Source organism: Sabethes cyaneus, chromosome 2, assembly GCF_943734655.1.
Source record: "Sabethes cyaneus chromosome 2, idSabCyanKW18_F2, whole genome shotgun sequence".
Classification (NCBI taxonomy): domain Eukaryota; kingdom Metazoa; phylum Arthropoda; class Insecta; order Diptera; family Culicidae; genus Sabethes; species Sabethes cyaneus.
Genome location: NC_071354.1, coordinates 76,203,218 through 76,347,396, shown reverse-complemented (window position 1 = coordinate 76,347,396; position 144,179 = coordinate 76,203,218). Strand labels below are relative to the sequence as shown.

The 144,179-nt window shown below is 42.1% G+C and overlaps 1 protein-coding gene across 1 annotated transcript; it reads right to left on the bottom strand.

Annotated features, from left to right (window-relative positions):
* Positions 1–42,600: 42,600 nt before the first annotated feature.
* Positions 42,601–128,077, bottom strand: LOC128735597 (E3 ubiquitin-protein ligase goliath). Its single transcript, XM_053830080.1, has 10 exons — positions 127,878–128,077; positions 122,225–122,772; positions 69,747–69,882; positions 58,118–58,235; positions 57,672–57,743; positions 57,498–57,574; positions 57,321–57,417; positions 44,383–44,535; positions 44,052–44,312; positions 42,601–43,985 (listed from the first exon to the last, which is right to left on the bottom strand). Exons 1-10 carry the CDS (start codon positions 128,075–128,077, stop codon positions 43,407–43,409), a joined length of 2,241 nt encoding a protein of 746 aa, XP_053686055.1. The 3' UTR covers positions 42,601–43,406.
* Positions 128,078–144,179: the final 16,102 nt, after the last annotated feature.

Here is a 144,179-nt window from a genome sequence, read left to right as displayed (position 1 = left end):
GATAAGTAATCAGAAAATCAACGCTGCTGAAACCTTGGGAATAGTTTCGATCAATCCTCGGAAGCCTTATAATAAAGTTATTTCTCGAAACAAATCTAACTGCGTAAAGAAGAGTGGTTGGTTCAATTGTTTTAAATATATAATTCTACTCGCTTTTGTTCGACTGTTAAAATCGAAATTGACTTAAAATATCATTGTATTCAAGAACTGATTTGATAAGCATTTTACACCTCTCAACATAAACATTTCTTCCCTGAAACAAAGTGCCTAGCTAAGCTTCAAAAATTAAAACGCAAACAAATCCGATACCCATGGAAGCCTTTCAAATTGAATTTGGTTCCACATTTTCCACTTTCGAAACCGGTTAATATCTTTTCACAATCCGTGACCCACATGTTCAGGTGTATTATATCCTTCTCAGTTACGAGACAAAAAAACAAACAGACCCAAGGACATCTATATCAACGCTGCACCGCACCGTATGGAAACGGTCTGATTGCGGCAACCGATCGGTTCCACACCGACTGAATAAACTCCGAAAACCATCCGAATCAATTTTGATTCGGCTTTGGATTGGAACATTTGTGTGACGATTCGTCCAATTTCCATGCCCGGTTTGTTCTACATCTTTTCTCCGGAGGGGGCTCTCGGCTGAACAGTTGAACTACCCGAACGTCGCCGGTTCAGCCCGGAACGAAGTGCGAACCGGCGGCGGCTCATCGCATTGCATTGGTCGGACAGAGGGGAAAACGCAGGCTAAAAAGGAAATTTAGCACCGGTAAGTAACGCACATTTGATTCACATTTTATCGCAACAATTGTGTGTGAGGTTGTATCCAATCATGGAAAACATGAGGTACGAATCGAATAAAATGCTCTATTAGATTCGACTCATTAGGTGCTACCTGACGAAGAAAATGGAACCCTATCCGAAAAGAGGTGGTAGGGAAACTTGAAACCTGCAATTCCGGCTAATTATACACTGACTTGTAACATTTTTTTTTCGGTTCATAAGATGCCTCTTAAACAGTTAGTAGCAACATTTACCCACACTCGAGTGCTGGCGTGCTCGATAAATTTTCATCAAACGAGAAAATTTCCCAGAACGGTGCCACCCAGACTTCGACACGTCGTCGTAACTCCGCTTGGCGGCTGCCTCTGTAATGATGTGCATCACCTCAGAGCCGTGATTAAAATTTTCGCGCGAAAAATTGCCTCCTTTGGCCCCAGACCGAAGCATATTTCATCATATCAAATTAATTATTTCCACACACTTTCATAAGTGCGGTTATCGTGTAAGCTGGCGTGGAGAAAAAAAAATAAAAGAGAAGGCAGCCGGCTGCCGGGTTCGTCCTGATGATGCTGTGTCGTCGCCGTTCGGTTGGTTGGAAAGAAAAGGAAAGCCGTCACGGCGGCTGCACTCAGTGCAGGGCACTGCCACTATTATGGTAGCGAACCAGGAAAGTGTTTACGCATAGTTTAACAAGCGCTCAACTGCGCTGACGGTAAATCAGACGAGTAGTTGGTAAACACTATCTTTTGATTGAAGGGTGTAAAAGAGGCGTAGACATTTGAGATGATCTTTTCTAACAAATCCGAGAATGGTTCTGCATAGTTCTGCTTTTACATCTGAATATGTGCTAATCAGCTATTTGGTTTATTTCATTAAGAATTATGTGGAAACTACCAGTCTTTCAAACCTTGCCAGGAGAATACCGTGGTGTCAGGTCTAGTTTCAAGTCCTCAGATCAAGTCTTCAAGCAAATTTTCTGTTGAAACGGTTATATCGAACATCGATTATGGTATATTAATTAAGAAATAATCGGTTTCGGTTCGAAGTCCACGTGGGTTTTGAAAGTAAATTATCAACGGGTTAGAGTTGTTCAGCTGCGGATCAGGGCTGGCAAAGGGTGAACATGTGCATTCCATAACCTCTGCTCGCTAACTCCTATTCCTACCTCCACGGGGTGCCGGCTGGGGGACGCAACCTCGGTTGTCGTACGCTAACAGGAAAGGGGGCACAGTGGCTTCCGCCCACATTAAAATGGCAGCCACATCAGCGGGATAGAGACCTTAGGTTAACAGCCTACTGAACCGGAACACAAAAAGTTCATGAAAATGAAAGAAGAAATCTCTCTGGATTATTGGCAACGACCCTTAGCATGAAAACACGGACTCGAATCGGAACATGGAATATACTGACCCTTGCCCAACGGGCAAGCTGGCTCAACTTGCAAGGGAAGCTGGTCGCCTGAAGCTTGAAATTTTGGGGCTGAGCAAGGTCTGCTGGCCGGGTGCTGGCATCATCCGGGCAAGTCTTGCTCTACTCTGGCATACGAGGTGAAAATGCTACTCGAGAAAGAGGAGTTGGATTCCTACTGAGCCCAGGGGCACATGCGGCCCTGATGAAGTGGGAACCGATAAATGAGCGAATAATCGTTGCCAGATTCAGAACACGGGTTAGAAACCTTGCAGCAATCCAGTGCTATGCGCCAACAGATGTTGCCGACCTGCAGGATAAAGAGAGATTTTATAGCCAGCTGAACAGCGTGACTGAGAAAACCCCGAACGGGGACATCTAAATCCTCTTGAGCGGCTTCAACGCGAAGATTGGCTCAAACAATGCGGAGCTTGAACGCATCATGGAACGCAAATGGCCTAGGAAAGCTGTCTTCAGAATTCTGTGGTAATAACAACATGGTCATTGATGGATCGCTCTTTCCCCATAGACCAGTACATAAAGTCACGTGAGTTTCCCGCGACGGCCTAACAGAAAACCAAGTCGACCACAACTGCATCAGCCGAAAATGGGGAAGGAACCTTTTTGATGTACGCAACAAACGCAGCGCTGATATTGCATCCGACCATCATCGTGTTATCGTTGAGATACGTTTGCGAGTCGCACGTGTCAAAAAATGGGAGGAGAAAGTTCGGTGCCGTTACGACGTCCACCGGTTGGAGAGTCCTACGGTGAAAAAGGCTCTGTCGAACAACTTGAATCCCGAGCCTCGGAGTGCCACCTGGTGGAACTGTCGAAGAGCAATGGACCGCCATCAAGAACGCCTTCACCACTACCAATAACGAAACCCTAGGCAAAGCGCGCAGCGGTCGGGTCGACTGGATGCAGGGCATATTGGTCAAAGTCCCTAAAAAGGAGACCTAACTGAATGTGGTAACTGGCGTGGCATTATGTTGGTTGTTCTGTATTACTCTCAAAGTACTCTATAAGGTAATCTTCATCCGGTTCCAGGAGAAGATCGACGATACTCGGCGGCGGCAGCAAGCTGGATTCCAGCCTAGCCGTTCGTATGTAGACCATATCACAACGTTTTGCATTATATTGGCGCAGACCAACGAATTCCGTACGTAAAGAGATGGTCATACCATCTACCAGAGCTGCGGCAACACACACGAGCTGGGCACAGCTTTTATAGTAATGGGCGAGATGCAGAAGCGGGTGATCGAGTGGTGGCCGATCAACCCCCTAATGTGCAGATTAAGAATTGAGGGCCGATTCTTTAATATTAGCATAATTAACGTGTACAGCCTTCACCTCGGAAGTACCGATGACGACAAAGACGCATTTTACGCGCAGCTAGAGCGTGAATACGACCGCTGCCCAAGACATGATGTCAAAATTATCAACGGGGACTGTAATGCTCAGGTTGGTCAGGAGGAGGAATTCGAACCGGTGATTGGACGGCTCAGCGCACACCCGCAAACGAACGAAAACGGCTTAAGACTTGTCGACTTCGCCGCCTCCAAGAACATGGCCAAACGTAGTACCTTCTTCCAGCATAACCTCTACCATCGGTACACCTGGAGATCACCCAACCAAAGAGAATCACAAGTCGACCACGTTCTGATAGATGGTCGGCACTTTTCAGACATTATCGACCTCAGAAACTATCCGGGCGCTAACATTGATTCGGATCAGTACCTAGTGATGGTAAGGATTTGTCAAAAACTATCTGTTGTGAACAATATACGATACCGGCGCCTGCCACGGTATAATCTAGCGCGACTGAAGCACACGGATGTCGCCGAAAACTACGCGTTATCTCTCGAAACCGCGCTGCTGGATGAGGGGTTTCATCCATCCTTAAGGACTGTTGAAATGCCTTGAAAACAACCATTAACAGCGTAGCGGAGAACGTTCTAGGCCGTGTGGCACCGAATCGACGTAACGAATGGTTTGACGAGGAATGCCAGCAGATATTGGCTGAGAAGAACGCAGCGCGGGTACAAATGCTGCGTATAGCCACCCGTCAGAATGTGAAGCAATACAAACAGAAGCGGAGTCAGCAAACCAGACTCTTTAAGAAGAAGAAGCGCTACCAAGAGGAGAAGGAGTGCGAAGAACTCGAGCAGGTGTACCACTTTCACGACACACGGAAGTTCTATCAGAGACTCAACGGATGTCGCAAAGGCTTTGTGCCGCGGGCCGAAATGTGCAGAGATAAAGACGGAAGTATCTTGACTGACGACCGTGCGGCGATCGCAAGGTGGAAGCAGCACTACGATGAACACCTGAATGGCGTGCAGGCGGAAGATCATGATAGTGGAGGAATTGACCACATGGGTGTAGCAAGCAATGAAGATGTGTCACCTCATCGATAAGGGAAGTTAAAGAAGCCATCCAGCGGCTGAAGAACAATAAAGCAGCGCGAAATGATGGCATTGGAGCGGAATTTATTAAACTTATTAAAATTGACCCGGACAAGTTGGTCGGCTGTCTGCATCAACGGATTGTCAAGATTTGGGATACGGAACGACCACCGGAGCTATGTGATATATACAGGTGTGGCAATGTTGGTTAAGTGGTGTTAGTGCAATAAAGAAATTTCATCATGGTGTGGGTGGAATCGTAAGTCGACCAATCACGATGAAGCGTGACGTCAAACTCCAAAAACAAACCCCATTGTCCGACGCGGTTTGTTGTTGTAGTTTGACGTTGTTTTCTTATTTTTCGCTATTAATACCATCAAATGTCTTCATCTGCCACACCTTTTAAAAGCTCATTGCTACCGGAGGACTGGAAAGACGGGGTTATCTGCGCTATCTACAAGAAAGGCGATAAGCTGGATTGTGAGAGCTACCGAGCGATCACTATCCTGAATGCCGTCTACAAAGTACTTTTCCAAGTCATCTTCCACCGCCTGTCGCCAATAGCCAATAGATTTGTGGGAAGTTACCAGGCCGGTTTTATAGAGGGTCGGTCTACAACGGACCAAATCTTCACCCTGCAGCACCCTCCAGACGTGCCTCGAATTCCGATTCCCCACATACCACCTGTTCATCGATTTCAAAGGCGTATGATAGCGTAAACCGACAAGAGCTATGGAAATTTTTGGACGAAAACGGCTTTCCGGGTAAGCTTACTAGACTTATCATGGCTACGATGGATGAGATCCAGTGTTAGATGAGGATCTCAGGTGGATTGTCGAACCCATTCGAATCTCGCAGGGGACTTCGACAAGGAGATGGTCTTTCCTGCCAGCTATTCAACATAGCGCTTGAAGGTGTTATAAGACGAGTGGCGATCGAAATGTGGGTCACGATTTTCAATAAATCCAGTCAATTTATCTGCTTTACTGACGACGTGAATGCTGTCGGCAGAATATTTGAGGCGGTGGAAGATCAGTACACCAGGCTAAAACGCGAGGCAGAGAAGATTGGATTGAAGATAAATACGTCTAAAACGAAGTATATGCTGGCGGGCGGGACCGAGCGCGACAGGGCCTGCTTGGTAATCGAGGGGGATGAGTTTGAGGTAGTCGACGAGTTCGTATACCTTGGCTCTCTGGAAACAGAGGACAACAATACCAGTCGTGAGATTAAAAGGCGTATTATCAGCGGAAATCGGGTCTACTACGGACTCCACAAACATTTGCGGTCGACTAATCTGAGCCCCCGTACAAAGTGCATACTGTACAAAACGCTAATTAGACCGGTTGTCCTCTACGGGCACGAAACGTGGACACTGCTAGAAGAGGACTTACGAGCACTCGGAGTTTTCGAACGGCGGGTGCTAAGAACCATTTTTGGCGGAGTGCAAGAGAACGGTGTATGGAGGCGAAGAATGAACCACGAGCTCGCGCGTCTCCACGGCGTACCAAGTATTTAGAAAGTGGTTAAAGCTGAACGGACACGTTGGGCAGAACATATTGCTAGAATGCCGGACAACTATCCTGCAAAAATGGTTTTCGCATCAAATCCGATAGGAACAAGACGAAGTGGGGCACAGCGAGCGAGGTGGCAAGCCCAGATGGAGCGAGATCTGGCGAGCATTGGGTGCCAGCGGAACTGGAGACCAGCTGCCATGGACCGAAGTAGATAGAGAAATTATACTGCGCAGGTCTTGTCGCAAGACGTTAGGCCCATTAAGTATGTAAGTAACGAATTTCAGGACTCTCTTTTGCTGGTGTTCGTTGACTTCCAAAAGGCGTTTGACTGACTCAAGCATGAATACATCTGGGACCGTACTTAGGCGTAGAGGAATTCCAGATAAGCTAGCCCATGTCATTGAGGCTCAGTACGAGGCGTTCTCGTGCAAGGTTTTGCACCATGGCGTCTTGTCCGACCTTACAAGGGTTACTGCTAGCATGAGACAAGGCTGCATTTTATCACCGCTACTGTTTCTCATCTTGATGGATGAGAAATTAGTTGGAGCAATCGACAGTAGACCAAATCGAGGATTACCTTGGAATTCTCTAACGATGGCCGCGTCCATCTCTAACGAATGACTTCGTCCTCAGTGATGCCAGTTCTACGGATTTATCCGTAATTTTACGGATTTAGGAATTTTCTACGGACCTGCTATGGACAGATCAAGTGCTCAAATCTACGGATTTTCATAAACTTTACGGAAAAGATTGAAAGTTTCATTTAGTGACAAAAAGTACGAGTACGCTACATGCAATTAATAATACCCCGAAAAGCATAACTTTATTCTTTCTGAGAGAAAGAAGCGAATAGTATACCTTTCTTTAATGATAAGTGTATTAAAAGTTGAAGATTTGGTTTATAGCTGTTATGCTGTCAATAAAAACTAGCATTTTTCGCTTTGACGGTAGATATATATGTATAGTAATACTGTTATTTTCCTGGTTGTAGTTCGGCAAAATGGCTAAATATTTTCATTTCTATTTTTCCCACATTTAAGCAGTTCCATAATATGATTTCTGTAGTGCGATAGAACTTCGAAATTAAACGAAAGAGGTTGATCTTTATAATCAAGTAGATTGTTCTATAAGCATTAATGTTCAATATGCTATTTTTACGCGACAAACAAAAACTCTTAAACATTTAATCCTTCAGAAAGCGATGAAAAGATGACTTAAATAAACAGAAAAGACAACGAAGAGATGGCGAAAGACAGCGGAATGTTGACGAAAATGTGAATAGAAGTCAATGAAACTGTGATGAAAAGATGACAAAAATACGATAAACAATTGGAAAAAGACATTTAAAAACTGTCAAACAGGCGATAAAATATGCAAAAAAACTTCGAAAAGATGGCGAATATATGTCATTAAAAAGACGTCGAAAGAACAACGAAAAGACAAGAAAAATACAACAATTTTGTTGTCTTGGCAACAAACAGGATGAAAGATGATAAAATGATGACAACAAAAACGAAGAAAAGGCGGCAAATTTTTATAAAACGAAAATACGATGAAAAGATGGTAAATAATTGACGAACAAGCAATGAAATGCCTGCGAAAATATCATGGAAAGACAATAAAAATGTAAGAAATGAGAGAAATGACAATAAGATGACGAATACAGAGAAAAGACAGTAAAGAGATTACAAAAAGATGAATAATTGGTTCCGAAAAAGCAACGTTAATATGACGAACATACAATGCAAGGTGACGTAATGACGATGAAAGAGCGATGGCACGACAGCAAATAATCGACGAATAGACAGTGAAACGCCTGCGAAAAGATATGACAAAGAAGTGAAGACAAAAACGCTACAAACAGAGACAAAACAAACGTTAAAAGACAACAAAAAACGAGGGATCAACATGGAGTAGTGGTTAGCAATCACATCTCTCACGCCGAGGACTAGGGTTCAAATTCTAGTCCCACATAAACCACGAGTGACCCAAGCTGTTAAAGTGACTATAAACACATTAAAACAAACAAAAAACCTGATTTAATCCACCTAGTGGTGAAAGGAACCTTTGTTATACGATCTTACTTGCTATTTGAGATAGAAATCGACACGTTTGGCTTACATGAAATTTTTGGAAATTGAATAAGTTTACAAAATTTGAACCAAATAGAAGCACTTATAAATTTTGATAGTTCCTTTTCTCATGAAATTGCTGAGTAAGTTGTTACTAATGAGGGTAAGTCCAAGTAAAAGTAAGTTGTAAGATGAAATATTATTCTTTAACATACGCATTGCGTAGTAAAGGTCTAGTTTATAAGTTTTTGAACTATGCATAATTTCCTGTAATGCCATTCTATTTGATTCACAACAATAAAGTTTTCTTGAATAAATTTCATCAATTTTTATTAACCTTCGGTTACTCACGCTGTTGTCTTTTGTACAACATGTGTAGGTTTTTGGATGCCATATTGTTATAAAGTTACAAATCGTATATTACGTATATACTAACGTATATTCTTCAGTAAACTTGTTATGAGCGAAATGTCAGAATAATTCAATGCATTAATATTTTAAATTGTTAGGAAACAAGATTAGCATAAACCGACATCACAGAAACGAAGCAAGTAGCATGTGAGGTGTACCGCAATTGACCCCAACTGGAATTTTCTCTCGTTTCTTCATATGGAAAAATGGTGTTTGTATGCAGTAAAACTACCAGCAAATGTAAAATGTTTAAGATGTATCCGTCGGTTGGTAATCGAGTAATTCGGGGTCAAAATCAGGTTATTTTTTACAATTAAAGTTCTACAGTTCCTAAACAAGCAAACATAGAGGTATACTAAATTCAGCAAAGTTATGTATTTTTATTATTTGTACAACTTTGTAATACATGAAAAAGTCATACAACAATTACAAGAAGAGTTAGAATAGAAAAACTGATTTTACAAATTCATATACATTAAATAAGATTTTTCTACCTTCACTGAAGAGATAGAAGGTTACTGTCTTCAGCAAAATTTCTTGTAATAATATGCTCTAAAAGTTTGCAGAACACATCAATGTGTTGTATAAAAACTGAAGGAAAATAATTTTTTTATTTCACTTTTAGGGGGATTAATCAAAATTCAAATTCTACCAGACCATAGAGCTTTCAATTTTAAGAAACTCTTCCAAAGGTTCGATAAACTTAAAACCAAGTTTTCCTAGTCAAAACTCTAGTGCGCATGTTTTCTTTGGTTTTGGGCTATTGTGCGCGCGAGTAACCGTGTTATAAAAGTTGGCGCGAGTGTTCGAGGGTTAATATCTTTTGACCGGTAAAACCAATTCTTATGTAATTTTGCATATATATTCGTAGTGTGAAAATCTCTCGTTTGATATTAAAATAATTGAAATTAGGTAAATTATCTTGGTTAAAATCATTATAAATTATTGTTAATTTTGGTGTGGTGTATTCGATTGCTCATAACTTTCAAATTAAACGTCCAATCAGAAAACCATTCAATAGTGATCTATCCGGCTATATTACCTGCCAAACGAAACTAATAGCGTGTAAATCGGTTTGGCCATCTCTGAGAAACAGGCATTCATTTGTACCTAGTCAAAACAAGTTTTTCAAGGCTAACTTTTAAACTGCTTGTCCGTTTTCAATAAAACTTAGCAAAATGTTTAGTAATAGTAAGAGCTTTTGTTTGGTATCGTCAAAATTGGTTGCGTGGTTCCGGAGAAAGCCGTGTCACGTAGTTTTCACATTTTTGCTTATAACTTTCAAACGAAAAGTCAGACTACGAAACCATTTAATAGTGATATACTAGGCAATAATACCTTTCAAACAAAAGTAATAGCGGTCGAATCGGTTTAGCCATCTTCGAGTAACAGGCGATAGAAAATTCGGAGCGAACACACATACACACATACACACATACACACATACATACATACACACACAGACATTGCTCAGTTCGTCGAACCCTATCGATTGGTACATGTGACTCGGCCCTCCGGGCCTTGGATCAATTTCGTGTTTTTCGACCAATTTCTAAACCTTTGTTATATAGTATAACAAAGGTAAAACGGCAAGAAGATGATAGGAACGGCGAAAAAATTGACGGAGTACACTTAGCAAAACGAAAAATTAAAGACAAAATACAAAATAACCAAACGACGAAAAATTAAAGGATTCGGAGAAATAAAGGCAAAAGGCGAATGATGTAAGTCAAGATTATGCGATTTTGAATAATATGAAATGGAAATATGAAATGTATCATGAACTGATTTGATTCAAAAAAGTATTAATTTGTTTCAAATGCAGTCAAGAATATCTATGCGATAAAAAATGTCACTTGTTAGCAAAACTGAGAAACACTTTTTACGAAGAACAAATCTGGCTTTAGTTTTCAAAAGGTCGCATAATCAACCCTTTTGCATGCATTATGCGACCTTCTGAAAACTAAAGCCAGAAATGTCGGTTAAACTTCCATTTAAATCAAAAGTTTGATTTGAAATTTGATTGAGTTTTATAATTTATAACCCTTTCGTCTGTGATTAAAACACAGATGGTAAAACTACGAATTTTTCTTCAGCAAAACCTGGCATCACTGCCTAGTCGACGACATTGTCTTGCTCGCTCAACGCCGTAACGATATGCAGAGCAAGTTAGATTACCTCTCTGAGACGCTCCCAGGCAGCAGGTGTCACAGTCAATGCCGTTACTGAGGATAGACCGACATCACAAGCCGATTGTTTTAAAATTGAATGCTGAGCCTATTTATGAGGAAGAAGAAGCTGAACGGTTTGATGTTCGTCGTTGTGATATGTCTTTGGTAAATGGGCTTATTCTGCAAATATATTGGGACCAATTATTAGAGATTGGTTCAGTTGATGATGCAGTTACACGCTTCTACGCTGAGCTCTGGAACGCGAAATTAACCTAGGAGCGCCCTTGTAGCCCTGTTCTAGCACATGATATCCAAGAAGTCAAACGAGGAATCGGGCTGCTGAAGACTAATAAAGCCGCTGGGAAGGATCGCCTACCGGCAGAATTTTATAAACATGACGGAAAAACGCTACGAAAGGCTCTACACTGGATTATTTCGAGGATTTGGGAGGAGGAAAAGCTACTAGAGGAATGGATGGAAGGAGTGGTTTGTCCCATCTACAAAAAGGGTGATCGACTAGACTGCTTCAACTATCGCGGTATTACGCTGGTAAACGTCGCCTACAAGGTACTCTCCCAGATCCTGTTACGCCGGTTTCCTAGGGCATTATCAGGCGGGTTTTTAGGGGGCTCGCACGACTATGGACCAAATTTTTACTATCCGACAGATCTTGCAGAAATGTCGGGAGTACAACCTGCCCACGCATCACATCTTTATTGATTTCAAAGCAGCATGCCATACAGTCGATCGAGACAAGTTATGACAGATAATGCACGAACATGGTTTTCCGGACAAACTGACGCGACTGATCAGAGCTACATTGGATCGAGTGATGTGTTTCGTACGCATCTCTGGGGCACTCTAGAGTCCCTTCGAGACGCGATGAGAGTTGAGACAAGGTGACTGTTTATCCTGCATGCTGTTCAACATCGCTCTTGAGGGGGTGATCCGACGAGCGGGCATCGAAACGAGAGGCACGATTTTTACCAAGGGTAACCAACTTCTAGGCTTTGCAGATGACTTCGATATCATAGCCAGGAGCTTTGCGACGGCGGAGGCAATCTACGCCAGACTGAAAGCGGAGTCTGGGAGAATTGGGCTAAAAATAAATGCGTCGAAGACCAAATACATGAAAGGAAGAGGCTCAAAGGAAACAAACGCGTGTCTCCCACGGACGGTAAGCGTTGACGGCGACGAGCTAGAAGTAGTAGAGGAGTTCGTGTATTTGGGATAACAACACTAGTAAGGAGACTCAGTGGCGCATCCAAGCGGGAAATCGGGCCTACTTTGCCCTTCGTAAAACGCTACGATCAGGACGCATACACCACCGCACGAAGCTAACAATGTACAAAACCCTTATTAGACCGGTAGTACTTTATGGACTTGAAGCCGTGACGCTGCTCACGGAGGACATACGCGCCCTTGCCGTGTTCGAGCAGAAAGTGCTGCGGACGATATTTGGCTGAGTACAAACTGAAAGCGAAGAGTGGCGGAAGCGTATGAATCACGAGCTACAGACATCGCTTGGGGAGACTCCCATCGTACATCTAGCGAAAGTTAGCAGGCTACGGTGGGCCGGACACGTCGTAAGGATGCCGGACGACAGTGCGACGAAAATAATCCTCTTCAACAACCCCACCGGCACCAGGAACAGGGGGCCCAACGTACACGATGGCTCGACCAGGTCAAAAGCAATTTGCGACTTCTGAGACGACTAGGAAATTGGCGACGAGTGGCCCAAGACCGAGTTGAATGCAGACGAGTGCTTGAAACAGCACGAGCCACTTCGGCTCTATGCTGAAGTAGAAGAAGAAGAAGAAGAAGAGCGCTGAGCTCTATCGAATATTTCGAGCGAATGTACCACTCAGAAAAGGCAAAAGGGAATTTCACAACAACCAATTATGGTGCAACGTGCAGCTTCGGAATCTTCGTAACCATCTTCGAAAAGCCAGGACTAACCAGCAATAAGCATTACTGCAATTCATAATTGTGTTAGCTTCATAGTATGTTTGAACATACTACATGCTAATATTTTTAATATTATTACTTTCAAAATTTACTGTTATGGGATTAATGCGTATGGAACGTGTCATTAAATAGACTGTCAAGTAGATTGAAGTTGTTTTCTTTGGAATTTGAGAAATAAAACAGAAAGAAACTGGTAATTAGAGTTACATTTTTTCTGTCAAACCGAAAACTTATTTATACACCGTTATAGTACCCCGACATCCGTGGTCGCAAAACCACGAGAAAATATCCTGTTTTATAATCTGTTTTATAAAGCAGCAAAACAACATGTCTTTGTACTGCCCAAATGATTTCATGGACGCCAGTTAGACACATCAAGTCAAATATAAATTAAACAGTATCCAACTTTTCGACATCGTTAAACCATAAACAACCTTGATTAACGACCGCCTTGTTTCTATAAAAATGGCGAAGAAAAAAGAAACACTCTAGGACTTCCCCCAGTTCGTATCTTACTCAAACAAAACAACGAATTTGCATGACTCGTTATAGTCCGTCACGCAACGTACATCCAAATCAAATAAAAATGGCTGAACCCAACTAATTTCGGCGTTTCCTTTTTTCCGTCCACCGTCGGCAGCACTCAATAAATCTTGCACCGATATTTCCCATAGAATCACTACCGGCAGGCTGCGAACAAGACCCATAATAATCCCTAATCACTTCTGGCGTAGAGCAGCGCTTTGACACCCCGAATCCCGGCAGCAGCCAGCCGATCGACCGACCAACCGGCCGGCCAGCCGTCAAGAAGAGCATCCGTGACTTCGCCAGGAGCCAACTGCCGAAAAATCAACGGAACATCGGAACGAATCGGCACATGCAGGCGCTGGCTGCATTGCAACCACCATTGTCCCAGCCGCCGTCGTCGTGCGGCAGTTCCTCCCCTGATTTTCACAAATCCACAAATTTATCCACCACCAGCGAAGCGATGTGTGCGAGAAATGAAATAAAAAGACAAACATCATTTATGAAATATTGATGACACACTAATGCGGCGTAGAGGACACGGCGTTTTTCACCGGGCGCAACGACAACGGCGGTGGCAATGCGAGAGCGGCCACAAAAGGACACCCCAACCCGTCCTTTCGCTGCGACCAGGTTTACTGGGTAGTTGGTTTGTTAGTGAGTTTGTTGGTGAGCGGCATCTAAACCTATCCCAATAATGCTATTTATTATCCTGTTGACTGGTTGGCTTCTCCCGATTCTTCCCGTATACCTAGACCTAGCATACAGCCAGCCAGCCAGAGGACATACATTACAAAGTTTCCCAGCTGCACGCTGGAAATTTGCACGCTTCACGGTGAATTTATTCAAACAAATCAAGGATTTTTCCCGTCTGTTCCTACCACCGTCGTCGTCGTCGTGCCCGGTGAGTTGAGAGCTTCACGTCGTTCATCATGGATTCGACTGTATTTGGTTTGGCTGCTTCCAGAAAGGTTCTTAATTGTGTGCGTGTGTGTGTTGCTTACCTTTGAAAATTAAATTTTTCGTTAGCTAGAAGCTAGCTTTAATTACATATAGGTACTTTGGGTGTATATTTTTAAAGCCTGAAATAAAACTTTAGCCGAAGTATTTGTTTGAAGTCATTAGTAATGAAATTAATATTAAAGACTACATTACAATAAACATGATTGGTTGTTATTAGACCGGAGCAAGCTGCTTTTAAATAACAATTCACAGTATCCAAAAACACAATATCGTGTAAACAATTGATTGACTAAAATACGTAACAATGACAATAAAAGTACGAAAAATCCACTGTTTTGTTCCTTTGCAGATAATTACTGTTTCTAATTGATCTGATGATCTGATTCGAATGGAAATTGGTCAATTGCTATGGTAACCAACCTATTTTGAAGTCATGTACAGCTGTAATTTGGACATTTTTTAATTTACACCACATATCAAGGAGGTCAACATTATTTTATAATTGACGTAATACTAAAACTTACTTACTTAGTTGGCTTGCCGTCCTAAGACATAGCCTGAACAAAGTTTCTCCAATTTACTCGGATGTGGGCTACCGTTCTCCAATTCCTTGGACACCGTGTACTCTCTGTCATACTATAATTTATCATTTATATTATACTAAAATACTTCCGGGACAATCCGGCTGGACAGAAAATTTTAGCTGACTGTTCAGCTCAACAATTTAAGTTTCCCTCGCTGGCCGCAGATTGACTTCATTCATGAGAACTCGCAGTATGTCGGAATTCGGAAATCATCATCGAATCTAGCGGACGCCCCCTCAAACCGCAACCCAACCGTCCCGGATTCAGCCGGCCCAAAAACCGCAGCATCATCAGGCCCATTTCATTACGTAGCGTTCAGCTACTGGTTTTCCATTTATTCAAAATCGATTTCACTGTTACCATTCCGACTCGATTCGAGTCGGTCTTTCGGATTCGTCGGAGGCAGAATCGAAACGCTTGGCTTCATCAGTGGGAAACACGAATCAGAAATCAATCTCCCAGATTAATTGAAAAGGGTACAGGTATTTTTGAATGATTGAAATAAAAAAAGTGAACTACGGAATGGCACCTCCGTCGCGCCCACCGGTGTAATTTTCGGTCCCAAACTCCCGTAAATCGGATGCTGCACACAGTCGAAAACGCAGCCACTTTTCGCTAGGTTTTTCGGAGTTATTGTTTCTCGCTCTCGAACAACGATTGAATTCGATCCGTTCCGAGGCTGGTTCGACATGGTCGATATTTTTAGGACCGTTTCACCGGATAAGCCTATCAGAAAAAAACTTTGTGCACGGTCGTGAGAGAATGCCACCACCACGAACCGGCTGCGGCCATAATGGAGCGTTGATTGATTTGCCAATCATTGACTTTCAGTGTGGTTAGAAAATAGACAGAAAAGCAATCCCATTCAACCGGCAGCAACGGTTGCACGTTCCGTGGCCGGTTAATTGTGTCTGGTGGGAGATGCAAATGAAAGGTTTTCCCAGGCGGCGGAAGCCGGAAGAGATTTGTACTATAATTGAAATAGTTAGTTGATAGTTTATTGACGTTGTTGAGAGGCTCCAGTGACTTGATGAAATATCACGCGCCTCCTCACTAGCAACCGAGAGGACTCGAAAGGAGGCCACCTGTATTACGGCTTTTCGTGACTTTCCTGCTACAGATCAAATCCATCAAAACCCCTCGCGCCTACGTTAGCGAAAATTAGTTAGTTAGCCATGCATCATAAAACGATTCAAAAACCAATTACTCTGAACATCTTGCAGCTACATACCAGTAATATAGCTAAAAGTCGTTTACGAGAAGCGCTTTTTCGGCCCGTGCACTTTTTCATCGACTGCAGAGGAAAAGATCCATTAAATTTCGCGCTATATAGTACTGCATTCCTATATAATATGGCATCCCGACGATGTGCTGGCTGGACCAGCCGCTCGCGCGGTATCGGCCGGAAAATTTTCCACGTGTCGCTTCCATTAATATTGCGGCACACCGTCGGTCGTCGTCATCCGTTACAGCTCGTCGTCGGTCGGCCGCCCGGCCCGGACACGGTCGTCCCGTATGGCGCAAACCCAACACCAGCACCATGCTTCTAGGTTGAGACCGAAAGCATTTCTTAAAAATTATTTCCATTTCAAATTGCAGAATTGGTGCACAGCAAAACGATTAGATTTGGCCTGACTTTAAGTATATATATTTTAGGACACCAACGACCGGTACCGTTCACTGCCCAGCGCAGCGAGGTGAGTTCGACTACACCTTTAGTGGGGACAATATTGTCGATGCATTTCTTGTAATGATTTTCATTTTTTTTGCTTTAAAATTAAACTTTTCCAACCATTATTATATTTTCCAGTAGATACTCCAGTCCACAAGTAGATACTAAAATTAAAATTAAAATTAAATGGCCAGTTCAACTGAGTAATATATTTCCAGCAAATCGATTTTTTGCGTTCTTTTTTATCAGAAACTAATTAACGCAATGCGTGGATTTTTTTAACAAAAAGGTCCTTTATATCAATATCTCCAAGTGCCGCTGGGCTACATTCAATCTTTTGATATCAAAAGAACGATATTTTGATGGGAATTTCAATAGTGTGTTGCTTGCTAACGGGACATGCTGTTTCTAGCTGTTTTGCCCATATAAAACTTACTTTCCTAGGAGTACAGAAATGTATGGTCATTTGTAATTTCTCATTTGTTATTTGTAATTTGTTTCTTGTCCAGTAGTGCGTGGTTCTACATATTACAAAATACTACCTCTGACTTCTCATAGTAATTACAATTATAATGCTTGTTTAAATCTAATCACTAAAATTAATTTAACTATGAAACTTAACTACAGTCCCAAAACCTTATACAGTTGCTCTTAAAAATTGCACCGATAAAGAACGCTTTCCTATGGGAAGTCGAATTGTTATAAACAGCGCTTTACTCTTGACAGGATTGATTGCAAGCCCACTTCCCCGTAACCACTCCCAAGTAACAAATCTATAGCTGCCCGGTTTTATTAAATTTTATGAAGATTTTACTGCAGAATAACAATTACCTAAAGCTTTATAGTTGACATACCCATTGCCAAGAAGAATGAGTCATATTCAATACTTATTGCTGACTATTTAACTCGAATAAAACTATCCGTAAACCCGCATCACAAATTTTATTACCGTTGCCTAAATTACCTCAAGAAAACTAGTTGGCTATGTAACATTTCTTACAAAACAATTCTCAATATTCCCTAGAGAACGCGTACTAATACATTGGCGTATCAATACAAAACTATAAGAACAGTTTGAGGAGGCTGTTTGTCAAACTGCAATACAACTTCAAGGCTACAATTATTATATGCACAGAAAGGCGAACAACTCATAGTTTTATAATGCTTTTGAAATGGTAATATCCAATCAAGCAGATTTATCGCAGTTGTTATGAAGCGTTGTGAGATTTATCCATGAAAAAATAATGGCCTAATTGATATCACTGCAATTAAAAACCACAAAACAAATATTCTGGCCTTTTCTTCAAAATAAAGTGCGAGTTACACAGACGAAGTTATTTTCGATGTGTTCGCATACTATAGAATACTAATCGAACTTATTTATTAACTTATTTATATTCTTTAGACAATAAGTTTTTATAAATCAGCACGGTTTCGATGGCGCATTTATTTTACGTGCTTTTTATTCAAATACTAGCTGACCCGACATACTTTGTATTGCCACAAATTAACCTGTGTGTCATGAATCTCGGATGATCTCAATCTCGAGTTTTGCAAGTTTCTGAGGAGTTCAACCTTAGATGATTCATTTTGGCAGTTACGTAACTATTAAAGCATCCCAGGTAACCAATAAGCATCACCAATGCTATTCAAATATAGGCCAATAAGAATTTAAGTCGCCTTAAATGCTACTTAAATGCTATTTTGGCAAAATATACTGCTACTTTACTGATAACCTTCTTATAGTGCTGACAATACTGGCTTGATTAGTACTCAAATTATAAGGAAATTTGTATTTCATGTGTATGGGAGCTCCCCCTCTTAAAAGGGAAAGGGGTCGTAATACACCACAGAAAAAAATTCTGCCATCTAAAACTTCCACATGCCAAATTTGGTTCCATTGGCTTGATTAGTACTAAATTATAAGGAAATTTGCATTTCATTTGTATTGGAGCCCCCCCTCTTAAAGGGGTAGAGGTTTTAATTCACCAAAGAAAAAAATTCTGCCCTCTAAAACTCCCACGTGCCAATTTTGGTTCCATTTGCTTGATTAGTTCTCGAGATAAGAGAAAATTTGCATTTCATTTGTATGGGAGCTCCCCCTCTTAAAAGGGGAAGGGGTCGTAATACACCACAGAAAAAAATTCTGCCATCTAAAACTCCCACGTGCCAAATTTGGTTCCATTTGCTTGATTAGTTCTCGAGATAAGAGAAAATTTGCATTTCATTTCATTTGTATGGAAGCCCACCCTCTCAAAAGGGAGATGGGTCATAACCCGCTTTCTAAAGAGGAGAGGGGTCTCAATTCACCATAGAAAAAAACTTGCCTCCAAAACCACTTACATGTCAAATTTGGTTCCGTTTGCTTGTTTAGTTCTCGAGTTATGGGGAAATTTGTTTTTCATTTGTATAGGAGCCCCCCTCCTAAAGTGAGGAGGGGTCCTAATTCACCATAGAAAATATTTTTGCTTCCAAAAACCTCCACATGCCAAATTTGGTTCTATTTGCTTGATTAGTTCTCGTGTTATGAGGAAATTTGTATTTCATTTGTATAGGAGCGCCCCCCCCCCTCCTAAAGTGGGGAGAGGTTTTAATTCATCATTGAAAAAATTATTGCCTCCAAAAACACCCACATGCCAAATATGGTTCCATTTGCTTGATTAGTTCTCGAGTTATGAGGAAATTTGTGTTTCATTTGTATGGGAGCCCCCCCCCTCTCCTAAAGTGGGGAGATGTTCTAATTCATCATTGAAAAAATTATTGCCTCCAAAAACACCCATATGCCAAATATGGTTCCATTTGCTTGATTAGTTCTCGAATTATGAGGAAATTTCTAGTTCATTTGTGTAGAAGCCCCCCCTCTTAAAGTGGGGAGGGGTCCTAATTCACCATAGAAAATATTTTTGCCTCCAAAAACCTTCACATGCCAAATTTGGTTCCATTTGCTTGATTAGTTCTCGAGTTATGAGGAAATTTGTATGGAAGCCCCCGCTCTTAAAAGGGAGAGGAGTTATAATTCCCCTTATAAAGAGGGGAGGGGCTCAATTTACCATAGAATAAATTCTTGTCACCGAAAACACCCACATGTCAATTTTTTTTCTATTTGCTTGATTAGTTCTCGAGTTATGCAGAAATTTGTGTTTCATTTGTATGGGAGCCCCCCTTCTTAGTAGGGCGAGGGGTCTCTAACCATCACTAAAACCTTAAAAATAAAAAACAAGCCGTAGGCGAAATACGTATCTGTCATTGAATAAAATACACATAGTAGAATTAAATTGGATAAGTTTTCTTATTTTTTATTTTTAGGTTTCGTATTCTACTAAGACGCTCCAAAAACTTCAGTCAACTAAAACCTTTCCTGGCCCCAAAAACCTCTACATGCAAATTTTCACGCCGATTGGTTCAGTAGTTTTCGATTCTATAAGGAACATACGGACAGAAAGACAGGCAGACAGAAATCCTTTTTTATAGGTATAGATGCACGACGAAATTTGATGCGCATGTGGCTTATAACTGTGAAAATTGTTAAAAAATATCATATATGTTATTTCACATATTTTAAGAAGACGGCCATGAAACAAAATTTCTTGCAGGTTGATCTACCAGTAAAGCTTAATTTTCATATCTTGCGCTGTTGTGCTGTTTTAGCTTTTAGCGCAGCAAGCTTCATGTGAAGCTTTGTGGATCAGAACAAATGCATTATAAGTCTCAGTCATATATATATATAGGGGAATTATGTATAACGTGCCCCCCGTGGCCAATGTGCCCCCCCTTCGTTTTTCGCTAAACAAGCGAAATTAAAATGCAAAACCACCCAGAAACCATAGTATTTGATGGAACTAGCCTACTATGCAAGTATGACAGTTGTCACATGCTGTAAAAACAAAACAAAAATAAATTTGTTTTTGAGCAGCTTCCGATGTAACTATTGGCGTCATTTCCATAAGCTATTTTCTTGTCAAAATCTGTAAATAACCGGTTGTTGCGATTCGATTGCGTAAAGTGAACTTCAGAATGACATCCCTGCTAAAAATAACGGAATGAAACGCTTGACTTGCTTTAACATTTAATATTTTTTCAAATAAGTAAAAGCAGGCCAAAATGCCCCACTTGCGGTGGTGCAATTTGCCCCCCTTGCAAATGTGGCTTTAAAACTATATAAACAGATCTAAGTTGAAGTCGATTGCCATTATTTAATTCAATTAGTATTGTAGAGTAACCGTGGTGGGAATAATTTATTACCAACGTCCAAATTCTAGGTAATTCAACTACCCGGTACAAAACGCCACAGCTGCGTATAATGTGCCCCATGCAGAAAAGAAAAAGTGCACCAGAAGGCCGAAACTAGGTTTATTTTACATAAAATAACGATATTTTGCAAAACAAAGGAAATAGTTTTACTTTCTACAAAATAGAGTTGGTCTGTCACTGGTAGAAATACTCAAATTACCGCATTGGGCATATTATACCGCAGGTGGGGCATTTTACCCCGCGCAGACGAGAAACACAACATTTAAGTGCTTTTATTAAATAATTCCTAGCATGTTTATTCCACAATACTAAATGAAATAAACAATTGCAATTGGTTGTCAGCTTAAGTACCAACATATACACGTAGTTGTAACGTTAATTTGGGGAAGTATAACGGAGATATATCCATTTATTCTTAGGGGGGGCACATTATACACTTTTCCCCTACCTAGCATGAATCTCAAATAAAATCTGTACTCTACGGATGGCTAGCATATCGGGTTTTAATGATTGCATTGAAACTGGGTCAAATTATAATAACGCGTGGTGGTATGTGGGTCCTCAGATGGTTGTTATAACAGTGAGGTCGTCATAGTCAAAACTTAAAAATTGTCGGAAGATCGTTTATGGAGCAACAGGACAGTAGCGGTCCAAAGACTGAGCCTTGCGGTACATCAGATGTAGATTCCGCGCAGTTGAAACAGCGACCTCCACAGTATGGTCTGTTTTCTGCCTTGTAGATTATACAACATGTCCACAATCCCAGAGGAAAAGTTGAATTGAGCCTGTAGTTTTGTCAGCAGCATCCGGTTAGCTTTCGAGAAATCCAGCCACTGATGATTACCAACTCTTTCTTTTATCGCCTTGTTCCTAAACCATAATATACTTGTAGCACAGAAGTTTTAGTCCTTTGACCTACACGAAAACCAGTCACCAAGTCAGTTAGTAGGCTATTGTTTGCTCTGTAGTAAGCCTCTGTAGTGTAGAATGACTTCGACAAGGCGCATTCAGAGATATTCTCTTTTACATCGATGAAACTAGGGTAAAGTGCCGTTTAATTGACCAACATATCTAAATCAACCAAGTGCCGTGAACAAATATCCAGTCATCGGAATCCTTATGAAAATAATTCATTTATGGCGGAAAAAAAAGTACAATTATATCCTAGCGGAATCTGAAACCTAGATCTTATACATCTTTTCATATCGAACAAAAAAATTAGGGTAAACGCCTTACTTTTTATAAAAACAGATAGTAGCGGATACTTCCGTGAACAAGTATTGCATATTTTTGGAAACCCGCGAAATAATTCTAACAAAAATATTATAAAATTGTAGCTCCGGTTGATATTCCTATCAAAGTGTGCTATAAATGTGATAGCAAACAAAAATTCTTCTCCATTGTACGCGATCCTGTGTTACTCGTCGCAAATTCGTTGCGCGTCTCGACACACGCAAATTGGCTTCAACCTGGTCAAGCAATCCAGCACGTTGAGCCCCCCCTATTCCTGGTGCCGGTAGGGTTCTAGAAGCGAACGGATTTCACTGCACAGTTGTGCGGCATTCTTGCGACATCCTGAAACTTTTGCCAGGTATACAAGACGAATCTCTCCAAGCAGTGCCTGTATCTCGTAATTCACACGCCCACGCCACTCTCCGCTTTCCGTTTGCACTCCGCCAAAAATAGTCCGTAACACCTTTCTTTCAAATACGGCAAGTGCACGTATGACGTATGTACGTTACTGTCTAAAGTCCGTAACCCAAGTAACAATTCCAAGTTTTATTACGTTCGGATAATGGTTTTCACGACCAATTTGGTAAAACCGCTAATAAAACTACGAGCTCCACCAGAACTTTCTGATGACCGCTACAAAACTGCTTTCCGACCAAGAGGCCTACTCCTTAGAATGTTTTCAAAACCTCTACCTACAAGAATCAGGTTGTATTGTATCAGGTTGTATGCAAGTAGTTGTATCACGCTCTGCTGAAAGCAAAATAAATTTATTCAGTTAGTCAATCTCAATTACAGTCAGTCCACAATCACGGGTCACACACAATTATGGGTCATTTTAACTTTTTCTGCCGATTAATGTATAGAATATTTAATAAATTTTTAACAATCTTCATTGGTTTGAAGCATATGCGCATTCGATTTTATCGTGCATATTGATATGATAATAGGTGGATAAAATCAACGCGCCATTGAACTTTTACAATTTTCGAATTTGTTTTAACAAAGTAAATTTATTCAATTAGACAACCTCGTTTTCTAGCAAAATCATTTTAGTTGCTGTTACGCGAAAACCAATTGACAATAACTTTCTTTCTGGAAAATGCTTTGCTTTGATGAATTTTTGTTTGCGAGCTAAAACAAGATACTAGAGTATGGCAATGGATATTGGTGTTAAACTCTAATATTCTTTATAATAGCAGCAATAAATCTGTTTGGTCAGGGTGTTTGACAAGCAACCGTAATTAGACCAATTTTGATTGGTGTGCCATTTTGTATTGCTACGCCAAACTTATGGTAAATTTATAAAAGTGGTGCAGCCAGCTAGTTTTATCGTGGTAATATAAGCAACCACCATAAATGTGCTTTATTAATATTTTATTATGGTTTTAGAACTAGCTATTAGTGTGTTTTGACTCGTATCCTCTTGGTATTGCGTAATACCACAATAAAACTAGAAGTAATGATTAATTCCGTAATGAAACCTTTATAAAATTCAAGTAAAACCAAGAATTGTTACTTGCAATGACCATGTTGTTCATTCCAAGTGACAACTCCAAGCTTTATTATTTTGCTCTAATAGTAGTCATGACCAATTCCATAAAAGCGCTAATAAAACTATTAGCTCCACTAGAACTTCCGACTAGAACTTGCCGACCGCTATAAAACTGCCTTCCAACCAAGTGGTCCTGGGCTCCAACTACTCTTTCTCGAGTAGCATTTTTTCTCGTATGTCAGAGTAGAGCAAGCCTTACCCAGATGAAGTCTTGTGTTCGCCAGTACCTGGTTAGCGGACCTCGCTCAGCCCCAGAATTTCAAGCTTCATGCCACTAACTTCCCTTGTAAGTTGAGCCAGCTTGCCCTGCTGGGCAAGGGTCAGTGTATTCCATGTTCCGATTCGTGCCCGTGTCCGTCCGTGCTAAGGATCGTTGCCAATAATTCAGTTCGATATCTTCTTAAAATATTTGGAAAAAAGTGTTACACTGTTTCCTCCACACTGGGAGGGAAATGGTTCCGTGACTATCCAATAATCGATCAAATAATTCTTCGATTCATACTGTTATAATGGAATCTCTTCGATTGGTTTAATTTAATAATTTCGATTTTATCTAAAAATTAGGCTCGTCATAACATGAAAACATAGCAGATAGTATTTGTTTTCAAATCACTTCTAACGTTCTTAGCACTTGTCTTGTTTTACTAGCACGTGTGTGGTCTCTTCCACAGTGTGTGGTCCCCCGAACAACGCCGTAAATCGACCTGTCAAAACTGTTCCTAATCGATTTCAGCAGCCAGAACCGTATTCGCATAAAGCATGTGTCGCTTTGTTGCAGCACTGGTTATTTCGATAATATACCTGTCCCCTGGGCAGACAGTTCCTTGTTTTCAGCAGGTTACTCTCCCAGCATGCAGATTTGTCAAAGGTTCCGGCTGCACACGCTTCTCCGGCTCGATCCGCCTCCACTTTCCGCACTGTCGGGCCGGGACAACGAACCTTATCATCTACTTGGGTGATGCAATTGGATATGACGAGACACGGCTTGGCCGAGAGCCGCCAGGCAGGATTTTGGCACGTAAAGGAAGATGAAAATAAGCTTCTAATCCCTACATGTTTATTTGTTGACATACAAGTCTATTTGTGCCATCGTCGTGTTGTACGGCATTCGGATGACTTATTTTCTTCCTGCTCAACTAACCTCGAATGTGAATCCTTTTTTGTTGCTATCTTTCTGGAGAGCTAAAAAATGAGATTTGAAGCTTCACCTGAAATCCTGATCCCGAAGCTTAGAGCTGTTAATTATAAACACGTTGCTATTGGCGTCCGAAGATGCTGCTACGGCCGGAGGATCGCACCTTCGAAAGTAGGGTCAAGTAAATCCGATTGTTGAATTTGCTGGCGCACTCCGGGGGCGTAAATGGTTGTGTAGTACAAAATCCAGTTGCCAGCTTCAGGCAAGGTGAGATTTTTAATTATCTGACTTCGTTTCGCATACTGTTCTCTGTCTCTCTCTCCTTGTTCCTCATCCAGTTTCGTTTTACTGTAATTAGATGATTCATCTTATAGAGTTTTTGATCTAAGGATAACTGACCTTTGGTTGGCACGAGAGATAAATCAGATTTGAGTGAATGCAAAAAACAGATATATGAAAAAGGAACTAATCCCGCTTGAAAATGACTTTTCAATTTTGGAGGAAAACATTTTTAGAAATAGAACTGATACTGACAGTCGCTTTTAAGTAATACAGTTTAAGAGAAAAGTACTTTGGGGGGATCGCGATAATCCAAAACTAATTACATTAGATTGAAATCAAATGAAAGTTTATTTATATTAATTTATATCGAGAAATTCATCAGAATTAACCACACGGTATGAATAACCCTAATGAATACTTATTCTGTCCCATGGCATTTTTACTTCTGTCCACATATATCACCAACTCCTACACGTACTATGTATTTTTGGCAGAATAGAATAAAACATGTTTTAAAAGCTATTTTGTATTCGGTGCAAAATTTGTGAAAATATTCCTCAGTTCCGATTCGATCAATCACGTTTTCTAAAACAAGTCACATACTTAACATCGGCAAACCATTTTGTACCTGACTTCCCCAAGCAGCCTCAGTAGCATTCTCTATGAATGAGTAAACAAGTGGAAAGGCGGAGGTCGATTGAAAAAAAGCTCACCCAATGGTCGGCTCCATTCATCAGTCCATCGGTTTTCCAACAGCGAGTGTTTGGGGTGTGAACCACAACGTGAGGCGGCATGAGGCTGGCAAGCGAATCAATCCACGGTGGTTCCGCTACCGCCCAACTGCGAAACGGGACCTGATTACTCAACTGTCCGGTACGGTACGGAATGGCAGCATATAGTTCAACCGAAACCGAAGTAAATGCCAATATTGAATTATACGCCATCTGACACCCTATTGAATGGGTTTCGCAGCCAGAAGAGCCAGCGCCACCAGCCAGCAAGTTATTCATTCAGTCGATCGGGCGAGCAGCATTGTACAATTTCATTCATCACATCTTCGATAGCTGAAATCTAAAAAAGAGTTGCCAAGATGAGACTTCAACGGCTTAGTAGGAAAATTTTGCGTGTCCAATCGAATTAAATATCACTTCTAGAACGGATTATTAACGACGGGAACAGTCAACCCGGCTATGATCGGTAATGAACCGAGCCATCAATCCCAGGTCAGTTACGGACTCGTCGAATGTGAACGAACATTCAAAAATGCAAGTGAAAGAGTAGATACGGTTGCGTTGAGTGATTGCCACCATCATCAGATCGAAACCGGTAGGTAGACGAGAGACTACTGCGGTTGCTGCCGTTCACGATGAACAACGAGAAGATATGTTCTCTTTCTGATTTTGAATGATGGGGTTGTGGATTTAAATTTTCCACGGGCATCAGTACGGAAAACGTTTAATTAGTGATGTATGGCGGTTGGATACTGTTCGAGTGTATCTTGTTACGAAATTTATGGGAAATTATGAGCGTTTCCAAAGTTTAATGACTAGGCTGTAAGTTGCGAGAGGTGGTTCCACCTGAACCCGCGCTTCTTGAAATTAGGACAACTAACATGTCTGTAGGAGGTTACTGCTGAAGTTATTTAAATTATAAATTATGATTTTGATTTCGAACAGAAACTGAACCTACCTTATTAATAACAATTAATTACTTAACAATTAATAACAATTAATTCTTAGTACCATCTATAATTAAGTTGACTATATTTTTAAATACTAGTTGTTTATTCCTCAAAATTGTCATTTAGCAGTAAAGTTCATAAGAACGTACTACGTGCTATAATTATAGTTTCTTTCCTAGGGTGTGTAAATATTTGTAAATGACATTTAATTTTATCAACACCTTAGTTTTTATTTTAATCAGGTCATTGCAAATTATTTTAAAGTTTTTGCCACCCCTCACAATCTTTGAAATTGGCTTGAAAAATCGAGGGGCAAAATATAATTTGTGGGATCTAAGTCAATTTAAAAAAAAAAATCAATTATCTGTGGGATCTACAGCCTACAGCCTCTAACACGAAACAGAAATGGAAATTCGAACATGGAATTTCAGAAATCAGCAAAAAAAAATTTGTGTTTCATTTGGTAGATTTTTGCATGAAAAATAAGAACGTACATATAAAAAGCAACAACAGATCTTGTCTTTACGTTTAAACTTTAAGTAAAAATGCTTAAAACGCATTTTTTTTGGTCGATTAAAAAATCTCTTTGTTTTTTTCGACCATCCCCCCCTTTTCCCCCTGCCCAACACCGGAAGGACAAAAACAAAACAAATATGCAAAAAAAAATTCCCTTTTACACTTTAAAAAGGAACGAAAATGATACTTCGATGACAATTTACTTATGTATTTGATTTAAATTTTGTAATATATCTTTAATGAAAAAATAACTGGGTAGAACGATAGACATGGAAAACAAAAAATAGAAATTGAACTTTTTCTTGGCGGGCGCTCATGTTGATAATCGATACGTATGAAACTAAAAATGGAGCTTCTTGTGAATGTACTTTCACGAAAAGATAGTCATTAGCTTTATCGTATCGATTTTACAATGTTGTATGTTAGGTTAAGGAAACGAGATGAGATTAAAGAAATAGTGTAAAAATAGCGCCATAAACATGCTTGAGGATGGAAAATATGATCGTTTTTCCAGCGCTTGTTTTTGTGATAGCTTAAATGGTCCCATTTGCGCAAAATTTGTTTGAAATTTGTGTAACTTCTATTGAGAAAATCAACTTATTACAGCATTTTTTATCCTATACATCTCTGTACCTATATGCTTAAATCAACTGCTATTCTTCGCTTTTCTGTTTTTCTTGTCCGATTGCGAGTAACAGCAAGTGAACTAAATGACAAATGAAACGTTTCTCATTTTTCTTGTATTTCAATGCAACTTGTACACACATACATAGACACATACACACATACATAGATACACACATACATAGATACACACATACATAGATACACACATACATAGATACACACATAAAAACATATACGCATAGCTACACACAAACTTACACCACACATATATTGAATACAATCAACGCTTGATTGATATGTTTGAATGTTTGAGTTTGAATAGCTTTTTAATGAATCGTCCGATTTTCAAAAACTCGATTTCGTGTAAAAGATCTCAACGGTAATTTCCAAATAAAAATAAATTTAAAAATATTTTTTATTGAATTAATACCTGTATGTGGCAAAAATATATTTTAAATACTTTTTTAAAATATTTCTTTATGCAACTTTCAAACTACAAGCCCAATCATCATGAAAAGTTGAGGTTTGGGCTTTTAAAGGCTTTCCTTTCATTTGCAATCAGTTTTGTTCAAATCCTGAGAGGGGCCCCCTGAGAGAATGAAGTCACGTATTTTTCGTATTTTTATACATAACTTTTGAAGCAAAAGTCCGATCAGTATGAATTTTAATAGCGAGTTATGGGACAATTAGACATTTCATTCGACACTAAGAACATCAAAATCGATCCAGCCATCACTGAGAAAAGTGAGCCGCAAAAATGCGTTACATACGCACACACACACACACACACACACACACACACACACACACACACACACACACACACACACACTCACACACACACACGCACACACACACACGCACACACACACACACACACACACACACACACACACACACACACGCACACACACACGCACACACACACACACACGCGCACACACACACACACGCGCACACACACACACACACACACACACACACACACACACACACGCACGTGTGGATGGTAAATGGTTGAATAATGCGCTCCAGAACTACCACGAAGTTCCACAGCCTCTTATTTAGCAACTCCTATCTCTACCTCCTCGTGGTACCATCCGGGATACGCTCCTTAGTGGAAATCGGACAACCGGTGGAAACTAGGGTCGTATGCGGACAGAGAAGGGGGCACTCATGCGAAGGCTGAGTGTAAACTCTCCGCCTGCAAATGACGGATCTCGGTAGAAGCATGTTCGATGAACCTGAAAATACCGAGAACCTGAGCAGAGGGTCCAAAGCCCCCAAAGGAGGATGGTTTTAATAGCTATTATCCATGGCTAAAAGTAAAAACATGAATGGATAAACCCCTAATCCAAGGTGTCATGCGACCCGTGCCGAGGGATGAATGGTGGGGGGGGTTCTATAAATACTCAGCCTCAAACGGAGCCTGTGGAGTACCAGAGCGCCCTCCACAGTAATCAGCCCTTACCGCATCATGAGGGGCTCTGATGTGGCGGACTTTTATTTCCCCTCAACTCGTGGGATTCTTATGGAAGACAAAATCAAAAATACAACAAGTGTGGATACGGTGGAAAACCCGTTCGCTAGAGGAGGCATCCAGCGTTCTCCACCAAGGGTGGAGAAGGATGCAACTAGGAGCGCTAGTGTGGGTGGCAATGGCAGCGGTATGCCTACCACGCCGGACACAGCGATGAACGGCCCAGCGCTTATCAGGGCGATGGAGAAAAACAGAGACGCTGTACCTAAAGTGGTAGCAGCGTCACAGCAGCTCGAGGTAATAATCGAGTTTACGTCAGGCCGCGGCAATTTCTCCAAGGACCTGAAGCAGAGCTTGCTCATGCTTCGGAGAACCTTGAATGCAGCGACCAAAACGCACAACGACCTCGTGGCGCGTGCAGGAGAGGCTAAGAAGGTGACCGTGAAGGCGTCGAAGGCAGTACAAACGGACGCTTGCCCGTTGACGGAGTGTCGTAACGCGGCCCAGGAGGCTACGGAAAGCGCTACCAGCAGCGGTAAGGCATCCGCCAAGCGCCCGAGACAGTCCCCGGGGGATAGCACCCCTGGCGGACCGAAAAAACGCCTGATCGGTAAAAGCCCTCAGGCTAGCGGGTTGGCAGAGCTAACCGATGAACCAGCGGGAAGCTCCAAGACAGGTGGCCCGTGGACCGAGGTTAGGGCCAAGAGAAAAGGCGGAGGAGGCTCCAGTAAAAAAACTGCTCCACCTAAACCGGCAAGAAAGCGAGCGAAGAAGGGCGACGCTCTTATCCTGAAAACCGACGGGTCGAAATACTCGGAGGTTCTGAAGGCCATGAGAGGAGACGCCCTACTCAAGGATCTGGGCGCGGACGTACGGAGCATCCGCCGCTCACGCACGGGCGATATGATCCTCGAGTTAAAGAAGGACGCCACAAAGAAGAGTTCCGCATACAAGCCCATAGCGGAAGGAGTGCTCGGGGACGGAGTAAAGGTACGTGCTCTCACACCAGAAGTGACTCTCCAGCTTAAGAACCTGGACGAGATCACCGAAGTGCGTGAGGTCGTACAAGCTCTCAAAGAGCAAAGTGGAGTGGTGGTGGCAACCGAGGCGGTTCGCCTACGCAAGGGTCCGGCCGGGACCCAGGTAGCCACCATACGACTTCCGCTGATTGATGGAAACAAAGCCCTGAAAGCTGCTAGGCTAAAAGTGGGGTGGTCGGTATGCCCACTGAGCGTGTCCAAGCAGTCGGAAGCTTGCTTCCGGTGTTTCGAGCACGGACATAAAGCCTGGAACTGCAAGGGGCCAGATAGGAGCCAGTTGTGCAGGAGATGTGGCAGTGCTGGCCATAAAGCAAAGGACTGCGCGGAGCCTCCTAAGTGCCTGATCTGTACCGGTAAACGGGACGCAAAGCACGTAACGGGAGGTCCAAGGTGCCCGGCCGGTGTGCCGGCGACTAAGCCACGTTCATAGTGCAAGTGACACAACTCAACCTGAACCACTGCAGCACAGCTCAGCAGCTGTTACACCAAGCAGTTTCTGAGTCAGCAATGGACATTGCCATAGTCTCGGATCCATATCGCGTTCCTGCCGGAAACGGCAACTGGGTCTCGGATAGGTCTGTGACGGCGGCTATATGGACAACAAGCAGGTTCCCGGTTCAGGAGGTTGTGTCAACTGCAGACGAGGGATTTGCGGTTGCCAAAGTGGGTGGAGTGTTCTACTGCAGTTGTTATGCTCCGCCGAGTTGGTCTATCGAGCAGTTTACGCGGATGGTAGACCGAGTATCAGTTGTGCTGACTGGTTTAAGGCCGGTGGTTGTGGCGGGCGACTTTAACGCTTGGGCGGTAGAGTGGGGAAGTCGTCGCACGAACCATAGGGGTCGGATTCTGCTTGAAGCTCTGGCAAAGCTCAACGTAGATCTGGCCAACGTCGGCAACACAAGTACCTTCAGTAGGAACGGTGCGGAGTCTATCATCGACGTGACTTTCGGTAGTCCTGGTCTGATAGGAGACTGGCGGGTAGATAATGGCTACACTCACAGTGACCACCAGGCGGTCCGCTATGGTGTCGGTCAGATAACGAGGCGGCAGGCGGCGAGTAGGGCCAATACTCCAACCACCCGTGGATGGAAGACATCATACTTCGATCCCGAAGTATTTGTGGAAGCGATCCGGAGAGAGTGCGGTGATCGCGGTATGCCCGATCCGAACGCTGATCATTTGGTTGAGGTACTGTCGCGAGCATGTGACGCTACCATGCCTAGGAAAGGTCGTCCTAGGTATGGCAGGTCACCGGCTTACTGGTGGACAGATGAAATTGCGGAACTCCGCGGAGCGTGCTTTCGTGCGAGGAGAATTATGCAAAGAGCTCGTTCGGATGAAAGCAGGGCTGAATGTCGAGTAGCACTTGTTGCTGCACGCGCAGCGCTTAAGAGCGGGATAAAAGCTAGTAAACGAGACTGCTTTGAAAGGTTATGTGCTAGTGCCAATGCGAACCCGTGGGGTGATGCCTACAGAGTCGTAATGGCAAAGACCAAGGGTGTGATGGCGCCCGCTGAGCAATCGCCAGAGATGCTGGAGCGGATCATCGAGGGCCTCTTTCCGCGCCACGAGCCAAGGCCCTGGCCCCAGGCCGCTGAGTCGTCCCACGACCGACGTTCCAGTATCTCAGACCATAGCGTAGGATGGTCGGCCTCCCAGCCGAACATCCAAAGTAACGTGGGCGACGGCGGTTTGGAGGTCGGGGAGGAAGTGACGGTTACGAACGAGGAACTCATTGATATCGCTAAATCCCTAAAGGTGAGCAAGGCACCGGGGCCAGACGGTATCCCGAATATGGCCATTAAAGCGGCTATTTTAGAGGCTCCCGAATTATTCGGGGCAGTAATGAATAGATGCCTGGAAGCTGGCCACTTCCCGGACAGATGGAAGCGACAGAACCTGGTCCTATTGCCGAAGCCGGGAAAACCTCCGGGTGTCCCCTCGTCATATAGGCCGATCTGTCTACTCGATACTGCCGGCAAGGTGCTGGAGAGGGTTATCCTTAACAGACTCGTACAGTACACGGAGGGTACAAACGGTCTGTCAAGGAACCAATTCGGCTTCCGAAAAGGCAAATCTACGGTGGATGCCATCTTGTCTGTCACTAAGACAGCCGAGGTGGCAATCCAGCCCAAGAGGACAGGTATTCGTTCTTGCGCAGTTGTCACGCTCGACGTGAGAAATGCGTTTAATAGCGCTAGTTGGGACTCCATAGCCAGCTCGCTTCGGAACGTCCAAGTGCCGGTGTCGCTGTACAGGATTCTGGAAAATTATTTCCAGAATCGTGTGCTATGCTACAACACGGAGGAGAGTCAGAAATGCGTTCCAATCACCTCAGGGGTTCCGCAAGGTTCCATACTGGGCCCGGTGTTGTGGAACGTCATGTATGACGAGGTGTTGAAGCTAAAGTTTCCGGTAGGGGTGGCGATTGTCGGCTTTGCGGACGATATCACCTTGGAAGTCTACGGTGAATCTATCAGAGAGGTTGAGTTGACGGCTGCCCACTCTATAAGCATTGTTGAAGATTGGATGCGATCCAGGAAACTGGACCTAGCGCATCATAAAACGGAGGTTATCGTGGTTAACAACCGCAAGTCGGTGCAGCAAGCAAATATCAGTGTCGGGGACTGCACTATTTCGTCAACGCGGTTCTTAAAACTCCTTGGAGTCATGGTCGACGACAAGCTCAAGTTCGGGAGCCACGTCGACTATGCCTGCAAGAAGGCTTCCACAGCTATTTCGGCATTGTCTCGTATGATGTCTAATAGCTCTGCGGTATATGGCAGCAAGCGAAGGCTTATAGCCAACGTGGTCCAGTCCATACTTAGGTATGGCGGGCCGGTGTGGTCATCGGCGTTAGGTACCAAAAGCTATCTAGCCAAGCTGGAAAGCACCTATCGTCTCATGTGTTTAAGAGTGGCGAGTGCGTACCGCACAGTTTCACATGACGCAATCTGCGTCTTAGCGGGTATGATGCCTATTGGTATCATCATCAGCGAGGACGTAGAGTGCTTCAACCAACGTGGAACTAGAGGCATACGGAGTACCACAAGATCGGCCTCGATGATCACATGGCAGCGGGCATGGTCTGATTCCACAAAAGGCCGGTGGACACATAGACTTATCCCGGAACTATCCGGATGGGTCAACAGGCGTCATGGCGAAGTCAACTTCCACCTGACACAGATTCTGTCAGGGCATGGTTGTTTTAGACAGTATCTGCACAAATTTGGGCATGCGGAGTCCCCCGAGTGTCCCGAATGCGCGGACGTTGAGGAAACTGCAGAGCATGCTTTCTTCATATGCCCTCGTTTCGAGGGCGTGAGAAGCAACATGATGGCAGTTAGCGGACAGGACACTACTCCGGATAACTTAGTCCAAAGGATGTGTTCTAGCTCGGACGTCTGGGGTGCGGTCAATGCGGCTGCTACCCAGATCGTACTTGAGCTACAAAACCGCTGGAAAGCCGATCAACGGCAAATAAACAGCCTAACTACCATAGTCCAGTAGATATCTAAGAGCGTGCGTTAAGCACAATAGCCCCTCCCTGAAGTAATACCGATAAGGTGGTTCCAGGGGGGATTGAGGCTGGAGACTCGAGTAGGGTTTTAGTGGGTCTGGATCTTCACGATCTTCACGGGATACCAAACCCCACTCCCTGAGCTGTCTTCTCAGGTGTCTGATAGACGATTTCCCTACCCGTTAAAAAAAAAAAAAAAAAAAAAAAAAAAAACACACGCACGCACGCACGCACGCACACACACACACACGCACACACACACACACACACACACACACACACACACACGCACACACACGCACGCACGCACACACACACACGCACACACACGCACACACACACACACACACACACACACACACACACACACACACACACACACACACACACACACACACACACACACACACACACACACACACACACACACACACACACACACACACACACACACACACACACACACACACACACACACACACACACACACACACACACACACACACACACACACACACACACACACACACACACACACACACACACACACACACACACACACACACACACACACACACACACACACACACACACACACACACACACACACACACACACACACACACACACACACACACACACACACACACACACACACACACACACACACACACACACACACACACACACACACACACACACACACACACACACACACACACACACACACACACACACACACACACACACACACACACACACACACACACACACACACACACACACACACACACACACACACACACACACACACACACACACACACACACACACACACACACACACACACACACACACACACACACATGGTAGGGGAATGCGAACGCCATCCAGCGCCATGGCGTTTACGGTTGATCCACCCGGTGAGTTGGATAGGTGTGGTGGGGCGAGCTCTGGGCATGGCGAGTCTCCTAAAAAATGCTACAAAATTCCGAAACCTCGTCAATGCGATCTGACACCGCTATAAGTGTCTTGCCGAGTGTCCTGATGGTGCTTGTGACGTTAATCAATTACGTACGGTGAGCACATTAGGATTAACGCCAGTAAGATCCTAATTATGGTATACTGGTTACTGGAATGCACGATTGGATTTGACGCTAAGAAGTTCGCTTCTGAGCCATTCTACTCTCTGAGTAAGGAAGGGTGATACCTCCCTGAAATGGCGAGTGGGTTAATGACTTGGTTGCCTCAGTCCCGGTAAAACCTTGGCAGGCCTTCGGGTACGTTCAAAACTCATTTCCAAAGTGGTGCTTTGGTAGTACTAGGATCAGTTGAAACATTCCTGATTGCGCCAATCTGGCTCTGAACATGGTTTCCCATAAAGGACCATGGCCTCCCTGCTTGCATAGACAACCATGGGATCACATTCAGGCGACTATGTACAACGAATGGAGATAGCGGCCCGAAGGGGGGACCCAACAATATGGAAAACAATCGAAACTATCAGAGAGATGACGACGAAGGTGAGATGGACACGACTGACAGTGATGCAAATGTGTCTGCAAAAAGCGGAAAATTATTGCGATCGCCAGTGTTGGAACGTGCGATGTCAACAATGTTCAACAACAGCAGTGTTACTGCTGAGCAGCAAGAAGCGCACATAAATGGTCGCGACTTTACCGAGATGCTTACATCGAAGTCTAGTCGAGGACTTCCAGGAGATGATTTCAAAAACACGAGACTGGCACAGGCTATGGATAGGGTCACTAACCTCTACGAGTTCGTTAGAGCGTCAACAATGAGATTAAGCAGTAAGTGATTGGTATTCAAACTGCACTGAATGCCGCTAAAAGGGAGTACTTAGCGCTAATGAACAGAGCCGCAACTGCTGAATTAGCGCTGTCAGACCAAGCTGAGATGGTAGAGGTCGGAGTACAGGTTACACCTCGGGCATTTCGTAACTTGCGCACCGAGAAACGAGATCGTGACTCACCAGGGGACAAGGAATCCCCAGTGGACAAAAAACGTCGACCAGGACGGAGATAACGTACAGGAAGACTTTGACGAACTCGAAAACCCAGCAGAAGAGAAGGAGGACTGGCAGACCGTCGAAAAGAGAAAAAAGAAAGAGATGGAGAAAAAAGCGAAAGAAAAAGAGCGAAAGGAAAAGGAAAAGGAGAAGCGTCGTGAGAAGCGTCGTGAGAAAAAAAGAGGCGATGCCCTAATCGTTGATGCAACGGGTAAATTGACATATGCCGACATCCTTCGGAAAGTAAGAGCCGACCCTGACCTGAAGGAGCTTGGGGAGAAGGTGATGAAGACTAGGCGCACTCAGAACGGTGAAATGCTGTTCGAATTAAAGAAAGACCCTACGGTCAAGAGTACAGCCTTCAAAGAGCTCATTGAAAGGGCTCTCGGCGAAGAGGCGAACGCGAGAGGCTTATCTCAGGAGTCAGTAGTCTTATGTAGGAACTTAGACGAGGTCACAACAGAAGAAGAACTAAGGAAGGTGCTGACGGAAAAATGTGACCTTCAGGGTGTACCAATGGCAATCCGATTAAAAGAAACGTATGGCCGCACGCAGACGGCAACGATACGACTCTCGGTGATGGCAGCTGAAAGGGTTCTGAAGCTGGGTAAAGTGAAAGTGGGATGGTCTGTGTGCCCACTCAAAGCCATTCCTCGCCCGAGTAAAGAAACGGAGAGATGCTTCAAATGCATGGGCTTTGGCCACTTGACGAGCAGCTGCGATGGACCTGATAGATCCAAGCTATGCAGGAAATGCGGTCAAGAGGGACACTTTGCTCTGAATTGCAAAAACCCACCAAGGCGTTTGCTCTGCAAAACAGAAAAAGACCACGCGACGGGAGGGTTCAGATGCCCAGAGTTTAAGAAGGCGGCGGCGTGCCAGAAATGATAGAGGTAGTCCAAATCAACCTCAATCATTGTGACACTGCGCAGCAACTGTTGTGGCAGTCGACGACAGAAGCAAAGTGCGATGTTGCAATTATTGCGAAGCCGTATCGTGTTCCTCTCGATAACGGTAACTGGGTGGCGGACAAAGCAGCTATGGCTGCAATTCACGTAATGGGAAGATACCCGATCCAGGAGGTAATAGACAGATCGCATGAGGGGTTCGTGATTGCCAAAGTCAATGGAATCTATATATGCAGCTGTTACGCTCCACCAAGATAGACTATGGATCAGTTTCATTATATGCTAAATGAGCTAACTGAAGAGCTTATCGGACGGAGGCCGATCATCATTGGAGGTGACTTCAATGCCTGGGCAGCGGAATGGGGAAGCAGATATACAAACGCAAGAGGGTACAGTTTGCTAGAAGCTCTAACGAAGCTAGAAGTTACACAGTGTAACGTAGGTAACACTAGCACATTTAGAAGGAATGGCCATGAATCCATTGTCGATGTTACTTTCTGCAGCCCGCCGCTAGCAGTAAGCATGAACTGGAGAGTCAGTGAGGACTTCACGTATAGCGACCACCAGGCGATTCGATATACCATTGGTCGCAAGAATCCCGTGGTACCACGAAGAATTAGGGACTGCGGACGGAAGTGGAAAACGAAAGTATTTGACAGAAAACTTTTTGTCGAGGCTCTACGTGTCGATAGTGACTCCCTGGACCTGACAGCGGATGAACTGACAGAAACGCTTGCAAAGGCATGCGATGTCACAATGCCTAGAAAACGGGAGCCTAGAAACAGACGGGCACCTGCTTACTGGTGGAATGACGCACTCGGGGAACTTCGTGCTGAATGCCTTAGGACCAGAAGAAGCTTTCAACGGGCAAAGAACACCTCTGAGGGAGAGGCACGGAGAAGCGTGCACCGGGTGGCCAAGGCAGCATTGAAACGGGCAATAATTCAAAGTAAATCCAACTGCTTTAAGGAACTTTGTCGAGATGCTGATGCTAACCCCTGGGGTGACGCATATCGAGTTGCAATGGCAAGGATAAGAGGTCCGACGACGCCCACAGAAACGTGTCCAGAGAGGCTAAAGATCATCATTGAAGCGCTTTTCTCGGAGCACGATACAACGATCTGGCCACCTTGTCCATACGGTGAAGTTGAGGAGGTAGACGCCGATGAAATACGTGTCTCCAACGAGGAACTCGTAGCTGCCGCGAAAAGTATAGACGCTAGCGCCGTTTTGACAGTAAATAGGTTGCCAACAAAACCGATTATTTGAAAAAAGTATTTGAAATAAGACTCAGATACAGCCTGTAACTGTAACTTACAAGACTTTCTTACTTGAAATTCTTCGTCAGTGCGAATAAGCTGAAATATATAGGGTGATTTATGTATTTTGGACAGACGTTACGCGTACTTTATTTTGGACGGCAAAATCAAATAGAAATGTCCATAAAAGCGTAAGCGTAACGCCTATCACGCCTATCCAAAATACATAAATCACCCTATATATTTCAGCTTATTCGCACTGACGAAGAATTTCAAGTAAGAAAGTCTTGTAAGTTACAGTTACAGGCTGTATCTGAGTCTTATTTCAAATACTTTTCTCAAATAATCAGTTTTGTGGGTAATCTATTTACTGTCAAAACGGCGCTAGCGTCTAGACGGAAGCAGCACTTCCAGGCGCTTTTACATGGAGAGACGGAGAATAGAAGGAACAGGATAAGAATCGTGAGAGATGGTCACGCTGTGGAAATAATACAGAATAACCCTCTTCTATCAGTGAGCTAGAAGAATAGAAACCATCAAAATTTAAATTTTGGCTGGTAAACGGCTGAATAATGCGTACCGCAGGTGCCTTGTGCACGTGTAGGCATAAAATAGACCCTACAGTGGTTCATAGCCTCTTATTCAGCAACTCCTATTCCTAGCTCCTCGTGGTACCAGCCGGGATACGGGCAACTTTGGAGGAGATCGGGTAGCCAACCCCGGTGGAAGCCAAGGGTGTATGCCGACAGGAAAGGAGGGCTCTTTCGAGCTTCGTTGGCCCTCCGGCGAAACAGGGGGTGGTGTATCAGGCTTTGCAAGTCGTCACACAGTGCACAGTGGTTTGATTGCTCTGAAATCGTGAACTTTTTTAATAACTCTTTTCATAGTGTTTTTTTTAATATGGCGTCTTCGCAAGAATTTTTGTATATCACTAGACGCAACGACTGGTGGTTAGCATTAGTTCGGAACTCAAACACAGGTGGCGCTGCAAAATTTAACTTTCTAATTTGATGGCATAGAGCTATAGTATGTTCTAGAAAGTTTTAGATAATCTTATTATAAAGCTTTTTGCTGAAAATATTATTTCTCTCTATCAGATTATGAGATATTAGGCGTCTTTCATGACGGACCCCCAAAAATCGGGGTTTTCAGTGTAGCTTCAAAACTTTGTTATTTAGGGAAAATTAATGTTCAGCAAACATTTGAATCTATTAAAATCACATACTTTTGTAGAAGAAAGTGAACACGTATCTTCTATACAGAGCGAATTAATGAATGATTTAGGTAAAAATTAGGCATATTTCGTACTGCTATACAATAAAAAGTTGTACACCTGGAGGTCACCAAATCAGACAGAATCACAGATCGACCACGTTTTGATCGACAGTCGGCACTTCTCAGACGTTATCGACGTCAGATCCTATCGAAGTGCTAACGTTGGCTCGGATCAGGCCTACCTAGTGATATCTTAACCTCGCGCGGCTGAAGCAGTCAGACGTCGCCGCAAACTACGCGCGTTCACTCGAAGCTGCGCTGCCGGAAGAGGACGAGCTGGACGAAGCCCCTCTCGAGAACTGTTGGAACACTATCAAAACAGCCATCAGCAGTGTAGCGGAGAGCTCCATCGGGCATGTGCCCCGGAATCAGCGGAACGATTGGTTTGACGATGAATGTAGGAGGGTGACGGATGAGGAGAACGCTGCGCGGGCGGCCAAGATGCACAGTGCCACACGTCAGAACGTGGAAAGACACAAACAGAAGAAGAAGCAGCGAAACCAAACCTTTCGGGAGAAAAAGCGCTACCTGGAAGAGCAGGAATATGCAGAGTTGGAGTGGCTGCATCGTTCTCAGGAAACGCGAAAGTTCTACCAGAAACTGAACGGATCCCGCAAAGGCTTTGTGCCGCGAGCCGAAATATGTTGGGATAAGACTGGCAGTATTCTGATGGACGATCTGCATATAATTTGGATCGTTGTTAGAATTTGGGATATGGAACAGCTACCGGAGGAGTGGAAAATGGGGTTATCTGCCCGATCTATAAAAAGTGCGACAAGTTGGACTATGAGAACTATCGAGCGATCACCGTTCTCAATGCCGCCTATAAAGTGCTGTCCCAAATCATTTTCCGCCGACTATCACAAATTGCGAACAGATTTGTGAGAACTTATCAAGCCAGCTTCGTCGAAGGTCGGTCCACAACGGATCAAATATTTACACTGCGGCAAATCCTCCGAAAGGGCCGTGAATACAGAGTTCCCACGCACCATTTGTTCGTTGACTTCAAAGACGCATCTGATACCATCGACCGGAACGAGTTATGGAAAATCATGGACGAGAACAGCTTCCCCAGGAAGCGCATCAAACTGATTCAATCTCCAATGGATGGTACAAAACTTTGTGAGTGGAGTTAAGCGTAAGGTGCGAGCTTACGGTTATGGTGTTAAAGTTAAATGAAATTAATATGCCAAAAGCTTGCCAATGGGTTACACTTTGTTTTCTGAAAGTTTGAAAAGGATCGGTCAATTAGATAATTTTCTACAGCGTTTCTTCTGTGGTGCAATTTGATGTGGGACACCCTTTAGTGCACATTGTAGCTCCAGTCGTGCGTGGACCAGGAAAATGATACCCAACGTCGTCACGAGCCTCCCAGTTTCCCAGCTGACGCCACGAGAAGATAGTGATAGTAGTTGCCATAACTGACGTGTATGACCACTATAGGATTACACTGCTGTAGTCTTCCTATCTGTGCCAAATTTGGGGCGAACAGGTAGGAGGTTCGCAAGTCTAAAAAAGGTGCTTCAGAGAAAGAGATTCGGCCACAATTATGAGGCTATAGCCGCAACTGAAGCCTTAGGCCTAGGACAATTCTCTAAGAAAGCAATCGAATGTTTAGATAATCGTAAAAAGCATCCCACAAGCAGCGAAAAAACTGAAAGGACTCTTATACATTCTACATGAATTATTAGTAAAGACAATTTATTATTGGTAACCACAGTAATGTTATTGGTGCAGTTTAATTAAATCATCACAGTGTATCAATAAGCAAACGATCAATGGTCGTGTGATATTAACATATTAGAGCTAATTTCTGCAGTAGGTTTAGAATATGTTTATTTTCGAATTGAAATATTTGTTTCGCAATTATTCTATTCTGCTGAGTCCCTTCCAATTACTCCTACTGGCTGTTTATTCGTCACGTTGGAAATTATCACACTATAGAGCTATAACTCTTATGCCTTACATGATCAATCATGAGAAAAATAAACTGTGAGAAAAAGGAACCCGCCTGATTGATTTTCGTCTTTTTAGTTTTTACCTTTGCTTTGCTGTGTGTAATTTCAGTCTTTACTTTAGACAAAAATACTACGGAGAAAAACGAATCGACAACTTTCGACTCAATATTTCACGTGTATGAATTTGATTTAACCGAACGAATAATTTCATACAAATGCTATGCGGCCATTTTTGAGTCACTGCCGTGCTGCTTTACTATGCTTTTTCTAGCTGAATTAACTGAAGTTATTTTAATCATTTAAACTCTTTCTGTATACTGAACTTCAAAGTAAACAAAAGGGAAGCAGTTTATTCCAGGATATTGCATTTTGGTAAATTTTGATAATGCTTCTTTTCTACTTGGAACGAGCATGTCTCTCCAGAATTCTGTTTATAAGCATTCAAGATGCATTAATCATTCGCACTGGTTTGCGTCTCTACTAGTAACGTTATGCAGCGTTTATGCAACACGTTACTATTTTTGTTGCATAGATGTAGCAGATATGTTGCGCAACAATAAAAATAAAATTAGTAAGGATCTGTTGCAACCAAACCAAAATAAAATAGATTCAACTTTAATCAGCTTCAATTTGCAGAGTTTATAGTAGATCTGTTGGATAAAATCTGAACCCAACTAACAAAAGAAGTCAAATAATTACAGTTCCTAATGCGTGCGTGTATAGGCGTGTGCGTGTGTAATGTTTTTATTTTAATTTACCTTCTGGTTCTTAAAACAGGCATACCTTGAATGATAATATTTGTATAATAAGTGTTTATTTATTATTTATTTATAAACTTTTTTTAATGGGGCAATGTAATAAGTATAAAAATGAAAACAAAAGTTTGGACATACTAAAAACTCCGCCAATTCATCAGATCCAAGAAAGTAGAGAGTACGCTACTTTAAAAGTAAATGAAATAAAAACGTTTAATTGTTTCCTGGTATCTGGTTCTGGTCCACCAGTCGTCGTGTGTTCGAATCTCAGCCGGCAGAAGCTGTTAGATTTAATAGGATCGTAGCACTAGCCCCGCAATTTTCCTGTACTCTAACAGCTGGCTGCGAATTCTGTTGAACAAAAGCAGAAGGTCATGTTTCGAAACGGAATGTAGCACCTAAGCTTTCCTTTGCTTTACTTATTGTTTCTTTTAACAAATCAATTTTGTCCAATTTATTAATGAATTAAATAGGCTTTGTTCACAGAAAACAGCCCGACAGTGACCAGATAGAGTCTAAACCCCATCATTATATAATAGAATACCGTCAGATTCCAAACACATTGTCACAACAAACTGTGTTGTAGAACAACCAAGAATAGGGCTTATTTTACCTGGATCAGTAAGTTTGATTTTCGAACGTTGCAAAGTTATTCTGAGTGAAACAATTGAAGGATAACGCTAACGCTAACGGAAGCGGTTAAACGCGATAAATGCTTTCAACACCGGATCATTCTAGCTGACTGCAGCTCGTTCACTTGGCATATTATTAGATCGGGAAGATTAGAGCAAAGCCTAAATATCTACAGAATTTTCTACGAAATTCTATTTTGGAGCTTTCGTCCCTCTATCAATATCGTTATTATCATATTTTGTCTTTGTAACAAGATAAAATTTTCATCACTAATATCATTCCGGCGTTTTGCTGTGTTGCTGCTGTTATTATTATTTGTTTTGTTTACTTTTGTTTGTTAATTTGGCGAGAAAGATCAAAGATTAAGTATGGCCTAGGGTTTCGATCATTTTCCTATATCGATCTAATCTATAGAAATCTTCTATAAGTACTGCCTCAGGGGCATCGTTTAAGAGAGTAAGTATTGTGAAAGTTACAACAAACCCAATTGTAAGACTTGTCCGTAGCAACTCAAAGCCATAGTTGAAACTACAGCGGTCTACGGCGGAAATGCGTCGCCCTTATCGTTTTCTACTCGTTATCACGTATATTGACTTTACAACTCTATCAGTTAGAATCTTAATAGCTACAAAAATACTACGGAACTGTGGAATCTGTGATCTGATGTTCTGTTCATTCTATAATAATCATCAAGAAGAACGGGATTACGAGAAAAAACATTGACTGAAAAAAAAATCGTTTCATCCCTCCCCATTCTATCAATTATCCTAATATCACTGTTATTACTTTTTCTTGCCATCGGCAGCATCGTTGCCATCTCTGCTTTTCGCAATCAAATCGTTGTCACTGTTCGGTTCCGTCTCGTCCGAACCGTCATCATCCGGGTCCGGATCCGATGCCGACGATTGCTGCTGGTGTGGTGGTGGCTGCAACTGGTGTTGATAGTGAGCAAAATTATTTCGTGACTCCGAACCACTGGACGAAGTTCGCGACAGCGAGCACCGGCGGGCCGACTTCGGCTCCCGGTTTATTCCCGGCACTGATGGTGCAACCTCCGAGGGATCGGTTTGCTCGCCGCAACCCAAATTGATATCCGTAAGGGAACCATCATCGCAAGGTGCTGATTTGGACTGCGACATTAGGTTCTTGAGCGGGGTGCGGCTCTTCCGAACCTGACCACCTTCGGTTTTGTAAAATTTAAACGGAAGCTTCGATTGCTGACTTTGCTGCTGCTGTGGCGGATACTGATGGTAGTGATCTGGTGGGTTCATTCCTCGGCACGATCCGGTGGAGTGGTTGCCCTTGTACTTCTTGAGTGTGGCAGGAAGACTGGAGGATCCGTGCTGTTCGGAAGGATAGCTCTAAAACAAGAAAAATTTCGAACTCAATAAAAATCAAGGAATGGATGATCGACATCAAATATGTACATCACTGTCGGCATCGTCCTGCGAGAAGGTTCCATCAATATTGCGCTGCTTCTTGTTTAACGCAGCAGCTAAACAGCCCACACAGATGTCGTTTTTATCAGGCTTATCAGTCACGGTAGCACATCCGGAAGCACCATCAACAATAACTTCTTCCACACTGTCTTGTCTGAGCGACTGCCTATTGGAATGCTGTAGACTGGTCGAGCCCCTGGCTCGACGATGCTCACGATCCAGGTCGGACTCAGAAGAACTACGGGAGAGCTGCAAGGAGTAGCGAAAAAAAATTAATTCTTAGTTTTGTCAAGGGCAAAGGTGAGATTCGGTTTTATACTTGATGCTCGTTGGAGGCCCTAATTTGTGGTAGAGGACTAACGCTGTGACGACGCTGGTAGCCACCTCCGTCGGTGCTGCTGTGATCGTCAATCAGATCACCCTCTTCCATGTCCATATCTAGCTGCAGTATACTCTCCTGACTGCCGGTAAACTGAAAAAATCGATAATGATTACGATTAGCTTTTGCATTATTCTCCTAGCAAAGTAGTGACGAAATAATGCATTATGGACTATGTTGCTGTAGGGATTAGAAAACCAAAAATTTCTTGTGTGTGAAAACTTGTCCGTGAGTGAAAAATACATGGAAACTAAATATAGGGTACTACACAACTTCTTCTGCCTAATTCTCTTTTGGGCCTACTCTCTGTTTTCCATAGCCACAGAGCCTGTGAGAAAAGTTGGATTTGAATCCGGTTCCCAACTTTGAGTAAACAGGAACGTTATACAAACTTAGTAAGCGTTGCTACAATGACCCTTTCTTACCCAATTTTCCATTCTTTCCGTTTTACGTCTTGTCACGCTTTGGAGACACTATCAACACCTTTGTTTCATTACTTTCTTCTTCTAACAAAGGGGACCGTTTATTGTAAAAGCTAGCCTCATAAGAAATTAAATCATTATTTCTGGACTAAATGATTTGGATACTGACTAGTTGCTATGCAAGATTGAAATCTGACTAGTTTCTATGCAAGAATGTAAACTATCTCCTGCCCCTACTTCCTCGTGACCCTTGCTGTAGTATGCAGACAGCGGAGGGGAACTGCCCTCTTCGTTGTTTTCTATCACCTCGTAAACTGACTAGTCTTTCCTGATAGATCTACAGTGTCCCTGTTACGTGTGCATTACCCTGGATGGTAAATGGTTGAATAATGCACTCCAGAACTACGACGAAGTTCCACAGCCTCTTATTTAGCAACTCATATCTCTACCTCCTCATGGTACCACCCGGGATACGTTCCTTAGTAGAAATCGGACAACCGGTGGAAACTAGGGTCGTATGCGGACAGAGAAGGAGGCACTCATGCGAAGGCTGAGTGTAAACTCTCCGCCTGCAAATGACGGATCTCGATAGAAGCATGTTCGATGACCTGAAAATACTGAGAACCTGAGCAGAGGGTCCAAAGCCCCCAAAGGAGGATGGTTTAAATAGCTGTTATCCATGGGTAAAAGTAAAAACATGAATGGATAAACCCCTAATCCAAGGTGTCATGCGAACCGTGCCGAGGGATGAATGGTGGGGGGGGGGTTCTATAAATACTCAGCCTCAAACAGAGCCTGTGGAGTACCACAGCGCCCTCCACAGTAATCAACCCTTACCGCATCATGAGGGGCTCTGATGTGGCGGACTTTTCTTTCCCCTCAACTCATGGGATTCTTATGGAAAACAAAATCAAAAATACAACAAGTGTAGATACGGTGGAAAACCCGTTCGCGAGAGGAGGCAACCAGCGTTCTCCACCAAGGGTGGAGAAGAATGGAGACGCTGTACCTAAAGTGGTAGCAACGTCACAGCAGCTCGATATAATAATCGAGTTCACGTCAGGAAGCGGCAATTTCTCCAAGAACCTGAAGCAGTGCTTGCTCATGCTTCGGAAAACCTTGAATGCAGCGACCAAAACGCACAACGACCTCGTGGCGCGCGCAGGAGAGGCGAAGAAGGTGACCGTGAAGGCGTCGAAGACAGTACAGACGGACGCCTGCCCGTTGACGGAGTGTCGCAACGCGGCCCAGGAGGCCACGGAAAGCGCTACCAGCAGCGGTAAGGCGTCCGCAAGCGTCTGAGACAGTCCCCGGGGGATAGCACCCCTGGTGGACCGAAAAAAACGCCTGGTAAAAGCCCTCAGGCTAGCGGGTTGGCAGAGCTACGATGCTCCATACGCATACGCATACGCAGCATACGATGCTTCAAGACGGGTACCCGTGGACCGAGGTTAAAGCCAAGAGGAAAGGCGGAGGAGGCTGCAGTAAAAAAACAGCTCCACCTAAACCGGCAAGGAAGCGAGCGAAGAAGAGCGACGCTCTTATCTTGAAAACCGACGGGTCGAAATACTCAGAGGTTCTGAAGGCCATGAGAGCAGACGCCCTACTCAAGGATCTGGTCGCGGACGTGCGAAGCATCCGCCGCTCACGCACGGACGATATGATCCTCGAGTTAAAGAAGGACGCCACCAAGAAGAGTTCCGCGTACAAGTCCATAGCAGAAGGAGTGCTAGGGGACGGAGTGCAAGTACGTGGTCTCACACCAGAAGTGACTCTCCTGCTTAAGAACCTGGACGAGATCACCGAGCTGAGCGAGGTCGTATAGGCTCTCAAAGAGCAAAGTGGAGTTGTGGTGTCAACCGAGGCGGTTCGCCTACGCAAGGGTCTAGCCGATCCCAGGTATCCACCATACGACTTCCGCTGACTGACGGAAACGAAGCCCTGAAAGCTGCTTGGCTAAAAGTGGGGTGGTCGGTATGCCCACTTAGCGTGCTCAAGCAGTCGGAAGCTTGCTTCCGGTGCTCCGAGCACGGACATAAAGCCTGGAACTGCAAGGGGCCAGATAGGAGCCAGTTGTGCAGGAGTGCTGGCCATAAAGCAGGAGTGCTGGCCATAAAGCAAGGGACTGCGCGGAGCCTCCCAAGTGCCTGATCTGTACCGGTAAACGAGACGCAAAACACGTAACGGGTCCAAGTGACACAACTCAACCTGAACTACTGCAGCACGGTTCAGCAGCTGCACCAAGCAGTTTCTGAGTCAGCAATGGACATTGCCATAATCACGGATCCATATCACGTCCCTGCTGGAAACGGCAACTGGGTCTCGGATAGGTCTGGGGCGGCGGCTATATGGACGACAAGCAGGTTCCCGGTTCAGGAGGTTGTGTCAACTGCAGACGAGGTATTTGCGGTTGCCAAAGTGGGTGGAGTGTTCTACTGCAGTTGTTATGCTCCGCCGAGTTGGTTTATCGAGCAGTTTACGCGGATGGTAGACCGAGTATCAGTTGTGCTGACTGGTTTAAGGCCGGTGGTTGTGGCGAGCGAATTTAACGTATGGGCAGTAGAGTGTGGAAGTCGTCGCACGAACCATAGGGGTCGGATTCTGCTTGAGGCTCTGGCAAAGCTTAACGTAAATCTGGCCAACGTTGGTACCACAAGTACCTTCAGTAGGAACGGTGCGGAGTTTATCATCGACGTGACTTTCGGCAATCCTGGTCTGATAGGAGACTGGAGGGTAGACAACAGCTACACTCACAGTGACCATCAGGCGGTCCGCTATGGTGTCGGTTAAATAACGAGGCGGCAGGCGGCGAGTTGAGCCGACACTCCAACCACCCGTGGATGGAAGACATCTTACTTCGATTCCGAAGTATTTGTGGAAGCGATCCGAAAAGAGTGCGGTGAACGCGGTATGCCCGATCCGAACGCTGATCATTTGATTGAGGTACTGTCGCGAGCGGGTGACGCTGCCATGCCTAGGAAAAGCCGACCTAGGTATGGGAGGTCACCGGTTTACTGGTGGACATCTGAAATTGCGACATCTGAAACTCCGCGGAGCGTGCTTTCATGCAAGGAGAATTATGCAAAGAGCTCGTTCGGACGAAGGCAGGGCTGAATGTCGAGTAGCACTGGTTGCTGCACGCGCAGCGCTTAAGAGTGTGATAAAAGCTAGTAAACGAGCCTGCTTTGAAAGGTTATGTGCTAGTGCTAATGCGAACCCGTGGGGTGATGCAGAGTCATAATGGTTCCATTGAGTTGATCGCCGCAATTCAAATTGTTTGCTTCTTGTGATCGGCGGTTTTCGGCGAAAATAAATTCAAATTCAAGTGCCAGTCTGTCCGTACGTTTCGAGTTACTTACTGGCTTTCACTCATCATCTGCGGACACTAAAAACGATGTATTTAACAAATTACACATATTACAAATTAAATTTAAATTCAGACTTACACATTTTGCGTCTTAACACTACACACTCTATCTCTTTACAAACACATAATACATAAACTATCTTCTGTTCTGCTTTCTCCCAAGTTTTTGTATCACAGGGTTGTAGGCGGTTTTGAAAGCTACAGAATCAATTTGTTTGTTTACGATGTTATCCTCACCTCTAATCTTAATATGAAACGTTTCAGCAATCAGCCTGGTGTTATGTTTGGAAATCTTTTCTACTATTTTAGCCTCGTCAAAATTAAATTTATGTCCTGTTTCGTAAAAGTGTTGCGTCAAACCTGTACCACCAACTGTTTTAGATTTTATCGTATATTTATGCTGTTCAATTCGTTTGTGCAAAAACTGACTAGTTTCTCCTATGTATGACTTTTGACATTGTCCGCAACTGATTTCGTACACTACATTTGTGTTTTTGTCCTTTGTGATTTTATCTTTTAGTTTTGTAAATAAAACGTCTTTTACTTTATCAGTTGGTTTGTGAGATACGTCAATATTGAATTGCTTCAAATACCTACATAGCTTTTCACCCAAACCGGCAACATAGGGAATTGTTACAAATTGTTTAGTTGTTTCTTTGGTCGGTACCTCTAGCGTGTTGTACATTCTATGTAATCTTTGTTTTATAATCTCTTGTACAAAATATCTAGGATAATTATTTTTAAATAACATAGATTTAACTGTTAGTAATGTTTTTGGTCTGAAATTAGCATCTGTTAACTTTAAGGCCCTGTCAACTAAAGCAACTGCAGTTTCATGATGAGAATGAATGTTTGCGACAGGATTTGCAGAAATCCAGGCGTTTTCTGAAAAATCGTAGCGATCTGTTGGTTACAAAAGCAGATAAAGGTAAAACAATTGTCATTATGGATCGTGGCGAATATGATACGAAAATGCAATCGCTTGTTAATGATGATGAAACCTACGAACGTCTAATCAGAGATCCCACAACTGTTACCTTAAAGAAAATCAATTTAATCATTGACAAGTGGTGTAACGAAGGCTATATTGAACCATCTGTAAAGGGGCAGCTGAAATTGTTTAATTGCAACCCGCCACGAGTATATGGACTACCTAAGACGCACAAAGAGGGTAGACCATTAAGAATAATAGTCTCAACTATCGGAACGGCGACGTACAGAATGGCAAAATATCTGTCTAATATCCTGAATCATATTGTGGGAAAAACGCCGCATCATATAACAAACAGTTTCGAATTTGTGAACGATATACGTGAACAAAATTTGCAGCCAAATACCATTCTGTTTTCCTTGGACGTAGTTTCTCTTTTCACAAACGTGCCTGTGGACTTCGCGCTGGAATCGGTTGATCAACGATGGAATGAAATAGAGCAGCATACTTGTATCGAAAAATGTAGTTTTATGGAAATGCTAAAAGTGGTACTGGAATCAACCTTTTTCCAGTACAATGGTGGATTTTTCCGGCAAAAATTTGGAATTCCAATGGGTTCACCTCTTTCTCCGGTAGTTGCAAACATTGTGCTGGAACGTATAGAACAGGCGGCCTTGGAAAAACTAGAACAACGTGGAGTAAACCCTGTTTTCTATATGCGCTATGTAGATGACTGTATAATGGGCGCCGAAGCTGAACATGTGGACGAGATCCTTGGCGTCTTTAATAGTTTCCACCAGAGAATGCAGTTCACCGTCGAGTTGGAGATGAATGAACAGTTGAAATTCCTAGACACCATCCTACGAAGACATGAAGGGAAAATAACAACAGAGTGGTCGCCGAAAGATCCGAATAGTAGATATTTGGATTACAACTCAGTCAGTCCGTTTTGTCATAAGAAAAATACTGCAGTTGCTTTAGTTGACAGGGCCTTAAAGTTAACAGATGCTAATTTCAGACCAAAAACATTACTAACAGTTAAATCTATGTTATTTAAAAATAATTATCCTAGATATTTTGTACAAGAGATTATAAAACAAAGATTACATAGAATGTACAACACGCTAGAGGTACCGACCAAAGAAACAACTAAACAATTTGTAACAATTCCCTATGTTGCCGGTTTGGGTGAAAAGCTATGTAGGTATTTGAAGCAATTCAATATTGACGTATCTCACAAACCAACTGATAAAGTAAAAGACGTTTTATTTACAAAACTAAAAGATAAAATCACAAAGGACAAAAACACAAATGTAGTGTACGAAATCAGTTGCGGACAATGTCAAAAGTCATACATAGGAGAAACTAGTCAGTTTTTGCACAAACGAATTGAACAGCATAAATATACGATAAAATCTAAAACAGTTGGTGGTACAGGTTTGACGCAACACTTTTACGAAACAGGACATAAATTTAATTTTGACGAGGCTAAAATAGTAGAAAAGATTTCCAAACATAACACCAGGCTGATTGCTGAAACGTTTCATATTAAGATTAGAGGTGAGGATAACATCGTAAACAAACAAATTGATTCTGTAGCTTTCAAAACCGCCTACAACCCTGTGATACAAAAACTTGGGAGAAAGCAGAACAGAAGATAGTTTATGTATTATGTGTTTGTAAAGAGATAGAGTGTGTAGTGTTAAGACGCAAAATGTGTAAGTCTGAATTTAAATTTAATTTGTAATATGTGTAATTTGTTAAATACATCGTTTTTAGTGTCCGCAGATGATGAGTGAAAGCCAGTAAGTAACTCGAAACGTACGGACAGACTGGCACTTGAATTTGAATTTATTTTCGCCGAAAACCGCCGATCACAAGAAGCAAACAGAGTCATAATGGGAAACGACCAAGGGCGTGATGGCGCCCGCAGAGCGATCGCCAGAGATACTGGAGCGAACCACCGAGGACATCTTTCCGCGCCACGAGCCAAGGCCCTGGCCTCAGGCCGCTGAGTCGTCCCACGGCCGACGTTCCAGTATCTCAAACCATAGCGTAAGATGGTCGGCCTCCATGCCGAACATCCAAAGTAACATGGGCAACGGCGGTTTAAAGGTTGAGGAGGAAGCGACGGTTTCGAACGAGGAACTCATTGATATCGCTAAACCCCTAAAGGTGAGCAAGGCACCGGGGCCAGACGGTATCCCGAATATGGCCATTAAAGCTGCTATTTTAGAGGCTCCCGAATTATTCGGGGCAGTAATGAATAGATGCCTGGAAGCTGGCCACTTCCCGGACAGATGGAAGCGACAGAACCTGGTCCTATTGCCGAAGCCGGGAAAACCTCCGGGTGTCCCCTCGTCATATAGGCCGATCTGTCTGCTCGATACTACCGGCAAGGTATTCGTTATTGCGCAGTTGTCACGCTCAACGTGAGAAATGCGTTTAATAGCGCTAGCTGGGACTCCATAGCCAGCTCGCTTCGGAACGTCCAAGTGCCGGTGTCGCTGTACAGAATTCTGGAAAATTATTTCCAGAATCGTGTGCTATGCTACAACACGGAGGAGGGTCAGAAATGCGTTCCAATCACCTCAGGGGTTCAGCAAGGTTCCATACTGGGCCCGGTGTTGTGGAACGTCATGTATGACGAGGTGTTGAAGCTAAAGTTTCCGGTAGGGATGGTGATTGTCGGCTTTGCGGACGATATCACCTTGGAAGTCTACGGTGAATCTATCAGAGAGGTTGAGTTGACGGCTGCCCACTCTATAAGCATTGTTGAAGATTGGATGCGATCCAGGAAACTGGACCTAGCGCAACATAAAACGTAGGTTATCGTGGTGAACAACCGCAAGTCGGTGCAGCAAGCAAATATCAGCGTCGGGAACTGCACTATTTCGTCACTATTTCTTAAAACTCCTGTGAGTCATGGTCGACGACAAGCTCAAGTTCGCGAGCCACGTCGACTATGCCTGCAAGAAGGCTTCCACAGCTATTTCGGCATTGTCTCGTATGATGTCTAATAGCTCTGCGGTATATGGCAGCAAGCGAAGGCTTTTAGCCAACGTGGTCCAGTCCATACTTAGGTATGGCGGACCGGTGTGGTCATCGGCGTTAGGAACCAAAAGCTACCTAGGTAAGCTGAAAAGTACCTACCGTTTCATGTGCTTGAGAGTGGCGAGTGCGCATCGCACAGTTTCATTTCGCAGTATGCATTTTGAGTGACCTGGTCAGTCTCTCAATTCAGTACTCTAATCGCGAGCGATCAACATACGATAGAGTTGCCAGTTGATAAAATTTTAATGCAAAATTGCCCATAAGCATCACCTGACTAACGTACAGTAAACCAGATTGACCATGTTCACAAGATGACCGTTCGAAATGTTAGGTATTGCCACCATCGAAGACGCTACGGTATTAGGTGTGTATGAAATGGGTTTGACGGGGGAATACGGGGGAATGGGGAATACGAGTAGAGAGAATAAAAGGACTTGGTAAGACTATTTGAGCCCTGCCACTGGGGAGAGCTTGGCCAAATACCGATGAGCAAGGAACCGGTTGAGACTAAGGAGTTAAAAATACCAAAAGGACTGAGATTGTGAAAAATTAGTACAAGTATTCCAAGCTGATGACACGCATAAGTTTTACGAGAAATTGAACTAATCTTGTAAGGGTTATACACCGAATCGTGACATGTGTAGAGACGAGGAAAGGAACCTGGTAAGAGACGAGTGCGAGGTGGTCGACAGGTGATAGGTTCTTCGATGAACACCTCAGTTGCACAAGCACTTGATCTTCAACAGCTCAAACGAGAAGTCGGGTTGCTGAAGACCAACGAAAATAAAAGCCGTACATAATCCAATGGGATTATCATCATATTCATCAACAGTTGCTTGTCAAATCCTCCGATGACTCTCTAGTGATCCCTAAATTCTTAAACCGGCATCGGTCTACGTAGTGGACAAGACGCCAATGTTAGGTAGACCCCTAGGTAGACGTCTCCGGACGATACGAAATTTTGTTGTACACGTTCCATACACGTCTGGTTTTCTAGCACAGGTATAGATTTTACAACGAAATTTAACTTCAGATCGTATACCAGAGCGCATCCGAAACCCAACAGAATAGCAATGTCATTGAAGTACAAGGCGAATAGCAAAGGCCCCAGGTTACTGCCTTGTGGAAACATTAGATATACTACGCGCATTCAGCACGAGAAACTGTGGAACCTAACCTAACACGTGAAGTGCGGTCTAATTCTAGCTCAACCATGAAATCAGTCTATTAGATACATCTATTTTGGCCGGTTTAGAGATCTTGCGTGGGAGTATTCGATGATCTACTGTGTCGAAAACGGCCTTAATAACCGGGAGCACAGCGTTAATGTGAGTTCCAGCTTCCAGTCGTGAGATTCAGGTACTAGTAAAATTCACCAAATTAGTCGCCACAGAACGACCCGGCTTAAAACCAAGCTGGTCTTGTTCAGAAAGACACTAAATGAGATTAAGTGTTAGTTCTAGGCAGCGTTGCCAACCTTCCAGATTTGTCTGGATTTTCCAGACTTTTTGATGCCTAATCAGGCAAAAAAGACGTTTTTCAAACATTGTCTTCCATTAGATCAAATGACAGCCAGATTTTTTCCAGACATTTTTATTCTCGTTTTCCAGATTTTTATAAAAACCGGTTAGTAACGCTGGTTCTAGGTAATTACGCGGTGAATTAGTTTATTCACCGTTCACAGTTTATTCAGAATCACAGAAGCACTAGCAGCAGGAAGTGAGAGAGGTTTGTTGTACTGTTCTCCGTGCTCCCTATTAAACAATGAAATTTGCGGTTGGTTATAGTCTCTTCAAATGAGAATTCTTTCTTCTAAAGACCCTTCGTCACGTAACTCACGGATTGAGGGGATAAACTTGACAATCATGTTTCTATCAGGTGAGCTGTAAGCTGCGGCAAGTAACAAGTTCATGCCTTTAATAGTAGCAGATACACAGACTTGTTCGAGACAATTTCTATGCCTTAAATAGACCTGCGAATCAGGGAACTGTTGAACAACGGGAATCAATATGCTACAAAATTACTTTTGTTACTATTCCTCGAGCTACAATCACAACGTTACACGTTGAAGGTGCGTCCAAACAGTTGAAAGGCATCGGTGCAGCCATCCAAGCCGGTTTCAGTTAGCAAGATCACATCACAGTTGCAATTATTAGATGCAAGGTACAAGTCTACTTTAGTTCTGAAACCTCGTACATTCTGATAGCACTTGCAAATACCCACCGCGTCATTGGCGTGTGCAGAAAGTTTCAAAACAGAACTCCCAGCACGTAGAAATCCCAATCTGGGAGCGGAAAATATATCAGCGGAATACATGTTCGGATTACAATTGCATTTGTATGCATCACTGTATTGGAAGAAACTGTCACCACACCAGCACACAGGGCAGGGACGACTGGTGGCCGCTGACTTGGTCGGCTGACGCAGGGACTCCGTTAGTACCATGAGCAGGCTTGGCACTTTTTTGGTTTGATTTTGCTCTTTTGATTACTGCACCTTAGCCAAGTAAAATGTGAATGTCTGTTATCCGTGGATAGAGTTTATGGAACTTGTAAGCACTGTCGACTGTGAAATTCCCTTTTTTTATTAGCTGTCAGTCTTACTAAATCAAAACAGAATTTGTACTTTCTCCGACGTTTCGACTATATTTTGTAATCTTTATCAAGGATTTAATACTGTCTGCCCTTTGTCAATTGTCTTTGTTTAGGTAAAGTAACGTAACGTAAAGAATTGTCGGAGAAAGTACAAAATCTGTTCTGATTTTGACAGCCGATCAAAATAAAATAGGAACTTGTAAGCTGTTACATAAATCGTCGTTTTAATTTCTAGCGCTACAATTTAAAATAAATCCAAAATGCATTTTTCGTCACTACTTTTCTAATTTTTCTGATCGCTTTTCAATCTACAAATGGTTAAATACAGGAAAAAATCACACCAGAATTGTTAGCAATCGTAATAACAAGCAAAGAAGATAATTAGAAACAATACACAAGCGCAAGAAAATTTACCTTACAGTACAGAATACAGAAACTGAACTAAATCACACCCGCGTTGGTCAATTTCCGCAAAACTGCTCACTTTCCGCGTGTCACTTCCGAGCGCCATCCGTTGTTACACGCCTAAACTACCGGGTGTGCAAAGCTAGTTACGTGCATACCGGACCGGCGGACGTGAAAATCCACGACCACGACGCTAAATCTTTTGACGTGCAACATTGCTTTTGGAAAAGCGACACATGCTACTACTAGCCGATACACGAACCGGTTGGTTGGTCGGTCGGTCGGTGACATTCTTCACAAGCCGAGATCGAAACCTAACCACCGAAATGACACGATGCGATGTTGCGTCGCGAGCTGAACCGAACAGAAGAACAGAACCAAACCAAGATGGATGTTGCATGCAAAAAGCTTCGAACCAATTGGTATAGAACCGATTCGATAACGAACCGGGTGAGTACAGAAGGATGCAGTGCGGAAAATGTATCAGAGAAGAAAGGAATCTAATGGAACACTAAAAGTAACAGAAAATGCAAGGTAGAATATAAAACTATAATGCTTTTTATTATCCTTTCTCACAGAAAAAAAATATGATTACGATTATTGCACTCGATAAGAACTCAACTCTATATCAAGAACACCGATTAGTCTAATCTGCTGTTTGGACCGGATTTGGCTTCTCATTCGAACGTTCGCTTGACTCGCTCAAAATCGCTCTTGCTCTCTCTCTCTTTCACATGACTCACTCATTCGTCCGTAAATTGTTTGAACGGTAAATTAAAGCAGCAGAGCAATAATGGATGAACTGAGCAATACAAAGAGAACTAAACTTGAATTCGATACATGGTAGTAGTAAATAGAAATATTCGCGTACTAAGTAGTAATTATTTTGTAGTTGATAGATATAAAACTGTTAACAGATAGTTGCATGAAAAAGATTTCCATGGAAAAAAGCGATCCTCTTCAAAATCAAACACCCCTGATTCGCTCAAGGTTCAAAAACAAAGGGAATCGGTCCTGTCTACGTTGTAGAAATTTGACAGTCAGATTTCCAGACCCGCAGCCGTGACCTTATCCGTTGTGCTTGAGCCTTTACTGTAGCGCAAAAACGAGTTCGTCATAATAGCAGTAGCAGTAATAATATGACCTTAAATTTTATGTCTCAATTGTGTATCACAGCGTCTTACAAACTAATTTGTTTCCTTGTCGTGCTATAAGTAGTAGTGCTTAAAAATGTTTACAATATATTTTGTTTTGTTTTCTTTTTTCCTGTAACTTCAAATACTCTTAAGTTTGATCGACCCGGATTGAGCAAGGTTGTTCTTGGTTAAGTGCAAAACGTGATCGATCTGTGACGTACGCGTGTGTGTGGTCGTTTGTATGGATTGAGCTTAAATAAATGGCACTGGATCGTTTGACTCCTATGGACCAATTGTTTAAGAACGGATTCAAACTAGATATGTATCGCACCGTTTGTTGTTTATCATAATGCTAAAATCTTCCTGCGATTTTCCTTTTCCGGACGGTGCGTGCGAAACCACTTGAAACATATTTTTTCCTTACATTATACATACATAGTGATACTTCGCTTAGACTAGCTTTAGTACAAAATCGCTCTGAATAACGTACATCACCTGCTAATCAGTTCCGTTGGGAGATCAAACTTCGGCAGTTTGCCGTCTATCGTTGAGAGTACAAATTTCGTTTGGGTCATTATTGTTACTGCCAATGCCATTACGGCCAACCTCATTGCCGGTCGGAACTGCAACAAGAGGAGCACTGGTAAGAGGACCGCTATCGTTGCTGTTAATGTTGATAATGATCGTGACAATCTGATCCGAATCGATTGGACTGCTATTACTACCGCTGCTACTATTGCTACTACTATTGCTACTCGTACTAGAACTATTGCTTAAACCGGCTCGACTGCTGCCGCTTCCGATGAGGACATTTGTGGCGGCATTGCTGCCAGCGGCAGCAGACGATGTCGATATGGTTGAACTACTGGAAGGGGGCGGTGGAGGCGCTACGCTAAAGTAGTCGGCAATGATAGGATTATTCTGGGCTGACGAGGACGAGGACGATGAGGAACCATGTGAGGAACCCACCACAAAGCCATAGTGCTTCAGGATGTCCATCTTGCACATCGGACAGGTCCGGTGCTCCAGCAGCCACGGATCTATGCAAATTTTGTGGAATTCGTGTCTAAAGTGAATAGAGAGACAAACAAAACATCAGGTCGGTGGGCCAGACGGCAGTCCAAAAACTGGCGGTCGTTTACTTACTTGCAGGGAAGAACGCGTATCACATCGGTTACCTTGTAGGGTTCAATACAGATGGCGCAGCAATCGTTGTCGATTTCCTGGGAAATTGGAAAATAATGCAATTTTATTGTCAACGGCGATGTCCAAAGATTATGTAAAACCATACAACACACAGCCAAAAGTTTAAGGACCTACCTTATCATCCGATTTAATACTTTTGGTAGGAATTTTACCAATGATGCGTTTCGCCACGTTACATAGTCGCCTCTGTCAGAAAACAAAAAGAAAAAGAATAAAAAACGTGAATTTTAAATCGTGACGGTCATTCAGGTTTGTTTGTTTGAGTTCTGTTCGTGCATTTGAAGTAGGATCGACTTCCATAATTTCATATACCGTGAATGTTAGCGGAATTGAAACGCTATAACTCTTGCTCGTCACTAGGGACTTGGCATCAAATCAGCAAATCCCTACGGTAGCGACAACTGACAAACTCAATCAATCACGGTTTGAGCTCTCGGGTTACACAATCTATTGACCGATCAACGGACTGACGACGGTGCGGTCCCGTCGTTAGACAGTAATTAAATGCTTGCATAAACGGGGAGAACCAAGCGCACGACCACCATTTGTTGTTTACTTACCGATTGTTTATCTTTGGTCTGCAAATATCGGAACCGCTGCACATAGTAGAACACCAGCCAGACCAGCGAGATGATCATCAGCACGATGAACGAGATGGACACGAACAGCACCGACGTTCTGTGTGCGGAAGGACGGAAACGGAAGTTTAGTGATTGTGCGTGAAATAAACAAAGGGTAGAGGGTGGTCATATTACGAGGTTAGTATTCTTTGGATCTACACCAGCGTTTTGGTAAATCAATATTTTAAGGGCAAATCTTAATTTATTAAGAATTAATAAAATAGGAGGCTCCGTGACTCGGGATCTGGTCCCTCAATTGACCTTGAGGTAAACGCCAGTCGTTGTATATTCCAATCTCAGCTGGAAGAGGCTGTTCGAGTCAATAGGGTCGTAGCACTAGCCCCGCAATTGTTCTGTAATCTAACAGCTGGCTGCGAAGTCAGTCGTAAAAAACAGAAGATCAGATCAAGTTTCGATAACGAAATGTAACATCCAGGCTTTGCTTTGCTGTATCTAGAGACACAAAAGCTCTTGGCAAAAAATAATTAAATGAAGGTTTCAAAACAAAATAAAATGGAACTTTTAGTACTCATTTTTGTTCGTCAAACTCTTGAAAACTGTGGAAGTTCAAACACATTATCTACTGCAATAAAATAATTCTAGGGATATTTGCTCGATCTTGGAACTTCGATCTATCTGTATATAATCCAGTTCGACCTGTACCTACAATAGAAATTCATCAAGTCACAATCGAAATAAGCGTAAATATTAGGCATTATCATTAATTAATCAACCAATCACATGTAGGCACGCTTTTGCTGTGGTTTCGTTTACTACGATATAAAAAAAGTGACAGAGACTTCCCGCCCCAACAGGTCAGGTACTGTTTCTTTCGTTTGAGTCTGGACGATGTTGATGTCCTGAAAGTAAAAACTGCTGTAGGGAAGGGACGGTAGAAGAAAAGAATGAAAATTTTAGTTTTAGAGTGAAGGTGAAAGAACGGAAAGGTGAGAGTGTGGGGAGAGGGTTATTAGTAGCTACGCTTAACAAGTAGTCGTTATGACTCCTACCTCTAACACCGCACTCCCTCTCTCACCTTTCCGCTCTTTTACCTTCACTCTAAAATTTCCATTACTTTTCTACCGTCCCTTCGTCTATTGTAAAAGAACTACCGTTTCAAAAAATATTAATTGTATATGCCTGACTTCATTTCGAGGTTAAGCCATAAAACACGTGGTTGGTCGATTTTATTACCTGAACATCGAACCTATACGAACTTGACGTCCTAAAAGTAAACCCTTAAAGAAAAGAGCCCAACCATCTCTTCCCCTCAATCGATTGTACCGAAATACTGTAAGAATGTACAGTCCGACGATATGATAGACAGAATATTCGAGCTTGTGACATGATGCAGGCAGACGACATTTTAATAGTGGAGATCTTCATTCCAAGACTAGCAACGGAGTTCCTTACATACTTTTGGTTGTATTACAGTCGAATACAAAAATAACAAAAATGCAGAGTGCCAATTAAACTTGCAAGGTACAGAGAACGATGATAATACTTGATAATCTTTAAACTAGCATAATATCAATACCGGTATTCACGTGCTAGTTGAAAGACAGTCGTATTTCAAATCAATTTGACATTATAAATGGTGCTTGCTAGTATTTTCGAAGAAATTGATGAAAGCAAATCATTGGTTAATTGAAGTTAATAAACGTATTTATCAACTGGTGTATAGATTTTAGCCAGTTATTGCTGAGTGCTGACTGCCAGAAAAATTCAAAAGTGCACAATCGCTTATAAAAGCGTACTTATTGCTTGGAGTATGAGCAAAAAGTGTCCGAAGATACCAAAGCGATTCAATCTAAAATAGGGTATGTTGCTGCTTCGTCGTAATTGCCTATTCCCGTCCTATCCAACACAAATCATTAAAAATATCAGCATTTTTATGACACACAATGCAAAACTAGTTATTCCCCAATATTTTAGTTTGTTGTCTATCATACGCGATCAATCAAAGTGAGCTGAGATCTATTTAAATGATTTTTATCATTAAAGAAGTCCTAGCAGCCCCAACGTTTTTTCGTGCTACGAAGAAGAAAATGTCGACTGATCGTTTCAATTTCCGTCATTCATAAAAGAAAATAAATCACGCAAGGCATTGTCGTTACTCTACAGCTAGGAAAACTTGCCTGATCTGCCGAAATTTTGCAGAATAACATCTGTCATGCCGTCCTACACAAATACATGCGCGTTAGCTTCGTAAACATTGTTATGATTTTTAGTTCGGACGATGAAAATTTTTAATAGACGGACTTTAAAACGGTACGACGAATTTAAGAAATAAAGTCAGCTGCGTAATTTCAATAATATGCTTTAATAATCGCTTTTCAGTGATTTCAAAGTTCACGGATTGGAAGGTAAGTGTGTTTTAGTCAAATCAGTACAAATTTTGGAGTATTCATTAAATCCATCCAGTAAATGATATAAATTAGAATGCCTTTACTTACTACGACGGGAATTAGAAATAGGCCCTAGCACTTTTATGACCGTTTGCGCGCTTTTGAATGTAACATTTTTCATGCAATAAGCAATATCAAAAGCTATCTGGTGCTACAGGTCTCACATAGAAATCTTCAAAATAAGATATTTATTTAAAAAATCTTCAGCATTATCGAATTGTATCTATATTCGTATTTCTACGTCAACCCGTCGTTCGTGCCCGTAGGCAGAGACCTTCTTACTTCTGTAATGTTTTGTAGTATGCTATTATATTAATATTTTTCTATTTTCTGAATTCTGTCCAAGTTCTGTCTAAATTCTCTCCAAGTTCTGTACAAGGTCTGTTAAAACTCTGTCCACGTTCTGTGCAAGTTCTGCTCAAGGTCTGTTCAAGTTCTGTCCGAGATCTCTCTGATTTCTGTCTAAGTTCAGTTTAAGTTCTGTCTAAAGTCAGTTTAACTTCTGTCCAGTGTTCAGTGTTGTCCTAGTTCTGTGCAAATTCTGTCCAAGCTCTGTCTAAGTTCTGTTCAAGGTCTGTTCAATTTAAGTTTTAGTTCTATCCAAGTTCTGTTCAAGTTTTGTCCAAGTTTCTAGGTTGTCCAAGATATGTCTATGTTCTGTCCAAATTCTATCGAAGTTCTGTCCTAGTACAGTTCAAGTTCTGTTCAAGCTTTGACCAAGTTCTGTTCTAGTGCACTTCAAGTGCTGTCCAAGTTCAGTTCAAGCTCTGTCCAAGTTCTGTGCAAAATCTGCCCAAGCCATGCTTTGCTTAGGTTCTGTTTAAGTTCTGTCCATGTTCTTTCTAAGTTTCCAAGTTGTCAAAATTCTGCCCAAGTTCTGTTCAAGTTTGTCCAAGGTCTGTTTAAGTTCTGTCTGAATTCCTTCGAAGTGCAGTCCAAGTTCTGTCCAAGTTCTGCTCGAATTCTGTTTAAGTTCTGTTCGAGTTCCGCCCGAGTTCTATCCAAGTTCTATCCGAGTTCTTTTCGAGTTCCGTCCAAGTTCAGTTCAAATTCTGTCCATGTTCTGTCCATGTTCTGTCCATGTTCTGTCCAAGTTCTGCCCGAATTCTGCCCAATTTCTGATCAAGTTCTGTCCGAGTTCAGTCCAAGTTTCGGCCTTGTTCTGTCCAAGTTCGGTTCTTGTTCTATCCAGGTTAATCTGTTTGTCTGTGTAGCGCAATGTTGATAGGGAGGCAGAAAACACCATCGTCTTGTCAACGTCCCTTGCATGTTTCATACGGACTAGACGCACCCGATACCCTCACACAGCACTGTACTCCAAACCGTTTTGTCCATTACTTTCCATAACTCTTCACAGTCGATATTATCATATGCGACCTTACAATCGATGAAAAAGTAGAGGCTCCGACAGTTTATGAAAGTACGGAAGACAGAGCTGTAACAACGGATCGAATAAATCGGAGGAAGAATTCAGAGATTGTTAATGAGTTGAAAAAGGAACCAGTCACAGTAGCCCGGTACGAACCGCCAGCTTGTTTCTCCCAGTGGATATTCGAACATACGACGAGTGGCTTGTTAGACCACCTTCGAATCGCCAGGTCAACTGGAAAAAAATTGTGGCCTAACAAATGGCCGTAGTCATAGCTCTTCTAAATAGAAAACCGAATAGAGGGCCTCGAACGGTGCGACGGTTTGTGTGTCAGTTGGACAAGTCACTGCATGGCTCAAAAGCATGCAACGACCAGTTTCAGGTTTCACAGTAGATTTATCGAAAGCACAAACGAACAGTGTTTGTATTTATAGCAAAACGCCAACGTACAGTGATTTTTTAAGGTAAATGCTGAAGACGTGGTACATACTAAATCAACCTTACAAACAATCGAAAAGCGATGTCTAATGACGGAGTTACAGATGACCGACGGTGACGGGATTCGCTGTTTCCTCGGAATGCTGTTCCATCGAACGTGATGCTGGAGGAAAAACTGTCCAAACCAGTCAGAGGTGTTTCCTAGCAGACTTGCTCCATAGTTAGGGCCTGGACGAATGCAAACCTTACAAAACTCAATTGGAAGTTCTGCTCAAGTTGGAAAAGTGACTATACGGAAGCGAACAATAATGCAACCGGATTTGGAATCAATTGGATGTATCGTTGAAATAGACCGGAACTGGTGGCTACTTGTCAACTGTTTTAGCCAGTACCAGCTGCTCGACAGATGTCCAACCGATGCACCTAAAAAGATACTTCGGTACATGAAGAACACTCTTGACCTATGTCTGGTCAAGGTTTGCCATGGTTCTGAAGGTGCATTAAAATACTATTTTAGTGAATTTCTGTCGTCGTCAGCAGCATAGAGCCAGGGTGCTTATGCTCTTTCAAGCAATCATCTTCATTCAACTCGACGGGGTCCCCTCGTCGCCAATTTCTCTAATGTCTCAGAAGTCGCAAATCATTTTCGACCTGGTCGAGCCATCTTGCATGTTGAGCCCCTCTGTTCTTGATGCCGGTGGAACTGTTGAAGAAAATCGTTTTCGTCGCACTATCCTCCAGAATCCATACGACGTCCGTAGTCCGTGTCCGTAGACTGCCGACTTTCGCTTGATATACGATGGGAATCTCTCCACACAGGGCCTGCAGTACGTGATTTATACGTCTCCGGCGCTCTACGCTTTCAGCTTATACTTTACCACATTTCATTCACAGTACCTGCCGCTAGAACACGGCAAGGGCACGTATCCCTACTAGCACAGTTGTTATAAAACAGTTGTGACAACCGATATGTGACTAATTTTAGTCATAAATAAGTTCATGAAACTAGAAGTACCAAAATGTGCTGCTTTGGATGTCCTTCGTAAGCAGCGTCACAACTTCAAACCCTAAAGAACTACTGGTCTTATAAGAGTTATTGTACATCGTCAGCTTCGTACGGCGTACAAGCGTACATTTACGCATTTTCATCTGGCCGAACCCGGATGAATCAACCCCGGTCGGCTAAGAACATAAATTCCGCATTTTATCCGATTACCCGCGCCGGTCAGTGACTCGATCGAGCGACGGCGCCGGTAGGGCAAAATACTTCGATGAAAAACAACGCGTTTTGCACCATTCTAGGTTAATGAACGCGCAAGTTTCTTAACCTGCCGCAACGAACAGTTCCCAAAACAAATGCGGGGTTGCGCGAAGTATTGCAGTTTTGCCGACTAAGATAAACAACAAAGCGCGGAACTGTTCGAGTTGACAAAAAACAAAGTTCCCGCGCGAGGGGCTAAAATGTATGCGCGAGAGGGAAGCTCAACGGACAGCGTGAGGACTGCCGCTAGACAGAATAGGACGGAACTACCTCGAGGAGGAGTTTCCTTAGGGTAAATAGTTTTGACGTAGGACTACGTCTTACGGCAAGTTTTGAGATAGGGTGTCATTCCAAAAAATCGAAAAATGCGAGCGTCACGAAAAATGAAAGGTTTTGAGCGCTAATAGCTCTGCGGTTTTCCGATCGATTTTCAATATTCTTACACCAATCGATCGGAAAACCTTCTAAGAATTGACCCAAATGAAGAAAAGTATGAATTCTTAATGTTGAACTATTGAAAAATTGAAAATAATGAACCTATTTTTCACCAGAATTCTCGCTTCCTGATTGGTTGGAAGATTCTTTGCGATGATCTAAACCTATACCAATTTGATATCTGTGCTTGGGAAGTAAGCCAAAACAAGTGACAAAGCTTCCTTATTTCAACAAGATTTCTTAACACCGCGGTTAAACCTAGACCATTTTGATGTCCTTGCTTGGGAAGTACGACAAAGCCTTCTCGTGCCAACAGATTTCTTACGAACTCGATTAAACCTAGTCCAATTTGATGTCTGTGTTAGAGAAGTGTGCCAGAAAAAATGACTCAAGTTCGTTGTCCCAACAGATCGCAAATTCTTTACTGCGAGACGATTAAACCTCGGCGAATTTGATATCTGTGTTGGAAAAATGTGCTACAGCTGTAGTGTTCGGTTACAATACGACACTGTATGAATACTCATGCTTGCCGTTTCATTAGAAGTGTAGTGAAAAGATGTGCTGTTGATAAAATAGGATTGAATTGGTAAAATCCCTTCAACGTGGGAAACCATGGATAATAAAAACAATCTGTAATTTCAGTAAGGTAGCAGGAAAGCAATAGTTTGTGTTCTTGATTTTGTTAAATTGTTTTCAAATGCACAATCTTTTGAGATTTGAACGTATGCAATGTTACTACTTTGATAAATGTTACATACAACGCGTGTAGCATGCATTTATGTTGCATATAGCATGTATACATGAAGAATCGAATGATTACAAGCATGAATACATGCTACTATCACTACAAAGAGACTTACGTAGTCCTGCGTCACCTATATATGCGGTCGTGTCTTGTACACAACCCCTCTGATTTTTAGCAAGTAAGAATTAACTTTGTGGTTTTTAAATAAAGCGATTCGGATTTGACACGCCGACCCATCTGGTCGGTAGTGCGGATTAATTACTGTTTTAATTTTCTTTACCCTTCAGGCGTATGCCTCTTAACCGTCACGTTTTGCAAAAGGCAAATTACTAGTGTAATTATCCGTGTTAACCAGCGATCCCAAACATACGCACTCATTTACCATTTCTGGTTAGTCGTTGCCAACGTTTACAGTCCGTGGAATGCGCGCGTTTATCTCATTTGAGCCTCTTAATTTCATGTATTTGATTTCCGACGCAATCCTCGCAGACTCCGCCTGTAATCTGGCGCAGATTGCCTCCTCCGTCGCAAAGTTCCTGGGTATGATATCAAATTCATCTACGAAGACGATGAGTTGGCTACCTTTAGTGAAACTCGTGCCCTCTCGTTCCGATATATCCTCTACAGATAATCTTTCCTTGCCATCACCTTGTTTTTAAGCTCTCCGTATGTCAAATGGATTCGAGAGTGCCCCCGAGATACACACGAAACATATCAGTTGTTGCAATGTAGCTCTGATAAGTCGCATCAGTTTATCTAGCAAACCTTGTCCGTCCATTATCTGTCATAGGTGTTCACGATCGGCTGTATCGTACGCTGCTTTATAGTCAATTAAGATGTGATGTCCCGACATTTCTGCAAGATCTGTCGAAATGTAAAAATTTTGTTCCCAGTGGCGCGAGCCCCCATGAAACCCGCCAGATAATGTTCTAGGAAATCTTGTGCTATCGGTGACAGCAACCGTAATAGCATCTTGGAGAGTAACTTGTAGGCGTGTTTACCAGCATTATGCCGTGGTAGTTGTAACAGTCATCCCTCCTAATTCTTGGAAATAACCCAGTGTAGAGCGATTGCCAGGCTTTCTCGGCCATATTTATAAAGGTCTACTGGCAGGCGATTCTAACTGGCGACTTTGCTGGTCTTCTACAAACCGATTTATCGTTTGAATTCTTGGAGATCAGGGACTGAGACACTGCTATCTTCCTTGGCCAATCCATGGGCATTTCGCCTGCTTCTGAATCTTCGCTATTGAGGTGTTCATCGAAGAACTGCTTCCACCTGTCGGCCATCTCGTTTGTGATCAGATTCCCCCCCCCCTTGCCACTACATATGTCAGGCTTTGGTGCTTAAGAAGTTATCGGCCCAGTGTTTAGGTAATTATCGCTTCAATTACTGTAGCCTTGATATGTAGCACCTCCGATTGGAGGTATAAAGCAGTTTGGATTCCTAGTTGAGAAATCATTATTGGAGGGCAAAAATTGCAGAAGATATTTATAGACTCACCATTTTGAAATCATTCATTAGACTGCTTTACCCGCATCATAAGTAACGAATGATTTTCTCGCAATATATAATATCCATGGCTATACTTTAAACAGGTAAGAAAATTAGCAAATACGTAGTAGTCACAATTTAGACAATCACATGTGCTCTCATGAAACTAATTAATAAGTATTTGCTAAAAATCACCTTTGCGTGATTGCAATGATGTAAATGATTCAAAAAATAGTTGAAGGATTTGTACTAGTAATAAAGGTTTGGAAGCGTAATCGATTCAAAAGTTTCAATTAGAACTACGAAAATTAAACTTTTGAAGAGTACTTTGAAGCTGTCAAACAGTCGTAGCTGTTTCAATTCGATGTTTAAACGATCGCTTGCACACTCATAGAATTGCCTATACCTATATGAATGCGGAGGAAAAATTTTCCAAAATGCTTCTGTCTCTTTTACAAATTCCTATTTTAGCTTCACATCCAATTAATCAACTCTGACGGTAAAAGCATCGCATCGCCGTCAACGCGACTATTTAAAAAGTCTGACTAAAAGTAAATCTGGACACCTCTCGTCACCCCCGTCATCACGTCACCGGCACGGCTCTTGTGGTAGGAACTGGAACGATTAGGCATAACTTTGTTTATATGTTTATGAAGAACAACTGGGGTAAGTTTCTTCAAAATATTTCACCGCGTAGCAGAGTAGTACAGAATGAAACTCGGACGACGTAAAAAAATCTTGCACAAACATTTGGAAAATCTAGAGTGGTCTGGATCAAAGTTGGCAAAAATGTTAAAAATGCCAAAATCACCAGTGTGAATGTTTTGAAGAGTTATGAGGAGAACTTAGGTGCGGAAAGGAGGCAAGCACCTTGAAGAAAACCGTCACTAGGAGCCCAGAGCTGAGGAAGGGACATTTTGAGGTGCGTTAAGTCCAATCCTGGCATCTCGGGATATGGCCAGAAGGTACGATGCCAGCTATCAAAGCATGAGGAATATCCTCACTCGAAAAGGTTTACAGGTTTTACAGGTGCCAGTAAACATCCGGATCGGCGGTTGAAGCAGAATTTGGTAGCCAAGACGTGTGCTAGGCGTTTGAACGAGCATGAGTTGACGCAATTCAACGGATGTATTTGGATGGACGACGAAACCTACGTGAAAATACACTTCTCGGTAAAAACGTTTACATTGCAACTGAGTGTGGTGATGTAAATACCAGGCAAGTATAAGTTCGTGCTTGCTGTTACGTTCGCAAAGAAGATCATGATCTGGCAAGGAATATGTAGCCGTGGACTAAACACCGAGCCTTGCATCACTTCCTCAACAATGACATCTAGTGTATACTTGTGTGTAGCCCTTTCCCGAGGGTACACCTTTCTTTTATTTCCGAATTTTCCTATCACCGACCAGACGGGTCGGCGTGTCAAAGCCGAATCCCCAATCATTTATTAAAACTAAATTTACAAGTTCATAACCTACTCGCTAAAAGTATTACTCTCCCTAAGGAAACTCCTCCTTCTTGAGGTAGTTCCGTCCTATTCTGCCTAGCGGCAGCCCTCACGCTGTCCGTCGAGCTTCCCTCTCGCGCATACATTTTGGCCCCTCGCGCGGGGACTTTGTTTTGTCAACAAATGACATATTCTTATGAGCGAGTCTGGCACGCTCCGAGCATATACCCTCGCTGAGCGGCCAACCCTTTCATTTCAATTCGCCACTGCTTAAGTCACGTGGCTTTAGCACCTCGAACAGTCCTGCGCTTCGCTGTTTACCTTAGTCGGCAAAATGCAACAGCGCATTTGTTTTGGAAACTGTTCGTTACCGCAGGTTAAGAATCATGCGCATTCGTTCACCTAGAATGTGGTGCGAACGCGACATTTTAATGTAGTGATCAAATTGAATGTTAAGTTTCTGTTCTGAGCTGACCGGGGTTGCTTCATCGTGCATGCAATGTTACAGTGAATGAGGGTCGCTTCGCTTGGAAGAATGCTTGATAAATCGGACTCTGTCATCCATTAGTGAACGGATTACCTACTAATGGCCGAAACACAAATGACCGAATCACGAATGGCCGAATGTCGGATGACCGAAGCACAAATGGCACAATATATCTACTGGCCGAATCACAAAAGACCAAACGTCATATTCGGCCGAAAATATTCACGACCTTTATCGTGCAAAAACGTGTGGTACACGCTGTCCTTACTCGCTGTCGCTCGTTAGAACTTAACTGAGGGATAATCCCTACCAGTCAGTTAGCCTAGGAAAATGCCTAAATAGAAGTGGTTTCTGCATGGGGCCTGCCTCCCCCACAGTGGCCGGCAGTTCCGACGGCGGGTCACCGGCGCACACTCGCGGCCTGCACCCGTCTCTCCCTGAATCATCTAGGGAACGCTTAGGGGAACAAAGAACTACCAATCATCTATACTTTATAGTAAATAGTTGTGATGCTTATTTGGTTTTTTGTTTGATTAAAGTTGTTTGTTAACTACTTGCCAATTCATGTTTTTCATTGAATAGTTATTTAGGCATTCCGAAAAAATTGGTCTTTTCAGCCATTCGTGATTTGGCCTTTCTTGATTCGGCCTTCTGTGACTGCTGTTGAAATTCGGCCATTTGGATTTCAGCCACTCGTGATTCGGTCATTTGTGTTTCGGCCATTCGATACCAGCCCTTATATTCTGGCCTAATTTGCCTAGCTGTCAATACTCTAAAGTTGTGCTAGAGTGGTATGCAGATTAGAATGTTGATTTCGTGTCATAAGCCCGCCCAGTTAGCTTCGGGATACGATACTGGCCTAACAAGCCAGTCGCTGTATGTTCGAATCTCGGGTGGAGAGTGCTGCTATAGAGTCTATAGAGCAGCGGTTCCCAACCTTTTTTCGGTTCGCGTACCCCCTGACGGATTTCCCTATACTATTCTGAAGCGAACTAAAGTTTTGGCGTACCCCTGGGGGTTCGCGAACCCCCATTTGGGAACCGCTGCTATAGAGGATCGTTGCACTAGCCCCGTAATTGTCTTGTATTCTAATAGCCGGCTGCGAAGCCTGTTGATAAAGAAGGGCCAAGTTCTCAACAGGACGTTTATACCCATGGCTTTGCTTGCTTTCGCGTCCCTCCATATTGTCCGGAAATTCGATCCATATAAAACTTTAGGCAAGGGACAGTCAGCAGTGCCAATAAAATAGTTCCAAATTTTATCAGAACCAGAAGAAAGCAATGATGCAATACTGTGAAACTTAAAGTTGAATAAAAATACTGCAATCCAGTCATTTTTGGATTTTATTATAGGTTGTTCTATGCGTCCAGATAAACTTTTAGCCATGTTTTGCAACGACCGGTTTGACATATGTAGAGTACTATCAATCCAGTTATAAAGCATTTTATTCTAGACTAAATTAAAAATTACTTTTTAGTTAATTACCTGTTGATATTGGCTAGTGATCGATAGTGACGGCTGCCTTCGATGATCGACATAGTTACATCGTACTTCTGCCGCTCCATGATGTCTATCAACTCATGGCCCTTAGCTTTGGTAGTGAATACGGCCGTTATGTTGCCTATAACAGAGAAAAAATAAAGGATTTATTGTATTAAAATGTCATAAAGTACCGCCATCCGGGGCGAGATTGTGCCACGGAGGTGAGATTGTGCCAAAAACCAAAAATGTTTATTTGTGAAAATTTATTATATCTATAGAAACTGGTGACCTAAATTCAACATAATCATGAACATAACATATTTATTCATAACTTAGAATGGAACACAGGTAATATTAGCAAACTATTAAGCCTAAACAAGATTTAAAAGTTCGCGATCAAAAATACTCGGCAATAACGTAAAAAATGTCCCGCATAAACCAACCCAAACAAGAAATCGCATCAACTTGCTAATTTGAAGGTATATAAACTAATCATTTACAATGTATTGAAAGGTTATTATCTGTTGGATAAGTTTTGATTACGAAAATAATATTTTTCGAAACTTTGTACTTTTCGAGCTTCATGGGGGTGAGATTGTGCCAAGCCATAATGATCGATCCTATTTGTGGATTTCACATACACAACAAAAATACGTCAGTATACACCAGTACATTCACATTTTTTACTATTGAGACCAATATTTTGACAGATTAGACTGAATACCCCCGTGGACCCCCGTTCGTTTGACCGTTTTTAATCTGAACACTTTTTAATTTGAACCCCGTTGGTTTGCACGACGTGCAAATTAAAAATGGTTCAAATGTCATTCTCAATATGACATCATTTGCTTATGCAGACAATGCATAAACACGATTTGTGTGTACTAATCTAGCATGCTTAATCTGTTTCACTTTGCGTTTGCCCAACGATTATGGCAGAAATCCGGTCGAATAATGAAATATTCGCTGCTTGCAACTGCCAACTGATTCAAACCACAAAAACAATATCAAAGAGTAGGGCAACCAGTTCACACAAGCTCCAGCATATTTAGGGTTACCAGTTGTTCAAATTAAAAACTAACCCCGTTAGTTTGCATGAGGAATCGTTCAAACGAACGGGGGTCCACTGTAATCCATTTTGGAGCAAACAGCATCATAGGTCTGCTAAATAATTTAAACTAATTTTTACTTTTTCTCTGGAAATTTCAGATGCTTTGAATAAACACTAATATAAGACGAATATATTATACCGTGTATAAACTGCCAATTTTATGGCGGGGGGAGGGGGGTGGGATGGGCCACATGTTCTGCGGCTGCGGGTTCCCGAACGAATTAATGGTTACCTTTGTTAAATGATCAAATAGGTATGCCCCTTAGGATGCACACCCTTCATATATCTCCCCCTTGTTAACCCTAGAAACACTACTGGCTATATAAAGGCTGTCCATTGACTGCGAACTCATTTTTAGTTATTTCAGATCTCCCCGGGGTATTTTCGTTCATATTTTTTGCATGATGCGTTGTTTTTGGCCGACCCCCTGCCACTAATAGTCCACTTAGTTCATGGACGGCCCCATATGAACTACTTTATGCTGATATTTATGTGTATTGTTTATAAACATGCTAATGTTCACTGTTTAGGCTTTAAGCTCAATTTTATGTTTTTGGCACAATGTCACCCCCTAGAAGGGGTGAGATTGTGCCAAAGTTCATGCACTTCCAGTAAAATTAGGTTTCATTGTAACTAAACCATCTCTACGGTAGTTGTTAATTGAACAATTTAGTATATATTGACAGGTTTGAAATCAACTTAGTTCCTAAATTGTGTGTATATTGAGCTAAAGAACAAAAACATATACTTTTATGGCACAATCTCGTCCCGGATGACGGTACTTAATTTCGTCATATCACAGTTAAGTTCTGATATCCCTCCGCTACAGTGCACCGATGTAAATCATCGCCCTCAAATACCGAAGTTCTGTTAAAACAGAACAGACTTTCCCATACAAAACGTCATCTTTCGTACCAAAAAACAACTACAAGTCAACATTTTGCTCACCATCGCCGGTAAAATCAAGTTTCCGCTTTCAGCACGCACCTGGTACGGTAAAACGTGACAAATTACTCAACTGTAACTTTCTGCATTCCAACCCGCCAACTAGCCAGCCTGCCAGCGGCTTTAATAGTAAACAATCCTCAAGCCGGTAAGCACATAACCAACCGTGCCCTGTTGCCTTCCGAGGATACATTATTGTTTACTGTAGCGGACGAGCAAGTGTCCGGTTAGTGAATGCGTATTAAAAGCTGATTTGCTGGTTGGTGTACCTAGACCTACTATTGACGTAACTTATTAGTTATGTGAAACGCAATAGCACAACTCAGAAATTCAGTCAATATTTTTTTCTAGATTCTTGTTTACTTTACGGGTCCTGACTCCAGAGAATTCCTGTAAATTTATTCAATAGAATTTTTCACTTTTGGAAGAAAAAGTACATAACACGCATTACTCTAAACAACAAGAACCGATACCAAAACTTATAATTTTAAACTTGTTGTAATTAAGGCATAACAAAGAGAAATTCACCCAGCCAAAAAAAAACAGAGGAAACAGTAGTGCATGCATGAAGCATACTAAACAAATTCAAATTTATGCAGAGCGCCAAAAACACGGGCATAAAAAACGCTCCGACGTGAGACTGCCGACCAAACAGGTGGTGGCTTCGTTAACTACTTAGCTCGTTGGGTTGTTGTTTATATACTAGTCCCTCGCTATTTCGGAAGGATTGTTCCGCGACATTTCTGTGAGTCATATAATAGGTAGCAGCAGCTGAAACCAAGCTAATTAAAATGCGTACCTACTCGAATGATTTCGAGCACAAAACACAAAACAAACCCGTACACGGGACGGGTTCCCTTCACCCTGTGCAATTTTAAACTCAACGCTAGGTGAGGCTGGCAGGGTCAATGGCTGTTCTTGTATATAATTTAATTCAAGAATTTACGCAGCAGAAAATCCTTCGCAACGGCGAAAACGGTTGCTGGTTGCCGCTGTCACAGACTTGTGTCGCCGGTAATTTAGTGGGAAACAATTGCGCTCTGAAAGGTTGGCGATAGTGCGGCGATATGGGTTTTATGCAAAATAGGAAGCCACGGCTGTTCACGACGCCCCTGACAGTCTGTATGAGTGATGAGGATTTCAAATTTAGACTTTTAGTTGTGTCGCCTATCGTTAATCGTCGATTATCGTGCGTTGCACTATAAATTAGCAACCAACATTGATGAAAAAGTAAAACAAACATTATCAGGACCTCTTCTAAAGTTATGTATTTATTAGTTTGACACAAGCGCATTTCAGATTAAGGATTAGGCGCATTTGATCTCGCTGGTTTGTTAGGCACAAGTATAAATCAATGTAGGTATAATCGAATCGGCTTAAAATATGATCATCTGAAAAGTTTGCTTTGTTCGCTTAGATGACGGCTCGTTTCAAAATGTTTAATCCTTTGATCATTAGATCGAAAACACTGTTTAGTGATCGGAAGATTTATGAACCACCACCGCAGCAGCAGTGATGCAAAGTTGTGGGATGCAAAAGCAATTACAATAAACAAAAGCCAGTAAATCTTCCGCTGTTCGCTTTCCCTTTTGTTAAAATTATAGCCAAAGCACACCAAAAACACTTATTTCGCGAAGAAACCGCACAAATAGGAGTCACGATTTCAATTGCAATCGAGACCACCATAGCTTCTATCGCTCACCGATCGCCATGCCATGAACATCTCCACTGCACTGCACTGCACTGAGGCTTGCACAATCGTTCGTCGCTGCTGCAGCGAAAGTACGAGGCTGCGGTCATTATCGGAACCAGTGATCTAGATTCCGGACTGCCAGCTAACTGCCGGCAGCCGGCCTTTATGGTTGAGCCTCCATCACGGATGACAAAAGACAAATCGATGTAAAACACAGTCCTATTGCCAGTGTTGCAAATTGCTCTAAGCCTCCGTACCTGAACCGTCGTAGGTACACAGACCGAAGCACAATGACGCAAAACCCTTTGCAGACAATCGTGCTACAATGAATGGTAAAACTGCAAACCCACCGTGACTAGTAACCCCCACATAACAATCGTGAAATCCACGACGTGAAGAACACTAAATTACATTTTTTTTGAGTGAGACCATATGCATTGACTTTAGTCGGTGGCGCTTGTACTGTGGTTCTAGAGATTGTTCTACTTGTTGTGAAAAGTATTCTCAAAAGCTCTCTCAGTTAATCACGTTTCATGTTTTACGCCACAATAACGCCCAATTAAAATTGTAAGCAAAACACAACGTTTCGTTTCAAGAAACGAGGCCGACGACCAGCATTTGGCAACAATTACAACCGAACTCCCACGCCCAGCACGTACTTAGCCGTCCTAAAAATAATGCAAACGATAATAATTGTTTCAGTACACATCTGATTGGTTTGAGTACCCCGTCCAGAAGTCACGTATTGAGCGCGAAAAACACCCAAACAATTTTCTAACAGGGTGACGACAGCCTTCGTCGGAACGGATTCTGATCTACTCTCAAGTCCAAGTAACAAATAATACAGTTTTCTTTATTTACAATCAAATTACTTCGAATTAGCGATTATTGCAATTGAATTGTTAGTACTTTTTCATTAAAATGGATTGCTTAGTATTCAATTATAAAGAACGAGCTGTAGTCCGTCTGCGTTAACTCGCGTCTAACATAGAGTGAATCCATTCATTAAAGCTTGACCAATTTAATACTTGGACGCAAAAAACGAATCCAGCACGGAACCATTTTAATGAAATAATGATGTTAACCCATTTCCTCCCAGCGTTGCGAAAACGCAACGCACGTTCACTCGATTCTAGAGAAGGCCCGGTTTAAGATATGAACTTGGACCCTGAGAAACAAAGAAATATTGGAAAAAAAAATCTAATCGATCTGTTTTTGCAGTTAAGGAAAAATGCTCATAAAACCCGATTTTATCGCTATTAACGCTTGACCTATTAATCAGTGTTAGTAAGAATCGATTGCTTGCGAAAAAAAAACTTTGTTTCATAATTTTGATTATTTTTGTAATTTTAAGATAGGTTTAAAGCTTTGCATTGCGAAAACATAGAATTCGCAGCTTCAAACACTGATGGCATATGGAACAGCCGTTGTGATAAGAACGTAATAAAATCGTTAAAGTAACTTTGCCTCCGGAATATCTGGAGGAAATGAGTGCCAGCATCGACAGTTTCATGCATAACCAAATCTAATGTTACAACCTTTCCAGAACGTGTTGGTAGACATTTAATCATCTGCGATGGCATGCATTTAGGATTCAAACTGCATACCATGCGTCTAGTCGTACACACACTGCAAAATTAGTTATTCCTCAATATTTTAGTTTGTTGCCTCTCATTCGCGATCAATCAAAGTGAGCTGAGATTTATTTGAATGTTTTTTTGACGTAGGACTACGTCTTACGTCAAGTTTTGAAATAGGGTGTCATTCCAAAAAATCGAAAAATGCGAGCGTCACGAAAAATGAAAGGTTTTGAGCGCTAATAGCTCAGCGGTTTTCCAATCGATTTTCAATATTCTTACACCTATCGATCGGAAAATCTTCTAAGAATTGGCCCAAATGAATAAAAGTATGGATTCTTGATGTCGAACTATTGAAAAATTGAAAATAATGAACCTATGTTTTACCAAAATTCTCGCTTCGTGATTGGTTGGAAGATTCTTTACGATGATCTAAACCTATACCAATTTGATAACTGTGCTTGGGAAGTAAGCCAAAACAAGTGACAAAGTTTCCTCATTTCAACAAAATTTCTTAACACCGCGGTTAAACCTATACCATTTTGATGTCCTTGCTTGGGAAGTACGCCAGAAAGAGTGACAAAACCCCCTCGTGCCAACAGATTTCTTACGAACGCGATTAAACCTAGTCTAATTTGATGTCTGTGTTAGGGAAGTATGCCAGAATAAAAAATGACACAAGTTCGTTGTCCCAACAGATCGCAAATTCTTTACTGCAACTGCGAGACGATTAAACTTCGGCGAATTTGATATCTGTGTTGGAAAAATGTGCTACAGCTGTAGTGTTCGGTTACAATACGACTCTGTATGAATACGCATGCTTGCCGTTTCATTAGAAGTGTAGTGAAAAGATGTGCTGTTGATAAAATAGGATTGAATTGGTAAAATCCCTTCAACGTGGGGAACCATGGGTAATAAAAACAATCTTTAATTTCAGTAAGGTAGCAGGAAAGCAATAGTTTGTGTTCTTGATTTTGTAAAATTGTTTTCAAATGCACAATCTTTTGAGAATTGAGCGTATGCAATGTTACTTCTTTGATAAATGTTACATACAACGCATGTAGCATGTATATATGTTGCATATAGCATGTATACATGAAGAATCGAATGATTACAAGCATGAATACATGCTACTATCACTACAAAGAAACTTACGTAGTACTACGTCACCTATATATGCGGTCGTGTCTTGTACACAACCCCTCTGATTTTTTAATTAAAGAATTCCTAGCAACCAAATTTCCAACTTTTTTGCGATTTGTCTAAATAAATTCTAGACAAAGTCTAAAAGAAAATCAAAAGAAATTCAAATTCAAATTCAAAAATTCAAAACAAGTCTAAAAGAAATGTCTGGAAGAAGGCTGCGAAAATTCTATAAGAAATCTGAAACAAGCGTGAATGTAGTTGGAAAGAAATATAAAGAAAGAAGAAGTGTAAGAGAAATCTGAGTCAAAAAGTTCAAAAACAAAAAGAAATCAAGAAGAGCTCTAAAAATGTGAGAGTAGTCTAAAAGAAGTTCGCCTTGCGACAGATCCTCGATAAATTCCGGGAATTCAACTTGCAGACTCATCATCTGTTTATAGACTTCAAGGCGGCGTACGATTCAGTTAAACGAAACGAGCTGTGGCGGATTATGCTTGAACATGGTTTTCCAACGAAACTGATTAGGCTGATTCGTGCTACCCTTGACGGTTCCAAATCAAGCGTCAGGATAGCGGGTGAGACTTCGGACTCGTTTGTGACGTTCGATAGTTTGAAGCAAGGTGACGGACTATCGAACTTGCTGTTTAACATTGCATTGAAAGGGCTATTCGAAGGGCCGGCGTGCAGAGAAGCGGTACCATCATTACGAAATATCATATGCCCTTAGAGTTCGCGGACGACATCGATATCGTCGGTGTTAACCGTAGAGCTGTGGAAGAAGCGTACACGTATCTTAAGGAGGAAGCTGCGAGGATAGGGCTAATAATAAATTCTACCAAAACAAAGTATATGGTGGCTGGTAGAGAGCGTGGTAGCCCTTCGGGTGTTGGAACTGCGGTGGTGATAGATGGAGATACTTTTGAAATGGTCAACGAATTTGTTTACCTTGGTACGTTAGTGACATGTGACAACGATGTGAGCCGTAAAGTAAAAAGGCGGATAGCGGCTGCCAACGGGGCCTTCTACGGATTACGTAGCCAGCTGAGGTTCTGTAACCTACAACTCCGTACAAAACTCGCGCTCTATAAGACGCTAATTCTCCCGGTGGTACTTTATGGCCACGAAGCGTGGACGTTAAAAGAGAGCGACGGACGAGCTCTTGGCGTTTTCGAGCGTAAGATCCTGCGATCAATTCTTGGCGGCATATTAGACGAAGGAGTGTGGCGCAGACGCATGAATCATGAAATATACCAAGTGTACAAAGATGCGGATATTGTGAAGCGACTAAAATACGGCAGGCTACAGTGGGCTGGCCACGTAGCAAGGATGCCGGATGAGAGACCAACGAAAACAATATTCTGCAGAGAACCCGACAGAGGCCGACGACTTCGAGGCAGACACCGTACCCGTTGCATGAGTGCTGTTGACGAGGGAGCTAGAACAGGGGGTGTTGGGGGCGACTAGAGAGTGACAGCCCAAGACCGAGTAATGTGGAGACGGCTCCTGAATTCGGCATGGATTCGATAAGCGGATTGTCGCCGAAAAAGTAAAGTAAGTAAGTCTAAAAGAAGCCTAGGAAAAGTTAAAAAGTATAAGGGCCCATGCCTAGTGGCACGGGCGCAGGCTTGAAGTAGGACTACGAATGTAGAGCAATTCGTGTCCCAATGCCAAATCCGGTGATTTTTGTACGAATTTCATATAATAGATTCCCCAGTTGCGCAGTAACGGAAGGTTTACTTGCGCTGTTGTATTTTGTACAACACCTGTGAACCGTTGACTTTATCTCGGTATATCTCGGGAATCTAGCAATAAATAAAATTACTGTTTTCAGTAAGGTTGATCCGCAGACAAATGGTGGAAATACAACCTTTAAAATTGCCAATTTGCCACCGATGTGTCTCGACAACTGGCTGTCCGATGCGTCGCAAGCTAGTTGCTGCTGGCTGATGTTTCGCCAACAAAAAACGGCGACAGACTGATCACGCACACCGAGGCAAAGGCAAACAATGTTTCAAATACAACCTTTAAAATTGCCAATTTGCCACCGATGTGTCTCGAAAACTTGCTGTCCGATGCGTCGCAAGCTAGCTGCTGCTGGCTGATGTTTCGCCAACGAAAGCCGGTGACCGAAGGTAAGGAAAGGAAGTTTAACCCATAGCTCATCTCGTATATATTTCTGTCATCCGTGCTAGGGAAGCACTGACGCGGGAAGGCAAAAAAATGCGAATAATGAAATATTAAATATTCGACTCATCTTTTCTCAATTATTATACGTCTGTTAAGGAAACATGTAATCTACTGTATTGTAATGGATTTTTTGAAAAATTTCCAATCGATTGATACCAATATCTCTAGAATCTGTTGACGGATGACTGAGTTATAAGCGTGCAAACCATAACCACTTTTCGTTACATGTTCCCTTTTCGTTTTTCTAAAGTGCACCCCAATATAGAAATCAAAGAAGTAGTCCTACTTTAAAAAAAGTTTAGAAGATATTCAATAGAAGTCAAGACGAAACTTAAAAGAAAGACCAAAAGGACTCTAAAAGAAGTCTGGAAGAAGTCTGAAAGAAGGCCTAAACAAAACTAAACAAAATCTAAACAAGTTTGGAATGAATCTAAAAGAAACGTAAACGAGGTCCAAAAGATAACTAAAAAAAGTTTGAATGAAGTCTAAAAAGTCTAAAACAAATCGAAAAAGGGCCTAAAATTTCACTAAAAGAAGTCTAGAACTCTGAAAGAAGTCCAAAAAAGCATTAATAAAATCTAAGAGAAGCCAAAGAAATCTGAAAGAAGCCTAACGAAAGTCTAAATGAAATCTAAACAAGTATGAATGGAGTCTAAAAAAATCTAAAAGAAGCATAAACGCAGTCCAAAAGATATCCAAAAGAAATCTGCAAGAAGCCTGAGAAAAGTCTAAAGGCAGTCTAAGACGATTAGAAAAAAGCCTAAAAGGAACCTGAAAGAAGTCGGAACGAAGACAAAAAGAAAAAGTCTACAAGAAGTTTAAGAAAACTCTAAAACAAGTCTGACCATAGTCTAAAAGAAGAACAAAAGAAATGTCACAGAAGTCTAAAAGAATTTTGAAAGAAGCCTAAAAGAAATCTGAAACATATCGGAAAAAACTCTAGAAGTCTATAAAAATTCTAACAAAAGTCTAAAAGACCTTCAGAACAAGATTAAATGAGAGCTAAAAGAAATCTAAGTGGATACTAAAAAAAATCTACTGAAAATATATGAGAGGTATAAAAGAAATCGGAAAAAAGTTTGACAAATATTTGAAAAATTACTTTAAAAACTTTAAAAGAAGATCTAAAATTCTAAAAGTCTAAAAGATTGGTTTATTAGGATTTTTTAAATGCAAGGCGTTCATTCGAATAAGTCTAAAAGAAACCTAAAAGAAATCTATAGAAAGTCTAAAAGAATTTTGCATCATCTTTGTGTTTTGGGTGCTGTTTCAAAATAATTGTTATACCATTTTTGTTCTTTATTATATCTGTGTCGTACAATTTTTGAATTATTTCTGTACAGTACCACCTTGCTGCAAAACTAGTTCTCTTCAATGAGCCAGTATGTAGGCAATACACGTTATCTGACACCCAGAACAAGAATAAAACCGAATGTCGCACGTCGATTATTACGATTTTCAACTGCAACAGCAATATCACGTTATCCATCTGTTTCTCTTTTGATCTGCTTTTGAAGGACAGTTATTTACCGAATAGGCCCTTGGATGGTACTATTTGCTCATTGTAAATTCTCATGCTTCTTCAAATAGATACAGCTGGTTTTTGGTAGACGATATTTTTTTCATAAGCCCCAACAATTTGCCAAAAATTAGCTTTATTGTTAACAGCGCAACTAAGAAATTACGGTAGGCACACGCGCAATACCACGCGTTAAGTTATTCGGTGGATTGTTTTATAACTGGTATGGTTTATAGCATGCAGGCTTTTTCGTGCTGCCGAATATTTAAAACCACTTTAGAACCACTACAACCACTATAGAAAATGGGCCTAAAATAGCCGCAGTAACTTCATAATTTTTCGCGACTATAACTCAAATTCAGTAGCATTTCATTAAGACCAAATGCACTCCGATATTCAGTAACTGTTATTTTATCAATTGGCATAAAAATCTTGTCTCGAATAAATATAATTTCAACATAATTTCTGAATATTGTTCAGACTACCGCAATGGGTTGAAAATACCCTCCCGTACCCTATAATACTTTTTAATTCGGAATTTTCCGGATTAGCGATTAGATTTTATGGCGGTATTAATCATTACCTCTGGTTTTATTATGGTATTACGCAGTACCAAGAGGATACAAGTCAAAATATATCTATAGCTAGCTATAAAACCATGATACAACTATTTATAAAGCAAATTTATTGTGGTTGCTTATATTGCCACGATAAAACTAGTTTGTTGCACCATGTCTCTTATAAACTTACCGTAAGTGTGGCGTAGCAATACAATATGGCGCACCAATTGAAATTGTTCTTATTACGGTTGCTTGTCAAACTGCAATAAATCTGTTAGTTTTAGTTAGAGCTATTGAAACGGTAACCTCCTGACCAAACAGCTTTATTGCTGCTATTATGAAGAATATTGGCGTTCAACAACAAAATCATTATATATTGCCATATTCTAATGTTTTGTTTTAGCTCGCCCACCAATATTCATCTAAGCAAAGTGTTTTGCAGAAATATAGTTATTATCAATCGATTTTCCTGTCACAGGAAGCAACTAAAATGATTTTGCTATATTTTGAGATCGACTAGCTGAATATATTTATTTTGTTTTCAACAACCAGTTTTCGAAAATTGCAAAATGTCAATGGCGTGTTGATTTTAACCACCTATCACATCAATATCTGCGATAAAATTTAATGTGCATATGCAGCAAACCAACGGACACTGCTGAAAATTGTCTAATTATTCTATGGGATATTTTATTATGGTCTCTAGAAACCAATTCGATCAGGATGATCAAAGAGTAAAACTTTAACTTTTTTGCTCACGGGTGTATTTTCAAGTTAACAAAACTGGCGGACTGATTTAGCTTTTTACCAGAGCGAACAGCAAAAATCTGTATTAAATTATGGCAGTAGCTGTCAAGCAGAGAAAGCTTAATCGGTTTTATTGCTGCTTGAGCTTATAACCTGAACACAACAAACCTTCTGAAGAGTGGGCCACTTGGTCGGACGGCAGTTTTATAGCGGTCATCAGGAAGTTCACTGTTCAGCTCATAGTACTATTAGCGGTTTTATGAAATGTAATAAAACTTAGAATTGTTACTTGGGATAAGGCTACTTAGAGGTCTAAAAGAAGTTACAACAACTCTTAAAGAAAACTAAAAAATTCTAAAAGAAGTGTGAAAATTCCTGAAAAAAGTCTAAAAACAAGTCTACAGAAAGCCTACAAGAAGTCCAAAAAGGCCAAAATAGGTCTATAAGTAGTCTAGAAAAAGTCTAAAAGAAACTCAAAAGAAGTCCAAAGGAAGCTAAAAGAAGTTGAAGAAATCCGAGAAAAATCGAGAATAAGTTGGAGAGAAGTTTAAAAGAAGCTCAAGACAAGTATAAAAGATTTTTAAAAGAAGTTCTAAAGAACTTCAAATAATATCTAAAACAAGTCTTTAAGTAGTCTAGAAGAACTCTAAGAAAAGTTTCAAAAGTTATCTGAGCAAAGTCTAAAAGAAGAGTAAAAGAAGTTTAAAATTAGTCTAAAACAAGTCTAAAAAAACTGAAGGATTTCTAAAAGAAGTCGAAAAAAGTTTGAAACAGCTACATTAGATCAATACAATTAATGAAACGGATCCACTGCGTGTTGCTAAAGTATGTTGTCTTTCGTGATCTGCGCAAGCCCGTGTGTGCATCCCTTATCAGTATCAGTCGCAAGCCTCTCGCATGATAAGAGGGCGAGTATTAACAAGAGTTTTATAATCGCCAACTTTACCTATGTCCAAAAATTGATACGGTGACAGTCAACAAACAAACAAAAAAAAAGAAAACATTTGCCATGTTGTTTCGTGACCAAACACACACCGCCCGGTTAAAAATAGCGGGTACCTGTACCAGTGCAGCAGCAGCAGCGTGTTTTACTGCACTGTCAACCAATTAGCACCTTACATTATTAGCTATCGGCCAATTTTAACTTCACTGTTAATGGTTCATTTACTGCGCGTAGAATGGGACCTTATCTATACCGTACCGGATGGCGGTCCTTTTGCGGTAATTGTACACACCCGATTGCAATTTTGTTTTTTATATATTTTTGCCAGCTGTTTGGTTTGTGATTTTTTTCCCAACCAGCATTACTCGCAGGCTTTTAAATTGCACCGCACAATTCAATACGGTCAACGAAAACAGACACTCACGCGCCGTCGCGTGCCATAACTTACGGTTTTTTATTAGTCGGTGAAGTCTGTGACGATTGTGACGCATAACACTCTGCTAGTGGACGAAACTATCGACGCATTGCGTTGGTTAGAAAAGTGATAAATCCACGAATTAGCACTTTTTTCACCAGGCTGTGTTAGTCGTATCAAATTTACACCTAGACATTAATTAGTAATGAACTAAAAATAGAATTTGAATATTGTGTCATACATTTTCCATTCAGGTCGAAAGCATCGACTCAATGGAATACATGCTTACAACTCGAAACAGATGATTTCCGTCGACGAAAAATCAGAATAGCTCAAATTATGGGTAATTACGTGACTGGCGATCGATAATGACTGCGTAATGATGATGTTGCCGCTGATGATGATGATGTTGAAGATGCTGATGATGGTGATAATAACGATGGAAGCGGTGAATCGGTGGCGGCAATCCAACCTTTCCTTTAAAAATCCGCTAATAATTTCAGTCCGGCTCTCGTTTTCTCTTGTTTGCATTTTGGCGTTTCTTTTGCCACTCGCGCCGGCCAGATAGATGTTAATGAGTGAGTGAACCAGAAAACCAAAAAGAAAAAAAACTGAAAGTTGTACGCGCCGGGAACGAGGCCGCAGAGTGAAAATGCGAAATGATGCAATTTGCTCGGTCGGTGGGCGCCAATGATTCGAGGAATTTCCACGGCATGTCTTTTCTGGCTTGGCGTTTGTTTACAAAACATTAATCCAGAATTGACTTTTTATGATGCTCTGAAGCTGCATGAAATTGCTAATGAGTCGCATGGGTACCCTCAGCAACACATTTGCAGTTAACATCACCACTGATCTTCTTGTTATAATGAGCTAACACAGCGTTCCTTCGAATAAGGCGATGGGTGGTGCCTCACGCCCATCACGATTTCTCAGCTGTTCATTAACCAATAAAGCTCTTTTCGATTGAACGCAGTTCTCTTCTGTTGGGAGAGTTTTTGGTTTTGGGCACCTCCTGTATGCTAATGGCGGCATACCACTCCATGACCTTTGTTCCGGCACTTAAAAAAAAGTGCCGAAGTCAGCAAAATTTTGCCGAGATTTGAACAGCCGAGCGTTCGGCAAAATTTTTTATGATGCCAAACGTTAGTAAAGATCCGTTGTAACCGTTTGAATTAGAAGCTGTCTAAAACAACGCCGCAATCACCTGCTCCCGTTACAAAACTACCACAGGGCAGAATGTGCCATAATAATCGATTAACTGATATGCCTGATAAGATTAATAGAGGCCGTTGTCGATCAAGACAATACGTTAAACGGCAAGCGATCGAGGACAGCATCCGCAATCTACATCCAATGTTCCGCCATTCCAATACGATCATTTGACTAGTGCAGCCGTGTTGCTAGAGAGCAGAGTGGGCATATTACTTGCCATATCCTTGACACCACATGGATATTGAGTCAGGTAAGACTTGTCAGCTCCATTGGTCCCACTCCAGAAATAAAGATGAAGTGACATTAAAACTAACTGACCGTTTTATACGGTAAATACAGGACCCAACATTCTCGATTATTAAGCACCGGCTGAAACAACGACCGAGACGATCGCCATCTTCTTCTACGACGCGTTCGCCGATGCGCTTGAGGCCGAGGCAACGGAATGATCAGTCGGCTAGGTGGCCCGAGACAGATTTATTACCGCGCGGGATGCGCTTCACTACATAGGACTCGTTGGACGACGGAATCTAGGCGACCGAGGCTCGTTGATGCACGTGGCGGCGAGCAAGGCCCGCAGTTAGCACGTGGCGGCGGTTCGTAGGTGTACGGCAGAGCCTCGTAATACGACTAGTGCGGTGAACGTCTTACGGGAGGAAGTTTGGCCACACGGACGCGTGTGCGACCAGAAACGGCAGATCCAGCATCGATAGGGTGAGAAAGTAGAGTAAGCCATAATTCGCATGTCATTAGTACTTAAGAGAAAAGTGAACCACGTGGTTAGGTTAAGTCAGGTCAGAATACCCCGAGAATAAATTGCATGTAAATACGAAAAGTCTTGCTATGTATCTCCAAACCGTGCCGACCCTGAGACATTAATAGGCCTTTTGGTTTAACGAAGAGCATTGCTCACCCGGCTGACAAACAGTCGGTAGCAATTGGCGCCCAACTTAAAAGTTTTGTTAGGAGAATATCAGAGAGACTAACTAGACCGCATGTTGCATGACGAAAGAGGACAGCTGATAACTAGAACGTTAAAGTTATTTTGCATTCCTTCGACAATACGACTGATAAGTGATTGCAAATTTCGGATCGGTAACAGCTTTACTAGTGCGCGAAGCATAATTTATGCTTAAATCCACTTTGAATAGTCTACGAAGCATATGGTTTAAACAAAGAAACGTTAATTTATTATTTAGTTTGAGTATTGGGAAAAAGCAAACGGATGTGAATGGGTCTTGATTCAATATTCCATAATCAAACAGTTCAATTATGCATGTATTTAATAATTAAATAGGAGTAAAAACACGGTGACGACAAATCTAAGTGTTTAGCTGAACGATTGCCAATCATAATTTAATGTCTTAAGTGATGTTGTAAACTAAGGCTCGTTGAACTAATTCCCTGTAATTAGCTTCATTGGAACTTTTTTGTGTATTATCTAAATATCTTATTTCAATTTTTTACTATAACTGTTAGAGCTTCGGAAATCGAGAAAATGGAATACGAAATTCGATACAAATCTTTGGACGTGTATCATTTAAAAAGTGATGAATTGGAATTTGAACTATCTATCAGAAAAATACCTTTTGAAGTAAACGAACACGACAGTATCAAATATCGTAAATTAAAGGATAAATTAAAAGAAGAAAGAGCAATGAATACGACACAAGTAATTTATTGCGAACCTTCACGACAAATAGAGGAGGAATTAGAACCAATTGTTGAAAATGTAAAAGAAATTACTTTATTAGTAGAAAAATCGAAACCAAACGCGCGAGAGAAACAAAAATTGCAAACGCGATTGATTCATTATATGCATCGGGTGAATATACTACGAAAAATGCGAGATGCGGATAAATTTGTAATATTATTAACAGGTTTAGAGAAGAATTTGAAATCGTTATATACTAGGTATTTCACACTACTGTCTGATTTACCGGAAATTAGGAAAGAAGTACAAGCAAATATAGATGCAAAATTAAAACACATGAATAAGAAGCAGAAACAAAACACTTCGGAGAGCGAATTAACAGGAGGATGGGTTTCAGAAAAATCGGAATCGGGTATAGAAATGAATGATCAAAATGTAGAAAAGGAATCTGGGAGTGAAGGAGGACAGAAAATTGTAGAATTAGAAAAGCCAATAAAGCCTTTAGGAAAAAATCAACAATTAGAAAATGTACCAAAACCTCAACGTAGAGATTTTCTTGATAGAATTGAAAACCTAGAACAAGGAGGGGAGGAAAATTGGGAAGAAATGATAAATTTGTTTAAAGAATTCATCATAGAAGTAAAAAACAAACAGGAGGAACTCGCAAAGAAACAAGAAAGGAAAATGCAAGAGGAAAAGATACTCGAAAGAGAAAAATACACTCAAGCCATGAAAACAAAATTAGAACATTTGATCAATGCTACGGATCAAAAACCAAAGGAACCTGTAAAAGAAGGAAAAACGTCGAATAAAGAAATAAATAAAGCTAAAGAAAATTTGAATTTTGTAAAAACGTCTAGTGATAGCGAACCCGAATACAAAGATAACAAGAGACATGAAACGAAACGGAAAATACTTAAAAAATTAAAGAAACGAAGAGAATTAAGCAGAACTAGTTCCAGTAGTAGTGGAAGTAGTGGTGACAGCAAATTCGGCTTTAAGGGGTCGGATAACACTGCAGATAACTCCAATCATTACCACGAAGTAAATCGGGAAATACTCACCTATTCGTTGCAATAGACTTATTTTCTAAATTATGTCTGTTGGCACCTGTAAAGAAAATTTCTTCTCAACTTACAATCCGCATACTCGAAGATCAGTGGTTCAGGCGTTATTCGGTTCCCGAATACCTAATATCGGACAATGCCAGTAGCTTTCTCGCTAGAGAATTTAAAAGCTTTTTAGATGGTTATGGGGTGCAACATTGGACGAATGCCCGATACCATAGCCAGGCAAATCCCGCTGAAAGGCTCAATAGAACAATTAACGCATGTATTAGAACTTATGTAAAAGCTGATCAACGCTTATGGGATTCTCGTGTAGCAGAAATTGAACATATTCTGAATAATACAATCCATGCTTCGACAGGATTTACCCCTTACAGAATTATATATGGACATGAAATTGTTACGCGTGGCGAAGAGCATAAACGCGATTGTGATACCAGAATAATTTCTAATACTGAACGGGATGAGCAAAAACAGAATCTGGACAAGAAAATTTACGAAATAGTGAAGAAAAACATTCAGAAAAGTTATAATGACAATAAGCTTCGTTACAATTTAAGATTTCCTATAAAATCTCCAATTTATGAGGTAGGGCAGCGCGTTTTCAAGCGTAACTTTCATCTCTCATCTGCCGGTGAAAATTACAACGCAAAACTCGGTCCCGCGTATACCCCGTGTACAGTTTTATCGCGGCGAGGTACAAGCTCGTACGAACTCGCGGATGAAAATGGTAAGAATATTGGAATATTCTCCGCAGCAGATCTTAAACCAGGTCCAAATTAAAATGAATCTCTTGTATTAATGAATTCGAATTGTATTCGTTCCAGAGAATACGGAACTTTAAATGAGCTCAAGCAGTTAAACTAAAATGAAATTGGAATTAAGATGTGTTAGATGTGGCCACATCCACAAGTTATGTTGTTCGAATGTGTGTTTAAGTAGCACAGTTCACTTTGTTTTGTATACCCCCGAGCTTTGAGAAGGAAGCCAACTCTTTCACAACTATTCTCCGATCAAGGACGATATGCTTTCATATACAGCAACTTTTTCAATACCCTTTCTAACTAAATGCTTTGGTCAGTGAAATATTATGCCTCTTTATGCCCATTAGAAGAACAACAGATAAATGCAATCACGTCTCCGATGCCAAATTCTAATGAATGCCCCGTTGATCCTAAGCATCAATATAGGGAGTAATCTATCACCGACTGACAATTTTAGTACTTTTTCAAACTTTCTAACACTTTTATTTTCTAAATCCTATCAGTTGTTGAGCAATCGATTAGCTAAATAACACTTGGCGTGCTACAGGACCGCGCAACCTGTACATGTTTATTTGTTGGCTATTGAAAGGGGACTAAACGTTGAATATTGAGAGGGTAATAGTATTAGTTAACGGTAATAATTTCTTCAGTTTGATATTGGAAGGTTAAGACAGATTCCTACCATTGCTATAATTCAATTTAGGGAACAGATGAAGTGTCCCTCGCGTAATTATTTGTTTAAATTATTGTTTGTATAGCTTATTCTAAGAAGATTGCGGAATTTAAATCAACCCTGGAGCTGTTTTCGTGATGATTTGCGGTTAACTGTCGTTCGTGAAAATAAATTTAGAACAATTTATTTTCGAGGGAGTGTGGGATAATGTAACCGTTTGAATTAGAAGCTGTCTAAAACAACGCCGCAATCACCTGCTCCCGTTACAAAACTACCACAGGGCAGAATGTGCCATAATAATCGATTAACTGATATGCCTGATAAGATTAATAGAGGCCGTTGTCGATCAAGACAATACGTTAAACGGCAAGCGATCGAGGACAGCATCCGCAATCTACATCCAATGTTCCGCCATTCCAATACGATCATTTGACTAGTGCAGCCGTGTTGCTAGAGAGCAGAGTGGGCATATTACTTGCCATATCCTTGACACCACATGGATATTGAGTCAGGTAAGACTTGTCAGCTCCATTGGTCCCACTCCAGAAATAAAGATGAAGTGACATTAAAACTAACTGACCGTTTTATACGGTAAATACAGGACCCAACATTCTCGATTATTAAGCACCGGCTGAAACAACGACCGAGACGATCGCCATCTTCTTCTACGACGCGTTCGCCGATGCGCTTGAGGCCGAGGCAACGGAATGATCAGTCGGCTAGGTGGCCCGAGACAGATTTATTACCGCGCGGGATGCGCTTCACTACATAGGACTCGTTGGACGACGGAATCTAGGCGACCGAGGCTCGTTGATGCACGTGGCGGCGAGCAAGGCCCGCAGTTAGCACGTGGCGGCGGTTCGTAGGTGTACGGCAGAGCCTCGTAATACGACTAGTGCGGTGAACGTCTTACGGGAGGAAGTTTGGCCACACGGACGCGTGTGCGACCAGAAACGGCAGATCCAGCATCGATAGGGTGAGAAAGTAGAGTAAGCCATAATTCGCATGTCATTAGTACTTAAGAGAAAAGTGAACCACGTGGTTAGGTTAAGTCAGGTCAGAATACCCCGAGAATAAATTGCATGTAAATACGAAAAGTCTTGCTATGTATCTCCAAACCGTGCCGACCCTGAGACATTAATAGGCCTTTTGGTTTAACGAAGAGCATTGCTCACCCGGCTGACAAACAGTCGGTAGCACCGTAAACGTCGATTGGCAAAACAGAAATTTTCACCGAACGCTCGGCTGTTCAAATCTCGGCAAATTTTGCTGAGTTTTTTAAGTGTGTAGGATGCCAAATCCGGCCAAAATAGCACGGAACAATTGTGTGACTGTAGTAAAGGAAGATGTTTCCAAACCTCGTGCATATACATTTCCGTTTGATAGTCCCGATTAGAATAAAAATGTGTATTGGACACGATTGCACCGGAATGGTGTAAAGTGTTAAGCTACCGCTGCGCCGTTCCCGCTATATGGTGCAAAGTGTCTTCAATAAATAAACAAGCAATGAAAATGTCACTTTCCCAGACGGGTACAGACATATTTCTCCTTCCGGTTACCGTATAAAACTTATGTTCAAGAGGCTTTTCAAAATCTGGCAATCGAACATCGTTAGTATCGTTGTGTACAACTTCCAGGATCGTGTTTTGGACATCTTGTTTTGTTCACCGTAACCATTTGGAACCCTAATCTTTTAAAAATTTGACACTCTGGCTCAACATTTTGCTCAACACATGATTGTAGATGACACTGAGGTGATGTATTGCCACGTCTTCGACATCATTTTTACAACTGAAGAGCAAATGTCTACTACATCATTGCTAAAGCATTCTGTAGTCTTGATAACGGCGAAAAGTTTTACAGATGTACAGTGCTTGAAGTATTTATACTGCGCGTTAGTCCATTCTACGCTGCAAGAGAATCGGCTTGGAAAAATACAACGCAAATTCATTCGATTCATCCTCTGTCGCCTGCCATGGAACAACCCTGATGCTAATCGGACTGAACACCTTAGCAACCAGTGGTTTCTTCAGTTATACCATCAGAAACGTGTATTATCCACACAAAAATAGACCCGACGACGAGAAGAAAGCGTTCTATGCGCAGCTGAAGGCAACTTGGCAGCTTCCCGAGGCTTGGCGATCACAAACACTTTCTTTTCCCGCAAAGATACCCGCAAAGCTACCTGGACAACCTCATCTGACCAACGAACCTTGAACCAATTCGATCATATTTTCATCGAGGTTTCGTTTTCTCGAACATCACCAACGTACGCTCCCTACGGGGTGCGGATATCGCCTCGGACCATTACCTAGTAGCAGTACACGTGCGCTCAAAACTATCGACGGTTTATACCTCGTGACAAAGCCACCCTCGACGGTTGAACATTCGGCAGCTAAACAACCCGTCAGTTTCCGAAAACTACGCGTGCGTACTGGATGAAGCTCTGCCTTGCTCTGTGGAGGTTGAGGCTTCGACCCTCGAAAATGGATGGATTATGATACGTTCGGTCGTCAATGAGGCCGCAACCACGGTGCTAAGTGAGGAAACCTCGAGCGCACGAAATTATTGACTTGATATCCACGAGAGAGAATCTGGTCGAGTATCGATGAGCGCGGAATGAGTTAACCACCATCCTGAGAAGAAAAAAGCGCCAGAAGGAGGACAGAGATCGAGAGGAGCTGGAACAACTATTCCGGGCTTACGACAAGCGCAAGTTTTACGAGAAGGTGAACCAAACTTCTGAGGGCTACACACCTAAACCTAACATGTGTAGTGACGATCTAACCACAAAGGAGTGCGAGGTGGTCGACAGGTGGAAGGAGTACTTCGATGAGCATATCAATGGCCATAGAACAGAAGCAAACGTAACGGAAGTTTACTTAGGAGTGCCTACGAACAACAATAACATGCTGGCTCCCGAGAAATTAGAATAATAGAGCCGCCGGAAAGGATCGACTCCCGGCAGAGCTCTAAAAAGATAGCCAAGCACCGCTAGCAACGGCACTTCATTGGATAATTTCTAGGATTTGGGAGGAGGAGAAACTACCGGTGGGGTGAATGGAAGGTGTAGTCTGTTTGTAGATACAAAAAGGGCGACCAGCTAGATTGCTGTAATTACCGCGGCATCACGTTAGTCAATGCCACCTACAAGGTGCTCTCCTAGATTGTGTAGCCTCGTCTAGTCGTATCAAGTGGACCTGATGGGGTGGCCCGTGCTCCTACGGATCAAATTTCCACTCTCCGATAAATCTTCACGAAAAGTCGAGAGTACAACGTGCCCACTCATCATATTTTCGTGGATTTTAGAGCAGCATACGATACAGTTGAACGTGAAGAGCTATGACAGATAATTCACGAACACGGGTTTCCGAACAAATTGACGCGGCTAATCAAAGCTACCCTGGAGCGAGTGGTGTGCTACGTGCGCGTTTCGGGGACACTCTCGAGTCCTTTGGAATCGCGCAAAGGGTTGCGGCAAGGAGATGGATTGTCCTGTATGCTATTCAATATCGCAATTGAAGGTGTGATCCGGCGAGCTGGCATCGAAACGAGAGGAATGATCTTCAGCAATAGTAGCTAACTCCTACGCCATCGCAGACGACCACGATATCATTACTAGAAACCTTGGGATGGCGAAAGCTATCTAAGCCAAGAAATTCCCATCGTACAACTGGCGAAAGTTGGGAGATTACCGTGGGCCGGCCACGTCGCAAGGATGCCGGACAACTGTGCAGTGAAATCCGTTCTCTTCAAGAACCCACCGGTACCAGGAATAGAGGGATCCAACGACCAGGTTGAAGCCGACTGGTGTGTGCCGATACGTGCAACGAATTAGCTACCGAGTACAATGGAGAGGAATTCTCTCTCTATCTCTCTCCCTCTCTCCCAAGTAACAAAAAGTAAAGCCAGTTGGTTTTACTTGAATTTTATTAAGGTTTTATTGTGTTATTAATCATTGCCTATGGTTTTATTGTGGTATTACGCAACACCATGAGAATGCAAGTCAAAACACACTTATAGATACCTACAAAACCAGATTAATACTGTTAATAAAGCAAATTTATCGTGGTTATTTATATTACCACGATAAAACTAGTTGGCTACACCTGTCTCTCATAAACTTACGATAAGTGTGGCGTAGCAATACAAAATGGCGCATCAATCAAAATTGATCTTATCGCAGTTGCTTGTTCAACTACTAAAGTCCGCTACTCGAATACGCTAGTTTAGTGTGGTGTCCTCAACAGCTTGTATGGAACTTGAGAATTGAACGGGTACAAAAACGGTTTATCCGGTTCACACTACGAGACCTACCTTGGTGTGATCCAGTGAATTTGCCCCCGTATCCCGACCGCTGCCGCCTTCTTGGCATTGACACACTTGAACGACGCAGAAAGATCGAGCAAGCGATGTTTGTAGCTAAGGTGATTAATGGTGAAGTCGACAGCCCGAGAATTCTATCGCAGCTGAACTTCCGTGCCGTGCAACGTACCCTTCGATCTACTGGTCTGCTCCAGCTCAGCTTCCATCGAACGGCGTTTGGATTTAACGAACCGTTGGCCTCCAGCGTGCGTACCTTTTGCAGAGTGGAGGATTTGTTCGACTTTGGCGTGCCGTCTCACAAACTTTTGCAAAAAATATTATTGTGTAGCTTTTAGAATATTAGACATTGTGCTGCTATACTTTCATTAAGACATACAGTCAGATGAATTTAAAATTAATAAACAAATAAACAAATAAACACCAAAATAATTTTTTTATGGGGGGCCATGTTGCCATATTCCAGTATTTTGTTTTAGCTCGCAATGAAAAATTCATCAAAGCAAAGTGTTTTGCAGAAAGAAAGTTATTATCAATCATTTTTCCTGTCATAGAAAGCAACTAAATTGATTAAGTCAGAAATTGAGATTGACTAACTGAATAAATTTATTTTGTTAAAACCACCAGTTTTCGAAAATTGCAAAATTTCGAAGGCGCGTTGATTTTATCAATCTATTATAGCATTATGTACAATAAAATTCAACGCGCACATGCTGCAAACCAATAAAATTGCTCAAAATTTATTAAATATTCTATGGGATATTTTATTATGATCCCTATAATCCAAATCGATTATATGATGACACGGGCAAGATAGGCAAAGTACAAATCTTCCACACGATTGTGAAGAACGTGCTGCTCGAGCCACAAATGCTGATACCTGATACCTGACAAAAGAGGGGGGGGAGTTCATAACAGGGGGGGAGCCCTTAACTCCGAAACACCTTCTTCATCAAACTTGGCACACATGTTTCTTGACATAAGAGAATCAGCGCTGGGTGGTCAACAAAAAGGACGGGAGGTTCCCTAATAGATGGGGGGCCCTAATAGGGGGGGGGGAGGCCATAACTCCGAAACACCATGACCGTTTTTCCTTAAACTTGGCACACATGTTCCTTGACATAAGAGAATCAGCACTGGGGGGTCAAAAAAAGGGGGCGATGTTTCCTAATACGTGGGGGAGGGTCCCTAATAGGGGGGGAGGTCATAACTCCGAAACGCCTTGACCGTTCTTTATCAATCTTGGCATACATGTTCCTTGACATAGGAGAATCAGCACTGGGGGGTCAACAAAAAGGGGGGGAGAGGTTCCTTATTAGTAATAATTTATCCATACAATAGAAAAAATCAGAATACGAAACACTAAACTGCAATGCCCGCAGCTGTAGATTTGTCAAGTGTAATTATGCACCGAATTAAAGTGCCCTGTATAAAAAGTGTTCAATCATTAGTGCTAATTGTTGTTGGCCGACTCTGTTTGAGTAACAGGGGCAATCATTCAAACAGCGTGGAGTTCATCTGAGAACACCATGTTTTTCCCATGGTAAACTTTATGTGGCATGCTCTAAAGTGGGCTTAGCCAATAATTTGTGCATACTGCATAGCATTAGCTTAGCTTAGCCATTAGCTTTTCTGCTCACAGTATTGAAACTTGAAAAGTTGACAAAGCTGACGAACTGGTTTAGCTTTTCGCCAGTGCGAAAAGCGAAAAGCTTTATTAAATTATGGCAGTGGCTGTCAAGCAGCGAAGGCTTTATTGCCGTTTTATTGCTGCTTTCCACAGAGCGCGATACGACTACTTGAGCTTATAACCTGATTCTTGTAGAGGTTATGAAAACATTCTGAGGAGTGGGCCACTTGGTCAGGAGGCAGTTTTATAGCGGTCATCAGAAAATTCTGGTGGAGCTCATAGTTTTCTTAGCGATTTTATTAAATTGGTCATGAAAACCACTATAGGAACGTAAAATTGTTACTTGGGTAATTAACGTTCACAACGTGATAGATACCTGGGAAGATAATGGTGTTTAATTGAAAGGTGTTGAAGAAGTTTCCTAATTTTGATCAACTTTTTGACCCAAACGCTGCTCTGTGGGATGAATTGGTTTGGTGTTCGCTCAGGCAATGCAGGGTAATTAATACCTTGTTCAATTTATTCATGAATTACATCTAATAATACATGTACAGAGCCGTAGCGTGACATTGTGGCGCCCTTGGCGGAAACCCAATTTGGCGCCCTCTCCCTTCCTAAATCAGTGTTCCTTCCAAGAAGGCGCCAACTTCCGGTAGATACTTCGTACTGTATCTTCGTATCTTCTCGTGTAACGTAAACTTCGAACGATACAACAGCGGTTTGAACATTCATTTGTCGCTAATCGTCAGCTACAGAAGGATCTTTTTCGGGAACTTGGCGCGGAAGATATCGGGTTCGGGAGGGTATTTCCAGCCCATTTAGCGGCAGCCTGAACAATATTCAGGAATCACATTGAAACTATATTTATTAGAGACAAGATTTTTATACCAGTTGATAGAATATTATTTACTGAATATTGGCGTGTATTTTGGTTTTAATGAAACGCTACTGAATTTGAGTTATAGTCGCGAGAAATGATGAAGTCGCTGCAGCTAAATTGAGCCTATTTTCTATAGTGGTGTCTGTGTTTTCTAAATCCGACCGGCCGAAGTAGCCTGTACAGAGATTAGATGCTTTGCAAAAACAGATCAAAAGAGACCGATGGATAACGTTTCAGTATTGCCTACATTCCGGGCTCATTGAAGATAACTAGTCTTGCAGTGACAACAGCTTGCTGCTGGCGCTAGTGTATCATTGAATCGTTCATGTACATTAGCGCCTGAAGCAAATGGTTGTCACTCAAATACTAGCAATGTCAACACGATAGAAGCTTTTCAGGCGTTCCAGGCCTCACATATCGGTAGTAGTGTAAATAATGCACCACATACTGGAATTAAAAACAAAATGCTGCTAATGGCTAGTGAATGAAAATTGATTTATATTTTAATATCAGAGGGGAATTTTTGTGTTCTTCCGTGATAAAAAGAAGTAGAATTGTTCTGTTACAGCATATTCACAGCTGTTTACTTTCTAGAATAAGTAAACGTGATCATAATTGTGTATTTTCCAAACCATCATCAAGAGCGGATACGCGTAAGCGATTGCTACTGGTTTTTTCAGCATGATTACGTGCCAGTGGAAAAACAGTGGTTTTGATGTTTGTTGAATAAAATTTAACAAATTACTTACATTTTTATGAAAATAGTTATAACACATTAAAGCCTATGAGTGCTACATTCGTTTCAGTATTGTTATATAGAAGCAAAGTTATTTGGGAAAGTGTAGCCAAAAAAGGTAATGTATGCCGAAATTAGTAGCGTGCTGGAAATACCCTCCCGTACCCCAGTTGACATAATCGTTTACCTTCTTGGTGAGGGATGTAAAATGCACGGTCCTCTGCCCGTTGTTACCATCCAGCGTCAAATAGTTTTTATCACTCATTATAACCAGGACATCGTGCTTCACCGACACCTTTAGCCGATCTCTGGGTGATTTCCCGCTACTCAGACACAGCCAGCCTCGACTGACGTTTCCGTATAAAAAAATCCAGTTTAGTCAAGTACTTCTACATCGTTTAGCCGGTTACTCCGTCCTCTCCGCCCAGGTGCACAGCGATGAGACCGCCTTGCTATCGATTTTCATCTTCAGTTGCACGTTGCTGCAGGCTTCCGTTAATCGTAACGTGTAACGTCACTGTCACTGCTCCCTGCCCCAAAACCAATCCCGCCCCGTTACACTAGATTGGCTCAATTCAGCGGGTAAGAAGTGCTTCACCATGTCCAACTTCTTCGCTACGGGGTGGAATTGGCAGAACGAACAAAGCATCGAGCGTAGTTGTTTAGCTGTTTTCGCTATAGCTGCTGCCTGCAAATCAACTGATAACGTGGCGTGAAAAATCGCTGAAATCAGTCATTTTTCAATGCATATGTTATTGCTGTACAGAAACGCAGGCTCTTTTTGGCGCCCCCAAGAGCTAGCGCCCTTGGCGGGGGCCAGTCTGGCTAACCGCACGCTACAGCGCTGTACATGTAATTCTAGTTATTGGATATTTAAAATTAATAGTATACGAAATAAATTCTCCAACATCGAAGCATCGTTTTAATTCCCACACTAAAGCAGGAAGCCAGCAGTCCAGCACCGGCAGATCAGCAGCGGTCGAACAGTAATCGATCAGCGGAGGTACTATGTAAGCACTAAATTAAACAGCACTCCAAACAACACGTTTTACAACAAATTGCCACGATTCGCCGGCCGGCGGGCGTCTCCGCCATCCATCATTTACAGCTACAGCGAACCGTAAAAAGACTGTCGAGGCAGGGCATTATTCCGTTTTTACAAACGATTTCCTCTTCTCGTAACAATATGATTGAGTCGCCCCCGACCTATCGAAACCGGGTATCAACCGGTGAGGTTTTCAACTCGTTCAGCGCGTCAGGATTCGAACATGCGTAAGAACATTTGTCGGAAGGGGTCACGGTCGACTCGTCAAAGGCTGGGAGATAAAAAAAACATTGTGCGCGTGTGTGGGTGCGTCAATCGTCAAACAATTAACGATTTATGCTAAACAAATAGAATTTACTTATAATCCGATTCCGGTTTGCGAGTTTTGTTTGGTAAACAGCACCCTTTATCTCACTGATACGACTGAAAAGACTGTGTGAAATCTAGTTTAAATAGAAACAGTCGTTAAATAAATAATTTATTCTAGATTAGTAGGGTTCAACGGGTTGCGTTGAAGGTTTTTAATTACACGGCTAAGAGGAAATGCACGTTGTGCACAAACGGAGCGATAGGGATCATCCTCTAGACTGACTGTGGGAGGCCTTGAAGCACGTTGCTCGGGGTACACATTCGTTCCCAATGATTCCCTTTCCGGTTCCTTGCCATATGGCCTGGTTATTTCACTGAGCCAGAGTCGCATAGCAATGTGTACTTAAAACTGTTTGTTATTTGCACCCGTTCTATATGTTCATACTGTTGATGATAATTTCATTAGGACAATCACATAAGTCAACTCGTGTGAGCATTTCCTAGTGCATCCGACTGCCCTTGGAAGGCAAAGAAGCCGCAGGCAGGGTAGAGAGTAGACAAATGATGTAACTTCTAAGCTAATAGAATCAGTCACTCCAGTCAATATCGTCAAACGGTAATGAAGATGCAAAATGCATAGAAAACACGGAATTGCTGCCCGTAAGGCCAGTTTGTACGATTATTTATAAATTATGAGAAACGACTCGCTCTTCGCAGCCTATCTTCCGGCTGTGAGAGCGCCACGACCGCGACCGCAGCGCCTAGCCGGTTAGAAGCCGGGCGGGTGGAGTCGTGTGTTGTGCTGTTTAGCAACCGCTCGCGCAAGCTTTATACTAATTTGCATCGGTTTTCAAATAACAGCGCAGCGCAGATGACCCCGAGCGGTTTGCTGCCGGAGCGTCACGTCGCGTCGGCTTCATTTCATAGGCTTCGAGAGGTTAGGCAGCGTTGCGTGGCTTGCCTAAGAGGAAGTAGAGGGGAATGTTGGGGTTGACTGTTTGCGCAAAGGCAGTGTATGACACATGCTAATGACGTGAAGCAGCTGTTTAGCATTTTTCTCTACAATGAGCACTTCAGAAGTCACGGAAAACTACAAGTGCCGTTATAACGCATTGAAGAGTTTTGGTTCTTGATCATTTAGATTGGCTGCACATTTCGCCTGATGAGTGATGACCTTTCTAATGATTGTAATGATTGATGCGGAAGAAGATGTTTCACGTAAAGGTGCGAAATGCCTACCTGAAACCTGACTAATAAAGTATAAAGCATGTCAACAGTAAGTAATTGCGTCTTTCAAAGTAGTCTTCAAATGCCTAATTGGCCGTGAATCAGTGAATCGTTCAGACCAGTCAAACCCGTATAAAAACAGTTTTATTAATTATATGCTAAAGGGCGATAGAAGTGAAGACGGTTGTAAAACCGTAAATACAACCGTAAAACGTACTATAGATTGACTTGTAAAATAGATGCATAAACTTAATGCCTTATAATAGCGATTTTGTATAATTTAAAAATTGCCTATTCATTATCAACATTCTACAACAAACAACAAATTATACACGACTACACAATCTTCTTTTGATTCCAGGATTGTTCTATGAAGGTTTACATTTTAAAACATTGTAGCAATTGGAGCGAGAAGCAAAATCTGTCCATACGCAATGCACGCAAACGATGACGAGGCGGAGAATTGCTTTGTATTTCCCACCCTCGCGTGGTCGACGGGTACACTAAGTTGTATACGCAAAGTTGAGCCGATCATATTTTACGTTACTTGTACGTCAACGAGAAGGTAGTTAGCGTTTCCAATTACATCATGTAAAGGCTAGCAATCTATGTCGTTGCGAAAACAATGGTTTACAAACTACAGTTCCTGATTGTAGTCTTGGTTCTGCGCTCTCACACTGCCTATGTTGAAAGGTTGCAATTCGTAATACTCGCACATGTCTAATGCTTTCGCGAACTGCGATCTAGCTCCTGGTACGGTAACCTTAGATAACCCAGCCTGGTGGAAACCAAGGTCACATGCTGAAGGGGAAGGGGAACCAACAAATGCTTAATGTTAACATGAGCCTGCTAGCCTAGAGTGTGTATTTCCATGTCAAAGGAGGCTTTCTAATGGCTTGACGTTTCCTTAATCTAGTGAGTGTCTGCATTGCAAGTTAGGATCGGCTCGTAACAGCGTCTGCCCCGGAGTGATGGACTGAATTAAGAAACTTTTCGTCTCGTACTTAAGGCAAAATGACTGTTTCGGCACAAAGCCGCATTGTGATAGTCCCTCACATCCAACAACCAACACCTACAAAGGCTATTCAGGACATCAAGGTTGTCATCGGACATTTGAACGCCCTGGTCGGTAGGAAAGCGTTGCATGGACAACGGATTAGGATCTATCGCTTGCACACGGACACGAACGATAACGACCAGAAGTACATCAACTTACAAAACAGCTTCCAGCAGTGGAGTTTGGTACTTCGAGCAATAAAAAAAGCAACTCCGCATTCGGGAAATGATTGGTTTGACGGGGAATGCCAGCAAGCGATGGAGAAGAAAAAAGAACTGGGAAAGACTGTCTATCTAGTATAGCCACGAAAGACTATGTACCCTAAGGGACGACAATGGTCATGAAGAATTAGAACAAGCATTCCGGACTAATGACACCCACAAGTTCTATTGAAAAGTTAATTCAATTTCTCAATAAGGACTTCGCATCGAAACCTGACATGACCCGAAGAGACGAGGAGAGATACTTGGTTAAAACGTGTGAATGCAAAACGAAAGTTTACCTGGGAGTAGCAATGTCAGATTTACGGATTTTGCGCATATATGAAACTGGAATTCCCCAATTTTCTCTGTATATGTCCCGATTCCGACGCAACGGTAGTTAACCTAGGATTGCCGCCGGAAAAAATCAACTCCGGGTAGCCCAGCAAACCTTTTGGCCTGTATAATTTAATCCTGAATGAGATAAACAGCATCTTGTACAACATGAAGAAATCGTATATTATGTGCAAAAATGGCCTGCAATTACGAAAGTGAAGGCCATATACATGCATGTGTTTATCAAAATAATTGAAACGTTGATTTAACAAATCACTTTTTACGATTAACGTTATGATTGACCTGATTGGCTATATCCAGATGTAAACCTTTGTTGTGAATTGCGTTTCTACTCAATTACGAAATCATTCCGACTCCTTCTCTAGTAACATATGCGATTTTGTGTAACCTAGTACACGGACTTCCTTGTGGCCGCAAATTGTATATAGAGCAGGCTATTAATACCAAAATATTCGCCGCGAAAGTAAAATGGTATAAAAAAAAGTAACGCTTTCGGGGAAAGGCTTTTTCCAAAGCTTTTAAAGATATTTCGCTCTACTAAGGAAAGTTTATAAATATTGTGTATTTTTGTCTTATCATCTGTTTCATCTTAGTCTAGAACCCGCAACATTCCAATCGGTAACATTGATCGTTACCTCAAAGTTGCTATCGCTTGAGTACTTGAACGATATTTTTGCACCTTTTAAGTCAAAGTCGTCGTGTATGCATCGCATCTGATAGATCAAGATTAGATTCATTCTCATCCTATTTACGATTTTGTATGAATTGTGACTAAATGACAGTGTCAATATTTGTTTACATTCCATCGCTTATAATGAACATTCTCAGTTTTCGCATTTCATTGTTTAAAACTCGCCTCAACGGGTTGGTGGTGCGGTTTTGACTAGTTTATTCAAGTTAACAATGCAGATGTACAACAACCAGCATCATAAAAGTATGACGACTACCTTACGGTTGCCCTAATATTGTCAATTTTGACGAATAATAGAAGGTTTCCGAACTTCATTTCTAACATTTTGGCTGGTCAGGTGAGATGATGAAGGTAAGGGTGTTATCTATAGCCATGGTTCGACTGGTCATTGCCAAAAAATACCTATCGTTCGGGTGGATTGGCTGGACCAAATGGTTATCTAACACTGCCAGATATGGCAAACGAACATAGTCAATATTGGTCCAACGTTGCTTGAACAAAATAAAGACATTTATGTTATCAAGGACGCGTTTATTTCGGCTACGGAAAGAGATATTTGCACAGGAGACTCTGTCATCAATTCATCATCAATATTATCACTAAAAATGGCACAAGGAGAAAATTGTACAGCTCCGAAAGGATTAGTTTTGAATGAATACTCTCTCTCTTTTCTCACAATCTAGCGATAGAAAAAAATGAAATTTAAACGTGTTTGGAAACAAACTATAGTTGCAAGTAGTGTCTTATGATCATCACTGTTTGTATATTAATCTGAAACGAAGTCATATAAGACATTTTGCTAAGCATAATCCGATGAAAACTGAAATTAAATACGATGACATCTTCGTGATATTCATTGCTGGTAGCTGAATTTAGGATATCATCAAATACGATATTCCCGATTAATTTTTTCCCTTTCTACGATTTTCAATATCAAATCGTATATTGGTTGGTCGAATGCATTACATACGATGTTTACATGTTGCATTGTATGAGTTTGATACAATATCCATATATATATATACAATTTAATATCAACATCAATATACGATCTCTGGTTTACTGGGAGAACTCTACAAAAATGGTCAAGAACCGCTAGTAACGGCATTTTACTGCATAATATCAAGGATTTGGAAGGAAAAGAAACTAGCGGAGAAGTGGATGGAAGATGCGGTTTGTCCCATTTACAAAAAGGGTGATTGTCTAGATTGCTGTAATTACCGCCACAATACGCTGATCAAGGCCGCCTACAAAGTGCTCTGCCAGATTTTGTTGCTTCGTCTATCCACAATAGCAAGAGAATTCATATGGAAGTATCAGGCAGACTTTATGGAGGCCCATGCTACTACGGATCAAATTTTTACTCTACGACAAATCCTCTAGAAATGTCAGGCGTACAACGTACCTATTGGGCATTATTTCAGATATTTACTGGGCGGATTTCAGGGTAGCATATGGTACAATCGAGCGCGAACAGTTATGGCAGATGATGCACGGATCGTGCTGAGGGTTGCGGCAAGTGGATGAAATCTGTATGTTATTTTGTAACGCTATTGAAGGTGTGATCCGGTAAGCAGGCATTAAAACGAGAGGAACGATCTTCAGCAAGAGTTGCGATCTTCTCCAAGCCTTCGCAGATGACTTCGATATCATTACCAAAAACCTTGGGAGGGCGGAGGCAATGTACGCCGCACTAAAAACAGGAATAGAGGGGTCCTATGTGCTAGATGGCTAGACTAGGTTGAAACCGACTTGCGTGTGTCGAGACGCTCAATGAATTGGCGATGAGTAACCCATAACCGAGTACAGTCAGTGGAGAGAAATTCTTGATACGGCAAGAGCCACCCCGGCTTCCTTCTAGTGAAAATAATAAACGAAGTAAGAAGTATGTGAATTTGGAATGGAGCCGGGTATTTCCATCAAAGAATCTTTGATGGATAACGTAATATAATGATAACTACACATGTAGAACTACGTCAAAGAAAAATGGTCTTATCACATTGGTCTGTTCTAACAACACTGTCATTGAAAACTGTAGTCCAATACGCCAACTGCTCGTCAATTTGAAAATAATATTAAAAAGCTGCCGTGTGATACTAGGGTATATGAGGGGATTTTCAGCCCATTAAGCGGTAGCCTGAACAATATTCATGAATTACGCTGAAACTATATTCATTCGAGACAAGATTTTTATACCAGTTGATAGAATAATATTTACTGAATATCGGCATGTATTTTGGTCTTAATGAAACGCTACTGGATTTGAGTTATAGTCGCGAGAAATGATGAAGTCGCTGCGACTAAATTGGGCCCATTTTCTATAGTGGTGTCTGTGTTTTTTAAATCCGTCCGGCCGAAACCGCCTGCACAGGGATTAGATGCTTTTCAAAAACAGATAAAAAGAGAGACCGGTGGATAACGTGTCGGTATTGCCTACATACCGGCTCATTGAAGATAACTAGTTTTGCAGTAAAAACAGCTTGCTGCTGGCGCTAGTGTATCATTGAATCGTTCATATACACTAGCACCAGAAGCAAGTGGTTGTCACTCAAATACTAGCTATGTCAACACGATAGAAGAGTTTAAGGCGCAACTGCCTCACATATTGGTAGTAGTGTAAATAGTGCACCATATGCTGAAATTAAAAGCAAAATGCTGCAAATTGCTAGTGAATGAAAATTGATTTATATTTTCATATCAGAGGAGAATTTTTGTGTTCTTCCGTGATAAAAAGAAGTAGAATTGTTCTGTGATACCATATTTACATGTGTTTAGTTTCTAGAATAGGTAAACGTGATCATAATTGAGTGTTTTCCAAATCATCATAAGAGCGGATATGCGTAAGCGATTGCTTCTGTATTTTTAGCCTTATCCGTATGGATCGTCATTCCTGTGACGAACTCTGAAGGAGCAGCAGCAGCAGAAGCGACATCAGAAGTAACTGAAAGGAATATCAGTGGCTAACCCGGTAGCTGACTAGTTGAATACACTTTCGAAACGAAAGGCACTACCGCAGTAAAAGGTGCTGGAGATCACGGTTCACGACAATGACACAGTATGCACAAAAATCCGTAGATCTGACATCGCTATCTAGGAATGCCCTTAAATGACAATAGCATTCCGACTCCCGATCTCGAGAAGAGCTGGCAAAAAATTGGGCGGGCAAAAGATAAATAGAACCACTGGAAAGAACTTAGTAGTAGGCACTTAGTATGACGATAGCAGACAAAGCCTTATGGACCTTCTTGTGTTTATCAGCGCAAATTAGAGTCACTTTCTTCTTAGTTTCTTTCCGACTTCTTCCGAGAAAAAGAAACGAACAAAATAGTAAAAAGGGTTAATCTTTATGAGTAGTTAATTGAAAAGAGAAGGTTTACGTTAATGCTGCCATGCTGTCAATACGATCTTACCGTTTTCAGTTTGAGCGCAGGTAGAACTCTTCTGCGGTATAGGCATTTATGGCATGATATTCTTCACTTTCGGTCGTGTGCTGTCTGATCGTAGTATATTCACAACAATAGTAATGCTGCAAATTTCTTGGTTGAATTATACTGAAAGAGGTGAAATTTTTTCGTTTCTATTACTTTGCATATTTTAATAGTTACTAATAACTGCGATAGAACTTCAAAATCTTTTACAACTATCAAGCGAAGAAGATTGTTCTTCATATAACCTTCTGAAATCCTTGTCCTATTTGCTTCAAGTACTCTTTTTACGCGATAAAATTGAAAAATGTTGGAAATACAACAAAAAGGAGAGGAAAAAACTAAAATAGAGACAACCGATAATAAAAAAGACAGCGTAAAGACTACAAAAGTGCAATGAAAAGATAAGAATAAACCTAGTACATCGTCAGTGTGCTGCTACTGTGCTACAGTCAAAACAGTGATGAAAAGATGGCGAAAATACGATAAAAAGTTAACGGAAAGATGTCAAAATAACGTAAAAAACTTAAAACCAGACCGACAAAGGTCTTTGGACATTGGCGGAACTAGCGCTCATTTCTAGGGGGGGCTATAGCCCCCGGAATTTTTTTCAACCGTTTTATTTCGTCGGCATATCAAAATTTAATGCACATTAATGCCTGGAATCTTAAAACAGTCATGCAAATAAACTTTACTCTGAAGTTTTTCGTACCTATAGTTATCTAACTATTGGTTTTTCAAAAATTAAAAAACTTAGTCAACTTTTCTAGGGGGGGCTAAATCTCTTCTAGGGAGGGCTTAGCCTCCCCTAGCCCCCCCCCCCCCCCCCCTAGTTCCGCCAATGTAAAAAGACGACGAAGTGATGACGAATATATGACAGAAAGTTTTTCATGACAGAAAGACGACAAAATGACAACAGGAAAACGGTAAAACAGAAAGAAAAAAAGCGACAAAAATTTCAAAAACAGACGTCAAAAAAGAAATCTGACGGAAACACAATGAAAAGACGACAGAGAGATGAAAAACAAAAGAAAACCGCTGAGCAAATATCCGTTTGTTGACTGACCGCTTAAGGAATGCTCACGCACTGATACCTGACAATTATAACCAAGCATTGTTTGGTTCAATACTCCACATCTCCCGCCTAGCAATCAATGCTTCCATTTTGTTTCTTAGGTGGCACACGAAGTCGTGACTGATCGATTTAAAGCCTGCAGTGTCATCCAAGAGCTAGCTGCTAAATCTGACAAGTTATGCTCAAATTAACTACACGAAGCCAAATTGAAGGACACAGAAAGGCGCTACAGAAGTGGCACACCACTCAAATATACTACGTGGTCGGTGCTGAGCTCGAGCCACCATCCAGAAATGAATAGGTTGGGTTGGTTTATTCCAATTAAAACGCGAGTTATGCGGTCCGATTCAAACCTATGATCTCAATTTTGATATAATTCGCGGTTCTGCGTTTTTTTTTTGTTGATGCTAATGAACATGATTAGAGCAGCTGATTCACTGATGTTGATAAATTATATTAACTCTAGTCCAATTAAGAGATATCGCGTTGTCGGGACAAAACTGCCGCCGATTGTCGTGTGTGATTCATCAAATCATGGCAATCAAACATTTCTTACTCTACCATGAAACAACAACGAGGACAATTTGCATAAATTTGCACAGTATTCCATTGGAGAGCATTTCTGTGACTCTGTGAATGATTCATGCATAACAGAAGTTTTGTACGACTTCTACAGATTTCAGAGTATGTATTTGTATTTATATTTGTATGTTTTTACTAAATCTTTAAACCTAATAAATATTTTTGGTTTACAATTTAATTTTAAATAAATTTCAAAGATTCTACAGATTATAGTTACAAGTTTTAAAGATTACAATTTGTGTCCACTTCCCAGCTTGCGTGAATTGAAAAAAAAAGTCTGGGAGTATGCTTCCCAAGTAACAATTTGGGTAATATTACACTCTTATGATGGCATTGACCAATGGCAAGACCAAAATTGGTCAGGAAAACCGCCATAAGAGTACAATAAAACGTACGTTGTTGCTTGGGTTGATAATTGTTTTTTCCCTCGTGCATCCACTATATTTCCTGAAACCGCCACATTATGAGGTGGCGCTGCAAGCGTTTTGCTTTTATTAAGCAACATTCACACGGCAGTGGAAGTGACACGACCAAGCTAACAAAACTTAATCAATTGACCAAACTCGTGACTTTAGTCATGACCTTGAAATGCGGTCAGGCATATATTAATCTTTTTTTTTTTTTGAAACGATGATTCTACAATTGATGAAGGGACGGTAAGGGAAAGTAATGAAGAAGGATTTTTTTTCCGGGAATGAAGGGGAAGGGTGGAAAGGACCTTCCACCCTTCCCCTTCATTCCCGGAAAAAAAAAATCCTTCTTCATTACTTTCCCTTACCGTCCCTTCATCAATTGTAGAATCATCGTTTCAAAAAAAAAGATTAAAACTTAATCATGTATGCATCAATTATGTGCCATAAAATTGAAGAATTTTTTAGGATAATCAAGAATAGTTCATCAATAATAATAATTTACATTCGACTAACAGAAAACGTCACATTTCGAACAAAAGCATGATAATGGAGCGAAAATTACGTCTGACGCTGCATTAATACCGTGTGAATCATTCTTTTATACTCACTCTAGCATCATAGTTTATTAAAGATCATAGATAAGCCACTCTTCGTAGATTCAATCGTAAGTTAAGTGGTTTTTGGCGACAAGAGGGTTTACTAACCTGTCCTAGTGTTTGTAAAGCGTTCTCATAGGCACACGTTTTACTATGTCATCTGTCACTAACACTTGTGTAAAATGAGAAGGCAGTACGAAGACTATGACAGTCTAGTTAACCCTACCACCAGTAGGCAGTAGATATTTAGAACGTCTTAGTAGAATATGAGACCAGAAATTAAATAATAAAGAAAACTTTCCAATTAAATTTCGAGCTGAAATTCGAAAACAGACACTGATGAGCCTGCAAGTCGTAGGCGAAATGCGTATCTGTCACGAATAAATATAAATAGTAGAATTTAATTGAAAAGTTTTCGTTTTTATTTAATTTCAGATATCTACCCGAAAAAAAATTTACATTAAATTTTGTAGTAGAAACAATGGGTCTACGACAGTTTTTATTGTGTAAAATGAAACTTATGGTAAATTTATTGTAAAAGTGTCTGAAAATCAAATATTCATATTTTTCATATTTTCGTTTCTTATTTTATGCTATAGTATTGGTGTAGTTCATCATAAAATTACTGCCTAATTTAATTTTTTTTTGTTTTTCGCCTAAAAAAATTACCATAAAAGGACGATAACTTTTACTGTAAATGAAAATTTTTGGTCGCGAAAAAATAGATTTTTTTATTGTTAAGATACTCAACAACCCGTCATTTTTTATGGTAGAATCTCTCAGAACCATGAAAGTTATGATGGACAACAATAAGTTTGATGGTTTGGTTATCTTTTCGGACGATAAATTTTATTGTTTTACCGTATTTTGTATCCTACTGTAACAATAATCTAATGTCGAATTTGTTTATTCAATCCGGGTTGAAACTGGATGAATTTTATCTGTCAGATAGGAGCAAATGAACACAAAATCCATTCATCCAGTTCCAATCCGGATTGAATAAACAAATTCGACATAAGGTAAATAGCCTCCAAATAATATTGGTTGCACTTATTTTGTTCGCATTTCGCTAACGTCTAAATCGCCCATTGAGGTTTTGTTTTCGTACAATCGCTCCGTTTTTCTAGAAATTTGTAGTGTTTAAATACAGTATAATTATGTGGGCAGTTTGCGCGAGTGTAGTGTTTAGAGTTTCTGCCTTCCTGTGGTATGCTGATCATGCTGATTGACAAAGGATTAGCACGGATAAGGACATTTTCAAAGTTAAAATATTTTCCAATGACATGTCACAGAAATCCCAATAAAAAAATTCACGATGCCACTTTTTCATGGTAAGATTTTCCAATATTTATTGACGAATATGGATTTCGCTTGACATGTAGTTGGCGCTACAATGCGGATGATGCTTTTCTCCATAAAAGTTAAATATTTAGAGTTCTGCTTTGAGCAACTGAGCAACTAAAATATTCCCTTCTGCTGTATTTTGATTCACGAATTAAAAAGAAATTTGCATAAAATTCCAAAAATTTAAAGCATACAAAAAGGGCGAAGAGGGCGGTAAACCAGAAACGGTCGGTACGGGAATTGGAACGGAGTAAAATATACTGTACAATGTTTATTAATTACGAACGGGAAGGATCACAACATTGTGTATTAACGGAATTCAGAACGAAACTTCCCTAAGTAATCGAATAATTGATGGGTAATTTAAAAATACGGCACTATCCGAATATTATTTAATATTCAGTACGTAATCCCCTGCTCTCCATGATCCAGAACCAGATATGTTGACAGCCCTAGGCCTGATCGCTTACACGTCGTCACTCCTCAAACCGTTTATTTAATTTGTTTCATGACAGAAAAGCGTAGTCCAGATCGGTTATTTATAGCCACAAATGGTTTACTACAGTCAATTGCGTTGCAGCCGACGACCGACGACCGACGGTGAGGGCGACGTCGAGGCGGGCAGTGCAAACGTCAACGTACACACACGCAGGGGGCAGTGGAATGGAAATTATAGCCAAGCCACTCTCAGTTTCTTTGTTGATCATCGCGCCTACAGCCACCTGCAAAGCCGCAGACATACGCGTTACTTGTGTCCCAAGTGTAGATACCAGCAACTGTCGTGATCAACAGGAGAGGCAGTAGGCGGATGGCGTTGGTACCCGTCTTCTTAGTATACCGGCCAAAGTTCGAAGACAGTGATACTATTGTCAGATTACTAACACGATCGCACCCTCACACCGACGCACGCTTAAAATGTACCTACCTACAGTACATGTTTATAAATTATGAGGAAATGGCCATTGGCTGGTTGGCTACTGGTTCGCAGTAGAAGATCAAGGTCCAGGGCATGTGTCTGCCTGAGGAGGCTTGGCCGAGACGAGATTCGATCACTTCACTTCAAAGCCGGTTTCCAACGCAAACGAGTCCGGCCGTATGTAGCACGGTCAATGCAACAACGACGGCCGCAGTAGTAGGAAGGTAAATTTATGTTTTCAAATCGCGATCGTGGCAGCACTTGGAACGAAATGACAGCCGTTTTGTTATTATTCTGTCATACTGATGCCCAGGCCTAGGCCCTGGTCTTTGTTGATGAAATGATGCTGACTGGCGGAGGACTGACCGTTTAAATTTGATTCACGGCTGCTGCGATGCGAGGTCGGGCGCGGAGGCCGAGGGTGATGTGGTCACGTAGGTATTCACATATGCCACGGGCGTTCTACCTCGTAGATCGTGGCCGACGCTTTTTTGATTCTGATTTGATGGCTATCTATTAGCCAGCCAGGGCGGGGACAATGAAAAGGTCTTCAATTACCAATTCCGTAACCACGGGCCGCGACCGGCGCTATAACGCTAGGACGATGGATGGACAGTCGACGCTCATGATTGAATTTGATCGCAATTGGATTGCCGAGTGGGACGGGGTCATTGGTGTTTCGTATCCTAATGTGCGGAGATGCAATCAAGCGGTTGCAAATGATTGAATGGTAGGTATATAGAAGCAAAGCCTATTGAAGCGTCGCTTATTGAACGTGATTGAAAGAATCGTAATTGCGTCGTAATTCCGCAGGCAGAGACTAAGTAGCAACGATTTAAGTGAGTGATTATTGAACTTATCAAGCGAGTTTAGGGTTGTTCGGTTGGGAAATCCTCTTCATTTGTCAGGGGAAAATTTAATCAGCTTATCAAATTTCAAATTTGTTATCAAATTTGTCTGGTGGAAAATTTATTATGCCTACAACCAGTAAAAATTATTGGCCTGGAACTTGTTTGATTACATATACACTGAAGTCGCTTTTCACACGATTATTTTTACGCGAATTTTGGAATTTATGCGGTTTTTTATGCGATTTTCGGAATTTACGCGGACGTGCTCAAGTAGTCTATTTTTTCACGTAGTGTTGAAATCCACAAGGTTTTTTTTTACATGAATTTTTGTTTTTTTACGCGAATTTTGGAATATACGCGGTTTTTTACACGATTTTGATTTACGCGAAACATATCCTTCGCGTAAAAAGCGACTTGAGTGTATGCGACTTCAAAGCATCTACAGTCAAGTCTTTTTTACACGGGAGATACGTGGCGCGTAAAAACTCACATTATTGCTTGCGAATAGCGCAGATAATGATATCTTATTAATAGATAAACGCCAACTAAAAAAGCAAGGGTATGAAATGGGGAAGGCAACTAGAAAAAAGCGCTCAACATAGCTCTAGTCATCCCAAGCCCCTACCTAGCGCCTTCACGTGGCCATACCTGGAAATACTTCAATTTGTATGATTGAGTAGCCAAGCTAGGAGGTGTGGTGTCGTGCGGTTTTCAGTTCCTAACCTTACAAATGTAGTTTTAGGCAACCATTAAACCACACGACTCTATTTTCAAGTATTATATGATTTAAACTAATATTTTTAGCAAACTAATCTGTTTTCAGAGAGCGAAATAAGGCGCTATATCCTTGGCCAATTGCAGCCCGGTTTCTGGTCTAAATGCCATTAGTTCATCCCTGAGGGTCGGGAGTATCACTTAGCTTTTATTAGCAAAGATACTCCCAACGACTGTCATTAAATCATTATCTATGTATATGGGAAGCGTTTGGTACGAGAGGTCCACGCTTTCTTCCTTCCCCTTGATTTCAAGGAGTTTAATGGAATTAGGTATTTTTTCTGGTTCCACTGGATACCTTGGAATTCTCTCTGCGGTACATGCTGTTGACAAGAAAAATGATTCAAGCATTCGTCATTTTCCAGGATGCCTTCAAGAATTGGCTGCGTTAGTGTGAGATTAGATTAGATTAGAAACGCCAACTAAAAAAGCAAAGCAAAGCCTAGGTCACATACCTAGGTGCTACATTCCGTTATCGAAACTTGACTGTTCTGTTTTTATACGACAAACTTCGCAGTCAGCTATTAGAGTGCAGGACAATTGCAGGAGTAGTTTCTACGATCCTATTGACTCTAACAGCCTCTCCCAGTCGGGATTCGAACATACGACGACTGGCTTATTAGACCAGCAACATACCTCGAGGCAAACTGGCAGATAGACGCCAAATATTGGTAGTAAATAGCAGATAAAGCCAAAATTTTATAACAAAGATGTTTTGATGATCGTTATGTTTTGATTAGAATCGTAAATGACGATTATTTCTCTAGACCACTAGCAATAAAAACAAGTTTTCGAGCGAATCCAGTTTCTTACTACATGCAAGTTGCAAACGCAAGGTAAGTTCTTTGTACATATTAATATAATCTTCATTCAGAGTAGCATGCTTATCAAAGTGACAAATCAATAACTACCTTGTAACATAATGCAGTGAAATGTGTCGAGATTGCTTTTTCGTGAACAGAATTTTGCTTATATTCCGGCTATTGAAGGCACTTTTGATTTATTTCTTTTGACGCCATATTGGACGCTGCTTGTCACCATAATGTGCTTTCAATAATTATAAATTAGAGTGTTTGCCTCCAAGCTGCACATTTCCGGTGCGTAGCTACTGATAGCCAAAGCTGATGGAAGTGTGCTGCTCGGGCGATTTCCATCAGGTGACATTCTGTTGCCTCTTTTATGGATCCTTGTAGTGGATGGTCTACTGAGGAATTTCAATATGCTGAGACATCCGTCATATAGTTTTACGGACGACTATCTCATCTTACCAGTTGTCAAGTTCACGTCATATAGTACAGACGTTATCTGATAGCATTCGACAAAAGTCTATAAGTTTTAACGGTTTTGCAAGGGGTCTAAAAGCTTGAGTTAACATAACAAGCTCCCCTGGTCAATTATGGAGTCACTAAGGCTACATACCTTATATATGGATATCCGAGGAATCCGTGGCATAAAACATCCGCAAATCTACGATTACATTGCTGATCAGCTGCTCCTGGCACCGCATGAAGTCCAATCCATTCAAGTAGACTTGACCGAAGGAAAAGTGTACATCGAACTCCAAACTGCAGAAAAAGTGACCGAAATCGTCGGAAGTTTCGATGGTAAGCGAGAAATAATCATCGAAAACAAACCGCACAAAATACGACTCCACGTCGAAGATGGCGGGATCGACGTCAAGCTTCATCACTTGCCCCCAAGGATGCCAGAAGAATGGGTCACACAGCACATGGCTCGCTTTGGGCACATTGTGCACATTAAAAACGAAATGTGCAAATCGGCGAAGTTTCCCAACATCCCCAGTGGTGTCAAAATAGTGCGAATACAACTACGCAGAGCCATTCCGTCATACATCAGCATTCGTGGATACAACACCTACGTCACTTATGACAATCAGGTCCAAACCTGTCGCCATTGCGGGCACATAATGCATCGGGGACGAGGATGCGCTGAAAACAGAGAGCGGCTTGCGGCAGAGGAACGTACACTAATATCGTATGCAGATATCACTTCTGGTGCTGCAACATCTAAGCAGTCAACACAATCAGCGAGCACCAATCTACCAGCAAACACCACAATCACGGGACCAACTCTTGTCACTAATGCTACACAAAATAACACCACGAAACGACCGGCGGCCACTACCGAAGCACTCGATATAAGCAGGAAAGGCAAAACAGCAAAAACTACTCTGGAACTACGTACTCTATCGGCCGAGCGAAATGCACCATCAACTTCCACTGGTATGCGAGGTGAACCCTACTGTAATCCAGGAGCGACCTCGATCAACATGCTAATAGACGACGCGACGATCTCTGACGATGAGAATGCATCCCAGTCAAGCAATCGACCCAGCCGTTCGACATCCAAGCTGCACCCGGCTACAAGATCGAGAGAGGCAAGTAGAACTCTGTTTACTCGCAAATAAATGGACACGATTCACAATCACTCCTATATAATCGCCACTATCAACATTAACGCAATACAAAACAAAACAAAATTGTCAGCACTGTCAGAGTTTATACGTAGGTTAGATATGGATATTGTTTGTCTGCAAGAAGTAGCCAGCAACGATCTGAGTGTATATGGGTACAAAATCTTTGTAAATGTAGACGAGCGTAGAAGAGGTACAGCAATATTAGTTAAAAACGGTATTAATGTATCGAACGTACAGAAAAGCATCGACTCAAGGGTTATATGCACCACTATAGAAAACACAGTGACAATCATAAATATTTATGCTCCGTCTGGCACAAACAACAGGGCTCCCAGAGAAGACTTTTTCAATAGAATTATCGCTCAATATATGGTAAATCACGCTAAATGTTTACTAATAGCTGGGGATTTTAACGCTGTAACTTGCGCACGTGACACTGCTGGAGCAAATAATGTAAGTCCAAATTTGAAACGACTTATTCAAGCTGGAAACTTAACTGATGCGTGGAGATTGTTTAACAATGAAATCGATTACACATTTGTGCGTGGGCGGTCTATGTCTCGAATAGACACTATCTATGTAAACCAACCTATAACTGACCAGTTGAGGTATTGTAAAATTCTGGCCAATTGTTTTAGTGATCATAAGGCAGTCGTAATGCGAATAATCCTTCCGTTCGTATCGGAGAATATCCCACGCCCACCGTGGAAACTGAATAACTGTCTTTTAACACCGGCAAACCTAGAAGAGTTACAAAGAAAATGGAACTACTGGAAGAGAATCAGACAAAATTATCGAACGTGGACGGAATGGTGGGTGAAATTTGTCAAAGGCAAGCTGATATCATTCTTCAAATGGAAACAAAACCAATTATATAATACACATAACAACACAATGGGGTTCTATTACACATGCCTGCAGAGAGCGTATACAGCTCATATGGAAACTGAAAATACCACCGAAATCAACCGAATAAAAGCAACAATGCTAGTCAAGCAAAGGAAATTCAATGAATGTATCAAAAAACCGTCCTTACGCCACCTGCCAAATGAGGATTTGTCGCTATACCAGCTTTATGATCAACGAAAGCGTAAAGAAGGAACCATGATTGAAAAACTCCAAATCAATGGGCAAACACTGAATAATGCACATGACATTGAAACAGCAGTCTACAACTACTATAACCTGCTTTTCTCAGAAGAAACGGTAGAATCTCGGACTACGTTTGAACCAGGGCAAACCATTCCACCGGAAACAGAAGCAAACAACGCTATGATGAATGGGATATCAGAAGAAGAGATTTTCGACGCAATCCGACTGTCTGCTGCGAACAAGTCACCGGGAAAGGACGGGTTAACCAGAGAATTCTACAAACAAGCATGGAACATCATTAAAATAGAGTTCATAGAAATAATCAACGAAATGAAAAATGGGCAAATTCTACGAGAACAGCTAGAAGGAGTTATTGTATTAGTTCACAAAAAAAATGGAAACAATACAGTACAATCTTATCGTCCAATTTCACTGCTAAATGTGGACTACAAAATCTTAAGTCGAGTGCTTAAGGACAGGTTGAACAAAATCATACCGACAGTTCTTACCAGCGAGCAGAAATGCAGCAACAGTAAGCGGAATATTTTCGAGGCAACTTGCTTGATTCGTGATGAAATCGGACATACGCACCATACAAAGCGAGGCGGACTCATAATGGCGTGCGACTTGAGCAGTGCATTCGACCGGGTTAGCTACAAGTTTCTAATCAACACCATGCGCAAAATGAACATAAATGAAGGCTTCATCAATCTTCTTCATACGCTCATGAGGAATTCAAGATCGCAGTTACTGATCAACGGAAAACTCTCGGAGTTCTTCGACATCAAACGTTCAGTACGTCAAGGGGATCCCTTGAGCATGTGCCTGTTCGTCATATACCTACAACCGCTGATAGATAAACTGAAGCATGTATGCGACGATCAAGGAGAAACTATTACAGCATACGCGGACGATATCACGGTGATAATTAAGCATTCTTCCAAAACGCAGATGGTGATTGATAGCTTTCGCCTATTCGGAACAGCATCCGGAGCGCAACTAAATTTACAAAAAACCGTGGGCCTCAAACTGTCAGAAGACTTCCCTACCCCGCAAGAGCTTATAATCCAAGACGAGGTGAAAATCCTCGGTGTAAATTTCTGCCGAACAATTGAGGAAACCGTACGCTCTAACTGGGACAAATTAAAGCGTAATCTGAACTCACTTCTTTGGTTAAATCATACGAGAATAATGAATGTAAGGCAGAGAACTTGGATACTGAATACTTACATATGCTCCAAGTTATGGTATATCGCATCTATATTACCATTGCCAGCTGGAACAGGAACAGTGATTAAACAACGAATATCGCAGTTTCTTTGGAGTGGAACTCCGCACAGAGTTCGATATGAACAAATTGTTAAACCGAAAATCAACGGAGGTCTTGGGTTACACTGTCCGCTTCGAAAAAGCAAGTCACTTCTAGTAAATCGATTTCAAGAAACCAGAAGGATACTCCCCTACCAAAATGGATACGCTTTGCAGACCAGGAGCCGAAGAGAGATACAAAACATCCCTGTCGAAATGTCACATATCAAGGAGATAATAAAAGAACTTCTTAGCATTCCGCTAGAAGTGATAACCGAATCGACAGCGCAAAAGATATACAAACACTTTCTCCATAGACTCCCAGAAAATCGCATCGAACGTGACGCTAACAGGGACTGGCCCAAAGTTTGGAGAAACATAAACCGCAAAGAATTGACATCTGAGGAGAAGTCTGTATATTACCTACTCTGCAACGAAAAACTAGACCATCACCAGCTGAATCACAGAGAGAACCGCAGAGACACGCCCAACTGTGCGAATTGTGACGCTGTTGAGACACTGGAACATAAATACTCAGAGTGCACGTATATTCAACCACTATGGAATTACATATTCACAGAATTATCAAGCATAGCTAGAATTCAATCTTTCAAGACTTTACAATACCCAGAGCTGCAAAGAGCAAATCATCCAAACGGCATGAGAAGAATAATGAAGATGTTCATTAGATATATTATATTCATAAACGAAACACCTCAATCAAGCCAGAATGTTGCGAATTTGATACACAATTTGACCATGTACATATAAAATTTTAAAAATAAAGAGGATTAAAAAAAAAAAAATAGTTGGCATGTGCATAAGCACATTATCGCAACATGAGCATTTTATTTACAAAACGCAGAAATATCAACGGAGATCGCACTCTGCGCTTTCAAATATGATTCGGATGGCAACATTACGGCTGAAATGAAGTACTTGGTTTGGATTTAAATATCCAAGCTTGACCTCGAGGTACGACGCCGGACTAACAAGCCAGTCGTCGTATGTTCGAATCTCTGTGGAGAGGTTGTTAGAGTCAATAAGATCTTAGCACTAGTCCCGCAATTATCCTGTACTCTGACAGCTGACTGCCAAGTCTGCCGTATAAAAAGAAGGTCAAGTTTCGATAACGACCCAAGGAATAGCCCTGTAAGCCGTGTAAGTGGAGACATTCAGACGTATGGAGAGTGTCCAGGACATGTTATAGAGATAGACATCGGGGATACCAATGAAGAGTTCTTTCACTCAATTATTGGTGGAGAAAGCTTTCACTCTACCACAAACGACAACGAGCCGAGGACTTCACCGAAGAATAGTCATATTAGTAGATCCAGAGACAGATGACAAACTTTCTACATTACTTTTCGCTGCTTCCCACGTTTGAATCACTTTTTCAGCCGCTTCAAGCGTCTGATCAGATTCACCAAGAATTTTTTGCTTTAAGGTAATATCCCTGAGCCCTGCTAATAAACGATCCCGTATTGCAGTATCTTTAAATAACCCGTATGAACAAAGTTCCGCCTGCAGTTTTAAGATTAATAAAAAATCTTCGGCCGTTTCATCGGCTCTTTGCACCCGCTGATTAAAAGAGATTCGCTGACAAATTCCTGACGCCGTTTTGTCTATACGCATTTTCAGTTTCTCTATCATGGTAGTTAACGAAACATCCACCAGATTTCCCGTTGGAAACAATAGTTTCAGCTCGGCGTATACATGAGGACCACCAAGCGTAATGAAATGAGCTTTGCGGTCATTTAGAATAGCTATCCTTTGTACCTATTTTGCATGGCGGAGCATTCGGAAGCATACCTGCAAGCACCGTGATGGAGAAGTCTACTCTCAGATCGACCACGATCAGGCTGATGATCGCCACCAATAGGCCTTATAATCCCAAGACAAGTGGTGGCGCTTGTGTTCCTATTGAATTCAAGGTGAATTTTTTTCCATAAAAGATGCTCTGCAACTAGATGCGAATTCGCGTTGACGGCATTAAACGATCTCTTGCACCCTCATAGCAATGCCCGTATGTACGTGTGGATGAAAATCTGTCAAAATGTTTCAATCTCTTGCGCTCTTTAAGAAATTCCTATTCGCGTTGACGGCATTAAACGATCTCTTGCACACTCATAGAAATGCCCGTATGTACGTGTGGGTGAAAATCTACCAAAATGTTTCGATCTCTTGCGCTCTTTAAGAAATCCCTATTCCGCTTCACCCCTACAGTAAACTTTTGAAGGTGGCAGCAGCTTACGTTCGTCAACGCGAATTCCGCTTCACCCCTACAGTAAACTTTTGGAGGTGGCAGCAGCTTACGTTCGTCAACGCGAATTGCCTACAATTGTACTTGCAGTTACCGTGCTGATGAAAAACATCTGTCAAAGCTTCGAAGCGAACAAAAACAAACCAGATATAAATATTGCTCTTTGCATTGAAAGTTGGATTTTAAACACACTTGTTCAGTCACACATTTTGTAGGTGAGAACAGTTGCCAAAATTTCGTGGGAAAAAAATCATGAATCTTGGTTGATTCCTATTTGAATTCTAATGCTTACGTAGAGTTGTTATCGACGCTAAGAATAATATAAAAATAGTTTCTAAATACATTCTAAATACAATTCCACGCATAATTCATAATTCGAACAAATATGCAGCATATATGAAATAAATGAAAAATTAAATACTATTTGCTTTTCCCACAACTGGTACTGGCGCCACTGCTAAATCAAATGTTAGCTCAGATGGGAGAGTTGTAATGACGGGAAATGCCGACCAAATTCTTTAGCGATTATTGATAAAGTTTTCTTATCGTTAATAATTAAGAACGATAATATGACAGTATAAGCAAAAATACGTAAAGAATAGAACAAAAATGTTAAAATAATAACAAGCCAAGGAGAAGATTTCCCTTTAAACCCTCCAATTTTCGATATTCTTCCGTGACGATAAAGTTTGATGGTATTATCGATATAAGATTACTAGCGATATCATCAGTAGCACACTTTTCATCACAGTTTTGAAGGTTGCACTTAATAACTGTGCAGTCCAATTGAGTGCGAAGAGCGCAATAAGGTTTCCAACAATTCCAGCCTGGTCCAGTGATGCCAACGCCAGTACTTGTCTAGTAGTTATTAGGTCTGTTTCGTAACCTTTTGAAAGTCACAGACGCGCCGTGCTTCCTTTGGAGCAAATGTCGACTCGGATCACTATTTCGTAGTAAGCAAGAAAGTGTTCAAATCGAAAATAACGAGGAAGATACGGTTGAAAATTCGGCGGTTATCAACGAAAGGAGTTACTGTAAAATATTCTCGGAAAGCTAATGAGCGAATTGGAGAATGAGTTAGACAGAGAGAATCTGAACGAGTAGTGGAAGCACATCCGCGATGCGTTTAGTAGTACACCGTGACTGATATTGGGCACTACTGCTGCAGCCACTTCTAGTGAGTAGTTCGACGTAGCCCTACTAGCACATTTGTTACAAACCAGTTGTAGCAACCGATTTATGACTAATGTCAGTCTGCAACCATAAGTGTAAAAAGTGTGCTACTTGAGAGAGTAGTTGGCCAGCGAGCAACCAATAAGAATATGTCGCACGACGTCGGACAAATGCAAGCAAATAGTCTACATAAGTCGGACGACGTCCATCCGACAATTCTTATCGGGTGACGAGGAAAATCGAGCCAGAAGTCACATGTCAAGCCAGAGTAGAGAGAGATACCGTAATCGGAGCTGTCGGAAAGAGACTTTGCCGTCGTAAGAAACAACAGCCCTGAATTGCATCTCGAAACAAGAAGCTTCTTTTAAACGATTAACGGAATCGGGAACCAGAACGTGCTAGGATTGGCAGTCCCAACTCCTGTGTTGTACAACCACTGTGTTGGGTTGAGGCCAAGCGTGGGGAATTAACATTTAGACAACGTGTTCAATGATGAACAGGATTGAGCTAACGATAGATAATGGTTGAGGATGACGGACAAGCTGTGATTGACCAATTTGGGACGAGGTGAACAAACTAGCTAGAGAGCTGAAAAACGGCAAAGCAGCTGGGAAGGACGGCTCCTACCCGCTGAATTTTTGTAAGTCGCGAATGAATGACTGTATTGCAATTCTTTAGGTTAAAAAATTCGGTAAAATTTACCGAAATCTCAGCAGCCGAACATTCGGTAACAATTTTGGTGGTGCAGTAGTGATTTACGGATCTTTGATAACGTTTGGAACCATAAAATTTACCAAACGTTCGGCTGTTGAAATCTGGTAAAATTTTACTGAACTCGGTGCTTTTTTTAAGTGTGTTGGGCAGAGGAGCAACTACCAACGAACTGGAGAATCATATGACCAATCTGCAGAAAAGGTAACCGAATCGAAGGCAGCAATTATCGGGCCAGTACTCTCCTCAAATCTCAAAATTCAAAGAAAATTCTCTTCCGCAGTTTGTTTTATAGACTGAGAGCGTGAGAGAAAACTTTTGTTGGTGAATACCAATGCGGTTTTCGAGAGGGACGCTCCCTGACTGACCAAATTTTCAGCTTAACTCAGATCTTCGATAAATTCCGAGAATTCAACTTGTAGACTCACGTCCATAGACTTTAAGGCGGCGTACGATTTAGTTGCACGAAAGTACCTTCGGCGGATTATACTTGATCATGGTTTTCCAACAAAACTAATACATGTTTTTCCACCCGTGATGGCTCAAAGTCAAGCATCATAATAGATAGACCCAGAGGCTCATGGTAACGCAGCTCAGCCAACGTCATACGGGTTGTTAACGAAAACCTCTAGAGTAGGGACAGTACAGATCTCAGATTTCACCACTTTATTGTACCGTACCGGTGGACATGGACCGATAAATATGTAAGTCCTAGGGTTCGCGGACAATATCTATATCATCATTGTTAACCGTAGAGCTGTGGAAGAGGCGCATCTTAAAAAGGAAGCTGCGAGGGTACCTTTTGTCGTGAACTCTGCCAAAATTAAGGTAATTTTGGCTGGTAGAGAAAGCGGTATGTGATAGTAAGGGTGATAGCAGAATCTGCCCTTGAAGTGGTCTTGGAATTTGTCTACCTTGTTACGTACTACGTTGATGATATGTAAAGTAAAGTAAAAGTACATGAAGGCTACCTGGGCGGACACAATGTGTAGGAGTGCCTCAAAATACATATCCTTCCGTGCTTATACCTGTAAAGTTTTGGCCCAATTTGGAAAACTACCGCTACAATGGTGATGTACTACAGTGGTATCGAGATAACGGGGCGGGATAACGGGATATCTTCGAAAACGACAGACAATACACCCAACTGCCCTTAATTTTGCTTAATTACGAAATATTGGCCATTTGGCAAACAGAAGTTGAAGAAGAGTGGAAAAATGACTCGAGCTGCGACAGAAATGAGGAGATAGTGGAACAAAACGGCCACTCAGGATAAGAAAAGCTTGAGGTATAATTGAAACCAAATCGGAATAATTTTTTCGCCATTGTTCTTCTAAAGTACTATAAATAACCCTCATGTTGAGTATTCATCAATTTCATTTCAATAGCATGCTTCCCAGATGGATCTGTTCATTTTGCGCCCAGATATTAAAAGACTCAAGCTTTAATTGTCGATACGTTTTCTTATTCGGATCTGCTAATCGCTAAATCCCTAAACAGCAGTCTACTGTAACTACAAAAGTACAACTAATGTATTGAGTAGCTAAAGTGCTGCTTTGAATACAATGTAAATATTGACATTGACATTTACATCGCACAAAGCGATCGCTTCCCTGATGATGAATCTCATCGCAAATGAATGAATGCGTATTCAATGTTTGATCTAATGAATTAATGAAGCTGAAGGTGATGACGGCTGTTCAAGCAGAAGAAAGAAATAAAATAAAAATATCCCTTCCGTTTTCCGGTTTTTGCACACATTCTTCTGCTTCCTGAGGGGGAAGCTGTCGAACAAGAGAGCCAATTTGTGGGGGAATCATATGAGCCTACATATATGCTCTAGCCACAGAGCTATTTGGCCTTGCTATTGGAGTCAGGTGCCCTGCTTTTCGGTATGGAAATCGATTTTGTATAATTTCAAAATGGCATGCTTCAATTATTCCTCATGAATGTTCATATCTGCAGATGCTTATTCTGAAAAAAATCTCATGCATACATGCATTTTTTAAATCACCATTTTAAAAATGGTTGGTTGGACATTTTTTTGTCATTTGTCTTTCGTAGATCGCATTTACATCTGATGATGCCAATCAAAGAAAGTATTTTAAATGATTCATTTCGTCACTTAATAGTTCTTCATGGCAGTCCTGAATTTTACTTAAGTACTGTTTTTAATATAACAAACTACCAGACATTGAATCAATAAAAAGGTTGTTAAGTCTGATCAAACTAACTTCAGCGCATCTTGAAATAGCAAACAATTCTACATTTCATCATCTAAAAAAATATTGTTATCACTTGCCAACGATAAGGGGTTACAATACTCACGTAAACATTTTATTTCCCCCTTGTGACACATAACGTTGTGTGATAAATTTGTCCTTAAGAAAACAAAACAAAAACAAGCCATTGTCATCATTTCAGTCAGCTGAAGCAACGTTTAGTTTCATTGAAATGAATTGCTTCGCTCATTTCCACCAACAAATCGGATTCATTTACTAACCTGTTTGATAGTCTAGTTTAATACGAAGTGCTTTCCAATAGGAGACAACCTGTTCACCCGGTTTCAAATCGAGTTGAATAAACAAATTCGATACAACACAGACGTGGATAAAACGGCCGTCTGCCCATTGGTGAGTGACGTTTGACTTTCAGCACAAACTGTTATCGATGAATATTAAATCCGAGTTTATTTGCACATTTACGCAGGGGATGGGAAATTCCCCCCGGGCAAAGCCCTAAACAATCCTTCCCCATAAAAGCAAATCCTAGACAAATATACAAAACACCTTACAACTGTTATCTAACTGCCCGTACAGGCGCTAAGTTTGCCAGCAAAGAGTACACAGTACTTACGTTCTTTGTCGTTAATCTTCATTTTATCCAACCGCGGATCGTCCTTATCGTTGTAGATAATAACACCGGCCGCTCCGTGGGTGTAGGCGTGCTTCACCTTCTCCTCGAAGTTGCAGCTGCCCCGTTTGATCAGTGCAATCCATTGCACGCCGAGCGGTGGCAGTGGTTCTCCCCCGGTACCATTCCAGTCTTTAGTGCATCCGGTATGGTCGTCCTCGTTGTCTGACTTAGTAACGTGCACCAGCAGACCGGTTCGATTCAGGATACGGCCTTCGCCGTACTTTCCAATCAAGTCACCTTCCTGGATGAGCACTTTGTTGGTGTCCTCGTAACTGTAGTTGAGAAAGGCCAGCGTGTAGCTGTCGAATGCCATGCGGTCTTCCGCTGGCAACGCAAAGGAAGACACCCCATTCGAGAACTCCGTTGGCTGCGAAAACGAAGTTAGATCGTGGTGGCTGGGGGACGAATTGGCCGCCACCAGCGAGGCACCTACCAACAACGATAGGAAGTTGTTCATGTTCACCTGATGACTTAGGGCAGACATTTTCCTTTTTCAAAACAATCACTGTGAACTAACAATTCTGATTTCAGCTTCGATTTTCTCACTTTTAATTAAAACGAGTTGAACATACTATTTCACTTTTCGCACTAGCAGCCAAGCTGTCAGCGACAGGTGCTACGCAAAAGCCCAACTACAATCGCACTCGATTGGCACTTTTGTCGTGATCATTTTCCATACAAACGAAACTGCTCCGTCAGGTTACGAAAGGTCGCGATAACAGCCACTTCTAAACGACGAAAGCGTTGGCGTGTTGATAAGAGCTGTCAGCACTCGCGATACAATAAGCCCTCGAATATCACACCCGGTCACGTCACACCGGCTCACTTCACTGCTCTCGAGCTTCCTGCAAACGGTTTGCAATCATCACCGGCACCGTCGATTGCCGTCGTTGATATTCGACCGAGATAAAAAAAAACAAATCGAACTCTTTAATTCAATAACTGAATGGAACCTAAAACTTACAACTCACGCAAGCCACGTACTCGTGAATGTAACCAAACCAAAAAAACGCGCTCTGCGGGGTCTAACGAATGTTAACTTTTCACTTCTGCCTTTCTTAGAACCGCCACGGTTTGTCGGATGCTTTTCACACGAAATCTCACGTCCCGCACCAGTTTGTTCTCGTCAATTCCGCCGACTATTCGCGTCGAATGCGTACGATTAGCTCCTGCGAAGCTCTGCGGAATTCTACGACCAACTGTGACGGTAGTTGCCAAAGGACTGCTGCTGCTCGCTGGTACCCGCCTGCACTGCTAGCATGGTGCGTGGTGACTGTGGTGTCATTCGTTGTTTCGGTTCTCCTCTTCCGCCTGCTGCTGCGCCAGCAGAAAAGGGGCTGTGGGTGGTGTGTCTGCGAGTATGTGTGTCTGTGTGTGTGCGTGTGTGCGCGCTGATGTATGTGTTGGCGTTTGGAATTACGACTGCCGGCACGTTGCTTGACCGGAAACCTGAACGGTGGTCGGATGGATAGATGGATGGATGGATGGCTGGCTGGCCGTATGGGGCTTCTTCTTCTAGAAACCCTGAGGAGTTCTGGCGATTCGCTCGTGGCACCGGGCGATGTTGCAGTCGCACTCTGGCCTTTTGCTATTTTGTTCGACCGGATCGCTGCTGTTTCTGCGTAATCACCGTGAATCTGGAATGTACAGCAGATAGAGGGAAAAATCAGTTTTGCAGTCGTTTTGTTGTTTTCTATTATTGCACGGAATTTCGGGATTGCTTATGACAGTATTACAAACTTTCATGTTCCGCTCGTGCGACAGCGAGACCAGGCGAAAGCTACGCCGTGCCATTGGAACATGAAAAGCTTGTTAGCGTAATGCATTACAAACACCAAATCATTTTAAAATTAAATTACATTGTCGATGGTAAACAAAATAAACATATGGTTTTTGAAAATCAACCAGAAAATATACATTTGATTTAACATGTTTTGATAAATGGAATCGGACCACAGGTATTAGCGACAATTCGGTCTCATTAATTCATTTCTTTTTGTTAGAGGACTACAATTTTACCAATTTGTCTTCTTTTTTCTATACTTCTGGTAAAATGTTGAACAGTTTTGGTCATTATGGCGTAGGCCAATATTATTGCTGAACGCAGATATTAGTGAATTTTGAACCACAGTGCAGTGAACTGGATAAAAATCAATGCTGGAAATCAAGCGAGAAGCCAATGATGCCTACTCTCAAGTGAGCGAGTATGATAAGCATAGAATTCATCGCTTACGTCGCTCATGCCGCTCACGCCTTGCCATTGCTGTATGCAAACATTTGGATATCTAAACACCCGCGCACGTACAGCCTCATATCGTCTTTCTGCACAGCCCGCTCGCGAGTTAAACAACTCGCGAGCAACCAGCTGCCCGTGAGGGCTAGTGGCACACTGGGATACAGGTTTTGCATTACTTTTTCTTTTCTTTTTCATCTTCGCCCTGGATTCTACTCACAGGCGGGAGTGCGAGCACTCACGAGTGATCGGTAACAGCAGTTTGGGCTGCAATGACGAGCGAGAACGACGAGCGTTACTGTTAAAAACGAAACTCTACAACCCCCTTATTAAGCGTGCGACGTACTCCAAACTCCACCAACATTGGCTGTGGTTGGCATTGGCATTGAGGGGAAGAGCACTTATTATACACAGAACGAAAAAATGAATGTCACATTCGATGTAAACTGAAATGCATATAAATAAATGAACGCGTAACAAAAATTACATAAATTTTTCCATTAAATAAAACGTAAATAACCCAAACCGTAAATTTTTACATCACACCCAATGTAATAAATCGGCCTTCATGTATGCAACACGCGCTATGACATTTTAAATTACGAAATAATACGTAATTTTATATAATTTGCGATGTTTCATTTATCTGCATGTCAAAAGATGTAAATTTACAGGATTTTTTCGAAGTGTGAGTCAACCACCGAATAAGAGATTCACCTATAACTGCGACCCACAGGGCCTAGGAGAAAAAGTTGGGTTCGAATCCGATTACAATAAGCTCTCATTATAGTTTGGTTCGATCCGCGGATCCCCTAGCTTAGATAAAGAAGAACGTTATACAAACTTAATAAGCGTTGCTTGTTGCTTCAATAATCTAATTTTTCGTTCTTCCCCTTCACGTTTTGTCGCACCCTGGAGATACTATCAACACCTTTGTTGCATTATTTTCTACTATCGTTTTCCTTCGTCTATTGGAAAAACTACCGAAACGAAAACATTAATCAATACCTGATTATTATGAAGGTCAATACAACAAAACATCTGGTTTGTCTTTTTTTGCAGCCAAGTTGTTTGCGTTACCCCTGAATGTCAACGGCTTGGCATATTTCAAGTGGTTTTGCAATCACGGCTGTAATCGGCAATCAGCCGACTCGATTAAAGCAAGTCTCGGCATGCTGTTACAAATCATTCATGGTTCGGCATAAATATAACCGCTTTATTTCGGCTAATTAAGCCCCAAGAAAGTGTTGTTGAAATAAAAGTGTTATCTGCTATTGGCTGATCTGAAGATAGAATTGATAACAATTTGCCAATCATTATAAGGTAGAGGAAACAGCAAGTGATACGGTAGACACAGATACAGTTTACAGTACTGGTACAGATGCAGTAGGGATAGAGTTGTAATGATAGTAATTTAGAATTATTTTCTGCAGAATAAGCGGGATACAGCAGCCTAGTTCTATTTTGGGCCTACCGACTATTCTCCTACCTTCTTTTTTGGGCCTACCCTCTTCTTGGGAGAAAATATTTACTCATTTTCACTTTGTTTCTTTTTCTAACGACGTATAGCAGTCGGCTTACTTTTTCTGTTAGGGAAGAAAAAATGCCTAATGCTAAAAATGTAGATTCAGGCAAACTGACAATTCTTCATATCAGACAAAAATTATAAAGAGCTTAGTGGTATAATTGGTTAAACAACACACTCGACTAGAGATTAAGAACTGTGAATTCGACCGTCACCTTTGCTAAGTCGCCAGTTTTGGACAAATATCAAGAATTTTCAGTTTGGCTGAAACTTATTTTTACTAATATACAACTACTGCTCTTGCACATTCTTTTTTGATGGATTGAACGAGGCGTTCCCAGACTCCACAGAAGTGTGGTGATGCGGACAGGTATGGCAATAGCAGCGACAACAAAGTGTTCCATCAGCTTGTCCTGGATACCTTGGGCTCACGACTGGCACCGATAAAATTGATACCCCGATCGCTGCCCCGGAACACCTCTGCTGACGATAACATTTCGATTGGCGAGGACGCACGAATCAGTGGTGAGACTATGGGCGACCTAGAGATGTACCACATGCTCCACAGTTAGACAGGTTACTACACTCAACCCTTTTTAGGTGTTTCACCTTCAAATAGTTTCATTGGTCCAAAGTAGTCGTTGCTGATGTAAAAGAAACGATGGCAGAAGGCTTGTAAACGTTTAGACTGTAGATCACCCAGGTAACCAATAAGCATTAACATAAACAGTATATCAACTGCTTATAAGCGTATCCAACATTTTTTACTGCACGTCGTTGTTTACTCGCTTTTTGACAGCTTATTCGCATTAATTTGGCATCCGAAGTTCTATTCAAATTCTTCTTGTCGGTTATCAGCTGCAAATAAGCATTGTCAGCACTATTAGAGGATTAGCAGTAAAGTTGCTGTATATTACGCAAAAGCAGTTTTTAAGTATCATTTAAGGTGACTTAAATACTTATTTGTTGGCATTCGAATAGCATTAGTAATGCTTATTGGTTATCAGGGCAGACGTCTTCGGGGTTTCTGGCTTCGCCAGATGAATTTTGCAGTTTCTAAACGTTCAATCTTCGCCAGATCTCGTTGACTCTCCGTTACTCGCGCTGTTGTATTTTGTACACCGTTAACTTTATCTCAGTATATCCTATAAATCGAAGTTGGCGCGAGTAACGAAAGGTTAAGTGCTGTTTAGTAATTCATATGGCAGGTCTACTGCCCAAGTAACACTATTTTAAAACTTATAGTTGCAGCGACTTATTATAGCCGGAATTAGTCATATAACCAGTTGCTACAATAACTTCATGACAGCTATTTTAGTAGGGTGGTGTACAATTAATTTTGACGAACCATCACACATTTACCGCCAACGAATTCTTGCACTTAACAATGTAAATACTAATAATCAAGTAATTTTTAAGTGTTCATTTAGACCCAAAATGCCCGATGAATTGTACAAATAAATAACAAACAAATAACAAACACGCGCTATGATAAGGTATTGTACACTCTTCCACATGAGCGTATTCGTCTATGCGACCTTTCATTCGCAACAGCCTATCCCCATCAATTAATAGACTAGCTTGTATAGCGAACTATGTTTCGACAGCTATCCTTCCACGGCAGCGTGTTCTACTACGGTAATGGCTTCAGCTGCTGCAGTAAGGCTTTCTCTTCCGCAGACTTAGAGTCTTATATCGACTTGAGAATGAATAACTCTGTTTTTACAAGTTTTTCTTGGTTGGAAGTCCGGTGACGAAGACCTCCTTTGACAGCTTCCGGTGCAGATTCGACGGAAAACGTTGAACAAATATTCTCACCGGAATAGAGAACTCACCGGATGACCGGAACGTTCGACGGAGTTATGAAGTACATGTGGCCGTTTCTATTCTGCGGTGTGTTCGAATTTTGACTCGGCGACAGGTCATCCATCTTTTGGTTCCCACAGAAATTCAAGGCTACGAAATCAGAGATCAGAGATCTGGCAGCTTCTGCGATTTCGCAGCGACGTTCAGCGTTGTCGAAATCCAGTTCCATTCTGATGTCTCCGTCGGTTGCTTGGCGATGTCGGTTGCTAGGCGAACTCCGATGACTACACTATCTATAGCTCTTGTCTAGGAATCGGCACGAATCCCAACGGAGTCACTCTTGTCTTCACGCGGATAAGCACACATTCCACTTCATTATCTTTTTCGAACAGCGGATAGGCGACTACAGCAAAACCGTTCTCCGACGCATCCACGAACACGTTCAACTGCTATGCTCGTCTGCATTCGGTTATATCTGGGTACACCAACCAACTCCACTTGTAGGAGGACGCACAGCCACGTTGGGACGTTGTCACCTTGCGGTCGCTTGGTGTTGATTTTTGGAGATATCTTGAAGGTGAAAGTGTCAGAGGCAATACACTGCCACATGCCGCTATTTCGCTCGATCGATTCAAACCCTTCTCGCCGGGAACTGCTTCCAATTTCCACAGCAGTCGCATCTAATGGGACGGCCAGTTCCGTATCTCGAACCTCGGACGTACCAGACATCTTTCGTCAGCTGTATTGCCTCTTCCACAAGCTCTACGCTGGAAAGCGTGTCTTCGACGTAATGTTCATTCACTATCGCTTCGACTGCCTTCGGAAACTGTTCCTAACAGCGTTGTGCATTGTAACGCATTGTGCGCAACTTGGTTAACATGTCGCTCCGGAGGTCATTACTTTCGTAACATGACGGGCTTGCTCACCATGGGAATTTTAAACACTATTTATTGGGTCAATTCATCAAGATCTGCAGAAACATTTCTCGAATGTTACCCGCGATGACAATGCGAAACTTTCGGAAGCGCTGTTTGCGTCCCAAACTAAATGTATCTTCTTCAGTTCATTAGAAGTCACTGTCGGAAAGATTGGTTGACACCAAACTTAGTCGAATTTTTCTGCCAATAAACTTTCTGTCAGCTTCTGGATCTTTCGAGCTCAACGGTGACCGGACGAGAGCCATAAATACTATAGCCATACGGACGGTAGCCATACGTACGATTGCCATATAGACGAATGCCATAATGTATGTTTGCCATAATGGACGGGAGCCATACAGACGTATGCCATAATGCATGTTTGCCATAATGGACGGAAGCCATAATATACGTTTGCCATAATCCCTATATTCAACGTTTCCTAGATGATTCAGGACGAGCCGGCCGCAGGCAACGGCGAGTGTTCGCCGGTGACCCGCCGTCGGAAGCGCCGGCCACATCTGTCTAGGTCTATTCGTTTTCCTAGGTTTACCGTCCTCTAGTTAGTTTTCCCTAGTCCTCGCATCGAGAGGCTTTTTTTAGACTGAATCAATTAGGCCTCTTGCGACTTGGTCGCGCTGGTCTTTTAAGGTTTGGACTGGTCGAAGTGTAGTTCTGGGCCTTCATACCAAAAATATGAATTATGGCAAACGTACACTATGGTTCCCGTCCATTATGGCATACATACATTATGGCATTCATCTGTATGGCAATCGTACGTATGGCAACCGTCCGTATGGCGTATATATGGCTGATGGGGTATCGTCTTGATATTTTTGATAACAAAATAGCTCCCGAGTACAGTTCATTAACGGGAATTTCAGGCCAATCGCTCTTGTTGCGCACAGCTCGTCGTTGTTAGCATAGAACCAATCAACTCGACATTGGGCCACTCGTCACCAATTTTCACACGCGTCTGAAAAGTAGCAAATCGTTTTCGACTTGGTTGAGCCGTCGTGCAGATTGAGTCCCTCCGTTCCTTGTGGGTGGGATTGTTGAAGACAACCGTATTCAACGCACTGTGCGGCATCCTTACGATGTGTCCGGCCCACCGTAGCCTACCGACTTTCGCCAGATGTACGATGAGTATCTCTTCAAGCAGTGCCCGTAGCTAGTGATTCATACGCCTCCGCCACTCTCCACTTTCAGTTTGTATTCCCACCAGATATTGCACTTTCCGCTTGAATACGGCAACGGAGTGTATGCCCTCCGTTGGCAGCGTCACAACTCCAAGTCCATAAAGAACTACCGGTTTAATGAGTCCAACGATGATCCAGTTTCGTTTTGGCAGGATCTAGCCAGTTGCCATCACAGAAAGAACGTACTACAATAGTACTACGACAATGAGGCCCAGTTCGTCCCAAGAGAGCTGAATTCAGTAAAGTGTTGGGCGATAATGAAGCGGAAGCTGGAGTAAGCAGTCACCAGCGACATTGGTCAGAAGATGAATTGATGGAACCGGCTGGCAGAACTCTACATTGGTCTACAACCTCTTATCCAGCCAATTCAATTCCTTGCTTCTCGTAACACTAGGCGGAATACGAGCAACCATGGCGGAGATAGGGTAACCGACTCCGGTGGAAACTAAGGTTGTATACCGATAGAGATGGAGGCACCCATGCGGACTCGGGCTACGCTAATGAGGAATAGCCATGACGGCTCTTCATGACTGGACGACTCCTCAACCAAGTGAGTGGTTGTATTCTAGGTTAGGCGCGGCTCACGACAGCGTCTGATACGGGGAAATAAAAAAACGTGCTATCTCGGTGCTAAAGCAGGTTTGGCAGTCATATTATGAGACTCGGTAACGTGGCCCTAGTAAAGCCATCTTCCTAAATCAAACTGTTACGAGTATTCAAGCTAATATGGATCAGAATATTCTGCGTCGACCTAGGTGATGAAACAAGGACGACAAATGGATACTCGGTATTTGGAACTGCAGATCGCTGATTTTCGCAGGTTACGATTAGGTGTTAGTCGACTATTTTGAGCCCCGCTTGTACGCGTACCATCCCGGGATCACCTGGCCAACGTAAAATGAACCAGATTGACCACGTTTTTCTCCAAATTCACTCATAACACATAAATTCGCTACGGGATTCCGATATTGACTATCACAATCGCCTAGTGGCAGTATATGTGCGCGCAAAACTGTCAACTAGACGTCAAAGCCGTTCTCTTCGACTGCACATTAGGTAGCTAGCTAACCCACAATCTTCCAAGAATTACGCGCGAATACTGGATGAGGCACTATCTCCTTCCTACGAGTACCGGAACCTGATAAGTGTTTGGACGGGAAAGGTTGAACGGAAATTAGCCTAGGAGTGCCCATCGAAGCTTTTCCCGGCAGTTGATCTCCAAGAAGTCAAACGAGAAATCTAATTGCTGAAGAACAACAATGGGTTTACGCTAGGTTATTTCTAAAATTTGGGATGAGCAGCAACTACCGGAAGGAGTGGCCCAGATTGACTGCTGCAACTATCACGTTATAACGCTGGTATACACCATCTACAAGATACACTTACGCCGATCCTCCGATCCTCCGATCCGATACGCCGGCTGTCTGCGTTTCGTAGGGCACAAGGTTTCTTATGGAATTATCGACGGATTTCATGGGTGTTTGCACCACTATAGGTAGCTATAACAATATCGGAAGCACAACGTCCCCACGCATTACATTTTTATTGACTTCAAAGCAGCGTACGGTACAATCAATCGAGATCAGCTATGGCAGATCAAGGAGAACATACGCTCCATTGCTGTGTTCGAGTGAAAGGTGCTGCGGACCATTGGCGAAGTACAAACTGAAAGCGGAGGGTGACAGAGGTGTATGACTTACGAGCTATAGCTGAGTAGACCGTCTGTTTTACGAGTACGGAAATCTGCTCAGTACCTTAGAAGATACAGTACTATCAGACATCTGAGAAGACAACTCAGGGAGTCGGGTTAGGTATCCCAACCCCCCTAGTGGGGCGTGAGGATCCAGACCCACTAAACTCTACTCGAGTCTCCAGCCTCAATCCCCCTGGCACCACCTTATCGGTATTACTTCAGGGAGGGTCTATTATACTTAACGCACCCTCTTAGATAATTACTGAACTATGGTGGTCAGGCCATTTACTCGCCGTTGATCGGCTCGCCAGCGGTTTTGTAGCTCAAGTACAATCTAGGTAGCAGCCGCATTGACCGCTCCCCAGACGTCCGAGCTAGAACACATCCTTTGAACTAAGTTATCCGGAGTAGTGTAAAGTTCGCTCACTGCCATCATGTTGCTTCTCACGCTCACGAAATAAGGGCATAAAAAGAAAACATGTTCTGCAGTTTCTTCTACATCCACGCATTCGGGACACGCGGGGGACTCCGCATGCCCGAACTTGTGCAGATACTGTCTAAAACAACCATGCCCTGACAGAATCTGTGTTAGGTGGAAGTTGACTTCGCCGTGGCGCCTGTCGATCCACCCGGATACTTCCGGAATAAGTCGGTAGGTCCACCGGCCCTTTGTGGAATCAGACCATGCCCGCTACCAGGTGGTCATCGAGGCCGATCTTGTGGTACTCCGTATGCCTCTAGTTCCACGTTGGTTGAAGCACTCTACGTCTTCACTGCTGATGATGTCAATAGGCATGATACCCGCTAAGACGCAGATTGCGTCATATTAAACATTGCGATACGCACTCGCCACTCTCAAGCACATGAGACGATAGGTACTTTCCAGCTTACCTAGGTAGCTTTTGGTTCCTAAAGCCGATGACCACAGCGGTCCGCCACACCTAAGCATGGACTGGACCACGTAGGCTAAAAGCCTCCGCTTGCTTTTGGACATCATACGAGACAATCCCGAAATAGCTGTGGAAGCCTTCTTGCAGGCATAGTCGATGGGGCTCCCGAACTTGAGCTTGCCGTCGACCATGACTCCCAGGAGTTTTAAGGACCGCGTTGACGAAATAGTGCAGTCCCCGACGCTGATATTTGCTTGCTGCACTGACTTGCGGTTGTTCACCACGATAACCTCCGTTTTATGATGCGCTAGCTCCAGTTTCCTGGAGCGCATCCAATCTTCGACAATGCTTATAGAGTGGGCAGTCGTCAACTCAACCTCTCTGATAGACTCACCGTAGACTTCCAAGGTGATGTCCTCCGCAAAGCCGACAATCACAGTGACAATTGCGCAATAGTGGATACCTGTCTTTTTGCGCTGTCTTAGTGACAGACAAGATGGCATCCACCGTAGATTGGCCTTTTCGGAAGCCGGATTGGCTCCTTGACAGACCGTTTATACCCTCAGTGTACTGTACGAGTCTGTTAAGGATAACGCTCTCCAGCACCTTTCCGGTAGTATCAAACAGACTGGTCGCCCTATATGACGAGGGTACATCTGTAGGCTTCGGAAATAGGGCCAGGTTTTGTCGCTTCCATCAGTCTGGGAAGTGGCCATCTTCCAGTCATCTACTCATTACTGCCCCGAATAATTCGGAAGCCTCTAAAATAGCCGCTTTAATGGCCAAATTCAGGATTCCGTCTGGCCTCGGTACCTTGCTCACCTTTAGAGATTTTGCGATCTCAATGAGTTCCTTGTTCGTAACCGTCGCTTGCTCCCAGACCTCTAAACCGCCGTCGCCCACGTTACTTTGGATGTTAGTCTGGGAGGCCGACCATCTTACGCTAAGGTCTGAGATACTAGAACGTCGGTCGTGGGACGTCTCAGCGGCCTGAGGCCAGGGCCTTGGCTTGTGGCGCTGAAAGAGGCCTTCGATGATTAGCTCTAGCATCTTTGGTCGAGGTCCCCTTCGAGATTCGAATGGGTCCGACAATCCACCCGAGACTCTCACACAATACTGCATCCCATCCATCGTGGCTATGTTTAGTCTAGTAAGCTTAGCTGGAAAGCCGTTTTCGTACAGAATTTTCCATAGGTCGTCGGTCGGTTTACACTTTCATATGCGGCTTTGAAATTAATGAACAGGTGATGCGTCGGAACACGGAATTTGCGGCACTTCTGGAGGATCTGCCGCAGGGTGAAGATTTGATCCGTTGTGGACCGACCCTCCATCAAGCTGGCCTGATAACTTCCCATGAATCTAATGGATATTGGCGATAGTCGATGGAAGATGACCTGGGAAAGCACTTTGAAGGTGGAATTCAGGATAGTGATCGCTTGGTAATTCTCACAATCCAGCTTGTCACCTTTCTTGTAGATAGGGTAGGTAGCTCCGTCTTTCCATTCCTTCAGTAGTCATTTCGTATCCCAAATCTTAACAATCAATTGATGCAAACAGCTGGTCCGGTAATAATAATATCAAAAAAAAAGGGGCTATAGATGGTTTAATGAGTCACATGGTATGGAGATAACGATACTAGCCTACAACAAAATAAGTTCAACAACTGGAAATGATACTCGACCTAATTAAGAATCAAACTTCAGGTCGCGTCTCTTTATCATACTCATTTTAAACAACAACATTTTTTGCCATGAAAAGAAGTCAGAATTGGCACTGGTTGCAATTATCGTTATTACAAGTACTAAACGACCTGAGCTTCTCTTTTCGCCGGTTCCGGTAAGTGTGCTGCGCTGATTGCTTCAATCAAACTCCAAGTAACAAGTTAGGTATGTGGTTACGGACAATTGTTTAATCTTGTCGAGGTTGACCGACTTCGGTACGTTGGTCACAAATTTACTGCTGCTGCTGTTGCTGTTACCGATATGTGTGGAAAAGCGAACACGAAACATGTAGGTAAATATGGTTCCAATTTGACAAGGCAGCACCGGTTCGCATCGGTTGGAACCACAACCGTAACGACGCGATGAAGATTCGCGGTCATTTAGCGATTTAATTGTTTCGATTGCACAACTGATATCGCATGATGCAACGAAGTAACGGTTGCATCGCGAGTCGAAAGAAAAAAGAACTGATTTGATCAAAATTTGAACAGAGGTTTTGGGAAAGACACGCTGATTGCTAACACATACCAGCTGCTAATTTGAGACCGATCGAAATAATTTCTCAGTACCTACAAACCAATTTTCTCAACATCTGTTAGCAGAATTTTACGCTCCATTCTGTACCCATTAAAAGCGTGGGATTCACCGCGCGGTTTAAGCCGCCTTAAACCGCATGCAAACTAAACTGCGCGAGAATTTCCATCTATCATATGCCTAGTAGTGCATATATTAAACCAAGCCTGAAAAGCGGTAAAATCGCTTGCAAAGCCTTAAACACACGCGACGGGGGATTGTAGAGCGATCTCGTTGCGCTGATAGAGCGGCAGAAACAATGCATTTTCCGGCATCAACTGCATCGGGCGTGAGAAACGGGGTCTGCATTTGAGTGGTCGATTGCATCATAAACTATTTAAAGCGTTGTATCGACAAATATGCCGTGAACTGGGCTTTGATTGAAACCTTTGCGTGAATAACATTCATTGGTAACTGCCTAGAGGAGAGTTCATCTGTACGATTTATCTTTCTCCGTGTCAGTCATGCGATACGTACATGACTGACTGTGCAGTCTAGTTAGATGAAATCATTATAACTAAAATCAATTATTAAACATAGATAATCAGCCACCTTCCTGTGTCGTGATAAGTTAGTAGGGCAAGCAAATATAAATGGAAAACCAGATTCGACCAGTCTTGGATGTGACCTCTAATTTCGTAACATTTCACAACGTTCCCGTCAATTAACCGCACAAATTCAAAACAATATCACTTCTACCTCCTACTTATCGCAACTTAAACCCATACTTTAAAACCGTACTTTAAAACAAAGACAAGCGGATGGAGAGTGCCGCATGAGTCACTCGAAGTCAGGCGCGAGTTTATGGGTTTTGGATTGGTCTCATTAGCGGGGGGGCAGACACAATGTTCGAACACATGTTTTTGTCATTTAGCCGAACGTATGGTATGCGACTAACTTGGAGGTTTGGGTCTAAATTTAGAACCGTCGTTTCTAAACTGGTGGAACTCGCGTTGGTATTATTTTTTTTATCGACAATGATTATTGCCTGCGCTTGCAGTGGAATGATGCAATGACTGATTCGAATCGAATGTTTATTTATGAGCGTGGTAAGCGATTTAATCTAGAGCTCTTAATGGGATGAATTATGGATACTTTTCTGTTTGGTGGAATTACGCGAAAGATGTTGCAGATCTGTTCGGCGAAAGACACGAAACGGTAATGGGTATTCTGGATATTCTCATACAAAAATAAATAAAACTGAAGGACTAATACAACGTTAGTTTTAGATCTTGTTAAGACGCCAATTTTTCACGAAGAAATTAAATCTGCAACTTCTCAGTTACGAGCTATTTTCGTTAGAAAATAGGGAAAACTCAAACTGATTTTAAATGTAAGACGTAGTTCTACGACAAAGTTCATAACATCGGTCCGGTATAAAACAACGTTTACTATACGAATACCGTTACGGAAATATTTTTTCTGTTCAGACTTAAACCAGAATTTGGGCCACCGTATAGGACGCCCTTGAATGACGCACCAATTTTTAACTCAACCAACAAGTATTCTAAGTCCAGTGTCTATGCATAGTTTTCCCACTGCGCAATATTGCCGACTTCAGGAAAGATCTTCTTAATAGGATGTTCGCTTGCCGGATCACCTTTTTCAACAGTGTGCTAGAGGGCTCTACATCTTATCGCAGCGTCCATCTATGTGCCATCACTTTAAACTCTTCATCGCGCCGAAAATTCAAAGCAATATGCCTTCAGTCGTTGTATACTTATGCTGAACAAATTAACCTGTTTGGTAAAAACAAGCACGTCTCGAACAACAACAATCTCATATGTTGTTGATGATTATCACTACTGCCGAGGCAGTGGGTGCGACCACATTACATTGATCATCGAGGCCATCGAGAAGTAGTTTTTTACGTACTCAGATGTTCAACTTCGTCACCCAAACAACCCGATACCAACATCTCTTTTTTGTTTTGATACATGAAAAATCATCTTCTTCACGTAGCGCGATTGTGTACTTTTCTGCTTGACTAAGGTTTCCAGTGTGTTCCAGCGAGACATCAGTGCGAAGAATGTCGAGCAAGTTATCTAAATATATCGTTATGACTAAATGGCATGTTATGATCAGAATAGGAAATAGGAACTATTGAGAACAAAAATAAAGGGTTTGCCTTCACATCTTCATGGAATATCGCTGACTAGGTCGTTAGAAAGAAAGCCACACCAATAACAAGCATGAGCATCCAATTAGCACATCATAAAGCCAGTATTTATGCAAAATTAAAGGTGTTTATTTTTGGTGCGCTCATCAAATGAGGGATTTACCCCAAGCTACGATGTGAATTATTTGCTACACTGTGTGACACGACTCCGCAATGCGCCTCAGTTTGACACCCAGTCGTTAGCACGCTTCAAGGTTAGCAAAACGGGAAATTCAACTAGAATATTAAGATTTCGTTGAACTCATCATCATTATTTCACGAACCGCAATGCCAGACAAGGCTTTATATTAACATATTGATCGTTAAGCTGGTACGGCAAACTTTGCAGGAAATTCAGAGAAGATCATTAGATTATGATTGATATAAGATATTTACAATCAAATGATTGTTTCTATTCTCAATCAAATTATATTATCGAATCGTAAGTGTTTATTCCAAGATATTGCCCGGTCGAAAACAAAAACAATATCTTCACAGTATTCGCATCCACCGTAACGCAGAATCATTTGAGCGTATTTGCGGGGGGAATAGCACACTTCATATTAATCCCCTTCCCGTGCAACGTTGGACAGATCAGTGCTCGGTCGAGTGAAAACAGCAAAATAAAATAAAAATTAACCTTGGTGCATTCAATGACCCTTTTTCTTCGCTCGCGTGCCAGCCAGTGCTTCTATATATGCATCAGACACGGCGGCACACATATGAACGCTGGCCAAGAAAGACGTCGTTAGCTTCCTTCTTAGCGCGCTTGAAACCGGCACAAATAGCCGCCCGGTTTGCTCTAGAAACAAACTTTGCCACGCTTCAGTCGGCACAGAATGGAACGCGTAACGGATAAGCGTTACTTGAATCGAACATTAGCGAACGCCGATTGAAGATGACGCATCTTTTTAATTCTACCTCACAACAAGCATGTAGGAATGCTGGATACTAGCAGTGCCAACGACATTCAATCACCTGTCTATAGATATTTTACCTTTCCAGTCTTAGGCAGCACATGTGGCTAATGGTACGTGCGGTCATCAAACATCAACATGAGCAGCCAAAGTAGCAGCAGGCAGCTAGCATTACCAGTTAAACAGGCTTCGGGTAGCAGCACAGCAGCGAGCGAGCGCCTTTGCACAACCGGCCAGCATGACTTTGAATCAAATTCATTGCCATGGGCACCACCGACCGACCAGAGCAAGCGGTATGGTGGTCAAGTCTTAGGAAGTAGATTTTTTCCCGCGAAAGCTCAGACCTGTAAATGTCGGACGGTCCGGTTTCGAAGGGTTATCGGAACCTTTATGGGCGCGCGCATATGGTTCTCGAGTGAATATTGACCCCACTACGCTGCGGTATAAATTACGAAATTGTTTCATCATTTTGTGCTATAACTACATGAGAGCAATGCCTGTCTGTTTGCGTGTTAGGAATTTCCTAGACATGTAAATTATCTTGAGCGATTTACATAGTTCTATGTGGCTATTCAGTCTAATTAACGGTTTGTGTTGGACATGTTGCCGTAAACAGCCGGGTAATTACTTCACTGAATAAAAGATAAGACGATTTTCTGTAGGCAGGTTGTTTGATCACAAAAAGTATTCTGATTGGAAATAATAGGCCATTTATACTTAAAGCAGAGAAATCGGAATCGTTGGTGGAAAAATTGGGATCGTATGTGGAATGACATATGCGTTGTAACTTATGACGTCCGACTCTGATCGATTTTGTTCCGTAATAACCGTTTTGCTGTGTAATCACCGGCTGTGAAGTCTGTCGATAAATAAGGTGTCTTAAAGACATTTACAGCTCAAAGTTTCGCTTTTTAGGTAGGGTTACAGATCCTCGTCGTCATACGTAAACACGATCCAGAATTTATTGCGATTTTTCAGAAGAATTAATCCACAAGTACTCAAGTTTTTTACACCAGATAAATCTGACTCATCTTGCCTGTACATGTATACCCATTTAGCCTGAAAAAAAATATTTCGGAACTTACATTTCTCAGTGGAACAATTTTTCATGCTACAGCGGGAGTTCTTCATACGAAAATTCACTTCGTCTTAAGCAAGATTTCTTTCGTTTATCATGGACAGACAGCAATTATTTACAAAAATGTATGCACGTATTCTTTGAGCCGTGTCCAAGAGCTACCCAACTACTATAAAAACAGTGGAAATAGTTTGAATCAAAGCTCAAGATTTCAAGTAGTTACTCTTCGTCATACTCAAGCTTCTCTTCGTCATACTCAAAACTCGTAACAAACCAAGAGGACTTCTATTTTTTGAACAAATATTGAAAAATAGTAATTTTCTAACATAATCTTTTCCTCGATAGCGAAGAGACAATCCATAAATATCAATACCGGGTTGGATGAACTGTAATTCGCATCGAAATTGGTTATAATGCTGGTTTCTTGTCGATATGTCTAGAAAGTGGACGAAGACCTGCCGTAGATTTACCTATCCAGCACCCTACTCGAAAATATACTAACCCTTTGTCGACTTAGATAGAGATGGATACTCTAGCTTCAAAGTTTGCTTAGCAGTGTGAATTAATATATAGAAGCTGGCACATATGTATTGCTAATCGCATTTGACCGCATTTCCCAATTTGTGTTATGGTTCGGAATTGAACTTGAACTTGGGGTTGGACTGGACCTGGATTTGGATGCGGACTTGGACTGGGATTTGGCCTTGGACTTGGACTTGGGCTTGAACTTGGACTTGTACTTGAACTTGGAATTGGATTTGGACTTGAACTTGCAATTGGCCTTGGACTTGGACTTGAACTCGGACTTAGGCTTAGGTTTGGACTTTTCTTTTATTGTTGTTTACAATCTTGAATGCAGTACAGACTAGTATTACTCATGTTGAACTAATTCTCTGAATTAATTATTGCATTTCTAAATCTACTTTTGCTAACATTAAAGTCAAATAAATGGTTTACTTCATTGAAATGCCTACAACAAGCATGAAGCGGGTTATTATGGCCATACGTTGTTCGATGCGTCGGGGTCCAAAGTAACGCGTCGCAGACTACGACGAGGCGCGTGTATGTTCAACTGCTCCAGGAGGTAACTGCTATCGTCGGCCCCCGCTAGTAAGTCGAAAATAAATATTCTTCGCGACAATACTCTTCTTTCTGCTAGCGTACTGAGTCTTATTAACAGGCAACGATTTTCATAAACAGGAAGGTGTATCGGGTTCTGCCATGGCAAACGGCGCAGAGCATACCGGATGAATGCACGTTGAACGCTTTCAATTTTATTGGCGTGAGTAATATTATATGGTGACCATACCGGTGCGGCATACTCCAGAATACTGCGAACAAGGGAGCAATACAGCGTTTGCGAACAAAAGAGCAATTACAGCGGACGGATGAAACCAAGAATGGCGTACGCTTGAACGAAATCGTGTTAATGTGCTCGTCGAACTTTATCTTGCTGTCGATTCTAACCCTCAGATCCTTGACGGAGCTGCAGCTACAGCGCGTTATGTCGTGTGCGTGTATCCAGTATCTAAATCGTTGTGAATTGCAAATGCGGCAGTAAGAAATAGCGTTGCATTTCGATACATTCACTTCCATACCGTTTACGAGGCACCAACGAAGCAGGTTGTTAATATCATTTTGCAAAGCGTCGCGATCGAGAGAGGAAGTGATAGTACGGAAGATTTTTAGGTGATCAGCGAACAACAATTTCTCGGAATCGATCCAATCGCAAATATCATTCACGGAAAGTACAAAGATTAATGGTCCTAGGATACTGCCTTGAGGTGTTACTCCGGACGGAATGGGAAAGCTTTATTACTTAGTTCCTTGAACATTCACGGAAGCCGTCCGGTCAGTCAAAAAAGAATACAACCAGTTACAAATCCAATCCAGCAAACCTAGACGCCTCATTTTTTCAACAGCTAGCGCGTGTGGAACCTTATCGAAGGCCTTAACGAAGTCAATGTATATTGCGTCTACCTGTTGGCGTTTCTCTATGCGCCTCAACGTGTTAGTTACAAAGCACATGAGGTTAGAGACAGTGGAGAGATTTTTTACAAACCCGTGTTGATATTCAGTGATTACGTGGTGAACCGCTGCAATAGCGAGCGATGAACTATTTTCTCAAAGACTTTTGATATGTTGTTTAATACCGAGATACCTCTGTAGTTTTCAACGTTATTCAAGTTGCTAGATTTATGAATCGGGGTAATCGAAGCATGTTTCCAAGCACGAGGGAAAACTCCAGTAGCAAGGGAGCTATCAATCTGATCAATCCGAGAGGGACTACCAGCGTTGTAGCGCAATGTTTCAGAAATAGCGGCGATAATCTGTCAGGACCCGTTCCTTTAGAGGAGTTTACTGTCGAGAGAGCCGATGATATATTGCTTAACGATAGCCTCATCGGAGGAAAGTATAAGTCGAACGTTCGTATATTTTGGACTGCATCATGTTGATTCGGAGGGTCGTTGCAATACACAGTTTGGAAGAAATCAGCAAATAGTTTGGAATAATCTTCTGCGTCACTATCGTGTCTTTATAAAAGACGGTATTTGGAACTCCGCACTTGCACTTGAATTTGGATATGGACTTAGACTTGGATTTGGACTTGGACTTGGACTTAGACTCGAACTGTGAAATGGACTTGGACTTGGACTTGTACTTGAACTCGGATTTGGACTTGGACTTAGATTGGGACTTGGACTTGAACTCGGACTTAGGCTTAGGTTTGGACTTGAACTTGAATTTGGATATGGACTTCGACTAGATCTTGGAATTGGGCTTGGACTTGAACTTAGACTTGAATTTGGATACGACTTGGACTTGGATTTGGACTTGGACTAGAACTTGGAATTGCCCTTGGACTTGGCCCTGAACTCGGATTTGGGCTTAGATTTCGACTTGGACTTGCACTTGGACTTGGGCCACTATCACTATCCGCACTTGCACTTGAATTTGGATATGGACTTAGACTTGGATTTGGACTTGGACTTGGACTTAGACTCGAACTGTGAAATGGACTTGGACTTGGACTTGTACTTGAACTCGGATTTGGACTTGGACTTAGATTGGGACTTGGACTTGAACTCGGACTTAGGCTTAGGTTTGGACTTGAACTTGAATTTGGATATGGACTTCGACTTGATCTTGGAATTGGGCTTGGACTTGGACTTAGACTTGAATTTGGATACGACTTGGACTTGGATTTGGACTTGGACTAGAACTTGGAATTGCCCTTGGACTTGGCCCTGAACTCGGATTTGGGCTTAGATTTCGACTTGGACTTGCACTTGGACTTGGGCTACGATTTGGACTTGGACTTGGATTTGGTCTGGGATTTGAATTCGGATTTGGGCTTAGATTTGGACTTGGACTTGGACTTGGATTTGGGCTTGGACTTGGACTTGGACTTGGACTTGAACTTGGACTTGGACTTGGACTTGGACTTGGACTTGGACTTGGACCTGGACTTGGACTTGGACTTGGACTTGGACTTGGACTTGGACTTGGACTTGGACTTGGACTTGGACTTGGACTTGGACTTGGACTTGGACTTGGACTTGGACTTGGACTTGGACTTGGACTTGGACTTGGACTTGGACTTGGACTTGGACTTGGACTTGGACTTGGACTTGGACTTGGACTTGGACTTGGACTTGGACTTGGACTTGGACTTGGACTTGGACTTGGACTTGGACTTGGACTTGGACTTGGACTTGGACTTGGACTTGGACTTGGACTTGGACTTGGACTTGGACTTGGACTTGGACTTGGACTTGGACTTGGACTTGGACTTGGACTTGGACTTGGACTTGGACTTGGACTTGGACTTGGACTTGGACTTGGACTTGGACTTGGACTTGGACTTGGACTTGGACTTGGACTTGGACTTGGACTTGGACTTGGACTTGGACTTGGACTTGGACTTGGACTTGGACTTGGACTTGGACTTGGACTTGGACTTGGACTTGGACTTGGACTTGGACTTGGACTATGACTTGGACTTGCACTTGGACTTGGACTTGGACTTGGACTAGGACTTGGACTCGGGCTTGGACTTGGTCTTGGACTTGGACTTGGTCTTGGGATTGGTTTTGGGCTTGGACTTGGACCTGGACTTGGAGGACTTGGACTTGGACTTGTACCTGGGCTTGGAGGACTTGGACTTGGACCTGGACTTGAAGGACTTGGACTTGGACTTGGACTTGAACTTGGACTTGGACTTGGACTTGGACTTGGACTTGGACTTGGACTTGGACTTGGACTTGGACTTGGACTTGGACTTGGACTTGGACTTGGACTTGGACTTGGACTTGGACTTGGACTTGGACTTGGACGTGGACGTGGACTTGGACTTGGATTTGGACTTGGACTTGGACTTGGACTTGGACTTGGACTTGGACTCGGACTTGGACTTGGTCTTGAACTTGAACTTGGACTTGGACTTGGACTTGGACTTGGACTTGGACTTGGACTTTCACTTGGACTTGGACTTGGACTTGGACTTGGACTTGGACTTGGACTTGGACTTGGACTTGGACTTGGACTTGGGCTTGGACTTGGACTTGGACTTGGACTTGGACTTGGACGTGGATGTGGACTTGGACTTGGACTTGGACTTGGACTTGGACTTGGACTTGGACTTGGACTTGGACTTGGACTTGGACTTGGACTTGGACTTGGACTTGGACTTGGACTTGGACTTGGACTTGGGCTTGGACTTGGACTTGGACTTGGACTTGGACTTGGACTTGGACTTGGACTTGGACGTGGATGTGGACTTGGACTTGGACTTGGACTTGGACTTGGACTTGGACTTGGACTTGGACTTGGACTTGGACTTGGACTTGGACTTGGACTTGGACTTGGACTTGGACTTGGACTTGGACTTGGACTTGGACTTGGACTTGGACTTGGACTTGGACTTGGACTTGGACTTGGACTTGGACTTGGACTTGGACTTGGACTTGGACTTGGACTTGGACTTGGACTTGGACTTGGACTTGGACTTGGACTTGGACTTGGACTTGGACTTGGACTTGGACTTGGACTTGGACTTGGACTTGGACTTGGACTTGGACTTGGACTTGGACTTGGACTTGGACTTGGACTTGGACTTGGACTTGGACTTGGACTTGGACTTGGACTTGGACTTGGACTTGGACTTGGACTTGGACTTGGACTT

Excerpts from the sequence above, each read along its gene's own strand:
- LOC128735597 (XM_053830080.1), bottom strand. The coding sequence starts at position 128,077 with ATGGAACTGGATTTCGACAACGCTGAACGTCGCTGCGAAATCGCAGAA. Across the intron at positions 57,418-57,497 it reads ATACGCGTTCTTCCCTGCAA|ACACGAATTCCACAAAATTT; the intron begins GTAAGTAAACGA and ends TATTCACTTTAG. Across the intron at positions 44,313-44,382 it reads GGGCCTCCAACGAGCATCAA|CTCTCCCGTAGTTCTTCTGA; the intron begins GTATAAAACCGA and ends TACTCCTTGCAG.